General features: G+C 40.2%; 2 protein-coding genes across 23 annotated transcripts; one reads left to right on the top strand and one right to left on the bottom strand.

Annotated features, from left to right (window-relative positions):
• Positions 1-69,124: 69,124 nt before the first annotated feature.
• Positions 69,125-111,900, bottom strand: METTL4 (methyltransferase 4, N6-adenosine). 19 transcript variants are annotated; one of them, XM_065585328.1, is made up of 11 exons: positions 111,138-111,719; positions 110,068-110,562; positions 106,697-106,762; positions 102,546-102,912; positions 100,244-100,313; positions 98,777-98,951; positions 98,421-98,527; positions 97,243-97,334; positions 84,061-84,152; positions 80,246-80,358; positions 69,125-69,211 (listed from the first exon to the last, which is right to left on the bottom strand). In XM_065585328.1, exons 2-10 carry the CDS (start codon positions 110,482-110,484, stop codon positions 80,266-80,268), a joined length of 1,479 nt encoding a protein of 492 aa, XP_065441400.1. In that variant the 5' UTR covers positions 110,485-110,562; positions 111,138-111,719; the 3' UTR covers positions 69,125-69,211; positions 80,246-80,265. The 19 variants fall into 19 exon arrangements, with proteins under 19 accessions (XP_065441400.1, XP_065441401.1, XP_023967280.2 ...); XM_065585329.1 differs by lacking the exon at positions 69,125-69,211 and adding an exon at positions 71,301-72,450; XM_024111512.3 differs by lacking the exons at positions 69,125-69,211; positions 111,138-111,719 and adding an exon at positions 111,764-111,900 and having other exon boundaries at positions 80,103-80,358.
• Positions 111,821-137,231, top strand: NDC80 (NDC80 kinetochore complex component). Of its 4 annotated transcripts, none has more exons than XM_005310384.4 (17): positions 111,821-111,954; positions 114,992-115,102; positions 116,599-116,685; positions 117,381-117,504; positions 117,642-117,811; positions 119,638-119,740; positions 120,625-120,711; positions 125,835-125,928; positions 127,173-127,279; positions 128,285-128,429; positions 129,269-129,474; positions 130,687-130,839; positions 131,359-131,448; positions 134,113-134,205; positions 135,416-135,546; positions 136,175-136,277; positions 136,868-137,231. In XM_005310384.4, the coding sequence occupies exons 2-17, from the start codon at positions 115,002-115,004 to the stop codon at positions 136,988-136,990; spliced, it is 1,917 nt and encodes a 638-aa protein (XP_005310441.2). In that variant the 5' UTR covers positions 111,821-111,954; positions 114,992-115,001; the 3' UTR covers positions 136,991-137,231. The 4 variants fall into 4 exon arrangements, with proteins under 4 accessions (XP_005310441.2, XP_023967271.2, XP_023967272.2 ...); XM_024111503.3 differs by having other exon boundaries at positions 111,823-111,958; XM_024111504.3 differs by having other exon boundaries at positions 111,840-111,950.
• Positions 137,232-144,179: the final 6,948 nt, after the last annotated feature.

The following is a 144,179-nucleotide window of genomic DNA, read 5'->3' as shown; positions in this document are numbered from 1 at the left end:
CAGCAGTGCACCAGAAGAGGAATCAGGTGCTAGTGAGGGAGATGGAAGCTGAGCACTATGTACTCTGTAGGTCCAGCTCTGTGTCTAACATGTATGATGAAAGAGGGGATTTTAATCTGGTTCAAGACTGTATTGAATGATTAGAACAAATGATAAATTTGCTTTATAAAACAGGGAAATTGGTAATAATGCAAAAAGTATAGGAGAAAGCTCAGTTAAATGCTGGTACTATGAAAAATTAGGCCACAAAAAGGATTGTTATAAATTTAAGACAGGCAAGACAGATGGTCACAAGTGTCTAGTGAAAGCCTCCCTCCCAGTTCAGGAAACAGGGATCATCAAGCTGAAGGGATGAACCTTGGAGCTGCAAGGCTCAGCCCCAAGGTTTTTGTTTAGATCTGGGCAGTTAAACAACAATAACTGGAGTTTGGCTATTGAGTCTGCAATAGGATCTGTGATGTGTACAGCAATAGTTGACACAGACTCAAACATACAGTTATTAGACAGACTTGCTAAAAAGGCTAGAGGATCCAAAACTGAATCACCTAATTGGTCTCAAATAGAGACCGTGACTGGAGCAAGGGCATCTCTCCTAAAACTGGGCTTGAAGGCTGGATCTCTGGAATTCAAGCAAAAAGTCTGGGAGGCTGAAATAGTTTTTAGGCAATTGGTTTGCAGTGAAATAATTGGCCTGCCCCCAAAGGCAGAAATCATTATAACAGCTACATGCCATGGTATTTTTCCAGCAAGGGAAAGATGGGAGTGGTTGAAACTTGTTTTGAGACCCAAGGTCTCAGGGGATTCTAGCTTCTAAAACTCTGTGGATCTGCAGCAAGAACTTATCCCTGTTCATTAGCTGAATTTTTCTCACAAGCAGCAAATAGTTTTTTAAAAATGGAACTGCAACTGCAAAATGTGAGCCAGTGGATCTGGTAAATACAGGTATATTGAAAAACTACGATGGGGGAAAGTGTGCTCCTAGAGTTTCTGTTGGAACTGTTGCAGTACGGTGCTGTACACTTAAATGAGGAACAGCAGTATGGTCTAACAGCCTTCCTGATTAGGAATCAGGAGATGTTCTCCCAATGCAACAAAGATTGAGGGTGTACTGCACTGGCCCAGCACAAGATTGATACGGGGGAAACTGACCCATTAAACAGTGACCTCACCATTTATCAGAAGCAAAAAAGGGAAGAAGCATCATAGACCATTGAGGAAATGTATCAGGAAGACATAATTGAGCCTTCAACCGGTCCTTGGGCCTCACCCCACATGCTGGTTAAGGAAAAGGATGGTAGCACCAGATTCTGTGTAGACTTCAGAAAATTTAATTAAGGCTCTTGAAAGGATTCTTTTCCCTTATCACAAATACATGATACACTGGATGCTGTTGCAGGTTCAGTCTGGTTTTCCACACTGGATCTTAAAAGCAGGAATTGGCAAATGAAAGTGGATCCAAGAGACAAGGGGAGAAAATGCTTTCATTGCAGGGCAAGGCCTGTGGCAATTTAAAGGGATGTTTTTTGGCTTGTGCAATGCACCAGGCATATGATGGTTGAGCTAATGGAGAGAATATATGGCATGTCCCTCTCAACCTGTTATATCCTGGAGCATCCTAAAACATTTGAGCAAAAGCTAAACCATTTACAAATGGTCTGATAAACTGAATTGCCCCATTTGAAACCGAACCAAAAGAAATGTGAGTTGTTTCAAAAAAAGGATCATCTACCTAGGGCACACAGTTAGTCCCACTGACCGAAAGAAAGGCTGAGGCTATATGGAACTGGCTAATTCCACAGATGTGCAGAGTTTTCTATAGCTCTGCTCCTACTAAAGAAGGATTATTTCTGGTTTTGCCAATATTGCAAAACCAATGCATAGGTTGGATGAAAAAGGAACACTATTTCAGTGGTCAGCAAAGTGTGATTTAGCATTCTCAGAGCTGAAAAAGTCTCTTTTGGCTTCTCCTGTCTTGACTGACTCAATCAGTTGCACACATACAAAAGGGGAAATGACTACCTAGGAAGGAGTATTAAAGAAAGCTAAATATGAGGAAACAGAATGACACTGTTGCAAACTGGGATGTTTTAGCGGGAGTGTTGTAAGCAAGACACGAGAAGTAATTTTTTCGCTTTACATTAAAGCGCTGCAGCAGCACAGCAATGTTTTAAGTGTAGACAAGCTTTTAGAGGTAGGAAGAAAGCCAAGAAGCAGCCTGTAAGCACAGTGTGACCTTGGAGAGGATGGTTCTTGGGCTGGTGCTGGGTAAAGAGGTTTGGGGCCATTAGCAAAGAAACTATCCTCTGTTTTTTGGTTCCTCCTACATTTGCAGAAGCAGGACTTTGTACATTCCTTGTAAATTAACAAGACTGAATCAAAGAAAATACCAGACTCCATCAGGTTCTATTCCAGACTGGAACATCCCTAGAGCCTGATCTTTGACTAGCCTCTCGAGTCAAAAAGGGGTGACAATATCTAGCAAAAACACCTTGTTAAAAAGCAGGTGTGACAGTTTCAAGTCCCAGGATGTTAACTGAGCTGCCAGAGTACTTCATGGATCATCTCTTCACACTGTAAACACATTAGCATTTTTATTTCAATTGTACATAATGAGATCCCATTTGGATGTGATGTATTTTTTCCTCCAGCTTGCCATTTCTAGGCTCTCCTAGGGACTGATAAAGAAGCAGTCCTGCACTCACTTTAATTGCCTTTTAGTTTTCAGCAAAAGGGCTGGCCCTATGATTTGTGGGACATAAGCTGGCATGTGCTGGGGTAGGAGGGAGGTGTGCAGGGCTGACAGAGGAAAATCACATACTGAATTGCTTCCCTTAGGTGGAACCACTGGCAGGACAAGGAAATGATGAAAAATATGTGCCCCCCCCTAACCTTTTCCTGTCCTGTTGATACCCCCTTCAGAACAGCTGTAGGACTAATGCTTTTTCATTCCTAGCTCCTCCCCATGTCAACTTTTTGTCTGTGGTTCCAGCACTGCTGTTTTCCCCTTGTCTCCTGAAGCTGGAGTTGTCCCAGACAGTGGGGCACTTCTGGACAAGCCGTTAATGTACTGTACTTCTACTTTATCGGTCTGATTCAAAGCCCACTGAAGTCAATGGGAATCTTTTAATTAAAAGATTAATTTAAATTAATCTTGTAATGAAATTCAATGAGCTTTGAATCAGGCCCAAGGTGTGCTTCTCTGCTAAAAAGAGACTCTGTAAATAGCCTCCAAGAGGCACCATGTTTATTGCCTCTCAATGATTTCCATATTAAATGTGCTCAGGATATAAGTTTAAAAAAAAATGTTTTTTTCCCAACTGCCAGCCCTGCAAACTCAACCTGGAATCACTGATTTTTTGCTGATTTTTCAGAAAACGTGAATCAACGGGTGGAAAATGACAAGACCAGCAAGGAGGAAACAGATTCACAGATAAAAGGATGGAGGGAACACATGCTGAAGGAATGCTGGGGTGGCCCTCCCATTCCATGGGCATTCTGCCTCTCATTAGCCATCCAGAGGGACAGAGGGAGCTGATTGGCTCCTTGCTCCTCTGCCCCCTCACTAATTTTAATTCTTGCCAGGGTTTGGGGGGATCTTCTGGCTACAGTTTAGCTGCGTCCTCCTCCCTTCTTCTAATTGTAATTTAGGGGCAGTGATTTTTAGGATGCCGCAGGTTCAAGTAATTGCTTGTTTGGGGTAAGGGAGGTCAGGAAGGAATTTTTCCTGTTGAGGCCAAATTCACAGAGGCCTGGGGGGTGGGTTTTTTCCACCTCCCTCAAAGCATCATGGAGGCACAGGTCAGTTCAGTAGGACTTAAAATTAATAATAGTAATTTGTATGAATGTTTAGTTCATCACAACTTGCAACTGGTATCCAGAGTGAATAAAAGGCTAAAAGGGCCAGAAATAAGACATGGCATTTCTCTGATAGACCTTGGACCTGTGGGAAGATCACAGGTCTTTGCAGTCTTAGGTCCCTCTATTGGTATCCTCTGTCCCCACTTCACAGGGAGAGAGGGAGTTATGGGTTATATGTTACCCTGATTAGGCCTCAACTGGAGTATTGTGTCCAGTTCTGGGGCCACATTTCAGGAAAGATGTGGACAAACTGGAGAGAGTCCAAAGAAGAGCAACAAAAATGATTAAAGGTCTAGAAAATATGACCTATAAGGGACGACTGAAAAAATTGGGTTTGTTTAGTCTGGAGAAGAGAAGACTGAGAGGGGACATGATAGCAGTTTTCAAGTACATAAATGGTTGTTACAAGGAAGAGGGAGAAAAAATGTTCTTCTTAACCTCTGAAGGTAGAACAAGAAGCAATGGGCTGAAATTGCAGCAAGGGAGGTTTAGGTTGGACATTAGGAAAAACTTCCTAACTGTTATGATGGTTAAGCACTGCAATAAATTGCCTAGGGATGCTGTGGAATCTCCATCATTGGAGATTTTTTCAGAGCAGGTTAGACAAACACTGTCAGGGATAGTCTAGATAATACTTAGTCCTGCCATGAGTGCAGGGGACTGGACTAGATGACCTCTCGAGATCCCTTCCAGTCCTATGATTCTATGATATGGTAGGAGCCCTGTAGTCTCCCACACTGGGCCACATAAATGCCTGGTACATGAAAGCTGGGCAGAGAGCACCCTTCCCCAGTGTCAAGTTAATAAAGCTACAGCCTACTGCTCAAATCCATCCCTGTATCCGTCCTCATTTACCTGCATGTCCTGCTCAATCCATTTAGGTTTTTTCTATCCTGTGTATCATCACACATATAAAAGTTCTGTAGACCAAAGAGGGCTTTCAGGTACAAATGTGCAGTTCTATTGTCATTGCAGCATTTTAACAATATTAAGTACTTGGGTAATAGAAAAAGGATAAATATTATGGCTCTCTTGAATATCTCCCCTAATGATGAAATTACATGAATGATGAAGCAGAAATTTCAACATATTCTTTGTGTGTGTGTGTATGTATGTGTGTGTGTGTGTGTGCGCGCGCGCGCGCACATGTGTGTAATTTTTGTTGTTTTTTTATCTATCAGGCAGCAGTTTGAAATCGTGAAGGCCCTGACCTTAAATGAATGGAGCTAAGCATGCCATCAGTTAAGAACTTTGATCAAGATGTTTTCAAAGAAAGCTGCATCTTTAATTAGATGCAATGGTATAAAATAGATTATTCATTTCATTGTCTCATTCTATGTTGCCTAACTGAAAGCCCTGCTCGGTGTGACAGGAGGCTGTAAGATATTCCTTGTTTACTCATTTCAATAAAGATTATAAATCAAAGGCTTGGAGGAAAATTAGAACAACTGGAGGAAAAAGAAGAAAAAAATAAGAGGGAAGAAACAAGATAGGTTCAAAGAACAAAACTATGTAAGGGTAATAAGCAATGTTTTTGTTAGTAGTTTTGGCATCCTACACCTTGCATCTCTTCTCTCCTGTGAAAATCTCAAGCAGGTGAATCAAAAGTGATGTTATTTTTGATGGGCTGACAGCCTTGATTCAATGCTCCTCTAGGCAATAGAATGTATTAGCATAGAATTGCGCTCAGAGAGGCCTTCTTCTTACTATGTTTTAGTCAGATACAATAGACACTTTTTCCAATGTTGTAAATTTCCTCTTAGGAAACCAATGTGTCACTTTTGCCAATCCACTTTCAGATGTCACCACCTCCACTGTTATGTGGTTACATAGAAAATTTGGGTGCATTTTAAATATGAAGATAGCGTCAATCAGCCACTTTTCCCATGACCAGTTTTCATTTGCTTTTGATCAAATGTATAAGCAGTAGAGTCATTTATTTCTGTATTTCTGTGAGATAGGAGCAAAGTGTATTTGCCACTTTCTGCTGTATCGTGTGGGTGATTTTTATTTTAGAGATTTTATTTAAAGTATATTCAGATTACTAATATTCTCTGGGTCTGGGCCAGCTGGGCACTAGCACACTGACCACTACCAATGGTTCTCAACTTGATACCACTCCAAGGACACAGCAAAGCATTTTAATAACAAAGACAATGAAGCAACCAATTTTACTGAGATGAGAAAACGTAATCAGGAATAAAGCATGTGGATTGAAATGTACAGTACTCTCGCTATCTGATAAACCCTTCTGTTTGATACTCGCAGATGCCTTCTAATAACAGCACTCAGGATAGACCTAGAATGCCTGTGGGTTAAACCATCTATATGAAATAAATTCATGATATGTAATATATTTCCCTTCCCTCAGATGAAAGATGTCAGTCTTTTCCTTGTGTAGTGCTCAGGGTATTCTGGGGTCTTTGAAACCCCACCATCAATCTTCTCTGACAGGTCCCATGGCTGTTAGTGAATCCTAGATCAGACCAGAATCTCTGTATGAATCTTAATTGCTGTGTTTGGCACTTAGATGCTACTGTGATAGGCAATGTACCAATACCTAAAATAGACATACAGACTGATTAGCCTATAGACTACTCATTAGGTTAGGAGCCACCTTAATAAAATGCCATCAGTATTTTCACCTGAACTAAAAGGAATACAGGAATTTCCATTTAAATTACAATACTCTCTACACCCCCACCTTGCTATTACTTACTTAGTACTATATGATAGTTTTCCAGAAGTTGTTACAGTGGAGAAAGAAGTTCATTTATTTGAATAACTACAAAAGGCCACATCATATATCGTGGTAACTATCTGACAATTAATTCAACTTCACTGTAAACTATTCAGCTATTTCAGCTTCATGTATCAATTTATTATTGTTATTATTTTCTGTCTTTCTTCATGATAATGTGAAAAATAGAGAGAGGTTTTAATAGCTGTCCATATTGATGAATATATCAAACTACACAAAGTGTTCTAATCACTTCTGTTTTATTTTATCATATTTTTTGTTACATGTCCGAATATTGTATTTACAGTAGAACCTCAGAGTTACAAACACCTCAGGAATGGAGGTTGTCCATAATTCTGAAATGTTCGTAACTCTGAACAAAACGTTATGGTTGTTCTTTCAAAAGTTTACAACTGAAAGTTGACTTCCCAAAGATTTGAAACTTTACTCTGCAGAATAAAAATGCTGCTTTCCCTTTAGTTTTTTAGTAGTTGATGTTTAACACAGTAGTGTACTGTATTTGCTTGGGTTTTTTTCTGCTGCTGCCTGATTGTGTACTTCCGGTTCCAAATGAGGTGTGTGGTTGACTGGTCAGTTGGTAACTCTGCTGTTCATAACTCTGAGGTTCTACTGTATAACTGATCATTTACTTTGGTTTCTAGTCACGTACCAACATCTGTGTTACAATACACTACAATACAATAATATGCTACTGGCCAAAATTTTCAAAAGTGGGTACTTAATGGTGCTACTGCAACATGTACTACTTCGAAGCTGATCGGTTCAGCTGAACCATCAATATAATGCGCTTGTTTGTCATTGTGGTTGTGGTGATGGATATTGAGACGGGCAGCAGAGGGGTACCCAGTTGTGAAGGATTGCAGGCATAAGATTCCCCCAATTTTAAAGTCACTTTTGCTCCTGCTCAACAGAGGGGTGGGAAAGAAAGCAATGTATTTCCTCCCTGAAACTAAAGGCCACAACTGCCTCCTGAGCACTCAATGAGTTTGTTTATTTTGTATTCTGAATACTCTCATTTTGTATTAGAGATGTGCTGAACAGTTAAACATAATTTAAATGCTCTCTGATGATAGGAATCTCCCAGATAAAAAGGGATAACTCTCATTCTGGTCATACTAAGAATTAAGTAGAACAACTGGTCCTTCAAAATCAGGAGTTCTGAATTTCCCAAGTTGCAGCACATTATGTCTGGTTGCATTAGACATAAGGAATGAAGTTCCGTGATAGAACTTAACACAATGTGACTATGCAAGCAGCTCTGACACACGTATCTCCCAACTGGGCCTCATTCCTAGGCACATCACCCATTTTAGACCAAACTTTCCCTTCATTCCATACAAACATTATTTTGCTGTTCAATACTATATATTAGTAACATTTTGAAGCTGAGGTTATAAACACCTTCCAAGATACTAAAGAAATGAACTTGTTATCATCACCCACGTTAAAGTCTCATGTCAAACATTTGGGCTGGGGCAGGTGGAGTGTTATGCTGTGTTACAACTAATAGATCATATTAGCATTACAAATAAGCCTAAATTGCAAAGTTTAGCTATTTCTCCAAAATTGGCGATATTGGGATCTGGAGTTTTGGTCCAGCCCATCAGTGACAGGGGCCAGCTGTGAAGTTTGGATCTAAGCTTCCCAACAAAGATGGGTATGGTTTGGGGGATTTGGTTTGGGCCAATCTCCAAGTAGCACAAAAAAATTAAGAATATTGGACTAGATTAAATAGGGTGACCAGATGAGATGAAGAAAATATCGGGACACTGGGGAGGGGGGAACTGAGTGCTGCCAGCTGGCCGAGAAAAAAAAAAAAAGCCCAGTGCTGCTGGCCAAGCAAAAAAAAAAGAAAAGCCGAGTGACCCTGGCGGTGCAAAATATCAGGACAAAAATTGCGTCCCGACCAGAGATCGGTCGGGACGCGGGACAAACAGCTCAAAATCGGGATGGTCCCAATTTTATCGGGACGACTGGTCACCCTATAGATTAAATGGAGTCAGGGAGATCTTGTTTTCAGAAACCAGTTATTTTAACATTCCAGAACAAAAAGCCGGTTGTCACAGGAGCTAGGCCTCTGAGGGGTCAGAGACCCAACCTCTCTGTGACAGGCTCCACCATGGAGAATGAGCCAACCCTGATCCCAGGTAGCTAGCTAAGTAGTTAATTATTTAAGGAACACTTGGGCCCAACTTAATGAAGGCTCAGGGAGGGACCAGAACACAAAGAAAGGAAGCTGCACAGGAAAGAGACTACAAAGACAGAGAGGAATGGGCAAATCAGCAGGGAAGAGACTGCGGAGGTCCTGGCAGTGGAGAAGCCTGGGGACTTACAGCAGAAAGAGAAGGATTGTTTATGTACTATGGGTGGTGGTTGATTAAATATACTACACTCCTGAAGAAGCATTATTCAGTGTATACAAGCCTCATTGGACTTACTGAAAGCCCGCTAGGGGAAACTGAGGCAGGAATGTAACTGTGGTTCCACACGGGGCCACCAGGGGGTGCTCCAGGGGTGAGTGCTTGCTGTTATACCGACCGACAATGACAAGCTGAACAATGAGCAGACTGAGAAATCAGAAATTCTCATCTGAGGAGCATAGTTCCACATTCATTGTCTAAATTACTTCTGATTTTTGGCTCTGCAAAATTATGTCTCAGCTTTTCTGGAAATGTAAACTGGAACTTGCATTTCCTCAGCTCCAATTTTAATACGTCAACCAGTGCAGCTCTTTAAATGAACTGCAATCATCACAATTTTTACGGTAAAGCAGTGCACAACAGCTCATAAAATATCAGATTACATTTTTAAACACAGTTGAGCATTAACAGGCCCCAGAAGGATAGAATGAGTAATACAAGTAGGGAGAAAATAGTTCTTTCGGGTCACAAATAACATGTCAGAATACTCTAAAGAAAATTACGTAACATGCCTCAGTCATCAGTGCCATCATCTCTTCAGTCATCAGTGCCTTTTATAGGCACAGTGTTCACTGAATATTTCAAAATTATGCTAAGAACGTTTAATAAGTAATGCACTAAACATCTGATGATCTGTCAAGTCAAAGTACACAGGAAAATGTTAAAAAACAGAAGAGGGCTTTTATCACAGATTATGCTCTCCGTCAGTTTCTGTTGTTTGTACTGCATGAATAATTTGTGATACTAAAAGTAATAATAAATCCATTTCCCAAGAACATCTACATATATTCCAATGTACAGTTAGGTCACACAACATGAAATATTTAACTAATTTGAATATTTTGGTGAGGCAATACAAGAAGCACTAACAGCAGGGGGGAAAGAGAAGGATGTGTAAAATATTTCATATAACAAGCTCTCAGTCTGTACAAAGTACAACAAATAAAATCATGCAATATTAATAGAGAGAAAGAAGGAACTCACTGAAAGGCCATTTCCTTGTGGACGCAGAGGATATCCAAAAAAAAGTATTTTTAATTCTTCCTGACCACAGGCCAAATTCTACCCTTGAATAACATATGTATAACTCCAAGGCTGAAACCCCAGCCCTACTAAAGTCAGTGGGAGTTTTGCTATTGAGATCAGGATTTCACTCCAAGTGCCTTCAGAATTTGATCATTCATATCTGCTGATTGTTTCAAGCTCACTAATCAGGTCCCCAACCAGAGGAAGAGTTTTAAAAGTTGCAGCATGCTATTTGCGTATGTGGGTTTTTTTTAAGTTACAGAAATTGCCCGTAAGATTTTTAAATCAGGTTCAAATACAGACACTTGCCTGGGAGGCCTTTTGCAGCGGCGCAGCTGCAGCGGTACAGCTGTGCCACTGTAAGCTCGCTAGTGTAGACACAGCTAAGTTTAGAATCTACTGCACACGAGATGCTGTAAATCAGTGGCACCAGACTATATGCAGCTGGGGTCCAGCAGAAATAGCTCCCCGTGGTTATGTCATTAAACACTGTATTGGTTGTAATGCATACACCCAATGGGGAGCAGGCGGGTTTATTTTGGGCATTTCCTGACTTTTGAGTGCTTAACTTTGCATACTGAATGTTTTCTTAATACAGTTTTTGTATAAATTTCCCAGGAAATCCAAAAGTTACATTCAGTGTTTAGTGGTTGGATGGCTCCAAAGCCATGAAAAGTGAAGCTGGCCTAAAGCTGTCAGTGGTGCAGGCTCCCACTGCTTCACCTGGAAGACTTTAAATGGAGGAAGCAAGAACTTGTGCATAGAATCATGGAATTGTAGAACTAGAAGGGACCTCAGGACATCTAGTCCAGTCCCCTGCACTCAAGGCAGGATTACGTAATAATTAGACCATTCTTGGATTCATCAGTGCTATTGGTCACCCAAATACAGATGGCAGAAAAAACACTCACTGCCATCTGTGACTGGCCAGAAGACTGCTCTCCAGATCTGGCCACCGTGCTCCACACATCTGGGATTGCCACACTGCATTACCACAGTTCATATCTATATAGGAATGAAGCTATATCACACGAAAAAGGCTTCAATTACCTTCAAGCACAGAAGCTCATCTGCTTAGCAGCACTAGTTACTATGAACTCAGTGTGTGTAGTTAACTAGGCACACTGGGCTTGATCCAAATCTTGCTGAAGTTCATGGAAAGACTCACATTGACTTCAGTGGCCTTTGGATCAGGTCCATTAAAATTATCCTGGAAAGCTTCAAGGAACAGCAACCATTATGCAGCAAGCAACCTGGCTTCACTGACTGGTACTGCAGGTACTGTAGGATGCAGTACTAAGTCTGCACATCTCCAGGATTATTTTATAATATGCACAAAACACATGTGGCATTGCAGCTCTCTTACCATCAGACTTCTGAGAGATCATTATTAAAAAGCACTTTCAGTGTTTCTAAACATTATTGTACGTGCTCCAACTACAATTTTCATGCCCTCCTAATGTAGCCAAATCAAAACCGCAGCATCTCTCTTCCCTAAGGACTATCTCCTTGCCAAGTTTCCACCTTCAAACCCAAGGTATTTAAGTGCTAGACCTATTGGGGGGGGGGGAGGTTGCCACATTAAAAAAATGGGAAAAAAGGTATTGTTTGCACACTTAAGAGGAACTGGTTTTGCTCAAGCTTTAAACAAACAAACAAACTTTCAGACATAGGGTGGAAAATTGCATCAGGAAAGATGAAAGATTTAGAAAGTTACAGCCCACTGAAAGGGAAGATTTAAAATGAAAAAGTTTAGGAATCCGGAAGTATAGCTCTTGCTAAGGCACTGGAATGGGAGTCAGGCATTCTGTCTCTGCCACAGGCTTCCTGTGTGACCTTGGACAAGACACTTCATCCTGTGCCTCACTTCCCAATTTTCTGCTTGTATGTTGTCCACTTTCTCCCATCCATTATCTGTCTTATCAATGTAGATTGTAAATTCTTCAGAATAGTGGTTGTTTTTTTAATATGTATTGGGGAAGGGTTATATACACATTTACACGATGGCACCTTAATCTCCCAATAATATTGCTCAAAGAGTAAAGTCTGTTTATTTGTCAAAAATATTTTTAAAAATCCAACAGAAAAGAGACGTAGACACATGGGGCGTTATACATGCTGCCCAGCCAAACTAAACTACTGGTGATGGGTGAGGCTTTGGTTCAGTTTGTTTTTGGTTTCTCCTCCTCACGCCTAATGTTTCCCTACATATTCAGTTTTTTTTCACACTCCGCCGGCATTCTCCCTCACACAAACAGTCCTGCAATCTGAGTACATGTAGTTCTTTACTGCTGGGCTCCCATGCTCCCTGAGTTATCACATATTCTTGTGGTGGATTTGGTGGATTTTGTGTAAGGGATTGTCAGGTGTTTAGGAGTTAATAAGCCTGGAAGTGTTTTGTTAATATATATACACACCAAAGAGGTCTCTCTAGTAACTGATTTACTCTGACAACTGTATTGTCTAGTTATTGCAAAAATGAGAGAAAAGAAGATGTCAACCTGTACAGTATGACTGAAAGCCTGCTGTAAAACATCTGTAGCAGTTTTAAGAGAACAAAGCTATCAGAACATATCAAAAGGCCAAATGAGCTTAAAAAGAGAGAGAAAGTGAGATAGATTACAAATAGCAGTAGCACTCTGGGGGGATTAAGGCTTTGTTGAAAGTCAATTGTCACATAATTTAGAAAGGAAAATGTCAGAAATGCTATCCTTCCTATGAAGCTGTACATTAATGGCCAAGTTCTGCTACCCTTCCCCCTCTCCTGGTAAGTAGTCCCACTTAACTGCAATTGGCCCACCAAATTACCATTCTGCATGAATAAAGGTGTCAGAATCTGGCCCTCAACTAATGTTCTTCAACCTGTCTGAAGAGTCCGTGTCTGGGTGGGTGTACCAATGTATAGGTGGGAGATATACAAATCCAGAAGAGAGACGAGAATTAAAGAAAAGTGGGGGTAAACAGGGAATGATCTGTTTCTGTCACTAATAAATAAAAATTCTGTTCTTGAATACAAAACTGGAAAACTTTTATAAAGTTGAGGCCAGAAATAAGGTAACTTCATCTTCCAGAATTAATATAAACATGGTGGAAATAACTCAAGAGGCTCACTCATAAACCTCACTACATACCTTTATACTTCTTCAGTGGCACAAAGGGGTTTAAACAGCTGGGGATTGTCCTTGTGTCAGATGAATCTCTGGGTGCTGTGAAGTCCCCAGCTGGCAGACAACCCTTTGGGACCATTGCTGCTGAGATATAGTTTAGAGCAGCCCTGATTTTTCTAATGTAGATCATATTTGTTCTGTACTGAACTCAAATCTGATGCCAAGATTCTAACACTTGTGGCTAAGCCCCTCTGAAGTTCCAAATTATCATCATGGAAAATCCCAAAGGGACATAGTCTCTTTGCACTTCAAGCACCACCTAGATCTATTTCTAGCTAGGTTCTTAAGGTGGTCTGGCTGGATATTCACTTTATCACTGACAATTTTATTGCGCCACATGATCGCTGGCCATTTAGTGGCATTTCTTGGTAAACAAGCTTTGTAATTCATTGGTCTTCCATCCTAATAACGTTCATTCCAAGAAAGCTGCCAAACCAGTGCTGATGTAGACATTTGCTGGGTTCAGCTCTAAATATCTTCTCTGGCGATCTTAAGTCCTACCACTTAATAGGGAGCAGCTGATGAAAATGATAAGAGTTGAAAACATCAATCTGCTGCTCTTCAGCCTTCATCAAGGCTCAAGTCTCACTGTTGTATAATGAAGTTGATATAACCATGGTCCTATACATCTGCAGCTTCATAGCAAGCTTGATGTCACAACATCCCCACAGAAGCCACTGAAGGGCCTGAAACAGCAGCAGGTACTGCTGTACCAATGTCCACATTCACTTTCTCCAGCACTGTCTGTGATGCATCCCAGGTCTTTGACAGTTAACACCTGCTCAATGTCCCATCCAGACAGGTTAATACTGAGCTATTTGTAATCTGCTGCTTGATGGTAACGGTGGAGGACTTCATTTTATCTGGATTAATGCCAATGCACACTGCTTCTTGCCTCACCAGATTGGCCATTCAGCTGCAGTGAATCAATGGACGGAGCCAACAAGACAATGTTATTGGCATGTGCAAGATCTCCAAGCAGAATGGTGTTCAGCTCAACACCTCCAGCAGCTGCCTCCTCAAGCTTATCCATCAACCAATCAACGCTGATATTAAACAACAATGGTGACAGAACTAGCCTAGCTAAAGTCCCATGGAAACAGGAAACCAGGCATTGTTTGTCTGCCATTGACTTGAACACAGCTTTCCATTCCATTATAGAATGCTTCTATTAATGGCATTATCTTCCCAGGGATGGCAAGTCCCCTGAGAAGACAGGTTCCAAAGAAAATCCTCAAATTATTTTTGTCAGGCTTTCCCAAGGTAAGATGTAATCTGTTTAAACAAAATCAAAACATAAGACAACTGAACATCAAATTTTTGTTGGGTTTTTGTCTCTCATCTTTAGGAGTTTTCAGGATTTTCAGCTGGTATTTCTCTCTTGTTCGGTTTTCTTTTCGGGGGGCAATACTCCTTATAAAGAATTGGCAAGTGACAAATTTTTCTGGCCGTATCATTTCAAAACTGCATTGACTCAGACTACTGGCAGCTCCAGAAAGTATAAGAAGAATACTTAAAGGAACACTGTCAGATTGAATAGCATATTTTCTAACAAATTTCTTTGCCAGTGTTGTAAACAGATTATTAAAATTGAAATCATTTTAAAAAATCTAATTTACTTTTCCCTGTCTCTGATATTTACTTCTTGCATTGCTCCCCGCTTGCACAATGAAAATAGAGTAGTCACTTTCATTTTACTGATAATTTCTAGTCAGTTTCATTCTCAGGCTCTTCCACTTTATTATTCCTAATTGTAGTACAGCCTTGAGGCCTCAGAGAGGTCAGGACACTATTGCACTGGGCACTATACAAACATATAGTCAATGTCAGTTACAGAAGATACAGTCTAAAAGACAAGATGTAAATGGATTAAACAAACACAGCAAGAGAGGGAATAACAAAGTGAGTAGGATCTTTTGACACAGACTAGGTGTGTAAACTATTAGTAACCTATCAGTAGCAATGATCACAACTCTGATGGCAATTTTGGGTGTGCAGCTATACACAATCATCCATGGCAGTTTTTCAAAGAGACATTATTAAGGACACAAGAGGAAACTATCCCACTCCGTAAGAAAGATAGGAAGTATGGCAAGAGACAACGCTGGCATAACCAGGAGATCTTCAATCATCTAAAAATCAGAAAAGAGTCCTACAAAAAGGGGAATCTAGGTCAAATTACAAAGGATGACTATAAACAAATAACACAGTTATATAGGGACAAAATTAGAAAGGCCAAGGCTCAAAACAAGATCAAACTAGCCAGAGACATAAGAGTAACAAGAAAACATTCTACAAATATATTAGAAGCAAGAGGAAGACCAAGGACAGGGTAAGCCTGTTACTCAATGCAAGGGGCGGGGGGGGGGGTTTGAATAATAACAGAAAATGTGGAAATGGCAGAGGTGCTTAATGACTTCTTTCTTTCGGTTTTCACCAAGAAGATTGGTGACGATTGGACATCTAACATAGTGAATGCCAGTGAAAATGAGGTAGGATCAGAAGAGGCTAAAATAGGGAAAGAACAAGTTAAAAATTACTTGGACAAATTAGATGTCTTTAAGTCACCAGGGACTGATGAAATGCATCCTAGAATACTCAAGGACCTGACTGAGGAGAGATCTGATCCATTAGCTATTATCTTTGAAAAGTCATGGAAGACAGGAGAGATTCCAGAAGACTGGAAAAGGGCAAATATAATGCCCATCTATAAAAAGGGAAATAAGGACAACCCAGGGAATTACAGACCAGTCATCTTAACTTCTGTACCCAGAAAGATAATAGAGCAAATAATTAAGCAATAGTTTGCAAACATCTAGAAGATAAGGTGATAAGTAACAGTCAGCATGGATTTGTCAAGAACAAATCCTGTCAAACCAACCTGATAGCTTTCTTTGACAGGGTAACAAGCCTTGTGGATAGGGGGGAAGTGGTAGATGTGGTATATCTTGACTTTAGTAAAGCTTTTGATACTGTCTCGCATGACCTTCTCATAAAGAAACTAGGGAAATGCAACCAAGATGGAGCTACTATAGGAGGGTGTAAAACTAGTTGGAAAATCATTCCTAGAGAGTAGTTATCAGAGGTTCACAGTCATGCTGGAAGGGCATAATGAGTGGGGTCCCTCGGGGATCAGTTCTGGGTCTGGTTCTGTTCAATATCTTCATCAATGATTTAGATAATGGCATATAGAATACACTTATAAAGTTTGCAGACAATACCAAGCTGAGAGGGGTTGCAAGTGCTTTGGAGGATAGGATTAAAATTCAAAATGATCTGGACAAACTGCAGAAATGGTCTGAAGTAAATAGCATGAAATTCAATACGGACAAATGCAAAGTACTCCATTGAGGAAGGAACAATCATTTGCACACATACAAAATGGGAAATGACTGCCTAGGAAGGAGTACTGTGGAAAGGGATCTGGGGATCATAGTGGACCACAATCTAAATATGAGTCAATAGTGTAATGCTGTTGCAAAAAAAGCAAACATCATTCTGGGATATATTAGCAGGAGTGTTGTAAGCAAGACACGAGAAGTAATTTTTCCACTCTACTCTGCTCTGATTAGGCCTCAACTGGAGTTTTGTGTCCAGTGCTGGGTGCCACATTTCAGGAAGAATGTGGACAAATTGGAGAGAGTCCAGAGAAGAGCAACAAAAATGAGTAAAGGTCTAGAAAACATGACCTATGAGGGAAGATTGAAAAAATTGGGTTTGTTAAGTCTGGAAAAGAGAAGACTGAAAGGGGACATGATAACAGTTTTCAAGTATGTGAAAGGTTATTACAAGGAGGAGAAAGAAAAAAGGTTTTTCTTAACCTCTGAGGATAGGACAAGAAAGCAATGGGCTTAAATTGCAGCAAGGGAGGTTTAGGTTGGACATTAGGAAAAACTTCCTGTCAAGGTAGTTAAGCACTGGAATAAATTGCCTAGGGTGGTTGTGGAATCTCCATCGCTGGAGATTTTTAAGAGCAGGTTAGACAAACACCTGTCAAGAATGGTCTAGATAATACTTAGTCCTGCTATGAGTGCAGGGGACTTGATTAGATGATCTCTCAAGGTCCCCTACAATGCTATGATTCAGTGATCATTACCACATTTGTATTTATTCTTCAACTGTAAGATTTTCAGGGAAAGAACTGATTATTCCTGTATGAGTAGTCAGCACCTCGTACCATAATACTAATAATATACAATAATAATGCTGAAAAGCTTTAATTGAATGAACCCTTTGGGAATTTTTTGAAAAGAGTTCTAGGTATGAAACCTAGAAGCTGAGATTGTAAATTGCAGACATTCTAAAGTGTTGGGTACATTAATTGTGCTATATGCATGTTTTTATAATATCAAGAATATTCAGTGAATCAGTTCACTAGCAAAGATTAAAGAATAGATGTGAAGGTAGGTAAGTGAAGACAAGAGAATTTTATTTAAGGAAAAGAGAAAAAGTCCTTAAGGTGTCAAGAAAGTTGTCAAGCTTTTTGTGGTAATGTACTTAAAGCAGCTACAAGAATAATTTTAATAATTATGCAGGAGTGATCTCAGCTTGCATGAAGAATTTCATCAACCTGAACAAACGGGACTCTCAGACACTGACAAGGTTATCACCTCAATTATAATAGGTGGGTAATTTAGGGCAGCCCTGGGTTTTCACAGAGATAAACACAGGGGGGAAACCTTTAATTAACAGCTTTGAGAGAATTGGGAAGTGCAAGGTGGTTTTTTTTGTTTTTTTTTTTTTACTGTGCGTCAAAGGTCTCTCTCAGAACCCTGGAAATATTGATATAGTTCCAAAGCTTCCTCCCTCCCTCCCCCACTCCCACGCATACTTTTAAAAACAAGCACAGGAAAGTCCAATTTTATTGCACCTTTTTCTTTTACAAGAAAAGAGAGAGCCAAGAAGTCATACATCTCAAATTTAGAGCCTCACCAATACCTTGTAACGAGGACGAAAAGTAACTGTTCAGCATCACGAAGAGTCAGGATTAATCAAAAATAATGAGAACACTTTAGAGAGTTCAACCTCAAAGGTGGCCTGTTCTGCAGTGTTTTAAGCCCAGGCAAGACTGACTATTTTTTCTAATGGCTTAAATTAAACCACAGACATCAGTGACCTCAGGGTAAGAAGTAAAAAGTAGCTGCCAAACTTTCAGTCTTCAAACAGCAGCATTACCTGAGGGGATTCGTCACTGTTGGTTCTCTATTTCTCTGCCTTGCCATTTTTCTGGAGCCTTCGGGAAGAGATTAGATTGCTGGGGAGTGGAGAGGGCCGCGGTGGTACTCTACTCAAGCTCATCTAACAATGGAACTGGAGCTTTTAACAGCTGGTTAGGCTCAAGTCAGAGGTTTGGCACCTGGAGAAGCCTGAGGAGACAGTTAAGGATTGTGGAACAAGGGCTTTGACAAAGCAGGGCTTCTCCCCAGCTTGAAAAGGATCCACTGCCATAGCATCTCTCTTTTAGGCAGTTTTATTTCTCAGACATAGGCAAAACAAACAAAAACGGTTCTTCAACTCACCCTGGGTTACAATCCCATTAACTTCTTAGGCTTTCATTGCCTCCTTTCCTAGAGGACTCAGGTAGTCCTGCTGCTCCTGCTTCTTAGCTCTGACTCACAAGGTCTCCCTTTTCCCCTGGTCCAGGTTCCCGCTTTTAAAATTTAATCTGGGTCATCTGATGTGGCACAGAAGCACTGGCTCTGCTCCCTCTTACAGGGTCAGTGTCATCTTCAGACATTCTTTCCCCCATAAAGCCTTGCCCACCACTAAGACAAGCCTTACCATCCATATACACCTTACCCCATCCCCAAAGGTACTGTCTGTATAGCCTCAACTTCTCCAGGGCTTTAAGGTTTCTTCATGCAAAGGCTCTAATTTTCCCTTAAGCTCATTGACCATCAGGTTCAGGTGACCTCACTCTTCCTGAATGGCCTGATGTTCCTCAGCCAGCTGCTCTTTTACTTACCGGACCATCTGTAGCTCACACTCCGAGGCTTCCAGTCATTCTGGAAGCTCTCCAGGCTTTACAATAGGAAGCCATAAAACAGATGCCCCTTGCCTCCCCTACCACAAAGGACCACTGTTTTCACTCCTGGCCTCTTACTTGGGCCCCAGCCTGCTTTATGAAGTTTTGTCGGGGTCTCCACAGCATCCTGTTCAGTCTGAGGCCCTGCTTGGGTCCACACTATACACTGATCAGTCTCTGCCATGAGCTTCCACTCCCTGGCACTCTTCTCTATCTGCAGCATGGCCAATTCCTGCCCCAGCATTGAGCAGGCTGTTTCCCACTCACTGCCTTCACCCTAAACCATACTAATTATTGTTCCAGTCCTATAGACTGAGCAATAATATTCTGCCAGTAGGTGCTTATATCCTGTAGCTCTTGTCAATACTTTTTTATCTGATCCTGTAGGCTCTGAAGGTTGCTGAGAGCTTCTTCTCAGTCGCACTCTGCCACCTCTACTCGAGCTTCCTGCCCTCACCGCTCTTTTTCCAGTCAACAAATGGTCTTCTCCATTTTCAGTTGTTACTCTACTTTTCCCCACATTAGGACCAGTCTCTCCCCAGGATCAATGGCCATGGAAGATTCTTGATTACTCTGATATGTAGCTGACTTCTTTGACCCTGAGCACCCAGCTCAACCTCTGCTGTGGGATAGACATGTCTCACCATGTATATATGCGACATGTACACTAGTCCATCTTCTTTGCCAACACCTCATCTTCCCAGACATAGGTGCACCCACAACCTGAGTCCATGAGACCTCCTAATGACTCTCCTCCTAGCCTGACTGGTACTATGTACAGCTGAGTCACAGTGCCATTCAGAATGGTCCCCAGGCCACAAGCCTGGCTGTAATAACAGCCCAGGTAATCACATTTCATCTTCAGATATTCTCATCTAATATGCCCACGCTTGCCACATCTAAAGCACACCAGGGACTTCCCTGGCTGCCCTCAGAAGTGCTTCTGCTGGACTGTGGCACTGCCTGGGGCCCTTGTAGATCCTGTGCATACCCCTGTTTTGGGCTATTCAGGATCCTCTCCAATTGGGAACTTCCCTGCAACTCCACCTGCTCCGGTCTCTCCCAATGGGCCACTCTTAGTCTGCAATGTCATTCAGCCTGCTCGTCTCTTTTGTCCTCAAAGAAGGTTTCTGCCCATTTGACTGCCTCACCCACTTCCTTACCCAGCTCTGGGCTCCCTAGGGAAGGACCTTCAAGAATTATTCCAACTAGTCTCAGGACATAGCTATGAGGTCCTGTAATCTTTGAGCCACTAGTTGTGCCCCCCACAGGAATGGTTTGAACCGAAAGCAGTGCCTGTATACCGCTGGAGTCAGCTGAAGATTCTAATGGCCCAGCAACTTCTGAAATCACTCCTGTTGCTGGAAGTGGATCTCCTGCCACTGCTGTTGAATGGCAAATTATGCCTCTTGTTGCTTCTGAAGGCTCTCCATCAGTTGCAGAAGCATAGCCTCGGTTGGTTTCTGCTGCCTCTGTAAAACAGCTATCTGCTGCTGTTGTGCTGTGTCTGCTGCAGCAGCACCATCAACAACAGGCGCATCACCTCCTTCATCTTTCTTGAACACAGAACCACACGTGGTCAGTCAATGCTTGGAGGCTTCAATTTCCCTCAATTCCAGGGGCCAATCAACTGCCCGCATTCTCCAACACATGTAACAAGGCAGGGCTTCTCCCCAGTTTGCAAAGGATCTACTGCCACACCCACAGTTTCTTTTAAGCAATTTTATTTCTCAAACATTGGCAAAACAAACAAAAATGGTTCTTCAACTCACCCTGGGCTACAATATCCATTACTTCTCAGGCTCTCACTGCCTCCCCTCCCAAGAGACTCTGGCAGGCCTGCTTCCTGCAGCTTCCTAGCTCTCACTCACGGGGTCTCCCTTTTCCTCAGCCTCAGGTGCCCTCTTTTAAAGCCTAATCTGGGTCAGCTGATGTGGCACTGGCCCCACTTCCTCTTAAAAGGCTAGTGTCTTCCCTCTGACAGTGCATTAGCTGGATATCTCTACTAAAATAATCATCCATCATCATCAGTGGTGGTAATACTAATATTAGAGTACCACATAGAGCAGCAAACAAGGATCAGGGTCACATTGATCTAGACACTGTACAAAAAAGTGAAAAAGACAGGCCCTGCCCCAAAGAGCTCAGACTCTAAGATTATGACAAGATACAAGAGGTGGCAGAAACAGAAAAGATTGTGGGTTGGGAGGATTAGATAACCATAAAACAAGTACATTTTACATCATCAACAATGGTTCCAACTTGTCACCTGCCCAGCAGTGAAAGAGTTAACAAATGCTGATATCATATCTCATACATATTGTCCTATAATAACACAGAAAAGGTTTGAGGTGCCACTTAGCTAGATCTTATTGGCTGTGCTGGAAAAAAAAAAGCTTAACGCTCCATTGTCTGTTGGGTGGATAGTAGCAGAGAATGTTTGGGTATTAATAAAATGTTTGATTAAGAAGTAATATACTACTGGTGGGAGGTGGAAATGAGCAAGCACGCTTACCACATTAGTAATATGTATGTTGACAAACCTGGTCTATTCGTAGTCCACAAATAAAAAGTCTGGCATAAAATTAAAGCAATTACATTACAGCATAATATAAGTAGCCCCTTGCTAAAGTCTGTGTCAGGTAGGTAATTTCAGTCCACACAAAGGTGAAAGATTCAAATAGAGTGTAAAATATCTATTGTCATTTACCAAGTGTTTAATGATTTGGCTCCTAATAGAATTCACAACATCTACTCTAATTGTAACTGCTCCTTGTAAACCCATCCCCTCATAGTCTGAAAAGGATAGGTTGCAGAGTAAAAGAAATTCCCTAATACTGAAAGACCACTTTTTATAGTGAAGAGCTTTAGAATGCTTTTCCAGCTTCATCTCCACTCGTTATAGAAATCCTTCCATTCCCCTGGAGCTAACCTTGTCATGGCAATTGCTTCTGCTATCACAAGTGCAGTAGGATGTCAATTTGGAATTTCAAGTTTTTTTAAATCATTAAAATGAAAGCTGCAGCTAGTGGTTCTTTCTGGAATCTATTTGTTTTATTTTCTAGTTGGTCATCTTCCAAACCTGTTTTGTTTTTTTATGCAAATCTTCCTTTTTTATGAAAGACATATGGTTGGACAGATTATCTCAGATCCTCCAGTTGATCTCAACTCCTTTTCTTCCATAACCCCCAAATTCAGTCTTTTTTCTCATCTATGACTCCACATTCCAGGATTCTTTGCACCAGGACTTGCAATGCTTTAAGGCCACTCACTCTATCTTCTTTCTTCCAGACTATAGTAGGGAAAATTCACTTTCACTTCCAATCCCAAACTTGGAAAGAGAATCCGTACTCTTCCAGCCCTTCATTTCAGCAAAGGAGACAGTGCTATTTACTTGAACTACAGTGGAAGTAAAAATACATTTCCATCCAGTTCACAAAGCTCTTGAAGGTCCCATTTTAAAGTAATTGAAACAATAAGTATTGAGCAAAGAGTTAATCTAACACAGATCTCTGATGCCTTTTGCCAGCTCTTGTTTTTCTAGAGGTCACCTGTCCAAGTATTAACCATACAGTAGGCAGCTATCGTGCAGACCATAGTAGAGTTGTGCACTGACTCTGAGACCTGATTTACTCTCAGGTTTTGTACCAGTATTCCTATGTTGGTTTGTCTACTGAAATAGTTATACTGCAATACTAAAGGTATTGTACCACTTTAAGACCTGGTCTACACTTAAAAGTTTTGCCAGCATACCTACAACAGTTAGGGGGTTGAGTTTTTGCCAACACAGTATAGTAAAAGCTCCAATGTAGACATAGTTATACCAGAAAAAAAGTGCTTTTAGCAATATCACTTATTTCACTTGGGCAACTTGTATAAACTTACCAGCAAAAGGACCCCTTAGCTTGTATAAACTGTGCCTATGCCTGCAGAAATTTTATAAGTGGTATGACAAGGCCTAACTGTTCCATACAGCTAAATCAATACAACTTTTGTATGTAGACAAATCCTTAACACATGGATTCTTCCAACTTTGGCCCTGTCTGCATGGCAGACTTTTGCCAGCATGGTTATGCTGGTCAAGAATATGACAAGACATGATCTCTGACCAACATAGCTGGGCCAGCAAAAGCCCCTAAATGCAGCTATACCAGCAAAAATGCATTTTTGTCCATATAGCTCGTTGCATTTGCGGGGGGGTGGGGAGGGAAGGTGAGCTGAAATAAACTATGCCAGGGAAAGCACAGCTTGGCTGGTATAAACTGCATCCATAGTAGGAGCATTTTACCAGGATACTGTACTGGCAAAGTGCTCCTAGTGTAGACCTGGCCTTTGCCTGAGGAGATTTTCATCACCAGTAGGATGTGTCTCCATCTGACACCATTTTTTCCACACTATATACACACTGTAATCTGGTATTTTGAGCTTCTTTGCTGAGCCAGAAGGGAAAGCCCCAACTATCTTAAAAGGTGACATCAGTAGTTCTGTCAGCAGCAGAAATTCCCAGCAGCCAATGCTTCTCTCCAAAGTCTGAATGGCACACCTTTTGTGACACAATGATTTATTTCCATCTGCCCTAAGTTTGCTCCTGGCAAAGCATCTGTTATGTGACACTGCTGTATCCTGCCAAATTTCCAGGTCTGACTCTTTTGTATGACCTCCTATCTTTAAAATCAGCATATTTTTGTCCCTCATCCCTGATTCATGATACACAAGGCTGGTTCAGTGGTTTACACTTTTGAATAAAGAGGAACATGGTACTATGCCTTGTTTGGAAGATCCCTTGCCTGCCGAGTGAGTCCTTGGCTCCTTTACTGTGAGCAGTGGGGTGCACGTGACAGGTTCAGGGAGCTTGGGGCTATGAATTCCTGGTCTTGCTCTCTATCCTTGTGGCACTCCCTTCCCCTCCTCCATCTCTGAATAACTCCCTTCATGTCCTCAGCTGGAGATCAAAACCATGGGAGACTCAAAGGATACCTTTGACCTGAGCATCTATTTGAGCCCATCCTAGCGGAAGCAAGAATGCTTTCTTGCCCTGGATGTCTAGTTGTCCAGGCCATTATTGTAGTGTATCTTCCAACCCTTATGTCCCATCACTGCTTGGGACTATGTTCAATGTTAACCATGGCCAGCCTCTGGGAGCATTTGGTACGCAGTGAGTTTTTCCACCTCATAGAATTGGCCTCTGCCTGGCTCGCTTTATCTTCCCAGGAACTAATGAGAGTCTTCATGCCAGATGGCAGAGTGATCGAATAACTCCAAAGAATATATTGGAGGAGAGCAAAGTGGTGAAAGTGTGCATGGGATTTTGGCACAGAAGTGAATGCTAACAACCAAGCACACAACAATTGTCTGAGTAGTACAGTGATTATTTATAGGTGAGGGACTTCCTGTACACTTGCCCCTCAAGATACTCTGGGCAGGTAGAAAAATGTACACAGGCACCCCTTCCCATTATGGACACTGAAGGTTGGGCAAGAGCATTGTGGGATGTAAATGGGATGTTGCCGTGTGCTTGCAACACCTGAAATTTCCATCCACACTAACACTGTAATGGTGCAAAGTAAGTTTGCAAGCAGAGATACACTCAGGACTTCTTCAGAAGTTCCCCAACTACAACCATACTGGCAAAACTTGAGCAACGTCAGCAGCACATTTGTGTTTTTAAAATGCAGCAGGCGTCTGAGCTGGTTGTGATAAGGGTTCACCCACCATTACCACCACCACCAGTGTACACAGTCCTTTGAAGGGTATTCCTGTGAGAAACAGCTTGTGAGATTCTATAATAATACACTTCTATTCAGAGGCAGATCTATCTCCATGGGAAAAGATGATATCCCTGCTAAGGGTATAGTACATGCATGCTGACAGCATTGTTAGAATACAGTGCTGTACCAGAAAGACAATTGATCCGATAAAACATCTGTCAGTAAAGAGATACTGAATGGATTATGACAATGAAGAAAATATGAAAAAAACGGGAAGATTTGGGCAAGGAATGATCTCTATGGCCAGGCAAGTGTCTCTGGCCACAGCTGCTCCTTCCCATCTTGCTGGGTAGCTCACTGCTGGCTAAGTCTCTTTCTGCTTAGGTAACTCTAGGGGGGTGGAGGGTTGATGATGCTTGTTATACTTCATCCCTTAAGGGCCAGATCCAAAGTCACTGGAAGCACTACATAGACTTCAAGGGACTTTGGATCAGGCCCCGATACAAGATGTAGGCAGTGGGATTGTTTGATCCTGCCCTTCACCTTGCCTCCATTAGCTTCAAGGAGCAATGGTGCTGCTCTTCTTGCTTCACATCTTCAGGAGCTGGGTTACTTTGTGAAACCACCATTGCTCCCATGAGTGGAGAGGGTTCATGGGGGTGGGGAGGAGTTAATAACCACTGTCTCCCCACCACCACCACTGTCTTTTTAAAAACTATACAACTATGAGGTAATTGTTAACCCTGAAACTCACTATTTTAAAGACCTGGGTAAGGAATTTTCCAACAAAATATTTTTGTCTTAGAAAATGCTGATTCACTGAAACCAAAACTGTTTGTAGCTGGTTTTGACAAATCTCCTGATTTGAAAAATGTTTAAAAAACAAAAGTTGCAACATTTTCAAAACAAGAAGTTTTGGGTTTTTAAATTTGAAATAACTTTAGTTAATTTATGTAAAAAATTATTAAAAAGCCAAAATCAAAATGAAATGTTTTGAAATCATTGAAACAACACAATTTGATTGATCCTGATCCAGAAAAAATCAGATTATTGGTTTGTGAAAATATTCGAGATTTCAACTTTTCAGCCTGATTCAGGATGGACAAAATGCTTGAAATCTTTAAAATCCTCATGGGATGGAAACCTTTATTTTCCACCCAGCTCTACTATTCTCCCACAAGAGAGTCAGGACAAAATGGACAATGTGACTTCATTTTAAGGAATTGTACCATGTTTTCCCTCCTATATTTTCCTTTTATTGTATTAATTGGTAATCTTTTTAATCGGAATGTAAGTAATCAGATGTAAGTGCCCATTCACAAATTCCAATTTTGCTCTATCCACATTGTTCTCAGAGCTCACTTGCTGATTTCTAACCTAGTATTCTATTATTGTCAAGGAAGAGGGCCAGGGCAAAATTTATAACAGCATTCCAAAGAGAATGCTGGTCTCATAACGAACACAAATTGTTAGCATTTATCATCATGTGATGTAATCATATAAAAGCTTTTCCATCCTCATTCCCATAAGGTACTGTTTGTTATATTGCATTATAATGATAAATGACAAAATCTTTTGCATGACATTTTAAGCTATTACAAAATTCTAAAGGGAATGCTACTGTATAATGCTACTGGAGCCTTTTGATCTAAGAACCCACAGCTGAAAGACATGATCATAAGTCTTAAGCTGTCAACAACTTAACTTCACAACATTTACTTCTAGAAAAACAGTTTTCTTTAAACATGCTCTTAACACTAGGTAGTAAACTATATTCATATTACTGAAGTATCTGAATGGAAAATATGAATGGGGAAATGTTGGCTTTTAGAATGTTTTATTTAGGAAAAAAAGAGCCCAATTAGAGTTATCAATACAATAATGGTTACAGGCTAAAAGCATTGGACAGTTATTTATCTACAAGGCATTCATTTGCTTTTTGTTTGTTTTAATTGACAAATCCATTCCATTTCATTCCATCTTTAACTCCTGGTAAAGCCGACAGAAGTCAAGGATACTCAACCACTCATATATGTGCTCAGGACCAGCCCCTGCCACTGTTTTCAATAGAGAAAGCAGAAATTGTCCTTCAGTTTATAAGAATAGACTTTACCATAACAAATATTGTTTTCCCTATAGCATTCTAGTGACTTCAGAATTGCTGTGGTCTATTTGCAAAAATGAGCCTGTGTAATTAAGATGTGACATATGGTACAGAGCTTAGAAAAATCAAACAGATTAGCATAAGATTTGCCACATAATTGAAACTATCCTTTTTTGAGGAAACTGAGGAAACCCATATGCAAAGCCTGAAAGACCTCTGCATAACACTGTTAAACCTCAGAGACCCTAGTACATTCTAAGAACATGGGGCCTGATTCTCTTCTAACTTTACACCAGCCTTTCACTGGGGTAGCTCCATTGAGTTCAATTGAATCATTTCTGGTTTACATCACTGTAAATGGGAGGTGAATCAGGCTCTAAGACATTATTCCTTCCCATATTTGTGTCCTAATTACAGCAAATGATACAATGTTCAAGTGGTTGACATCCTTTGAACTTTGATAGTTTATTAAAATTAATAGAAATACATTAAATATATTCAAATTGAATTGGAACAGGTAGACTTTCTTTGGCTTCCATTGAAATATAGTCCATAAATTCTGCACATTTTTTACATTTTACTTAATTAAACATGTAGTAGGACTAATTAGCCCTGAATTTACACTTATTTCAGCTTTTCACAAGATTAAAATGAGAAGGTATCGTAACAAAGACCTCTCCATATGACATTGGGCCTGAATCTGCCATTAACTTTCATGGATGTGCATTAAACTCTGGGCATGATTTGACTTAAAGCATTGGGAATTCTGCCACTGGTGTTATAATTTAGGGAAATAAGCAGTTAATGTTGGGTGTGCTGGCCTCTTATTACTAGAGGAAAAGAAAAGAGCAGGTTACACATTCTTCCCCTGGGTAAATATTTCAAACAACTCTATTTTGAAACAGGTGAGCTATAAATTGCACAACTCTCTATTAAGCAGAATGAATGGCATTTCACTCCAGCATAAGAGGTTCTGGGCTCAATTTTGTGAGGTGTTGAGCATCCTTAACACCCAATGAAGCCAAGATAAAATGAAGGTGCTCAGAATCTTTATTAAGTGCTCATTATTTCCTCAGATTGGGCCCTAACCAAACATCTCCCGGCATCTGTCATAGATATTTTTAATATCCAGGAAAACTACCACATTGACAATACTAGCAACTGAAGTTCTCCAGCAATAGAAGCAGATGTCCTATAGTTGTTTGCCTCCCACTGACCTGCCAATGTGCCTCAGCCCCAGGGGTGTGAGGGGGATTCATTCTACATGTCCCTTCAGTCTCATAGACTTTAAGGCTAGAAGGGACCGTCATAATCATCAGATCTCCTGCACATTGCAGGCCATAGAACTTCACCCACTCTCTCCTGTATTAGGCCCATAACCACTAGCAGAGTTACTGAAGTCCTCAAATCTACTATTTACTCTAGTCATCCTGTGATCAACCAGGTCTTTCTCTGCCTCTGTTGCTTCCAACTGATGCATCCCCAGCTTATAGCAAAATTTCTTATTGTTAGTCCCTAAGTGCATGACCTTGCACTGTGCACTTTAAATTTCATCCCATTTCTATTATTCCAGTTTTCAAGATCATCCAAATCTTCTTGTATGGTATTCTGGTCCTCCTTTATGCTGACAATACCTCCTCCGAGACTGCTCATGGGGGTGCCCAGCTTGTTGGTGGTGAATGTGATGAGAAAAAATATTAATGGGAACAAGATGGAAACCACCAACTCATTTCACATCAGCCACCAAATACCTGTCAGAGAGTAAGATAGTGATTTTCACAGTTCAGGGCAACTGCACCTGTATTTCCCTTCAGTGGTCCAGCAAGGGCAAAAACTCTCAGGCTTCCAGGTGTTGCCTTTTTGGCTGGAGACCCATGTCTCTTTCCCTTCTGACTGGGGTGTTTCCTGGCTGCACAGTTCCCTGCCTTCTCTGTGTCATTCCCAGCACAGACAAGTTACCCCAGGACACCTGCTTGCTTTCTCTTCAGAGACAGTTATCAGGTGTAATTGATACCGTTATAAGGTATCACACAGCACTTCTTTGGCAAGCCTGTATATTCTTAAGGTAAAAAGCATTATAGAGAAAACTTATTTAAACAAAAAAAGACCCTACACACATGCTAATAAGCTTACCAGAATTCACCCTAACATGGATTCTGGTAGGAGCAATCCTTCACACAATTCCTTGTGGTTTCAAGTTCATCACAGCTTCAGCTCAGAACAAGCACCCAGTCTTATGGGGGCCTCAGTAGGCCCACTTCTTCCAACTCTACCCTAAGGTCTGGGGCCCTCAGTGGACCAGAGGGCCTTTCCATTTGCTGGATCAGGAAGAAGGCCCTGAGCCAGTTCAAAACCAGGTTATTTATCCAACCCTCCCACCCCTTTTTTTTGGGGGGGGGGTCTGTTGGTCCCTGAAGAATCCAGTTTGAACTAGTATATGTGTGCCTCTCCAGGGTATGGCTTCAAAGGGCTGATAATGGACAAAGTACATTAACATCCCCCATCCCTACTAGAGAAGGTACATACAATGCCACAACAACTCACACACAATTTCATTTTAATACAGTACATCCAAAAGGTATTAACCCTAATTCAACAAGTTTTAACTTAATTCTATAATGTTTATCTTAATTCCACGAGGTCCATTCAGGATATTACAGAATATTGTCAGTCTGTCACAGTGACAGCCATTGAAATGATATCTTGCACATAGGAACAGATCTAGCGGTCTACGGTAAAAAGAATACATGTATAATGACAATATGTAATGCATGTAGTTAACATTCTTTTAAAATATTCTTTGTTAATGGTCTTTAATCCGTGTCTATTTAATTAGCTAAAATTCTGCTACATGGGCATCTGACACTGCTTCAGAAGTGAGACAAGAAAAGCAAGTGATGCGAGGGCATTTCATCTTGACGCGTTCACATTCTGCCTATTCAAGGGCTTGTCACTTTGAGGTCCTGAGCTGAAGTCACTGAGAGTTGAAAGACCCAGGAGTCTCTCGGCACCTTGCAGGATCAGACCCCAAATGAGCAAAAATGAATTTAGAGGAGAATAAAATAAGCAAATGCAGGTGATCAGATGGTTTAAATTCATGTCGTTTTGAAGCCCCAGTTCAACAACACACTTTTAGTAATAACTTAATGTTAACCCTTTGGATTAGCTCATATGTGCAACCAAAAAAGGGTTAGAAATAAAAATGGATTTCAGCCATTATTCCAAATGCTAACACCAAATATGTCAGAGGTTCAAAATTCCGATATAAATTCAGCCCTCGATTTTGCTGCTTGAATTACAAATTGATACTTATCTTTAGTTATAAATTGTCACTTGTCACTAGTTTATAAGTATCCACTCATTTTTCTCTAGTTGACAGCTCTTCTCTAAAAAGTCCAAGTTAAAAGAAACATTTTTTCTTCAGATTGCTTCTACTCTTTACAACATCAGACTTTATGGCCATCTCATTCTTTTTTCTTTTAAGCTCTTTTCTGAACTTTTTTGAAAATCTTCTAACAGGATAGAGTGCTTTTTAAAATATTTGTTTGCTTCAAAGAATTCTGCTGGAAGGAATCATTGCCATTTGTATGCTGTAAATCCTTATACTTACAAGTACTTATTGGATTATTATATTAGTTTTATGTTTTGCAGGAAAAACTTGTGACAAAAAGAATGCCTGTATCTTTTGGACAACATGAGAAACAGAGTAAGAAGCTAAAGATTGGAAATCAAAATCAAAATCAAGCTGCTTTAAAAAAATCATAAGTAGTTGTCCACTTCTATGATAGTAATTTTTTTTTCACTGTGACAGTTAAGCAAATTGTTGTTAGTTTGCAGCACAAGGCTATAATATTGAATCTGAAGGAGTATGTCATGTGTGACGCAACATAACATTTTCAATTTCCTGGGGGACAGCATTTCCTGTGGTGACTGACAGATCCTTTCATTCTTCATTAATGCCTGATTTTGGGGGCACTAATCTGCTTAGTACTTTTGAATGTCAGACCATAAACTTTTTACTAAAACACTACTGGATATCTGAACAGCTATGTCTGTGATATGTCTGTGATAGATATAATATGTCTACCTAGGGCAGTAGTTCTCAACCCATAGTCCGTGGGTCACTTGCAGCCCGATCAGCACACAGATGCAGCCCATGTGACATCCTTAGGGCCATAAACGTAGTATATATATTGTTTGGACGCAGCCCACATAACACATAGAGAGCTGCATACGTGGCCCACAACGGTAAATAGGTTGAGAACCACTGACCTAGAGAGACTGTAGTGTAGGCATGGGGCAATGGATGAGGGGCCTTGTGTATACCAATTGTTAGCTATACCCCAACCCACCATACCAACAGATCTAAGACTCCAAAAAGTTAATCCTGCTAGATAGCAACGAGACCTGATATTGCATATATTTTAAAGAGATAGAAAGAATACATGAGGGTGAGGTATGGTATAAAGGCTTTATTGCTGTGAGTTTGGAATGGCCACTTTAGTCGTGAATGGCTCCACCATTCCTTCCTTATGCAGTCATCTCAAACAAGTGCATAACATAACACGTATCATGGATCTGTATACATCACATTTTAGTATTGTTTATATCTAATAACTCTGAAAATGTACATGGAATGTTCCACTGGTAATGTCTTAGACATAATTCCCAAATCAACATAACTTTATTAATTAACATATTTATTTAAACACTGGTGCCTTGCTAAGAACCGATCATCTTATCTGGCTAGGAAAAAAGGGCATTTAGAGGCTAAATTTTCAAACACAAGCACCCAAAAACGCACATGAACACAGCCATGCACAATTAAATGCACAATACATGTTTGTGTGTTCAAACGCAGAGGAGGTTTGTTTGTCTCTTTGTTTGCAGAAGCAACTTAAGTCAAAACCATCTTATCAAATGTATCAAAGCATAAATCGTGTGAGAGAGCATAGCTCTCCAGCTGAAACCAAATGTGATAGGCCAGAATGAAAAATTATCTTAAAGTTCAAAAGTAAGTGATTCCTGCAGTTTGTAGTCAAGTGCTATCATGAGCTGGCAAGGAGCATTATCCACTGGTTAAAGAACATGACTGAGAGTCAGGATTTATGGGTTCTATCCCTTGCTCTGCTACTCATTCTGTGGCCTTATCCAAATCACTTATCTCCCTGTACCTCAGTAAATTGGGGGCTTACCATGCTACTGGTAAAACAGGCATGATAATATTTGCCTCACTGGAGTGTTTAGGCTTACTACTCTAATAATATTTGTAAAACATTTTATGATCCTCAGAGAACAGGTGCTGCATAAAGGTCAGATTCTGATATTTTTATGTTGAATAGTATCTTACTGTACAAGTAGGCCCTTTAAAGTCAGTGGAACTACTAATAGAGTAAGGGTATCAAAATCTGATGATAATTGCAAAATATTCTATAAGCAAGTTCCATTTTGATTCATTTATGTGCTTGTGATGGGGCGTGTACCTCTGACAAGTGATGAAGAGGTTAACGGCAGTTAGAGAGCTTAAGTAGCCCACATGGCTGCACCTTGAGGGTTTTTAAGTGGTACCTCACACAAGGCATATTTTGCAAAAGGAGTATTACAATAGTGTGTAGGGTGTGAATACAGGGGTGCTTTCAGTACAGAGTGAGAAACCTGTGGGGAACAGGAAGGCTCCCACAGGACAAGGAGGAGCCCAGGGATAGACAATACCTGGAAGACACTGGACTGGAGTAAGCTCCTGTAGCTGACGCTGATACAAAGTTAGGAACCGGACCTCTGAGGAGAAGCCCTGGTTGGTACTACTCATTACAAAGAGCCCAAGGAGGGGATGGGGAAAAGGCCTGAGGAAAGACTATGGTAGGAAGGAGTCCAAGGAGGTAGCAGTGGCAAGGTGTCTGGCAGAGCACACCTTGGCTGCTCATCCCAGAGTCCCTGGACTGGAACCCAGTGTCGAGGATGGGCTTAGGTTCCCCTATCAGAGAAGGTGGCAAGAAGCTAGAGTTGCCAGGTGTCCAGTTTTTGACCCGAACGCCCAGTAGAAAAGGGATCCTGGTGGCTCTGGTCAGCACTACATTAAAAGTCCAGTCGGCGGTACAGCAGGGCTAAGGCAGGCTTCCTGACTGCCGTGGCGCCGCACAGCTCCCAGAGGCAGTGGCTTGTCCCCCCTCTGGCTCCTACGCATAAGGGCATCCAGGGGGATCTTCATGCTGCCCCCACCCCAACCACCGGCTCCGCAGCTCCCATTGGCCAGGAACCACAGACAAAGGGAGCTGTGGGGCCGGCACCTGTGGACAGGGCAGTGTGCAGAGCTACCTGACCACACTTCTGCATAGGAGTCGGAGGGGTACATGCCACTGCTTCTGGCAGCTGCTTGAGGTAAGTGCTGCCCGGAGCCTGCACCCCTCACCCCCTTCCATGCCCCAACCCCCTGCCTCAGCCCTGATCCCCCTCCCGCCCTCTTAACCCCTCAGTCCCAGCCTGGAGCCCCCTCCTGCACCCCAAATTCCTCATCCCCCGCCCCATCCCAGAATCTGCACCCCCAGCCGGAGCCCTCACACCCTCCACACACACCCCAACCCCTTGCCTCAGCCCATACTTCAAACCCCTCAACTCCATCCCCCCAGCCCAGAGCCCCCTCCCCTGAACTACTCATTTCTGCCCCCACTCTGGAGCCTTCACCCCCTCCTGCATCCCACCCCCATGAGCCAGCCTGGTGAAAATGAGCGAGTGAGTGAGTTAGGGTGGGGAGAGCGAGCCACAGAGGGAGGATGGGATGGAGTGAGCCAGGGGGCGAGACCTTGGAGAAGGGGCCAGACAGGGGCGGGGCCTCAGAGGAGGGGCAGGGCAGGAGGTGGGGCAAGGGTGTTTGTTTTTTTGTGAGTAGAAAGTTGGCAACCCTACAAGAAGCCCCCTGACAAAAGGGTAGAAGGACAATTCAGAGTCTGAAGAGGGGGCGTAAGAATCACTGGCCCAGAGTCAGGCCAAAAGTCATTTTGTGATGACATTAGACTGTTATTTGTTAGACTTTTTCTTACCCCAGAAGAGATGGACTTAAATATGACTTGGCTGGAGAGCCAAATGATGTGAAGAGAGATCACCAAAAGGCTAGCGCAGCGGTTAGTAGGGGGCACCAGGTGACAAGAGCTGCTACACCATGCCCAGCTATGAGGGGGCATACCTGCTGTGAGTGCACTCTTTCATGATGCTGTGTTTGGGTTCTGCTCTCTGCTAGATAAGACCGGAGTTGTGCAAATCAACTGTTCATATGGAAAGATGATAGAACCCTTGACATATGAATCTGAAGATGAAACCTGGCTGTGTGATGAAAAAATCCACAAATTGTTTCTCAAGTGAGTTAATGTAGTGATGATGCAAAATTCTTATATGGCAAAAATAACTACAGTCAATGAGTTAAATGCCAACAGTCAAAAAGACTGTTCATAAGTTAATACTATATTCCTACCTTTTTTCCATCACTTCAAAAAGATACAGCATTGCCTGATGAAATCAATGACATGGCATTTCATGTTGCCACATAATGTGAAGCTTCATTTGACATTGCACATAATGTCACTTCCTGTCAGGTGATGAGCCAATGCAAACTAACATTGAAAATTAAGAAAGAAATGTCTTTTGTTCAAATCAATCACTGTCACTTGGAGACTAATGGATTGTAACATGACCTATTTTATAAACTGCTGTCATACCAATGGATAGTGGAAAATGGTCACTGATACCTCAGAAGAAAATGGTCTCAAATGCTTATGGATCAGTGTCCTAACCGATAAAGCACAAGATGGGGTATTATTTATTGGTCTCTTCTACAGAACACCAAATTACACTAGGGAGGAGGATATGACTGCCTTCTTACACACCTACGTATAATGTGTAGGAAAAATACACTGTGTGATCATGGGGGACCTTCAGTTTGAGTGACATATACTGGAGGTCTCATGCTGCCAGTACTAAAACATCCTTGGAATTTCTAAATGTTGTAGATGACAATTTCTTACTTTCCTATTTTCATAGCTGCCTTTACTTTCCCTTCCATTCCACTAGTATCTCAGGAGAATGTTAAACAGCAGCTACTAAAGTTACATTTTTAAGTCAGCAAGTCCAGGTAACTTGCATCCAAGAGTTTAAAAGAGCGGGCTGAGGAGCAAACTGAATCATTACGTTGATTTTCAATAAGTCTTTGAACATTGTTCCAGAAGTCTGGAAGAAAGCTAATGTTGTGCCAGTATTTAAAAAGGGTAAACAGCATGACTCAGGAAATTATAGGCCTGTCAATCTGATATTAATCCTGGGCAAGATAATAGAGTGGCTGATATAGGACTAGATTAATAAAGAATTAAAGGACAGTAATATAATTAATGCCAATCAACATGGGTTTATTGAAAATAGATTGTAAAATAACAATCTTTTTTTGATAAGATTACAAATTTGGTTAAGATCATAAAAATAGCCAATGCCCGGTGCATCGGAGGGAACGAACAGAACAGGCAATCAAGTGATCCATCCCCTGTTGATGGTATTTTACAACTTAATCTCATTTGTTAAGTGCAAACAGAATAAGTCTGTGATGGGTTGGATCACAGAAACCCCCTTGGGAGCTGCCACCCGATGTGCAAAGACTACCCCTGCTTCTGTTTTCCCTGCCAGCTCAGGACTCCAGCACCCTGTCTTGCTGAGCCAGACACTCCTGTCTGCTCCAACACCGACCCAGGGTCTGAATCACTTGCCCCAAAGCTGCAAGTTTACCTGAAAACAGCTCATAGAAGTGTGCTTGTCTTTAGCACTCAGATGCCCAACTCCCAATGGGGTCTAAACCCAGATAAATCCGTTTTACCCTGCCTAAAGCTTATGCAGGGCAAACTCATAAATTGTTCGCCCTCTATAACACTGATAGAGAGATATTCACAGCTGTTTGCTCCCCCAGGTATTAATACATACTCTGAGTAAATTACTAAATAAAAAGTGATTTTATTAAATACAGACAGTAGGATTTAAGTGGTTCCAAGTAGTAACAGACAGAACAAAGTAAGTCACCAAGCAAAATAAAATAAAATGTGCAAATCTATGTCTAATCAAACTAAATACAGATAATCTCACCCTCAGAGATGCTTCAGTAAGTTTTTTCTCAGACTGGACACCTTCCAGGCCTGGGCACAATTCTTTCCCCTGGTACAGCTCTTGTTCCAGCTCAGGTGATAGCTAGGGGATTCTTCATGATGGCTCCTCTCTCTCCTTTGTTCTCTTCCACCCCTTTATATATCTTTTGCATAAGGCAGGAACCCTTTGTCCCTCTGGGTTTCCACCCCCCCTCACTGGAAAAGCACCAGGTTAAAGATGGATTCCAGTTCAGGTGACATGATCACATGTCACTGCAAGACTTCATTACTCACTTGCCAGCACACACATATACAGGAAGACTCACAGGTAAACCCAGCCATCTGCAGACAATGGGAGTCATCAAGATTCCAAACCATCATTAATGGCCCACATTTTACATAATTACAATAGGCCCTCAGAGTTATATTTTTATATTTCTAGTTTTAGATACAAGAGTGGTACATTTATACAAATCGGATGATCACACTCAGTAGATTATAAGCTTTGTAATGATATGCATATTTTTCTAAAACTATCCCAGTTACATTATATTCACTTATTATCATGTTTTTATAAAACCATATAAACTGCACAACGTCACAAAGTCTCACCCAATAATATATATATACTTGGTGGGTATAGGGCTATTTTCACAAAACTGAAAATAATTATGAGCCGGTTGATAAAGTTAATAGTGTTGATGTAAAATACTTAGATTTCTGTAAAGCATTTGACTTGGAAGGGCATGGGATCCTGATCTGACCCAGAATCAGAAGAAAACCATGGAAAAACTGAGGGAGTACTGGGTGAAGCTAGAAATGTACTGAAATAAAATAGCTGCCAATGCAGGAAAGGTGAGGGTCTAAAGGAAGGAATTGCACTACCTTTAGACCCTGCATAGACTTCTGGGAATGGCAGTGACCAAAAATCTATATGAACAATCCACTTTCACACTAAGGCAATAAGGGACAGGAGATTAGGAAGAAAAAAAGTTCCCGGAGCACATTAGCTGAGCAGGTACAGCCGGTGTCAGAGGAAATACAGACCTACAAAGGAAGTGTAGTACAAATGGGAAGTTGCAGAAGGGCATAGGCTGTAGTAATCAGTTGGAATATTTCATCAAAGATTATTTGAGGCACCATTTGCCTGTAGGCTACAAAAAAAAAGGCTAAAATAGTATGAGATTTGGAAAACTATTGGTTACTTTTTAAGGAAGGGCATTTTGCTGTAGAGATTTGAAGTGCAGTTAACTATGTGTGAGTTGATTCAGTACTTCGGGGTTCTCTTGGATAGTAGCACTGTGTAAAATAAAAGCATTTCAGAAGCATGATTAGCATCAGGGCTTTTAGGAACAGTCTAAACCGTCTGAAAAAAATTAGATTATAGAAAATATTAGATTGGAGACCTTTGAAAAATGTTTCTCTAAAATGGCATCTTTATTTTATTAGAGAAAGAAGATGTTGAGAGATCATCATTCTAACTTCTTCTACACATGCTTTTAAAACAAAGACAGATGTTACTGAATATCAGACACTTCAGAATGACTAATGCACTACTTGGACTCCTGTCCACACATACCTTTAGATAGGAATAAATCTATGTATTCAGCCTGTCTGTCAGGCTACACTGTAGGCTAGATATTCTGTTCAGCTAGAGAAGAACAGATCTGTACACTTGACTTTAAATAGTCAGTTAATATAAGATACTAGAATTCCAGTAGCATCCTTCTTTCAGATACAAGCCATGCTACATCCTCATTAAGACAGAGACAGATAATGCTATATATAAAAACTGGGTATTTTTCATTTATTGAAGCCTGAAAAAAATGAATAATATTTTTAAAGTCTACTTAGGACCACAGGCATAGCCATACCAGAACAGACCAATGATCCATAGCACCCTGGATAATAGTGGGAAAGACTGGGACAGACAACAGTAAAAAGGAGACAGGGGGAGAAAACATGACAAGTAAAAATAGACATAAGAAGAAAGGCCAGAAAAAGAAAAGTGACTTTGAATGGAAAGGTTTGTCAGGAAAGGGGTGAAATGAATGAGAAAAATTAGACAGGGAAAATAGAGACACTGAAGAAAACTGAGGGAAAATACCTCAAGACATTGTAGAGAGAGGGAAGAGGGAATAAGACAAGGGAGATAAGGAAAAATCAGCACCTGGGGCCAGAGTTTACCACACTCACTCATGTTGAGATGCACCTTGCTTCACAAGTAATTCCGTTGATTTCAGTGGGACTGCTTGTGGAATAGGGTGCTAGTCCCGCTGAGTCAGGGTATCAGAATCTGGCCCTTAGATACTGTAGGACCAGATTGTGAGCCCTATACTCCCTTTGGTGAAGAGTTACTCACCCAGATAGTACAACAGGAGTGAATGGGGCTAAAGCGAATAAGGGGTTTGCAATCTGGTCCTATCCAACAGGCACTAGAGATAAATCCAAGATAGAGAGATTGAAAAATGGGACTTGCACCCACACTATACTGTTCTGAAGTGTAAAGGGTCCTTAAGGGTCATTAGTGTCGTTGAGATTCAGGCCCATGGAGGATAACTCCCCAGGTGGATTGGTGTAACCCCATTATCCCAAAGTCATTTAGCTGAGAATAGAATTCTACCCATTGTCATTTATGTTAACATTGTTTTGTACACAGGCTCATTTGCACAATATTTTGAATCTAGCTTCATGGTGTCTTGGTTGTTTCTAGGGGGAGGCAAATAAAACAATTCTGAAACATTTCCCAGCTTTGTACTGACATCCCTCGGCCCACGCGGCTTTCCGCAGCCCCCATTGGCCTGGAACAGCGAATCGCAGCCAGTGGGAGCTGTGATCGGCAGAACCTGTGGACGCTGCAGGTAAACAAACTGTCCCGGCCCACCAGCGGATTTCCCTGACGGGTCATGTGCCAAAGGTTGCCAATCCCTGTCCTTGGAGATAAGTCTCTCCTTTTGTGGCTTCCTGAAACTCTTTTCACTTCTGAAGATAAGGAGCATCTTTCACACCCTTCCCCATTCCCATCATGCCTTGCCAGACTCTAAATTATAGCTCCTAGCTGCTCTGGGAACTACATATTAATCCTTTCACACCCACAGTGCTTTGACAAGAAGGGAGCTCCAACCCACCCTGAACTTTGGAACTCCAGCCTTGGGCCCTGAATAGAGACAGCAGTCTGCATTTCTTCCCAATCTGCCAAGCGCCCTCTCAAAACTACCTCTCCCCTCTCTCAGAAACCATATTCTCTGACCACTACTGCTTCTTCTAGAAACTCAAGTGAAAAACAGATGAACTGAAGTGCTGAATATATATATATATATTTATATAAACTGACAGTTATGAGTCTTCCAAAAGTTCAGACATGCCATAAAACTACTTACTGGCTCAATCTGCGTTCTAAGAATAAATCTGAAAAACATAACTGTTTAGTAATAACTAAATTTTGTTCAGCCCATCGAACTGCACAGCAAGAAAGCAGTCTTCTCTGTTGATTTATTTCAGTCATACAAGTCTCTGAATAGTGGTGAGAAAGCAGAGAGTTCAGACCAATATACCTGGTGGTTCAGCAGTTTTTTGAAAGCACACAGGAGAAATCTTAAATAATAGAAATATATTATAGACCTTTTGTTTATTCAAATAATCTTGTTTCTCAAGAGATAAGAATCATCTCAGATATAGCTCTATTTTGGCATTTCCCAGGCATTTGGGGAAAACACTTTCCTTTAATCTCTAAGATGTGCATCAGGGCTGACTCACTTCTGAAATTTAAACAATGCAGACTGATCAGTGTTGAACCAAAAAATGCCTACTGGTTTTGGCTGCTTATCCAAAGCAAATTTTTCTAATTCCATAAGGAACTGCCTTTGTTTGAGTGAAAGATATTCTGGGGGTAGAAGGGGAAGTTATATCAGCATCTAAAATGCTCTTTAAGATGTTTAGTAATAGTGCTATTTGGTGGCCTCAGGCAGTTCTCAGAAAGTAAATAATAAAACTGACATAGTCTGAGAGTTATACAACAGTGGCTCTCAAACTTTTTTACTGGTAACCCCTTTCACATAGCAAACCTCTGAGTGCAACCCCCTTTATAAATTAAAAACACTTTTAAATATATTTAACACCATTATAAATGCTGGAGGCAAAGCGGGGTTTGGGGTGGAGGTTGACAGCTCGCGACCCCCTATGTAATAACCTCATGACCCCCTAAGGGGTCCCAACCCCCAGTTTGAGAACCCCTGTTATAGAAGATGGAGCAATACCTTATGCACTTCCAGGAATAAAAAAAGTTACTATTGCACACAGCAAATTTTTAGAAAGCAGAACTTACACTGTACTTCGATTTGATTTAATTGTGCAGCCTTTCTTACAATGCGGGTTGAGCCGATTCTTGCTGGGGCCCCATTCTTGTCTTTTCTCCATTATGTAACAGGCAAATCATGTTTGTTTGACAATTCATTTTTCTTTCTTATTAACAACATTAAAGGAAAGAAGAAACACATAGCTGAAATATTTGTTCTATGCTGTCCAAGAAGAGGGCCTCTGCCCTCTCCTTTGAATGGAAAATGGCCTCACAAGCACACATACAATCTAGGTTTGAACTGAGTAATTTGCAGAAAGGATTGTAAAGCCCTTATAGTAGACTCCAGGCATATTCCCCATGGGAAATTATTGTGAAACTACCTGCCATTTCATGCAATCAGATTCATTCCAAAGGCAAAAAAAAAAAAAAAAAAAGAGAGAGCTTTTTAAGGAGTAGTATCTCTATGAGCTAAGTATAAAAGTCATCCATAGTAGGGATGGTTTGACAATAGGTTAAGGGCCTTGGGATAGTTCTATGCATATTGGGGAATTGGACCCATTGAGAGTACCTGGAAGTAAATACAAATCCTAGGAACTACAATACCTGTACATTTCTAATAGATGTATGACATTCTGGGGTGCAATTCAGATCAGTGAGGGGCTGTTACCCCTGCCCTGCAAGCTGGGGTGCCTCACAATGCTTTGCTTTAGCTCTTGACCTGGGCTCCTCACAAACAGCCAAACAGCCTGCAGGTTACACCTGAGTGTCTGTTTAAAGTCACAGCCCAGGTCCAGCAACTCAGACCCCAGTAGGCTGCTAGCAACCACCACCCACACTCTGGCTTCCAGCAACCATGGTTACTACTTGCTGGGTGACCCCAACACTCTCCCAGTCCCAGATTTTCACCAAAAAGTGTGTTCTGCATTGTCCAGCCCTCTCCTGGACTTTCCAGATATTTTAGGTCCATTGCCCCTCTAAAGGGAACAAGTCTGCTACCCTAAATGGAGTTACCCACACTGTTCACAACACTTGATTAAAGAATAAAATAAGTGTATTTAACTACAAGAAGATAGATCTTAAGTGAGTCCAAGGATGAGGTATTAAAGTCAGAAATTGCTCCTAGAGAAATAAAGATAAAACACTTTCTAAACTTACTAAAGATAAAACACTTTCTAAACTTACTAAACTAGATTTGATTCTTCCCACATGGTCCCAACAATGGGGCTAACCAAATTTCAGGTCAGGATCTTCTCCCAACGTCTATAAGCTGTTTCTTTTGTCATCATAGGTGTAAAAGGGAGAGATAACTTGGGGTGTTTTTGCTCCTCACTTTTATAACTCAGTTACCCTTTTAAATTTCTTTCCCTGACGGTTACCCCCAGATAGAGTTCTTTCCAGCTGTGAGGATGTAGACATGGGGTCTGGTAGTGAAAAAGGTTTCACACTGTTTCTTCTCACCTCTGTTTGCTGAAATGCAGATTTTCCTTGTCTCCTGTCTTCCCCCTCTCACTGTCCGAGAACCCTGTTTACAACTTATATGTAAATTGAGGTAAACACACATTCCTTTGTTTAAGACCTGTTTGACCAGTCCTGCCTAATCAGGGCTATGTGGGTTTGAACATGTGCCCAACATCATTCCAGTGGGAATTCATAACTTTATATTTAATTCTGTTACATACATTTCACCGTGATATTGTTGACCAGCAAGTTATTAGTTTTAAAATGATACCAAACAGGGCATGTTCTGTACACAGATTACTACAATAGTGTGTAGAGTGTGAATACAGGGCTGCGTGCCATCACAAGATGTCTGGGTGCTTACTTGTCATCAGGATCATTTTATTATTATTTGTTATTATTTTGCAGAGGATTCCTAAAAGATAGATAATGTAACAAAAAATCAGAAATTAATGTGAATGGTCAGGCCATGTTGTGTTGTGGAGCTACACAGTTACCAAAGGACAGGGACAGCTCAAGGAACAATTTCCCCTAAGAGTCTCCACACAGTAGCAGTTTACAATTTTAGTCCTTGTAGCCCCTTGAGCACAAGGAATACTCTTAGAGAGGGCCTCTAGTGGTATTAATTATCCCAAGCAGGGCAGGAAGCACATGATTCTGCACCCTCTTAATACTGCCTGGCTGCAGAGATGAATTTACCTTGCACCTCCTTAAAGTAACACTTCTCCAGCAGGCATGCTTCCCCTGGGTGCCTGGCAGTTTAAGGAGGCATTGTTGTACATTGCCTCCGGGACAATTCCACACCATCCCAAATGCAGATCAGTCCCTTATGGTACGATTAAGCTCTCATGTAGCAGAATATTCCTTTTGCCAACATGTAACAATGCTACCAGCATTTTGATCACATTGATCTTTGTCAACATGGAACAGACACAATGAAAGTCACACACTTCACTTTAAACAATACTGAAAACATTATTACCATGGAGATGAAAAATGGATCATTAGTAATGAAGTGTCATTGAGGGTACTATTGGTTTAATTTCTGCCTTTTAAAGTCTGCTCTTTTTATTTATTTAAGAAAAGCATGCAAAAAGAACTGAATACACATTCACAGAAACCGTTCAGAAACATTTTTAAATGTGTGAAAGGAAGATAAAACAGAGCAGAAGTAACTTTAATCCCTGCTAATATATATGGTGTTACTCCACCATTTAACACAGCTCATAAAAAGTGTATGTTGCCATAACAACTGCCACATCACATGCAAAACTGTCTGAGATACTGTACCCTTAACAAATCAGATCCATGCACACACACACACACCTTAAAGTACCTCCCCTACTCTGTTTTCTGGTAAATTTTATCCCCATGTGAACTTAAATTTCCCCGATCCCTCTTTTATAATCATTACTTTTAAAAAAGTGAATCTACAGTCTACATATTTTAATGATCTTTCTTTTCCCTACTGGCCAATTTAAGCAAAAATAACCTCAGGGGATAGTGAACTCCTTGAAGCTAAGATGGAGATCTGAGTGTATGCAATGTACATTCACTTCATCATCATTTTACTGAGGTTTAGCAAAAAGTAACATATGGCGAGTTCCACTCATCATTTGAGTAACACTCAACACAAATCCCAGATAGTGACCATGGCTAAAAACTGCATCCAGATCGGCAGGTCTCCGCACCCATACAGGGACTCACTGAAGTTGAGGGGACTACTTCTCTGAGAACTGCATACAAGTGGGAGCTTAATATGACAAAAGCCTTACTATAATGCTGCCACACATCCCAGTCCTGAAACACCGCTACAATGTAGGTCCCAACAGAGCTACCATTTTTTCCTCTCTGTCTTTGCATAGCCATGGTGTCCAATGTCCATTGGCTTTATTTGTAACCCACTTCTCCTTGCAATATAGATATTGCTTTAGCGTCTAGCTTCTTTTCAGTCTTTGAGATGACCACCTTGGTTTGTAACTCTGGGCAAATCATTTAATATTTTTGTGATCCACTTTCCCCATCTTATGAAAAGTGCTCTGAGATTTAGAAGTGGAAATGGTTTGTATAAACATAAAGTATGGTTCCATGTTTCATTCTCCAAAATGTAGCTTCTGATTTTGGGTGGCTTGTTGTGTTTTGCTTTAGTGAGTGGCCATATTTCTGCTTATATAATCATTCTTGGGTAGGTGTCCAAACTCATTTTTTAAGTATAAGGAATGTTGTGTACAATCCATTACATTGTTCAGCCTTCAGCAGAGGTCCCAGTTATTTATTTTATTGATTGATTGAGATGGAATGGGTCCAGAAATCTGTTCCTACTTCACCTGAAATGCCTCAGGTATTCTGCCACTCCATACATATATCCTTACTCCAGGCCATACCTGGAGTCTATTACAAGGTGAAGAATTTAGCAAGATTCCGGGTTGGACTGGACATTTATACGGATAACAAGAATATCCAGTGTGCAAATATTCTGGAAGGAACATTTGACCTCATGCTTCAGTGTTTAAGACCATAACTAGCTATTAAGGATTAGGATGAGACGGGGAGCAGATTTCCTGCATCTGCCTACTGTGGGGTTTCCTGCACCTTCTTCTGAAGTGTCTGAGGTTGGCTACTGTTGGAGATAGAATACTGGACTAGAAGAACCATCAGTCTGATCCATTTTGATAATTCCTGTGTTGTCTATGTTACTCTACATGAAGCACATGGGCTTGTGGTAGGACACCAACCAGAAGAGTGTTCCCTGTCCTGCTTAAGGCATTGGAGTAATCCTGTGAACCACACTCCATTCACTGATCTGACTGCATGTTTCCAGGCAGAGCAAGAAATAGAACAGAGCTGGTTATGTGGTAACTTCCTGTGCAGTGCTCCCAACTAGAGAGAGGGGATGAGAAAGGAAGGGAGAAACAAAGAATGGAATGCGGAGACGTGGTCAGAGAGGGAGTGATTCCATCACGGGTGTTTACAGGCTATTTTGGTGCGCTACGCAGTCCCCCCATGGGGCCCTGCCCCAGGCCTCCACAGGAGTGGGGGGCTGGCCCCAGGCCTCCATGGGGGACAGGGAGGAGGGGGGCTGGCCACTTCTTGCGAGAAGTGGAGTGACCTGGCCCCAGCCTGCTCTGCTCCTCTGGCTCCCAGGCTTGGGGGACAGGAGGGAACCGCCCCCCTGCACTCTCTGGCAGTGCGGCTGGGAGCCAGGGGAGCGGAGCAGGCTGGGGCAGGGTCGCTCCACTTACTATGCGGTGAGTGCATGCCCGACCGCTTCTGGAGTCCTCAGGGGAGTGTGGGCAGGGAAGGGGCATATTCCTGGTGCCCTACTCAGCTGCGTACTTTGCATATGGGTAAGGATGGCCCTGGGTGTTTATGGAATACAAGGACAGGGAGAAAAAGCGGCAAGAAAGATTCCAATTTAGCTACTAATAAACAGACTGTTTCTCTCATGAATATATGTCCTGTGTCACTGGTTCTATAACCAGTAATTATAGAGTACTGACCTGTTGTGTTTATAACCCTGGGACAGGTTTATAAAGCCACTTGTTTGTTGCTGGAAATATTTGCAGTCATAAAGGGGGAAAATACACACACACAATCCAGACCTCAAAGGACTCTCAAAATATAAACTGCTTCCTTTCCTTGTACTGTAAAGGTTATTTGTTAAAGTCAGTGCTAATTAAAGAAAAAAATAGTGGTGTTCACCCAAAAAGAACTCCCTCGAGAACTCTTTGATGTAAGTGTCCAGATCTTTATGCAAATGCATTTCAGATTTACACACAGGCATATTGTATTCACATATTTAAATTTGTTTTCCAATATAAAACCTGCTTTCTGTCTTACAGACTAAATCACTAGTTCGAATGTCCCTCCTGGCCATTTTAAAACCTTTATTATAATTCTTGATGAAACAGAGAAGTGAACATTCATTTTATTTAATCATAATAGATTAAATTAATGAGTTTCCCTGACAGATCTATTCATTTTCCTATGGACATAACTCTGTTAGTTGATCATATATAAACAGAGTAAGAAAATATAAAGAAGTTTAACATTTCTAATTGATAAATGTTCCAGTTACTACACAACATATATTTTCCTGAGGAAGGTTGAGTGAGTTTGTGTACTGTTTCTTTACATTTGTAGCTGGAGGTCAGAAAAGAGTGGGACAGGGAGAGGTTCTGGGCCAAAATTCCATAAAGAATCAGAAAGATCTAGATTAGCTTTAGAGATAACGTTGTTGTTCTCATAATGTTCCTTGTTCAGCGTTAGAAGGAAGCAATTTTCTGAAGGACAAATTTATGAGTGCAGTTGTCTGACAGGGCTGCTTGTGATGGTAGAGGACAGGGCTCAACTGCCCTGGGACTCACTTTCAGTTTATGTCTGATGTTCCTAAAGTTCATGCTTCAGGGTTCAGCCGACCAACAGCAGAGTTCAGGAAGGGATTTTTCCCCCAGTGTATTCTGGGAGAGGTTTTTAAAAATCTCTTTCCTCTGAAGCCTCAGAGATGGCCACAGCTGGAGATGAGACATTGGGAGGGGTGGGCCAGCACCCAGTGAGGTGGCACTGAGCATGCTCTCTCTCAGGTGCTTGGCTGGCTGGTTCTTGCTCACATGTTCAGGGTCTAGCTGACCTCCATATGTGGTGCCATGAAGGAATTTTTCCATAGGTCAGATTAGCAGTGACCTTGAGGATTGTTTGCCTTCTGCAGCATGTGGGTGCAGGTCACTTGCCACAATTATCTGGGTATATCTCACTTAATCATTTCTCTGCCATTGCAGGACCTTCAAGCACTGGTGCATGTCGGTCCCTCCTTTTCTCTACCTGTGACACATCATAGTCTACTCTCCTGTGGACTGTAATGCTTTGGTCCCATTTCGGTGGCTGGGTTAGTGTGCAGGTGTTCATGGCCTCTGATATATGGGAGGTCAGATTAGATGATCCGAGTGGGGAGGGGTCCCTTTGTGGCCTTAAACTCTGATGCTTGTTGTGATTATTGATCATTGTCACATGACAGGATGTTCTTGTGGCTAAGGCGCAGGACTGGGAGCTGGCAGATATAGGTTCTATTCTTCACTCTTACATGGATTTTCTGTGTCACCTTCAGTGAGATATTCAACATCTCTATGGCTGTAAATGCACACCTAATGAAAGATTCACTGTGCACACAGGCATGGCGGCATAGTGACAAATGTGGAGCCAGGGGACTGAGGCAGGGGTTCCGATACCACTGCACTCTATACCAAGTGCAGAAAAGCCCTCCCCCAGTATCTACACACTTTGCTTCTGCCCCTGCCCACCTAACACAGAGCTGAGGTTTCCTGGACAATTCATAAAGCACACAGAAAGGAGCCTCACTCTGACGCACTTTGTGAGCTCCACTGCTGGGGAAAGTGCAAAGAAGTCGTGGAACAAGATCATGACTTAACACTGTAGGAAGAGTAGGTTGATGGTGGAAAAGACAGAAGGTATTTGCCAGTGTGAAGTGACTGTCCCAATGGCAGAGATGTGACCATTCAAGGACTGCCTCAGGCTTCAGACAGCAGTAGGCCAAGGGAGAGACTGAAGAGGGTGAAAGAGTGAAATACAAACAAGAGTTGGAGCTGCTGAGGATACGTGGAAATCCCTACATTTGGGATTCAAAACCTCCAGCAGATTTAGCTTTTCTTCCTTGCCAACTTTTCTCTCCATCCCACTATTTCCCCCCAGGCAGCTGAGTGTTCTGACTGCCCATAGTTCTTTGCTGGGAGTTTGTCCCTCTTCCCTTTGCAGACCTAAGCAGCCTAACAACATCCCTATCCTCACTATACGTCCCTGGGTTTCCTGCAGATTCATGGGCTAACCCAGAGCACTTGCGCTTCCATAATTCACCATTGCTGCTCTCCCTCTTCCCTCCCTACTTTATCCACCCTCAAAAACAAAAACTTTTGGAAATAACCAGAGCAAAAGAGTGCCCAGACAGTCTCTCGGGCACAGCGAGACTTACTGTGACCAGCTCATTTATGTCCAAATTCCCTACCAAGTGACATAGACAAGAATCACATCCCATCGTGACTCAGCCTCAGGGCCGTGGTGGGAAGGGGAGTGGGAAGCGTGTCCCCTCCAGTAACAGGAGAAGAGATTCACTGTACGCCCACGGTCTCTTTGCAAGGAAAATAAAACTGTCTGCAGCTGGGTAAGAATCACAACATCAAATCAAACGCACACACGCTGCTGCAGATCCTGTACACACCACATGCTATCTTCTTCACGCTGCTTGTTTAGGACAGTAGTTCAAAACAAGAAACCGTACAACTTTGGTTCTACCAAGATACCCTGACCACTGGTGTGTTTTTAACCATTTCATTCTCAGATTCCTGCTTTGTATTAACGCTTTCATCCCCTGGCCATATTATTAAATTCTAATCATTCATACATAGTCCAGCTCCGGCCAGTCACTTTAAGCTGAATAATGCAGGTTTCAAAAATGCAATCTACATTTCTTTTAGTAGGTATTTTGTGGAGCAGGCACCTCATTAGAGGAAGCAGGTAACTTTGTTTTCTACCTGCAGCCAGCAGAAGTCATTCCAGTTCCTCATCTGTGAACCCACATCAAAGAGGGCTTCCTATGGCATGGCACCCTTGCAGGGTTGATCAATAAATCAAGTGGATGCTAATTTGGCAGTGGAGTCTCTTTATTTTTTCTTATTTTTTCTCACCTGTTGAGTTATAGGTAAAAGGAAAGTCTTTCATCTAGTAGTAAATCAAGGAACTCAGGGACCACAGTGAGTAAGAACCTAGACAGATAGGTTAGACTAGTAATATAAAAACATGTGATTTTGTAGTAGTGGGGCTCAAACTATGACTATTTAAATTATTAGGTTTCACACCCTGGTTTTCTAGATTGCTAAGCCTCTGTTCAGACTCCTATTTAAATTCTGCTTGAGAGCTAGAAATGATATGCTGTCAGTCTTTTTACTGACACCAAACACAGTATCAGAAACAAAGTGTAAGCAGGGGCAATCATGTGGAAGTCAATGGTATACGCTGTCTGAATGTGGCTCATTCGGTGTTTAGTACTAGGGCCAGTACAGATATTAACTATAATTTTTAAAAAAAGAAAAACAGACAGCATTTAAAATGAACCAGTACAAGAAAAATCCCCACTAACATAACATGCATCCTGAATCCCTTTTCTTAGGAGCTACTCTTTGATTACTGAATGAAGTAAAGTTATACAGGAAAATAAATCATAATGGTCTCAACTTCTGCTTAATTCTTGCTGGTAAATATTGTGCCCTTAAGATGGTTAATAATTCAACTTTAGTACTTTGAAATAATTTTATTAGTGTATAAAAGGTTACCTTCGGGACATATTCTAACTACAGAATACATCCTGCATAAAAATATGCAAAATTATTTCCAAATGTTTACTATCCAAAGTCCCAAAGCTGTTGCTCATTTTGCAAGGATGGTTTAATTGCAACGTATTCATCTACCCTTGTTTAGTTTTCAGATGTTAACATTAGGCTATTTCATCTGTGGATTTTCTAGAAAGGAGGTCCCTAACAGGTGGCTGTTACTAGACTAAGTTCTGCTTGAGAGGATAGTATTAATCAGTATATTGCAAAACACTTAAGAACTGAGTCCCACATTAAATCCATGCTTAGTCTCATAAGACACTAATTATGAAAATGCATTCATATATTTCAATGATATTAGTTACACATCCAAATCTGCCTCAGACAAATGAAACATTAAAAGAAGTCTTAACTGAAAGACAATTAAAGATGCATGTTAAATCTATAGCTTCTGCTGGTTTATGAAATAGATGCAACATTGAAGACTTGCAATAAATATATTATGTAATAAAACCATAATTTTCCTGCAGCTGATCCACAACAATGCAAACAGATACTAGCCAGGTTTCAGCAGTAGTTCTCTAGGAAAATAATCTCACTAACCGTATTTTTTCAGATGATTTTTACACTATTTAGAGTTTTACGGTAGACTCTCCATTGTCCTAGCTGTTGTTTGTTTTTATGATTAACAGTCTAGCAAGCACAGTTCATTGGCAAAATAAAGATACTTAAAATTCAATGATAACATTTCTTTATATTATATAAGTAGGTCCTATTATATATCATTAGCATACCTAAAATATATAATTCCCTTTGTATAGATTTGAAGTCACTTGCCGATTTAGTGAAGAATCAGGTAAGTTAATAAATTATGGCATAGTTAGTTTGATGATGGTCAGCAGAATCTTCTGGAGCCCTGCCTCATCTATACACACCTTTCCTTATAGTCACATGTTAAAGAGTCAATTTGATACCCAATACAGTCAGTGGAAAGACCCATATTGATTTTAACTGGCATTTGATCAGGCCCAGAAAATGAAATTCTACTCAATTAATATGCTCAGAACCCAGGGAATGCTGGCTGATCATTAGTTTAAAAGAAGAAAAATCTGCTATATTACAGATTATTATATTGTTGCTATTATTATAGAGGGTTGATATGAACACTCATTTAGCACAAAATTGAGATATTCAGGGAAAAAAATTAAAGAAGCAAAGAAGGTGAAGAGAAGAAATTTTGTAATTGCCTGTATACACTAATGCTGGGGAGCATGGGTAACAAACAAGAGGAATTGGAATTGCTCATTTATGAGCATACATTCAATCTAGTTGGTATTACTGAAACCTGGTGGGATGAACAGCATGACTGTAATGTTAAAATCGATAGTTTTAACCTACTGTATTTAGGAAGGAAAAAGTGGGCAAAAGAGGATCGGGAGTGCCACTCTATGTCAAAAATGGTATTACTATTTCTGAGTCACTGATAACTCATAAAAATATGGTCTTAAATGCTTATAAATCAATGTGCAAACAGGTAAAGCACAAGATGGGGTATTATTCATTGCTGTGTGCTACAGACCACCAGATCACACTAAGGAACAGGATGACTGACTCCTTAAGCATCTCTCTGTAATGTGTAGGGGGGAAAAGCTATGTGATCATGGGAGACTTCAATCGGAGTAACATATGCTGAAGGTCTCCTGCTGCCATACCAAAACATCTTTGGAATTTCTAAACATTGTAGATGACAATTTCCTAACTTGGAAAGTGTTGCATCCAGCATGGGGGAATTCTATAGACTCTGTCTTGACAGATAAAGAGGAACTGATCACAGAACTAAAATTTAATGGTAGCTCAGGTACAAGTGATCATGACCTGATCACATTTGTTATGTGTAAACAGAATAAACTCCAACCCAGTAGTATATTTACTTGGTGCTTTAACAAGGCCCATTTCACAATGCTAAAAACAATTATGAACTAGAAGGAAGAATTTAATCAGAAAAATGTGAATGATAATTAGAAACTGTTTAACACTTTACTGGGTGTCCAAAAAGCAACAATTGAAGAAGGACATATCGGTTAAAAGACTGACCTGGTTTAGAAAGGTAGTGACGGCAGCTGTAAAAAATAATATATATAACAAATGAAAGAAAGGGGAATTTGATAGTAATTAATATAAATTGGAAGCTAGGAATTGTAGAAAATTAATGAGGGACGCAAAGGGACAAAAGGAGAAATCTATGGCCAACAGCATTAAGGATGATAAGGGATTTTTGTTATGTAATTAGAAACAAAAAGGATCCTGACAATGGTACTGGTCTATTACTACATGGAAATGATAGAATGATAATTCTGGACCATTAATGTTGATTTTCAGCAAGTCTTTGGAAAACTGGAAGAAAGCTAATGTTGTGCCAATATTTTAAAAGGATAAATGGGATGATTTGGGTAACTATAGGCCTGTCAATGTGATAATGATCCCAGGCAAAATAAGGGAGTGGTTGATAAGGGACTCGGTGAATAAAGAATGAAAGGAAGGTACTATATAATGCCAATTGACATGTGTTTATGGAAAATAAATCCTGTCAAACTAACTTACTTTTTTAAATGAGATTACAAGTTTGTTTGATAACAGTAGTAGTGTTGATGTGCTATACTTAGACTTCTGTAAGGCATTTGTATTGCCCTGAATTTTGATTAAAAAACTAGAATGATATTAAATTAATATGGCACACAAGCTGAGTAACTGATAGGTCTCGAAATGTAAATGCAAGCTTCAAATCATCATAATCAAGCAAATGTGTTATACAGGAAATTATTAGACTAGATGATCAGTCCCTTCTGGCCCGGGAATATATGAAAAATTGCTGAGGCGCTACAACTATTTTAAATTAAAGATGCAATTAATTATTTTGAATGACAAAAGTGTTTTTTTCTGTTTGTTTTTTTCTTCAGATTTCAAAATGTCTGATCCACTTTTGCTCAAAGCTAAAACAAATAGTCATCTTGACTGAAATCAAGTATGTTCAATTTCAACCTGAAAGGTAAATGCTTGATAAAGTTATAAGCAAATGAGAAAGACCCTTTCAAATGATATCGCTATGCCTGTAATTACTGTACATCCACCCCGTTTTTTAGCTTCATTAGCAAGAGTGAACTTGAGAGCTGTGGCGCATGGGCAAGGGTCCAATCTGCAGCTAATTTCAGAATTTTCAGGCCAAAAAGATATTTGTAACCAAGACAGAAGGAGTTCAAATCTATGAACTAGAATGGAATCAGCCTTTGCAACCTTACCATTGTCATGACTTTCTAACAAGACACATACTATGTCCGGGGCTGTGGAGCTTTTCCTGATCCAAACTGTGCCAGCCTGGTGAGAGCTCTTCCACCTTCCTCAATCTATTGTTAGGCTGTATGTCACTTCTTTTTGCCTGGTAATTGGCCCTAAAGTTGTGGCGCACACTCTGCAGCCCACTACTGTCTCCTGTGGTCTACTCATGACTCCATTATTGACGCAAAATTAAGTTTTCATTTTAAAAAGAAACCGTTTAGCCTAAGCTAACCTTCCTAACATGACTGGCTGCCACAGGCGTGCCTGAATAAAGAACACCCTTTGTTGGGGATATAGTTAGGATCCAATTCTGAGCTCTTCAGAACTGAGCTCAGAGAAGTTTGGGGTGGGGAAGGACAGCTCTAAATTAAGGTTTCAGAGTAGCAGCCGTGTTAGTCTGTATCCGTAAAAAGAACAGGAGTACTTGTGGCACCTTAGAGACTAACAAATTTATTAGAGCATAAGCTTTCGTGGACTACAGCATCCGAAGAAGTGGGCTGTAGTCCACGAAAACTTATGCTCTAATAAATGTGTTAGTCTCTAAGGTGCCACAAGTACTCCTGTTCTTTTTTCTAAATTAAGGGTTGTTCTGATTTATAGTCACCTGTAATGGCCTGGAATAGCTTGCTTGCCATGTGTTCTGATCACGTCTGCTCCCTCCCCTGATACATCCTCTCCCTTCCTCCTTGTGATATCATTGAGGCCTAAGTGTTCTCATCATTGCAGTAAACTGCATTGTGGCCTACATCATCACCAGCTTAAGCCTTGCCTGAGGAAATCAAACTGAATACAGACATTCACTTTACTATCCTGCAGTTTAATGGCTCTGCAGATGGAGCATTTTGGAAGAGATCAAAAGATAAAGAAGAGACAATTTGTCCATTTGCCTGAACACTGCAAGCAGCTCTGGGCTCCTTTATTTCACACTGATATGATGTTACACCTAAATGACTTGAATCTCCAACTTCAGGGCAAAAATCAGCTCGTTTCTGATCTTTTTTGTCTTCCAAACAGAGCTTTAGATTGCTCCTGGGCAGATTCAGTGTAATGAGTATTGGCAGAATAAAGGGTGCTAAATAAAGCACAAAGATAGAGATGGACATCAAGAAGAAGTCAATATACTCTTTCCCCCTCCAGCCTTTGAAACATATTTTATGTGTGTCATCTATAAAGCACATACTCCTCCGGATCGAGAGGAGCCAGTGGAGGTGGTTCGGGCACCTGATAAGGATGGGAGGCTTCCTTTGGAACTCTACGAGGCACGTCCCACTGGAAGAAGGCCCTGAGGCTGACCCAGGATCAGGGCCGGCTCCAGCATTTCTGCTGCCCCAAGCAAAAAAAAAAAAAAAAAAAGTGGCAGGTCCTTCGCTCCTAGAGGGAGTGAGGGACCTGCCACCCCCAAATTGCCACAGGTGCCGCCCCTCTCCCTTAGCCGCCCCAAGCACCTGCTTGTTAAGCTGGTGCCTGGAGCTGGCTCTGTCCAGGATGTGCTGGAGGGATTATATCTCCAGCTGGCTTGGGGACGCTGGGGAATCCCCCAGGAGGAGCTGGAACCTGTTGTGGAGGAAAGGGAGGTCTGGTCCTCCCTACACTGCATGCTGCCGCCACAACCCTCACCAGGAAGAAGAATGCATAATAAATAAAGAACCATGTGCATTTATTGCTGATGAAACACTATGTAAATTCCTATGCAAATTAGAAGTAACCCTCAGCTCAGGTACATGCCCGGGACAGTCTTTGGTGTCTATAAAGATTGTGTTTGAGTGTTCTAAAGAAAATTTGCCCTCATTTGCTACATCATTACGATATTCCTAGTGACCCCCTTGAACTAAAGGCAGGAATGAAATTAAATGAAACAAACAAAGTCAATTACAGATTTGCAATATCTTTAATGCCAAAAGTACAACAAGAACATAAACGTCCTTTACTAGTATGTACAAGTACCAGATCCCCCTCCCTGGACTGTGGGATTTTAGCAATTCCCAGCACATTGCTGCTGTCACTATGACTCTCTCTCTTTAAAATGTCAACAGTGCAGGGATTGCTCTTAAAACTGAAGTGTAATTAATACATGGGGCATTTTAAAAAATAGATTCAGTATGCATAATATACACGTGACAAAGTGAGAATATTCTGTAATATTTTATGAGTCCTATTTGTGCCTCAGTTTCCCCATATATGCTGCATTGTTCCCGGGTGGGAAGGAAAGGACTGTTTTCCCCTAGGCAGGCTAAGAGAGAGAGAGAGGTGTGGGTGTTGCCTAGTTTTCTGGGCCTTAATCCCCATGTCAGTGGAGCATCTGAGAAGATAATGGCAAATCCAATCGCCACCTAGCAACCAATGACCCAGAGGAATAGGGACTTGCCTGCCTCTCCTTAGGGAAGCTGAACAACAATTCCCCAGCTCGAGGTCAAAGGACTGGGAAGGTGGGAGGTGGGTGATAAGAGTTAGCTGCTGGAAGGAATCAGGGATCTCACATGGAGTCTGACAAAGGAGGTCAGAAGACAGAGAAAGAGACAGAGCTTTGAACCAGAGGGTTCACTGAAGCTTGGCTAGGCTATGGACTATGCTTTAACCTTCATTTCTCTAGACTGCCCTAAGGACTTCCTATGCTGTGTTCCAGTTAACAAATAAACCCGTGTGAGTGTCACTGCGAATGCTTGGTGAGGTGCATTAATCTCTGAAGAGTCTCCATCAGGGTTCTGTCTCAGTTGGACTCGCTGAATGCAGCTTATGCTGTGAAGCAGGAGTGATGCAGGCCCAGAGGTCAAGTCTAAGGAGGCAGTGAAGCTGCATGACTTACCCTGGAGGAAAAGCAAGACCACGGGGGTCTGGCACACACCATTCCGAAGCTTGTTCTAGAGCACCAATCCTGTAGCTCTGTGACAACACACTATTTCAGATACATGAATTTCCATTGTTCTGCTGGGGTTAAATCCTGATAAAAAAATATAGGGGGATGGATTCATTTTGGGGACTGACTTTCCTGGGCTTTAGATCAGGCCCTAGATTAAGGGTTGCCAACCCTCCAGGATGGTATTGGAGTCTCCAGGAATTAAAGATTAATCTTTAATTAAAGATTATGTCATGTGATGAAACCTCCAGGAATACATCCAACCAAAATTGGCAACCCTACCTAAATGCCTTCCAGCCAACATTTTCCATCATGTTTTTGTACTTTCATGCTAACTGGAGATGTGTGCTTACCAGAGGAATACAAGTCTGTGTCAGTGTAGAGTAGGAAAAAAAATACATTTTCAAAGAATAGCTTCTACTTTAAAAAAAAAGTGTTCTATTAATATTTTAACACTAAACTGCGACACTGTAAAAAACATCTATGGAAACCTTGAACAGTGACATAAGAAATCCATTAAAATCCTAATTAAAGTGCATTTTGCATTACAGCAAGCCTTGGCAATGGAAGTAATCTACCAAATACTATTAAATGCATTTGAGAATTGGGAGGTAAATTTGTAGTCCTTAAAAAAAAATCAGGATATAATTTAATTCATGAGGTAAAGAAAATTAACAGCATTTGACTCACCCAGTATTTTAAGTTTGCCTGAAATTATGCATTAGTTATGGAAGCAGATGCTTACCACAATTATTATTTCTACTGTAATAGTGCACAAAGTCTCCAATCAGGCTTGGAGCCACCGTGTGCTCAGCACTGTACAAACATATGGAAAGACATGATCCCTTCCTTGAAGAGCTTACAGTGTAAGGCCCTGATTGTGCAAGCCTAAATAATATATTGGATTCAATGGGACTTCTCATATACAGAGACAAAGGGTGGGCAAAAGGGGTAAAACAGAAGTGATGCAGTCATCAGCGTGATTGTAAGAATTAATGAGACATGTGCCTTTTTAAAAAATATATAAACTAGACCCAGTTACCCATCTATTAAGGTATTGTTAGTTCATTTTTTTAAATGTATCTGCTTTCCTTCACCTGTTTTTAGAAAACAGATTCCAAACATTACACATCTGCCTTTTTGTTTATTTTTGGAGGTTTGACAGATTTTTTTTAATGGAAAAAATAGTAAATTTCCTTCCAATGCCAAAGTCTCCTCTCTCAAGACTCTGCTCAATGTCCATTGAGGCAGCAACTCTTCTCCTCTCTAAAGGTCCTTCATAAGCCTCCGTGTCAGCAGCAATGCCATTCCCTCCACATAATAGCCTGGGCATTCCTGATGTCCTAGGGAAACTCCCAGGATTATGACAGTGTGTTCTCGCTCCTCATCCTGCTTCTCTAGCAACCACCTGAGGCAATCACTGGCTTGCCAGGGGGTCTGGGCTTCAGCTCAGAGAGCTGGTGGGAATTCCTAGTGCACGTGGCTATCCTGGAGGAGGTTGGACATCTAAGGTCTATTTCTAAGATTCAGGAATGACTTAGAAAATGGCTCATACCTGAACTAGCACATCACAGTCACACATAGGCAAAAGAGAACAGTTTACATCGTTTAAGAAAGGGTTACTGTATCCTTGTGAAGAAATGTTACGAACAAGGAGATATTTAAGTACTCTGCCAGAGTCAACACTTGTTCCTAAATCTTAGGCCTTTGAAGATAGCAAGTTTGATCATAATTTTCCTCTGGCTATAAAAATCAATGCCCTTAGGGGGTGGCAAGATAGCATGCCACATATCATGGCTAGAGAAGGATTTCTTTATTTCAAAACGTTCATCCTCTGAAGAGGGTAAAACAGATAACCTAGACAGTCAAACCTTTGACACAGCTGAGAAGGAATAGCTTCTAGAATGGTTTTGAATTCAGCAAATTACCCAGAGCCCAAGAAGAGAGCTGAAAAAGACATCAGCATGGTTTCATGACTGTGCTAACTTTAAGGCCTGCATTTTCAAAAGTTTCAGCGTACATCCATAGACACTGGCACACAGGATAAAATCTGCCTGTGCACTTATTAACCCATCAGGGTTTTTTTTCCCCAAAAAGTTGGAGTGTAAAAACATTTAATAATCAGAGAAAATGCAGCCAAAGGAAAAATGGGCAGGCCTCCTTTCACTTGCTTAGGTACCTGCCCAACTGACATAGCTGGCCATGACACAGTCATATTTGAAAACATGCAAATATGTCCCTGTGGAACTGCAAATTGTGCCTTTAAGTGGGTTTTCTTAACCAGCGGCAGCTCCAGGCACCAGCGCTCCCGTGGATTCAGCAGCAATTCGGCAGCGGGTATGCTGAAGCCGCGGGACCAGCGGACCTTCCGCAGGCATGCCACCAAATCCACAGGACCGGGGACCTCCCACAGGCAAAGGCCACCTGACTGCCATGCTTGGGGCGGCAAAAAAGCTAGAGCCGCCCCTGTTCTTAACAGACAGAAATCTAGAGGAGGGGTGCTGCAGAAGCCCCAGTCTGTTATGCAGAGGCTGTTGGTATTGTGTCACTGAATAAAGAGGAGCTCTTTCAAGCACATTGGGCTCAAAGTGATTACTGACCACCACACCCCAGATAACTTGAAATGGTGGAACAAGGGAAGAGGCCATAGACGTTTCAATTCAGAGCAGCTACGTTAGGTTATTAAATCCTATACTGTGGTGCTCTCGGGGGGTGTCACTCTGATGCTTTGGGATTCAACCCAGACCATTAAGAGGTTGTGTCACTTCCTGTCCTGAAGCTCTGAACACTTTAAATGCTCTGCTGCTGTGGCTCATAGCCTTGACACCAACAGCAAACAAGTGTGCAGGTCACATCCTGCCTTCAGCTGCCCAGTTACTTTATACAGGGAAACCCCAACACTCTCCGTCCCAAGTTTCCCCCAAACTGCCTGCCCTGTGGTGTCCAGCCCTCTTGCTGAACACTTACACAAGTTATAAAGTTTGCTGCTCCCCTTAAGAGACAGTGCCCAGCAGCTTATTACCTTAACTGGGGTTAGCACGCAATTTTTTTCAAAGCACTGAATTAACTTACAGTAAAAGAAGAACAAGCTTATTAAATAAAGAGTCACATTCTATCAAACTCTGATTTAACAAAGCAGAGTCTTTTGTTCAAGAAGAGTTTCTCACCAAGTTTCTTTTCCAGCATGGCTGGCCAGACGCTCTGGCCAGGATCCTTCACAGAACTCAAAGTGCTCAGGTCCTTTGTGTCCTCAGGTGAAGGATAATTGTGGGGTTCTCTCCCCTTCTTTTTATAGCCCTGTAAAAATGTATTATTTGAAAAATAAGCCCAAAGCTTCTTTCTTTGTTTATTTGATATGTAAAGTGACCTTCGTTGTCTCCACCTGAAGACCAGGCTGCTCAGACAAGCAAATACATATTCCTTTAGCTAGGGGAGACTGGCTTTATACATTGTTTGCCAAACACATCAAGAAAATAATTTCAGCACGTTTATAATTCTTTGTACATATCCCATATATACATCATGCAAGAATATTAATGATCAATTAGTTATTAGTTTTCTAATAATATATTACATGCCACCTTTTGGGTATATATCATGACAACAGTGTGTCAGATGTACTGAGTTTGTCAGGCTTGACAGAGGTTGCTGACACAGAATAGTGAACTGTCAATGGGCCTCTGTGTTACAGTCACCCAAGGTCTGACCAAGTAATAATTTCCAACCAATGTCTTATTTTCTGCTGCTTTCTACCGAGTGTTGTCCTTGGCACCTGTGCAAAGTTAGTGTAAAATGCCACCAACTCAGAATTGCTATGGTGATGAGGTCTATATAAGTACCTAGATTGATTCCAGGCACCTGAACAAATGGCTGAAAGGTCAAAACTATCTACTGTAGACCAGCCCCTATATTAGTTTCTGGGTTAACAGGGAACTGAGTAATGTTGCAAAAAAAACAAGAAGGTAGGATTAAATGAGGTAGGTAGATAAATTAATTAAGTGTGGATATCTTGGATTTGATATACTGTTGTCTTATTAAATAATGTATATTTGGGATTTGAACTGCTTTCTACTTTACTTTTCAGACTCTTTCTACAAATCCCAGCCTCAACTCTACTTCATGATGTAGCAACTTTTATACTGCCACCACAGAATATGGCACTCTAAAGGGGGCCCTCTAGCCAGTGAGGAGAGAGCATAATAGCTCAACATCCACCACCCTCCCAATTTCAGGAGCCTGTCAGGACAAGCTGGAAAGAAGGGGGTTCACTGGAACCAGAACTGGGGGGGGGGGAACCAAGGGACCATGCCCCCCATCCCGGCTTTTTAACATGGGTGTAGTTTGGAGGTGGTAGAGCAACACTGGGGAGAAGGGGCACAGGAGGAGGGTGCAGGGATTAGGGTAGAAGGGACACAGGAATCCACTTTGGCCTTGGCCCTCCCCACCCCACCTCTACAAAGGTTCCGGCACTCTTGAGGAAGTGTGGTCAAATAGCAGCATGCTCCAGCTATTCTGCACCAGCATAATGTGCTATGGTGGGGCTCTAAAAAGCCAGCACAATTTAGAATAGCCCCAGACATGGTACAGAATTAGGTTTGCTCATTTTGTGGGCCTCAGTATCTTTCAAAAGATATTGGGGTGGGTTTCCTGTTATGCTTTTTTTAACCATTACACAGTAATCTAGCTGAAAGAGTACATACATTTCAATACATCCTTTGGTTTTCTCCAGATGTTCTTCACACAGATGGCAATGTTTTATCTATTTTTATACGTGTATTTTACTTTGAGGGGGTAAGAAATTGTGACTAATACAGTAAAAAATATTTCTTTTGGTATGCAAAGTTGTTTTTAATCCTCTGATTGGTCTGGATGGTTACATGTCTTCTTAGAGCATTGTTTTTGCAGGCCTAATGGAGAAAATGTATGCATTTGGGCAAACTAATTGGATTCTAGCTGAGAAACAACATTTCTGAATACAATCAATAAAGATTTTTGTCATCTAATATTTTAAGTTTTGTATATTGTGCATACCGTAGGTCAGTGTACAATTATTAAAAGTTGATGGAATGCCTCTTGAATGCATTGGGATATCCTGGGATGTCATGAAAGACGTTGCCTAGGAAACCAGAGATGAACCTCTGAGCATCTTTTAGGTGTTTTGAGATTATCAGACATTATAACACAAGAAGTTGTCATGGAAATGAAGTTCAATACATAGTTAGTGAATAGCCAAGTTAGACAATTACTGGAGATGGCAATGTCAAAATCAGTACAGAATTAAATAACCCTGAAAATTTTCAACCCAAAACTGTGTGGTGTTTTTCCCCCTATGCAAGAAGGATCACTGCATGGTAATAGATGTTTTAGGAAACCAGTCAATAGGTAAATTTCTTTTTAATCTGGATGATAATTTTCCTGCACCAAAATTCCTTGATTTACATCTGGAAACTTCTCAATAACCAGTACCCTGCTTCGATTATTTCAGGTTCTAAATATACTTCTGTTCTCTTATGTTGAGCACAATGTTTGGTGTGCGATATTTTTAAAACTCGATTTCTTGTCTTGATTGGTCTCTTCTATCTGCCAAGGTTTGTTTTGTTGTTATTGGGGTTTTGTTAATTCCCTGTCTCCCCCCGCCCCTTAATAATGTTTTTGTGTTGCAGTTATTTTAATCCCTGTAGCTCCTGTGGCACAGCATATTGATTGTTTCCCATCACCACCCTGCATAGGGATTTAGCATTTTATCTCCCTTTGAACGCCTCCATTTCTCTTTGCATCTTTTCCTCCCTCTTTATTAGGAATTATCTGTTTCTTAGGTTTACTCACACTGCTATGGGGCTCTGTAATAACTTGATACTTTTATAATTGTAGCTATCAACTTCAAAAAATCTGCAATCTCTCTTCTTCATAATTTAAATGAAGCCCTGGCATTGACACACTCAGGGAAGCTGGCTGACATAAATACCACAGCTGTAGGGGTACAGAGCACACATTAATTCTGTCAGAGACAAATAGGGTAACATTTCCACTTGGAAATTCTTTTCCCAAAGCTGCCCACGATTTACAATAATTGTGGTTTCCCAACAAACAAAATAAATTGATCTCTTCTTTAGCCCTCTAATATTTGTCTGCTAGCAAGTTTTCCTCTCAGATCAACTCTTTCAGAAAGACACAGTATACCAGTTTCCATAAAAATTGCTGATTGCTACCTTTTAGAACCAGCACTGTTATGTTAGTTGACAAATACAACAATTTACCAAAAAAAATTAGTTATTTTCATCTGCCTACTAATACCAATAATTTTAATTCACTTATATTTAAAACTATACACTTTTCCTTTGACGCTCCAGGGCAAGACTCATCCCTGCACAGTGATGAAGGAGGTGCAGCTTACTATATAGAGGGCTGCAAGAGACCCTATAGGGCATTAATGGAATAAAGATTTTCCCTGACCATGCCTCCACCCCCACCACAGAACACTGCCGTGCTGCTGTAGAGGCAACTCAGAGCTGGTGGTGGAGCTCCACCTGCATCTCTTGGGGAGCCCAACTAGGCCATCTGGCCCCTTTGCCGTTACTGCGCCAGCTAAATTAATACAAGCTAGGCTGGTGCAAAGTGACCACAAAGCAGAGGTGAATTCCTTCCTCCCTGTATCCCACCTATCTGCTGCAGTCACAGCCTCCTGTCTATTCCCTCATCCTACCTTTCACTGATCTGAAGATGTGCTAATGTAAAACTGGTGTATTAAAGTAGAGAATCAGGTCCAAAGATTGCAAAGTGTTTTAACAAGACAGGGTGTGGTTCTCCAGCCTTGTGTATTCTTTTACACCTGTGTAAAATGCTAGGAAATTAGTTGCAGCTTTCTACACCCTCCTCACAGTCACTTAGCACAGGTGTAAAAAAGGCTACTCAAGATGTAAGGCATCCCCAGTGTTGGCAACTCTGGTTATATTTAGTCTTTCCTCAGCTCCTGGAATCATGTTACTTCATAAGAATCTCAGCTTTCATTCCAAAAGTGGCTAGCCCCCATAGTTGCGGAGCAAAGTTTAAGAACATGACCCAACTGCATCCAGAAAGGAAAAAAAAATACAAAATTTATTATTTTTTTAATATTCCATGATGTTGTAGGGGCCTGACTTAAGATTTTTTGAATGGTTGGGTTTGACAATTTTGAAAATCAGGCCTATAAATGTTGCACAATTTTGGCATGAATGTATGCACTTGAACAAAACATTTGACTTCTTTTTGCCTCGTTCATCCCAGCAGAAAAAATGAATAAAATGAGGACAATACTGAGTATCTGATGCCATACCTGAGCTGTGTAGGCTAAAATAAGCTAGGGGGAAAAAATCATTCATTGTCATTCCAATGCCATGGTTAAGACAACCTTGTCATCTTGAATGTATTTTGCAACTTGCATAATTCTGTAATTGCACAGCTTTGTGTTGAGCATAATAGAACAACCTTGAATCATGATGTCTGACAACACAGTCAATTAACTATTTACATGTGGACAAATGCTTGACTATATTCTATTGCCTCTTGATGTACCTTAAGCTCCTTTCGCACATTGCATTCAATGAATTCAAGGCTGTTGATTGTTCCAATGCATACATGAAGTTAAAGTCCTTTTGAAGAAGGGCACTTGCCTCTTATGCATCAACATTTTCAAACTCTCTGCCCCTGGATACTGTGGAGCTTTACTTTTAACTTTTACTTTTAACATCACATTTAAAGCTAAGAAGTTGGGGGGTTTTAAATGTTAAATTTGAGTTTGAAACACTGAAGAAGGGCAGCAAACGGGTGTTCAGGATTCAAGGGAGGTTCAGTCATAGTCAGACAGAGACACATAAGCCTATGGATGAAAAAGGTTCAAATGGTTCTGTTTGCTTTTACATCAGAACTGTTGGATCTTCTTTGGTTTTGCTTGCATCCTTACTAATGTCCATTGTGAGCTTTCCATCCCCTTTAATTAAGGTCTCAAGATGTGCGGAATCTTAAACAAAATGAGTCCTTCTCTGCAGGGTTTCTCAGATGTTAAAAAAAAAATGGGGGTTAACAAAAAGCAAAAGGTCCAGTTGGGAAAACTTTATTCACACTGGTGGTAAGCACTTACACAAGCAAAGAGTCCTAATGACATCAATGAAACTACTTACATGAGTAGGTGTTCATCAATGTGAGTGGGGGGTGAGGGATAGCTTAGTGGTTTGAGCATTAGCCTGCTAAACCCAGGGTTGTGAGTTCAATCCTTGAAGGGGCCACTTAGGGATCTGGGGCAAAATCAGTACTTGGTCCTGCTAGTGAAGGCAGGGGGCTGGACTCAATGACCTTTTGAGGTCCCTTCCAGTTCTAGGAGATGGGATATCTCCATTAATTATTTTATTTATTATTTAAAAGTTGCACAGCTTGGCCAAAGAGTTCTTAACACTCTGTATAAAAACCACTTGCCCTCTTAGTTATTAAGGCTTCAATTCCTTGGTACTCATAATGTAATTGTGCTACCAGTTTCCAGTCATCACTATAGAGACTTTTAGGATAGATAAGACCTGATTTTCTTTATAAAAAGAATGGGGGGACCCTTTAATAATAGGAAAATGGTTAGTCCTTCCTCATGCATCACACAGAGACCAAAAAGGATACACCCCGTTTCTTTCATATCTGTGGGTTACCTTGAGCCCAGGGTTTGAGGGGCACAGGGTCCGTACACTGGGGTGAATTTCACCTTTAGGTTGTCTCTATTTCAGCTTGCAAAGCCTAAATAAGGAGTGGTGTTGAGGAAATTGAATCCACCTATTCATAGAATAGCTAAAGAGCTGCCAGTTGGGTCTCAGATTAATCAGCACAGTCTTTAGCTGAGAACCAGGTTTGGGGTTTGTTTGTTTTTTAAATAAAATTCAAAGCATAATCCAAAGACACACACAGCTGCTTCTGCAACTTGAAAAATAAGCAAAGAAAACAATGCATGATCAGTTCCCCCATTCTCCACCCACCCTAAGGATACGATACATTCCATACCATACCAGTGAGCAGTGCAGAATGCACATTCATGTACTTTGTAATAATCAAAACAGACATTAAAATCATTTTGCTGTTAGTGTTCAAATGGTTGCTTGCAGTAATGTGGAGGAGTTGTCTGTGTGCAATCTGAATTTCAGAGTGAAATGAAAAGTCTCTAAGATGATTGATGTCTTGGTGACCTTTTCATAAGGATTCATTCTTGAGAACAGATTAATAGGACCAAAGCCTGTCTTCACTGCCCTTTGCAGGGACGTGGAATGCCTAAAAGGCAGCAGAATCACCAAGGTTCCAAAGAATGAGGAAGCCCAATAGGAAGATTCTATATGTCCCTGAACACCTGGGTCCACCACACAGGGCAGAGGCTGTCTGCACCTGCATGCAGGAAAGTTAGAAACAGGGTGAGATGATGGAGTGGACACAGTAACACTACTCCAATGGTCCTAGCTGCCAGAACTTCTACTTGGGTGCGGGGGGAGTTCCCCTGCACAAGCATCCCATGGTTAGACTGTCATGAAAAACCACTGAGAGACTACTCATAATCAAATGAAATAGTTTTAATTGTTATTGCACAGGATTTTTCAAGTGTCACAGAGATCTACTAATTTCTACTAGATTAACATCACAGCTAGAGCAAATACTACAAACAAAAATTGCAGCTATTCATTTGAATTTTTAATCCAATTTGCTTTATCTTTGTTTGTATTTGTCATAGGGTAAGATGTCCCTTTAAGGTTTAGGGCTCAGCTTTACTTGTAACAGGTTTGGTGCCAGCCTCCCCAGGTGAAGGGAATGGCACCAAGGGTCATGTGTTGATAGCAGGTGATTAGAATCCAGGCTTGCAGGAGACTATAAGTGTGGCTTGTATTCCACTAGTGAGTTTGTGGGTAGGGGCTTAGTAATAGCTCCTTAGAGTTGCCAAGCTGGGAAGGAGACTTGCAAGGAAACCTCTTGAGTGACAAGCTGTAGGTGAATAGCCTGCAGGGTGAGAAACTACAGGGGAGGGCTCTAAAGGACCATACACCTGGAGGGAGGACTATAACAAAGGGGAAGCCTTTGTAAAAAACTGACAAGTGTTTGGAACCTAGGGGAAAGGCTATATGAATGCTGAAGACAGTCCTTTCAATTTATAACAGACTGAGTGAGGGGCAGAGATTTGGAAGGATCTGAGTGTTCTATTATGGTAACAAACCACGCCTAGAAGGGGAGTATTAGTGGGTGACCACTAAGTGTGGTGGTTTGTGTAATGTAAAATGGAAGGCAAACTGAGGCAGCATCATGGCCCAAAGCCAGGCTAAGCCCTGTGACCGTGCCCCTCTTGTGTTCACTTTCCATAAATAGTCTAAGGAACAGACTTCACTTGTGTGAATACTCAGAAAAGGTGAATTTTAAATCTAAATGGTTGAATAGTCACTGAAAGCAAATATCTGATTGTATAACTAAATTATACCATTGTTGGTCTTTACATAAATCATCCTGTCATGGAACTAGAAGTAATACCCCAGGCTTTGTGTAACTAACTAATACAGCATGAATTTCAGATTTTGAATATTCACAGTGAACTGTTTGCAAACTTCTGTGGGCCAAGAATTATTCACTGAAGCAATACATGAATAAATCTAAGGATTGCAACTTGTTTGAGCACAAAAAGGCAAAATTCCTCAAATTATTCATTATGAATTATCCATCCAGCTCTAATCAGGACAACTGATCATTTAAAAAATCAACAATGCAAATTTCAGTTAGCATAATTCTCCAAGTGCAATCATTCATGTGTTTTTATTCTTGATAAATAGGCTGAGTGTTCAGAACAGTGCTGCCTTCCCAGGAGGTATGTGTTAAATGATAAACATAAAACCAATCACTTCCAGGCTCTTCAAACCAGGAGCAAAATAGAGGAAACTTGCAGTTGTTAATCAGTACATTGGAATCGGTGCTTCAGCCTATTAATATTCACTAGTGCAATTTCAAGTGCTTTGTTTTCTGTGTTATGTGGCATTCGATGACTCCATAGAGGAGGAGATGTCTAAAATAGTTCAGATGTAACACCCCATTAGAAAGAATGTTTAGACAGACAATCTTGATAAATAAATAAATAAAAAGGAATATTAAGGTTGTGCACGAACCCATGAAAGAAAGGGAATTCTTCACAACGAAACAGGCATTTATCACATATTTCCACAACATAGGGGCAAATCTTACCATTATTTCCATGCCCCTAGAAAAACCCTGGCAGAAAAGCAGTGTGATTCTGCAGGAAAAGGTTTAGGTTTAGTGAGTAGGTGGGCAAATTATTGTACTCCTTGCATGGTGTGGAGCCCTGCTCTGCAGGAGATCTTTCTCCAAGGGCTAGGAGAACCAAGCCCAGGAAAAGATCTGGGTGATGCCACAGGATCATCTGATAAGAAGATTCCTCTAGTTCTCCCCTGTTTCTCCCTACAGGACAGTCCCATAAGAGGTGTCATAGGCTACCCTAGCCACTAGGTTACAGTAGCCTCTGTGGAAAGGCTCCATTGTCACTCCACCCTCTGAACCACAAATTCCTCCCTGTTTCCTCTCATCAGCAAAGAAGGACATCCCCTGTGCCAGCTCAGCTACATTGGCACAGTGGTTTGGGAGCAGGGCCACAGCTCTGTACTTTCCCTCACCCACTTGCTCCAGAGTGAAGTAAATAGGCATGTAGTGCCTGCTATCCGGAGTGCCTAGATCCAAGGTCTGAGTAGCTCCTCTAGTATGTTCTTATGGTCCTGCAAGAGCGTGTGGTCCATGATATAGGCCTAGCCATAAGCCATTTAGCCAATGCCATCTGGTATCTAGGATTTGAAGAAGATATAGCTTGATTTTTCACTGTGTGTGCTTACTTTTAAGGGCTTGCATCAATACCGTTTCTTCCAATGTAGTGTGTATATGTGAATATTTTCAAGAGAGAGGTCTGTATTGACTTATATGACTCATTTGACTCATTGGGGCTACTTGAAAAATGTAGGTGGGTAACAAGGTAACTTCATCTAGCTTGTCTCTGGAAAACTGCAGGTTTAATGTGCAGCATACAAATTTGGTGTAGTACTGTATTTTTATTCTAATTTACAGTCACTAGCATCAAAGGGGGGAAAGAGTAAAACAGAGAGAGGGGATGAAAAAAGCGAAATTTGCATTTTCTTTCTTCCTCTTGATAATCCTTGTGTCAAAAAACACATGATATTTTTGGAGGATGGATCAGCAGTTCACACATGAAATACGGGTCCCTATTTCTTGTACATGCCATACATGTTCAAGGTTGTAGTTTTCAGCTAACCAGTTGACAGTGTGGGGTGGAGGGAACAGGAAAGGGGTGTCAAAATCACCCAGTTTGCTTTTGAAGGAGAAAGTACTGGCCCTGTCCAAAGTCACTAATTATAATAACTTAAAGCAGGTGGAGGAGTGAGCTTGAACCATTTTTCTCAATTCCCTCTCCACTCTCTTCTCACTCCTCAGTGTCAGATTCTTTAACTTTTTCCACAACTTGCTGGTAAATAGTCTGGGCTGAAATTAGGTGTACAGCAAAGGGTGTTACCATCTGCTGCATGTCACTAGTTCTTGATGGCCCAACAGCAGTTATTTTTGAGGCTGTTTATTAATTTCCAGGGGATGAGGATGAAGGGCCTCCAGTGCCACCATCAGTAGTTTTCAATATTTGCTACTTTTCTTAGGTTGACAGTCAGCATTGCCATAATGCTGTTTTTCACAAGCACGGTAACTCAGCGATGCTCATCTCAAGCACCAATAGCCGAAGAAGAGGCAGTAACATACGAATCGAGTTTAGGTTTGTTTTATGGCCAGTGTGTCTCCCTTCAATATAACTATGGATAATTTTCTCCTTTGTGATTCTTCTTTCTCTCTCTTTCATTATGTTTGGCACTTGAATCGGAGCGTGGCTGGTGAGATGAAATATCACTCAGACATGAAGCAAAATATATGCCAGTTTCAACTACAAACTTAGGCTAACAGCAAGTTGTTGATGTATAGTAGCCTAGGTAGCTTGTTGCATGCTAGAAAAGATAGCACAATCAAGCAAAATAATAGTTATAGTAATTGTGAGGGTCCCTAGATCTTTTTTGTCCTGGTATTTTTATTGTTTAAATATAAAGAAATAAAATAAGTAAAGTATTCTGATTAACACAGGCTGGATTTTCAAAGGAGTTTGAAGGAATTAGATGCCCAAATTGAACGGGATTTAGACACTTAAATCCTTTATGCTCCTTTGAAAATCCCAGTGATTTGATCTCTAGCATGAAGTGGTAATGAGATCAGCTGCTATGCCCAGTGCAGTGTGTTGCATGTTTACGGAATGTTTCATTAACATCTAATGTAATGTAATCTCTTTCAGTTAGTTTTTAGGGTATCCATTATTGTAGCATCTAGGCACAATCATCCATGCTTTTTGTCATCCTCATGCTCACCCAGCATTAAACTTAGAGTCACAAGATATCTTAATTGTCGTCTGACTTGGACACTCTATTTTCATTCTCCCATTAAAAGCATCTCCAGAAAGGATGGAGCAGGTAAATCGTATGAGTTGCTCAGCATATCTGATTATGATCCAGCTAATTGGCTCTGATAATGTAGGAGGAATTCCTTTAAAAATATCAGCTGGAGCTCTGAGTTACCTTTCTGACGTCTTCCATCACACATGGTTGAGGATGTTCTACCACACATGATTGAGCATGCTGCCCACTTAAGCTGGTGAGACACTCATCTACAAATTAATTAAAATTGTATGTTAGACTAAAATTTTCATCAGAAGTGAACCTTGTATGAAAGGTTCACTAAGGTCAGCAATTAAACGAGTTGGGGAAAGTCTGTATCTATTGTGTTACAGTCAAACTTCCAGTTATTCAACTACCATTACATTCAGGATTCTTGTCTTCACTTTGAAGACCTACTCAAGTCTGACCCTCTTTATATGTCAGCTCTTGTCGCACAGCATCCCCCACGCCTTTGCTCTGTGACTGATGCCTTCTTTGATTCCTCATTGGTCTGTTCCTCCTAAACCTACCTGTCTCCATGCTACGCCTTATGGTTGGAATGCACTTCCTGGACTGATCTGTAGGGCAAATACCCTCTCCTACAAAGTTCTCCAAAAGACGTCTTCCATTGCATCTACATGAAATATGTAGCTCATGAGGGATTGGTTGGGGGACAGTCAAGTAGAGTTGTCTACAACCTCTCCATTAATGACCCAGTGAAAAAGCTGTGCTCCTCTTGAATACTTGGATGCCTTCACAAAGAGATAAGGCATTCTAATACTATAGAGGACAACCTCCAGACCAGATAAGACATAGCCCAAGCCTGACTGATTTCAGATCATGCTGCTAAACTCAAATTCCTGAAACAGCAGAAGTCAAAGAATGGCAACAACAGTAAATGTGAAAAACAAACAACACTAAAATAATTAAGATGCCAAACCAGGGAGAGGCAAAAAGGAAAGAGTCAACTATTGAGTCCTCTGTGAACACCTCTGTGCAAAGGTTAATTAATATGATACTTAGAGTATTATACTAATGGCTTTCCTAGAAACACCTAAGCTAGATATCAAATATCTGTAATCACAATAAACGTAAAAAGAACAGGAGTACTAGTGGCACCTTAGAGACTAACAAATTTGTTAGAGCATAAGCTTTCGTGGACTACAGCCCACTTATGCTCTAATAAATTTGTTAGTCTCTAAGGTGCCACTAGTACTCCTGTTCTTTTTGCGGATACAGACTAACACGGCTTCTACTCTGAAACCACAATAAACGTGTGTTTCAGATAGATAGGTAAGACACTTTTATTTATCTGGATTTTTAAAAACTGTCCTCATCCTTGCAAACTAGGCATACAGACATTAAACATGAATAAATTACATTAAGACAGATGAGATAAAATTAAGTGGAAAACATTCATAGGCCATATCGCTGCAGTGAGAGACAGGTGGACATGTCCAGTCTATTCAGTAATTCACAGGCCTGCAACACTGGATGCTTTAGCCTTACACAAAAGGCCATTCTATTCTCAAGAACAGACTGGCCTGCTAAGGAGCTTTCCATAGCCTTCTGCAGCCTGAATAACTCAGAAGGCCATAGAAGAGAATGGAAAAGGGAAACATTAGCATGTACCAAATTGGGGGCCACATCCTCAACTGGTGCAAACCAACATAGCATCATTAACTTAAATGGAGATCCCTTGATTTAAACACAAGCTCAGGCAGGGCCGGCTCCAGCGTTTTTGTCGCCCTGAATTGCCGCCACTTTATCCTTCAGCGGCAATTTGGCGGTGGGGACTGAGGGACCCGCCACCAAAGAGCCGGACGTGCCGCCCCTTTCCTTTGGCCGCCCCAAGCACCTGCTTGGAGCGCTGGTGCCTGGAGCCGGCCCTGAGCTCAGGATCTGGCCCCAAGAACTGTCACTAAATTAAACCCAGAAAGACTAAGGGTGTCACAAAAGTGTAGTCTCTACATACAGTAGCTACTGAGAGAGAGAAAAATAACTACTAATACCCATCAGTCTCACACACACAAAGTATGCAAAATGATAAGCTCTGTTTGCTAATCCCTGACTATTGCAAATGAAGATAAGTAATCTTCTCTAATCAGATCTGTATGAGGTTTCTATTTTTTCATAATAAAGCATTTATGTTACAGATGCCCTGACAGATTTTACCATCTTGCCATTTTATTGATTCTTAAATAGGAAAGCTATCATAATTCTGACTACTTCTCATGAGGAGACTAATTAGATTATTTGATTGTCTGGTTCATCAAAGCAGGAAATACTTAAGTGTCACAGCTGGTCTCAGACTAAATAGCTTGTACCAAGATTTTAAATGAAAACAATTCCATTTTCACTGGGTAAGCATTTCATAAATGGCTAGACAGTAAAAATTATCAAGACAACAACAGATATCATCGGATGACTGCAAAGGAAGTCTAAACAGCACCAGTGCTCATGGATTTATTTTCACTTGCTCTTCTTATTACTGTCATGCAAGAAGATTTTGTATAATAAACAGTCTTTAAAAATTTCAGACAGCTTTTTATATTTCCAGTAAAGACTTAAGATTAACTTTTAAAGACTCAGAAAGAGGTGATTTCTACATTTTAACTGATTCACCAACTCCTGTTACTGATGCAAATTGTGCAAATTGTGTCTGTTACTACACGTGGCCCTGCTTTAATGAAAATGAAACATCCTCCACAGACTGAACCCAACTCCATCATCTCTGCTTCTCACCTCCCATCTTTCTCTCTCCAAATTTGTGGGTCTGGAGGGATCTCGTTCACTCTTTAGCATGCACACATCTCTATTGGTTCATAGTATAAAAATCAAACCATGGTGAAAAGAAGAAAAATTTAAATACGTACATTGCGCACCCTAACTCAGTATAAAACACACATTGTCTTACACCTACACATGTGATGTCAATGGGAAATTTGTTCATTTAAAGGAAAAGTTGCATCCTGTTTGCTCATCTCAGCAATCTGGCAGTTAATATGGAATGAAATCCCCTCCCTCTTCTTCCCCCAGGGCCAACACAAGGTCTGTGCGCTTAAGATCCACTTAAGGCCTCAAAATAGCTGTGTGACCTTGGACACATCATTTCTATCCCTCATTTCCTCCCATATGTAAAGTGGGGATAATGGTTCATATCTTCCTTTGTAAAGTACTTTGAGATCCATAGACAAAAAGTGTTATGTAAGAGCTATGTACTATTATTATATAATAACTAAGCTATGGAATGATGGTACAACACTAGTCTTTACAGGCTGTAACATAGTTCTGTAATATGTTGACAGACAACATTCAAATTATGTGGTAACACTGTTCCCTCATGGTAAATGTTACTGTTCAGATGAGCCGTGCAGCACTGTAAGAATTGAAAGGTTGCTCCATTGACCTTTTTTCTTTAACTTGTTGATGCTATCCTCTCTTGTGTGTTTTGGTTTTTGTTGTTTGCCTAGAGAAGAAAATATAATAAAGGTTCACCATGCAATGCAATTTATAGCTGTATTTAGATTGGTGTTATGTTCTTCCTCTCTTTGTCCTTATCAAAATCCAGAAGTCCTTGTAACTTTGCCCATCAGTTTGCACAAATTGCCCTTTCTAACCTAATCCAATTTATTTGTCTTTAATGAGTTTGGCCATAGGCCTCACAGCTTTTTGGATAGAAAGCTAGAGCTGGAGACTTTGATGTGGGAAAGTATTATTTTTTATTGCAGAATTGTCTCTTTGAAGTGAAACGAATCAGTAGATGAGTCATGAACTATAAAAAACAACAGCTACTTTCTTCTGAACTTGACCTAACTTCAGGAGTATTGTAGTGTACAGCAGGGGTTCTCAAACTGGGGGTCATGATCCCATAGGGGGTCATGAGGTTATTACATGGGGTGTCGCGAGCTGTCAGCCTCCACCCCCAAATTCCGCTATACCTCCAGCATTTATAATTGTGTTAAATATTTTAAAATGTGTTTTTAATTTATAAGGGAGGGGTCATACTGAGAGGCTTGCTGTGTGAAAGGGGTCACTGATACAAAAGTTTGAGAAAGTGTGTACAGAATAACAGAGGATACAAAAGTGATACATGTAGTACTTTGAGGGGCTTAGCATTGTCATAATGTTATTTTCAATGAACTACCTCTTTCAAAATTGTAATTATTTATCCTAGTATAAATATTTACTATGTATCTATTCAGCAACTCTGAAAATAAGCCAATTGTTTAATGCATAAATAAAGACTTAGGTGGCTAGCTATAGACACCAAACTTTGAAAATTATGATCCATATGTCTGGCTGATTTTTTTTTTTACCTATGGTTGTTACTTGTAACACTTAACATGGCTATCCCTGAAAAAGATTTGAGACAAAACACTTCATGATTTTGTTTTCATTTATTTCCTCTACATTTGAGAGTAGTTTGTCAATTTCCTGTTTTGGCTACAGTCACCTATGCAGTTCACATGAATAACATTACTCACACACATTAGTGTTTGCAGATCATGACCTTTCTTTTATGTGGGCCTTTCACTCAACCAAATATATGGTGGTGTTTTTTAAAGGAGGTGGGTGGAATATGGTTGTAAAACCACACAAATTGGCAGGGTACTCAGAAGTCATTTTGTACTTAAATCTTTTTTGACTAGATTTTCAAATTTAGGGTGTCCCTTGAATTGGCAGAATATCACAAATCTTGTTGTCAGCAGTGATTGAACTTGGGACCCAGGGATCTCAAAGCATAAGCTTTTGTTAAAAGACAAACCTCTGAAGTTTGTAGTGACTCAACCCTGCATGTGATTCCGCCATTAGTGGGGGCTGCAGAGCCACACTGGGTAAGTAGGCTGCAGTAGCACTTCCTGTATGCTGAAATTGTAACCTTTGTTATTCCTCAGCATGCTGGACCTCTGCTTCCAGCTTCACCTTTTGTTTCCTGCTGTATAGTCTCCTTTTCTTCTATATTCACTTTAATGGAAGAACTCCCTATGAGGAGAGAGAAGATGGAAGAAAGAGCAGGAACAAGAGTGTGATGGGGTATACAAACCCTACACTGGAAAGGGAAGAGTTAGAGCTACATTGGTCCCTGGCAGCTCTCATCCTGCCACACCTGCAAAGCATGCAGGAGGAGCTTAAAAGGGAGCTGAGTAGCACAGTAATAGGCAGACAGTAGAGATGAGTTGACATATGCTCTGAGCTTCTGGGAAGGAGCACAGCACAGCACGAGTGCCTACTGCCTGGCTGCGACAGCTTGGTCAAACCAACAGAGAAGGGACTTGAGACTCTCAGAAGGTCTAAGACTTTACATTTGATTTCAGTTATTTATAGTCTTTACTTTACCCACTGGGAAAAGAGGGGACTGGCAGGAAGTGATCCAGGAGGCAGCAATATTCACTTCGGGGTGAGGGATTTAGCTGTTTACCACTGGGCCCTGGATTGGAAGGTGGAGAAAAGGGTGGGCCCAGGTTCATTTACCAACCCCTAGCCAGTGCTGGAAATAGTAGCCTATCCCCGATATGGGGAATCCAGTTGAGACAAGATGCTGCAGGCAGAAGTATCAAGATCATGAGCTCTTGATCCATTGGCAACCCAGAACTCCTTGCTTAACCCAGAAGCCTAAGTGCATTGTTGGACTACTTATGTATCCCCAAAATGGGTGGACATAAATATGTGGCCTGGCAAGAAGGCTGAGTCACAGAAGGGGCAGACCACTGAAGAGTTCAAATAGCTATGAACACGAGTGCCAGGAAAAGCTCTGACCTTGCCTGACCAATAGGCAGTACCTGCGGTGAGTGATCCCATCCAAAGGAGATATCAAGATTCTTTTTGAATGTATGACACTGTCTCATAAATGGTCAGAATATCCCATCAGTCCAGTGTGATTACAGAATTTGCCATTTCCACCAGCTTCATTGTGGTGCAAAAGGCAAAGGTGCATTATATTTTTACCAGTGTGTAGAGGGATTAGTAGTAGTATTATATTGGTTGGTTGGTTTTTTTGCACAACTGCAAGATGAGTCGCAAGAAGAAAAATGTCACTAAAAATATCTACCTCTCACCATGGGTCTGAGTAACAATAGCAAGTTAAACATGAAGATCATGTTCTTAGATGATTTGAAATAAATGATCTGTTTGCAGTGTCTTGCTCATCATATTCCTTGTACTCCCTGGATGATACCTTGCTTTGTTCTTCTGTTATCACAGAGCATTGCTCCTGATATTTCATAAATTAATTCCACCTCATTGCATGCATTCATGTCCTATTTCTATTGAAGTATTTCTACTCATGTCTTAATTACTGGTGGTACTTTTCAATTTCTATTATTTTACTCACAAGGAGATGGTAATACATCGCAAAAATTCAAAGGCAGAAGAAACATATGGCTGAAGTATTATTATGCATTGTGGTAGTAGTTAGAGGCCCCAAATTGAGACTGAAGTCCCACTGTGTTTTGGCACTGTATAGCACAGAAAGAGACAGCCCTTTGCTACTGTGTGTAGTTCAATTGAAATGATAATAAAATTAATATCGCTATTTTCAGGATCCATGCCTTAATAACAGTTTGTCCTCTACAGGAAAGATTTTTACTTTCAAAGAAAGTTGGGTATCTATCTGTCCTTGGAGCCTTTGAAAATCTCCCCCAGATAAACTCTTACAGTCCATACACTCCCTCAGTAACCCCCTGGGGCCAGGATTGTACTCCAAGTGTGAAGTTAACAATGTGTATAACTCAATGGTTCTGAATATCTTTAAAATTATTTTATATTATACAGATAAAAGCTGGGTGAGGAAAACGGCAGGGGGAGATGTTCATCTGGTTAAGGAGGAGGAAGGAATAGAGGACAATGCTTATAGAAAGCTATAATTTATGGCCAGATCAAGTCATTTTTGCACTGCTCCAGTGGTGCAAAGGGGACTTAAATCTGCCCTCATGGGGTCATTGGGTATTCCCTTGATGGGGTTGGAAGGAAACCACCTGGTTGCCTAGTTACTTACATACCACCTGCTCCCCCATGGAACAAGAGCATGCTGGGGACAGGGCCACATGAAGAAACCACAATGCAATGATGGTGTCTGTGTTTCTCTTTACATTACAAAATCTCAATACCAGAGAGATTAATAAGACTGGGACTTTTCAGTTTGGAAAAGAGATGCCTATGGGGATATGATAGAGGTCTATACAATCATGACTGGTGTGGATAAAGTAAATAAGGAAGTGTTGTTTACTCCTTCTCATAACACAAGCACTAAGGGTCACCAAATGAAATGAATAGGCAGCAGGTTTAAAACAAACAAAAGGAAGTATTTCTTCACACAACGCACAACCCGTGGAACTCTTTGCCAGAGGATGTGGTGAAGGCCAAGACTATAACAGGGTTCTAAAAAGAACTAGATAAATTCCTGGAGGATAGGTCCATCAATGGCTATTAGCCAGGATTGACCAGGATGGTGTCCTTAGCCTTTGTTTGCCAGAAGCTGGGAATGAGCGACAGGGAATGGATCACTTGATGATAACTGTTCTGTTCATTCCCTCTGGGTAAGGCTACATGCCTGTCATGGAGGTCATGGTTTCCATTACTTTCTGTGACCTCCGTGACTTCTGCAGCGGCCAGTGCAGCTGGCTCCAGGTCTGCTCTAGCAGACCAGGTAGCCCCTGGGCCAGCCGTTCCAGCCGCTGCTGGGGCAGTTTGGGTGTGGGAAGAGGCTCAGAGCTGGGACAGAGGGTTGGGGTGCGGGGTGGCACTTACCTGGGTGAGTCTCCCCGGAAGTGGCAGACATGACCCTGCAGCTCTTAGGAGGAGGAGCCAGGGGGCTTTGTGCGCTGTCCCTGCCCACAGGCACCACCCCCGCAGCTCACATTGGCTGCAGTTCCCAGCCAATGGGAGCTGTGGAGCCAGAGCCTGTGGCGGGGGCAGCATGTGGAGTTCCCTGGCCATCTCTCCCACTAGGAGCTGAAGGGACAGACGGAGCCGGGTAGGGAACCTGCCAGCCCCGCCACCCCTCCCCCGCTCCCCCAGCACCAGTTGGGGTCCTGGGCCGCACACAGCCACCTGGCCCCTCCTCTCAGCATCAGCAGAGGTCTCGGGCCGCCCCAAAGCACCTGCAGCACCCCAGACCAAGTTTTAGTTAGGAGTATATAGTACAAGTCATGGACAGGTCATGGGCCATGAATTTTTGTTTACTGCCTGTGACCTGTCCATGACTTTTACTAAAAATACCAATGATTAAAACGTAGCCTTACCTCTGGGGCACCTGGCATTGGCCACTGTCGGAAGACAGGATCCTGAGCTAGATGGACCTTTGGTCTGACCTAGTATGGCCGTTCTTATGTTACCATTGGTTTAAAAAAGTACTACGTGACACATATACCCATATCTCATTAGTTCAGTCAAGAGTATAGACTATGTTTGCTTTCAGGGTAGGGCTAATCAAATAAATGCTTGTTTCCTTTCAAACGTTAACATTAAAAACACCTTCAAAAGGATCCAATTTTCAGTAGTGCACAAGAATTTTTGGCTGTACCTAATTTCAACAAACAATAATGTTCCCCTCTAAACCCAGATTTTCACACACAAATAATTCTCTGTATGCGCAAAGCAGGGGTTGTACACTGTCATAGATACAGGGCTAGCTAGGATCCTTCTCTGGATCCTCCAAGTGCACCCTTCCAGATGACAGGGCCACTGCCTTTGCCCCCTTCAGCATGGAATCTCACAATTTGCTCACTCTTATACAGGGTTCCCAGGCTGCAGCCTCCTATTTATTTCCTGTGATTACTCAGCAGGCCTGACTCCTGGTCTCTCCTTTGGGACTTTGACCAGCTGTTAACATGCAGTGCCCAGGCAGCCTTCTCCAAAACAGGTATTGCTTACTGATCAATAGTAGGAATACAGTTCTGCACAAAAGAGTGAGGAGTTTTATGTACTGTGCAGTACACACACACAAACATCTAGCTTATTCTTGCTCTCCTTCTCTCCCTCTCCCCGCAATCCTCCATAGCAGCCATGAAGGTCCAAGTTAGCCAGACTCAACCACAAGAACTGTCTCTCTAGGATCTCTCTCTAGCAGGCCACTTTTTAACTGTTTAGTGTCCATTTGATCTTTAGGTTCCAGCCTTGGCAGGACAGAGGGGTAGCTGTAAATGGGCCCTTTACAGTTAATGGCTTAGCCTTGTTTGTTGGAGAAGTCATTTAGCTGCACCCATTGTCTGGCATTCCTGGTTGTTTTTTCTAACCCTCTGCTCTTAAAGTGAACTAACCTATGCATCCAGTTTCCAATCACCCAGTATAGCTATTTCCCCTACCCACAACTGGACCATCATAGAAAATATATAGTACTTAGGGCTGTTGATTAATTGGTTAACTCACACGATTAACTCAAAAATTAATTGTGATTAATTGCACTGTTAATAGAATACCAATTGAAATTTATTAAATATTTTGGATGTTTTTCTACATTTTCATATACATTGTATTGTAATTGAAATCAAATATTTGCAATGTAAGAATAAAAGAAATAGTATTTTTCAATTCACCTCATACATGTACTGTAGTGCAATCTCTTTGTCGTGACAGTGCAACTTACAAATGTAGATTTTTTTTTGTTACATAACAGCACTCAAAAACAAAACAATGTAAAATTTCAGAACCTAAAAGTTCACTCAGTCCTACTTCTTGTTCAGCCAATTGCTAGACAAACAAGTTTGTTTACATTTACAGGAGATAATGCTGCCCTCTTATTTACAATGTCAGCAGAAAGTGAGAACAAGCAAGCATTTGCATGGCACTTTTGTAGTTGGCATTTCAAGGTATTTACGTGCCAGATATGCTAAACAACCGTATGGCCCTTCATGCTTCGGCCACCATTTCAGAGGAAAATGCTTCTATGCTGATAACACTCGTTTAAAAAAATGTGTTATTAAATTTGTGACTGAACTCCTTGGGGGAGAATTATATGTCCCCTGCTCTGTTTTACCTGCATTCTGCCACATATATCATGTTATAACACTCTCAGATAATGACTCAGCACGTGCTCATTTTAAGAACACTTTCACTGTAGAGTTCACAAAACGCAAAGAAGGTACCAATGTGAGATTTCTAACTAACCCAAGGTTTAAGAATCTGAAGTGGCTTCCAAAACCTGAGAGGGACGAGGTGTGGTGCATGCTTTCAGAAGTCTTAAAAGAGCAACACTCCGCTGCAACTTCAGAACCTAAACAACCGAAAAAGAAAATCAACCTTCTGCTGGTGGCATCTGATTCAGATTATGATAGAGAACATGCACTGGTCTGCACTGCTTTGGATTGTTATTGAGCAGAACCCATTATCAGCATGGACACATGTCCATTGGAATGGTGGTTGAAGCATGAAGGGACATATGAATCTTTAGGGCATCTAGCATGTAAATATTTTGCGATGCTGGCTACAACAGTGCCATGTGAATGCCTGTTCTCACTTTCAGGTGACATTGTAAACAAAAAGCGGGCAGCATTAGCTCCTGCAAATGTAAACAAACTTGTTTGTCTTAGTGATTGGATGAATAAGTAGTAGTACTGAGTGGACTTACAGGTTCTAAAATTTTACATTGTTTTATTTGAGTGCAGTTTTTTTGTACATAATTCTACATTTGTAAGTTCAACTTTAATGATAAAGAGATTACACTACAGTTCTTGTATTAGGTGAATTGAAAAATACTATTTCTTTTGCTTTTTTACAAAGCAAATACTTGTAATCAAAAATAAGTATAAAGTGAGCACTATGTACTTTTTTATTGTTATTGAAATAAATATATTTGAAAATGTAGAAAACATCCAAAAATATTTAAATAAATGGTATTCTATTATTGTTTAGCAGTGCGATTAATCACAATTTATTTTTTTAATTGCTTGACAGTCCTAATAATACTCACAGATTAATGCAGAGCAGCTCCACATCCCACCCCCCCACACACACGTGCAATGGAGTTGATGTGGAAAGATATAAAAAGATAGCTTACTTTGAGAACTTTTGGTAATCAGGGCCCAGATGTAACCTCATGACACAAGGTTTTACAGAGAGTCAAGCAAGGGTCTTCCACTCAATAACGATCTGCCAATTGAGTCATCATGACTCTTATAACAGTTTGGATAATTTATATTTAATATATATTTCCCAGAGGGAATGAACAGAACAGATTATCACCTCTATCAATAATTTATATTTAAATACAGGTGTAAAATGGTAAGTAGTCTCAAATGATGTGTTAAGGTTGATGAACACAATACCCAGAGCATATTTGCAGCTGTCATCCTTGTATCTCCTGAATTATCACCATGTCTTGGAAGCAATTTTTCACAGCTTTTTCTTTACGGTCCTTGCCATCTACATAGACTGAAAACTTATGGAAAGAGAAAAAGCACATTAGACTGCTACTTCACTTCTAAATAAAGTTTTATCTTCTCATAACAGAAGCTTTGTAGTGTTAGTGGATAGTTTCAACAGGAGCTCATATCACAATCAACACCTAGAAATATAACTATTCCAGAAAGTATCTTAACAGTATAAAATATTTTATTTATTAGTTTTTAAAAATATAAGTAAAGGTCATATGATAATTTGACATTTCAAAATCATTCAATCCTTCAGCTTCATAAAAATGTTTAACTCATTAATTCTAAATATGAAGATAGCTTTAAATGACTTAATATTCCCTTTATGAGCTAAGATTTTTATGTAATTGTATAATTCTCAAAGGATCCTAAGCACTGAGCTTCTGCAATTCTTCCTCCAATAAACCTTCATATTTTGATGATAAAGGGATATGCCAATTTAAAAATCTCACTTGTCTGAAAATGGCCTACTGTACTTCTAAAGGCCTAATATTGCCACAAGTGAAAATTAGAAAGAAAAATACTCTTCAGTGTATGTTTTGTTCATTAGATAGCACTCTGCATAAAGTCAGCATTCCTTGTTGCTGTGTTGAGACCCATGCAAACAACAAGAAAGAGGAAAACCTTTTAAAGATAGGAAAATGATGACAAAACATTTGTCAGGAAAACTAAGGGGCACACAATACATAGGCAGCTGCTGTGTATCACACCGAATTGAATTAAATTCATATCTTGTGCTCCTTTATGTATTTCCAACTGTTCTGTCATTTTATGCCTAGGTTGCAAGGTCTTTGGGCCAGGGATTGTTTTTTTATTCCACGTTTGTATAGGACCTGGCACATAGGCCGGGGTTCCTTTCGCTATCATCACAATACATAATAGTACCTGTAATTGCTTTTTTAAAAAAAAGAGTAACTAGATTTCAAGTTGACAGAGGTCCACTTAAATTCATTTGATTTTACTCTGCTCTGAATTTTCAATGTGCATCAGATAGTTGTATGGACAACACAACTGGCATTATAGAAAGATTTGGCAGCTGGTAAGAGACAGATGGAAACTTTTTGCAGCCAGGAAAGTGTGGGAAGCAGTTTGGGACAAACATAATAGCTGGCTATTTCTGCTGAAATAATCACTGACAATATCAGTGTCGTTAGGTTTCAGAGTTAACTGTTCACTGAGAAAATGAGGGCAACTCATACCTTGTTAATGCCATTGTTTTAGATTGGCTGCAGACTCAGAAGACAATACATCTGTTTACACTGGTTCATGTTTGGAAGTATTTCTCCACACCCATAAGGACTAGGAATGTAGTGGTTTTTTAAATACATTTTTGACTCCGCCACATGAGACCTGATCATGGATAAATCACTTAAGCCTAATCTTTCAACTTTTGGCAGATCTGATTTTTGAAGATGAGCTCATGGTGCATCTGCTGAGTTCAACTGGAACTCTGGGTCCTCATCTTCTAAAGATCAGGTCCCAACTCTCTTTAGATGGAACCCTGAAATTGAGAGACATCTAAAACTAGTTGACATTTTAAAAATGAAGGTGCCAGCTCTGTGCAGGTGGACTGTGGCACCCATCTGGACTCCACAGATTTCAGTGCAGGATCCAGCTGGTCCAGAGCTTTGCCTGCCTGGAGCCAATAGGAGGATTAGGCCCTCATACTAATCTCTACGGGTTAAAATATGTTCTGTGCCTACAAGAGATGCAGCACAAAACAACCTCTGTGGGGCCTATGGTGGCTTTATGATACTTTTGACTTCTCCGTATTCTGGACTGCTATGGCACCCAGAATAAGTCACACAGCCCTGGAAGGCAGCCCAAGTTATAGCAGCCTGTTGCCAGCTGCCTATGGGTAGTAGCGGCATCTCAAATCCCCAAAATGCTAGATGCTGTAGCCCTTCCCCCAACACACCCTTCTCACCATTAACTCCATGGCACCACACCCCCTTGCTGGTGCTTGTAGAGGAGGCTTTTTAGAACTGCACAAGATGTGTTAAACAAAGCCCAGAAGAAGTCTCACAGCCCTGGTACCATGGAGCTTATTTAATTACATGTTTATAAAAAAAGTCTCATGAGATTCTCAGTTTGGGAGCTGCTCTAGACATTGAGTTTTATATAGCATTTATTTCCTCTTGTAACCCTTGACATTCAACTATCTTAAAACCATATTCTACACTTACTCTGTAAGCAAAGCTCCCATGATATCAATAAAAGTTTTGCATAAACATTTTGCCCTTAATGATTAACACAGAACAATGTTTTTTTAACTAAGAGTTTAGCTTCCTAAGGGAAGCCTAAACAAACCCAGGGAAAATGTAATATATACACAGACATATTAAATGCCAATTATATATATTGTACATACTTAGCTTTTTCCCCCTTACACTTTGGACAATTAGAAACCCATAACTATTATTTAGTACTATAGCCAATAGAAGGTTTTTGCCTACTGGTAGGATTATAACAGCTTGCACTTCATTGTTGAAATATTTGCGTACATTTTTTGTTTTAACTGTATCTAGTGTAAAAACAACCATTATTTCAGCTTTGCTAAGTCTACTGCCCAAATAAAGAAATAAAAATGTGAAATTGAACCACAATATAAACTATAACAGAGAAATTAAAAACCTGTGAATAATACACTGACAAAACAAATTGAATTTAAAAATCATTGTGTTCACGTTACAAAAGAGACAACTTGTGAACATCAGGCTTTGGTTAAAAACAATCAAAAGTTTATTTAATTTGAGGTGTATGATTTATTTTGCTCCTTGTTATCAATAATGGCAATTTATCTTCCGAGGATCACTTTGCCTCCAATGTTGCATACAAACAGCAATGTTTCATTACAAACAGTTATCTTTTTCATAGTAAAACCTAAGGGAAGCAAAGGACATATGCAGTATATCATTCTAAAAATAATTTAATTATTGCTGAAACAGTTAGCAGTTCAAAAGAACAGATATGAAACTTATAATAAATATTTTTCAAGAACATTACAAGAAAGAGGAGCTAAAAAAGTAAGTTAGGTATAAATTGAAACATGAAGCATAGCTTAGTTTTTAAAATGTTTTCAAGAATGAGGAAACAAGGTTTATAAAATATTTATATTCTGCTAAACTTTTACCATACACATATGCCTTAATATGCAGAATTTGTAAGATGTTGAGACTATACTCAAAGTATTAACAGCATTAAAAAAAGATGGAATTGTTGACTATTTTAAAAGTGTAATTTTTAGAAATATAGAATATGTACCAGTCAACAGTCCACATACCTATTAATGTGGGCATTGCTCCCTTTATCTCAGGGGATAGAAAGACACATGACTATGTGGTAAGATATGTTGTATTTATACTTATTTACTTCAGTTTCCCTTGTTTTCTGATTTGTCACCAACCCAAAGTAGTATTTTCTTTCAGAAAAATCAATCCGTCAGAAGCATGTACTTCAAGTGATCTGCCCTACTTCTCAAGGGGAATCAAAATACAGGAACACCTTGTGAAACTGAAGACACCACCATAATCTAATCAGAAGGCTAATCACTACAAGGATTTCAATTTAAGTGTCTGTTTCATTTACATTGCCTTCTGAGTGTTCTAGAATTATGGGGAGTGGGCAAGTTTTCAAATTAAGCTAAAAGATCCTACTTCATTTTCGTTGTACAGAGCAATGAAATAATCAATGTGTTGGAATTTAAGAACCTCATTTCCCCAACTGGTCCAACCAGGCTGCAGGCAGCGAGCAAACAACTCCAAACATTCTGCATCAGGTTTGATATATTTTGTCAGAATCTCTGTGCAAAAGGAAAAAAAAGAAACAAAGATGATGATGAAAAAGGAGTGTTTAAAAAAAAAAATCAATTTCCTCTGAGCTGTTGGGAGATGAAAAAAGGAATGTTTCATTAAAAAAAAAAGACAGCAAATTAATTTCAAGGATTTCATCAACCAGCTTGACTATTTATAGTCAGAAAGTCATTTGAAATAAGTGCCCTTGAGATTTTGAACAATACTGTCAAAGCCTTCAATAGCCCTGATTTATCGGTTTTCATTTGGAGTCAGGGAATCAGGATTTCAGTGCCTACGTAGGTGACTTTTCAATTTTTCAATATTGTCATCATAACATCTCCTGAGTACTGACTTGACTCTCTTTTTTAATACATGGACATTCAAAAAAGTAGTTTTCCTTCTTAAAGAGCAATTGCTTCTGATTATTTATTAGGACTGCAGTGCTCCCCACCCTTCACAACAGAAAAAGGATAGAGCAATTAGAATCATAGAATATCAGGGTTGGAAGGGACCTGAGGAGGCCATCTAGTCCAACCCCCTGCTCAAAGCAGGACCAATTCCCAACTAAATCATCCCATGAATTAGTGATGACATCCTGTAAAAAGGTGAAAGAAACACCAGTTCAAGCATCTAATAGTTAGTAGGTAGTTAATACAGAGACGACGACTTCTTCATAACACTAGAGCCATTGTATCCTGGAAGCATTAGGAGAAAAGTCTATAAAAGTGTTCTTTCCTTTAGTGTTACAAATATAATCACATTTCTTCTACAAGTTAGTATTCTTTTTAATGAATAAATCTAAATAAATTGGTATTTTCTGTTAAAATACCAATTATTTCACTTATTATGAGGAATATTTGGTATGGGAGGGGCAGGGAAGGTATCTTGATTCATTGATTTTATCTGAAAGGCATTATTGCAAATATTTTTCTTACATTTTTGAATGGGGTACTTGTCAGACAGATCAATATAGTTTGCTGGGTCAAAGGGATTCTTAATTGTTAAGTTTCAGGGAGAAGGTTTAAAGTACAAAAAAAAAGCTTACTAAGTAAAATGGTTTAAAAAGTGACACAGTATGTAGGAGTGGGAAAGCCTGAAAAATACCTCTAGAACAAAAATATGCCCCAGCAATGTAATTTTAACTTCTGACTGTTACTGACTAGAAAATTGAAAAAACTCCCCCTTTCTAAACTTTCCTCCAGAACTCAATCAGAATTTTCACTATTCCTCATGAAACATGAGGCATAGAAAACAATTCATTATTATAACAGGCATTTTGTTACCTGAACTGATCTCTCCTCTCACTATCATTTCAGAAAGCAGAAATACATCTGATCGGCATACATCAAAGCAAGGGTGAAAACATTTATGGCCAGAATCCATTGTTTGATTTTCGGGTCAGAGTTGCCCATCAAAGAATTACACTTTCAGGTAGGTGGCCACTTGCAGATTTCCCATCTGTTCAAATGCACATCATGAAATGCTCCTGCTGCTGGAAGATGAATATGCTCCCAAAGATCTACTGTGCGGCAATCTTACCACATGCTTTTTCTACCCAAACGTTTTCCCTTCTCTGAAAGCTGCAGCCCACTTTAAACTCATTTTAATATTTTTAAAATATCTAAGTTTTTTTCCCTTTAAAGTTTCCATACCTCTCATATTTTGGTACAAACACAGGTCATGTAGACCAGCCCCAACTCTTAAAAAAAAAAAAACCAAAAAAAAAACAACCACCCACAGAAATTCTACAGGTGACTTATTCACACTGGGGGTTTTTTTTGGCCACATAATACTGCTATTACTAATAATCTCATATTGGAAAATCTATTCCTTCTAATAAGCAGGCTAGAAAACCTAATCCAATCTAACATTTGCATAAGAGTCTAGCAGCTTTAGAACGAAATGTGCATTCTGACAGCAAGCCTGCTACACTGCTCACAAGCATTTCCCTCCCTCTAATTAGACAGCTAGATAGTACTCCTCAAAAAAATGTGCCAATATCATTTTGCAAAGCCACCACCTTAAGAAAAAATAAAACAACTGTCATTCTTTTCCATGCTCTCTTTAGTTAAGGATTGTTTGTGTACTGATCTGCTGCCAGTATTTTAACAAACGTCCCCCAAAAATCTATCCCCCTGGTCATCTAAGAAAGCCCATATAAGAGTGAATCTCTAAAGCCCCAAGCTTTCAATAAATTTTCCCTGGGCAGAATTCTGCTCTTTTGACTTCAACAGGGACCAGCACATGCAGAGCTTATTGAAACATCAGAGCTTTAGTTTCTTTTCCCCATTTAAAAATAAAACCCACTTTTTATAACCAAAAAATCCAAATAAGAAACCATTTGGCCAACAAGGTTTTATTAAATTTATATTTTCGAGTACTTGTATTTTGTTCCTAAAAGAAATTCTCTCTCTCTCTCGTGTGTGTGTGTGTGTGTGTGTGTGTTGATGCTGCAACAGGAAGTCCAGCGGCACTAGTATTACTAATTATCGAGCACCAAAACTTTCATCTTCTGAAAAGAATTTTAAAATACCTACTATCTGACACAGCACAAGAGAGAAATTACTTCTGATAGGGATTACTTAGCTGTAACCAGAGGTGCGATGCCAACATTTCCATCAATTTTGGGGACAGAATTTAACCAGGGGTTCCTAGGAGTCTCCCACTTTCCCTTCCCCTACAGCCCCTAAAGATCCCACTCCAGAACATGATGACTGTGTGCACAGATGCAGCCAGATTATATTTACAATAATTCAAGCTATCACAATATAATTTTTCATAGCTTGGATTGGGTATTTACATAATCACATCAGGCAATAACCCTCAGTGCAATGAAAATTAGCATATATAGAGGGCAATAATATGGCCGTATTTTGTTGGTATAAAATCAAATGCCACCAGTTTACCAGAACATTAACTTTCTATTTTAAGCTATAAGTCCTACCTTCACAAATATATGTTAATATACTCTTGGGAGTGATCTTTAGACGTTAAGCAAAACTCTTTAAGAGAGTTAAATTTGTGCTTAGCACAGGACCAGGAAAGGGTGGGGAGGGAGTGTTGGAGGTTGGGCAAAGGTGGCATTATGCCACCTAGCCTTTGTCTAAGCCTCCAGTTGGCTGAGTTCCAATTTATGCCTGGCTGCCAACAACCCCACAGACTATTGGACGGCAGGGTATCACATGGGACATAAGGACTCCTTTAATTCCCTCTCAGGCATGTCTCTACAACATGGCTCAAGGGGGCAAAGAACTGCTACAGGAAGCAGGTTTTCTCTGGGCTTCCAATGCTTTGCTCTGCTAAAGCAGGGCAAAGTGGCTGGGGAAGACCCAAGAATAAAGCCCAGGATTTTTAAGTTGGCTGTCTCTTCATAGCCAATAACTTCTTTACAAACTGTGGAAGAAATCTGAAATCTCAAGAGCCAGTCTAGGAACCTGTACAAAAACCCCCAAAAAACCCAAAACATTATTTGAAATTCAACATTGCTCAGTGTCCTCCATGTAAGAGAGCCACCCTTTATGTATCCTAGCAGCAACAATGAATTGAACTAGAAGGAAAACCTGCTGTTATTTGAAACAAAATCATAAGTGATAAAATTTCATTTTAAAGTATTTGCATAAACCAGTTTAAGTACATCTATAATGACATATTAAAGCTGTGAGCACTAAACGCAGAACATGTATCACCAGAAACCCCTACAGTCATGATTTCATAGTTAAATGCACTGCAGGAACCCGAATGTCTCCTTTTGATGGCTTGCTTTAATTTGCATCTTCCTCTTCCCCCAGAGAAATAAATTGTTATAATCAGTCATTAAATGGCTACGTATGTACCAACATAAAACTTTACAATAGTAACAAGAAATCAAGTGCCAGACAGTAGCAATAAATACTAATATTTTTGGCTTTGTTGCTACTTAAACAAAACACAAAGAATGTGTGTGAGAGTCAAGTTTCCTTCTCCCCCATCCCCAAACTTCAGCTTCTGTTCATATTGTTCTTAATAATCTAGGAATGTGGATCAGCTGCTCTCTACTGGCAAATCTAGAATACTGCCTTAAAAAAAAAAAAACCAAATAACCCTGTGTAATACTACTACAGTACTAAGAACATCTGCAATATCTTTAGACAGAAGCAACAGCTTTATTCTTTAATTTTTGCTGTTCTAAGAGTAACCTTTACTTATTGCAAATATACATGTACGTTAGAAAAAAAGTGTGTAAATCACTGGCCAGATGATCTGTTCTCAGTGGTAAATTTATTCTTCCAGCAATAAAAATGAATAAAGCACAATAGGCGTGCAGCCATTCTCCAAAAGAATTTTTGGCATGTAATATACTCACCTTACACACATCTACATCAGATATTATGTGAAAGCTTATTTTATGTACCTTTAAAGGAATATGATGTGGAACTGTCAAGTGGTGCGGTAAGGCTGAAGAGCACAGTGAAACAATGGTACCCAAAATGAGTATCTTTTTTGCAGTTCTGGAACCACTACAACATGACTGACTATAGTTTTTACTGTTCATGTTAATGTCAACATCTTAATGTGGTGTTTATTGGTCAAAACTACCAAACATCAATGTATTAAAGTATTTTTATTGTTTTTTCATGGGCAAATATTTTTTCCAGCAATAATTAAGCTATTTCGCACATGGCAAAAATGGCAAATATCAACATTTTGCAATATACTAACGTGAAATGTTTTCAGATCACATTCTTAATTGTCAAAGTATCTCATGAGTGATAACAGTTTTATATTTTCAGTTGAAATTTGCTGAACAGATCAGTCTCACACTGAAGATTGTGCACCAGTAGCAGTAGGTTGTCTGCCTATAGTTTGTACTACATAGTGAGCAGATATAAATGTACATGAATTTTTAACACAATACTTCCCCATTTGTAAGATTTTGTACATACAATGTAGCCTCTAGTCCAGTGGTCCCCAACCTTTTTGTGGCCAGTAGCACATTCATGTTTTCAGATGAGTGTGGTGAGCGCCAACAATTTTTCAAGGTTTATTTTTATTTGTACATTAAATAATATGAAAAACATCACATTTAATATTACATAATATATAAATCCAGAGAGAGGAGAGAAGCCGGAGAGAAGCCACGAGGACAAAGAACACCGGCGCCCGCAGCCCCGGAGTACTCTGTCCCCAGCAGGCGCGGGGCCCCGGCTTCTCTCCCCTGCTGGGCACTAGGCGGGCCCCGCGCCTGCCGGGGACCGAGAACACCAGCACCCGCAGCCTGTAGCCACGGAGTTCTCGGTCCTCGGCAGGCGCGGAGCCACGACTTCTCTCTGGCTTTAGCTGTGGCCCTGCGCCTGGCAGAGACCGAGAACACCGTGCCCGCAGCCTGAGTTCTCTGTCCCCATCAGGCGCAGGGCCGCGGCTTCTCTCCCCTGTTGGGCACTAGGCGGGTGCACATAAATGCCCCAGTGGGTGCCATAGTGCCCATGGGCACCGCGTTGGGGACTACTGCTCTAGTCTGTCTGGTAGAAGGTTTTAATTTGTAATTGCCTATGCATGCGGTACTAACCTTTTAAATATTCTAGAAACTAGCTTTTTAATTCAGTGACACATGCACAAGTCAGTGTTAGAGATAATAATATACAGCTTCATATTATGAAAATGCAAAAGCTATGAGAGAAAGCAGTGGCCTAATGAAGTAGTGAAGACAAAGTCCACAAACAAGTCCTTGCCTCTGCACTGGAGATGAAGAGCGCATACAAGGTTCTCGACTGAAAATAGCAGATGCTAGTGAAAAACAAATTGAAAGATCTGTGAGAGGTGCACTTGATTTTCATGGGACATGTAGCTTCTTCAGCCCAGTCAAGAAATCTACCATTAAAACATTTGCTGACATGACGAAAAAGATCAAATTTAAGTCTGGCAAGGGAGGGACAATCACAGCAGCTATCAGTCTTGAAATTGTTTTCCGCAGAGCCCAATCCTTAGCAAGATACAGAGATGATGTTTCAATACCAACTATTCTTAGTCTCCCCTGGGTACCTGAGCCTATGTCCCTCTTACATGCTGATGTAACAGTAAGAAGCACAGACAAAGCTGAATTAGGGCATCAACTGGAAGCTGAAGCTGAAAGAATCCATGAGCTAAGAGCATGCAACAAAGAAACCACAGTGTATAGCAGAGATGCCATGGCTGTCATACAAATGATGGCTGGACACAAATTCCACACATTTGATGAACTGGGTGCTGAGTACTTCAGGTACAGAATTTAGCTTTTAGGACCTGACTGAAGTCTTTGACAGAAAACTGCAGAAAGACAGCATCAGACAGGATCTAAGGTTAGATGTAAGAAATACCAGGTGATTGGTGGACACACTGTGCTTCCATGTTAAGAGTTTTTAAACATGTCATCCAAGAAGCAATTGCTTGTAAAATTTCTTTGTGAATATACGGTTCAAAATGCACCTGAGAGTGTAGGAGTATGCCAGCACAAATACTCCTTCTTGCTGGATGTTTTTTCAATAGTGAAGTAACGAAGTCCATCACCACTAAATGTGTTGAAGAAGCCCAATGGATCTAAGCTACGCAATTTGAGTTACGTTCGTAGCATAACTCAAGTAGACGTAGCTTAGATCTACTTACCGCGGGGTCCACACTACGCTATGTCGACGGGAGAGACTCTCCCTTATTCTTCTTGTTCCAGTGGAGTACCAGAGTTGACGGGAGAGCGATCTGCAGTCAATTTAGCGGGTCTTCACTAAACCCGCTAAATTGACCCCCGGTGGATCGATAGCCGCAGCATCAATCCACCGGTAAGTGAAGACAAGCCCCAAAACTTGAACAGTACTCAAGAGGAAGTGGACACAAAGATGCTTCTGCACACTGTATGTGCCAGAGTGGCTTTCGGGTTTCTTGGGTTCAAAGGAACTATAACAATTAGATCATCTGACACACCTGATTTGGACTGTGCTGTTCACTACTTTCCAAAAATGGAATATGCACATAACATGTGGCCTAAAACAGGCACCACTACAAGCACAACTAACAAGCGTTGCTTCATACTTGTGCACACAATTTGTGGCACACTCACTCCTGACTTCCGCAACATACCTCCTGCTGTACATGCATTAAAAGATATAACTGTCTCATCCCTATTTGGTATTGGGGGGGGAGGGGGAAATCTGTGTTTAATGTTGTCAAAACAAAGGGAGCTTACCATTTCAGAGATCTTGCCAAATTGGGAGAGTCTGACAGACAAGCTGCAATTTCTGCAGCAAGGCAGTGCTCTATGACCAGAGCAAGAAAAGGAAACCCACAGAGACCTGAATTGTTTGCACCTCAAGCTATTTATCAAAAAGGAAAAGTCACTGGTCAAATTTCCCCCATGTGAGGACCGTTTTGAATAGCATGTCAAAAGAGAATCTTGCCAAACAAAGATTTGGATGTCTTCGCATATAGGTAAACCACATATTGGATCACCATGGTAGCATATATGGAAAAATGTGTATGATCTACTTCCTGTATTCTTCACGGGACTAATGGCATCTCAGCTTCTGCGAGACCTTATTTGTGCCTGTACCAGTAGGCATTGCTCTACAGTTAAGTGTGTCTATAGTCAGAACAATCTTTCCTTCACAGAACTGCATACATGCCTAGGCAAGGAAGACTGTGGTAACCCACACACTCTCAATAGAGGTCAGGAAGATGATGATAATGATGTTGACTAGAAATGTCACTAGTCGCATTTCAATGATACCAGTACAAATTTATTATTAGATTTTGTTTTACCCTTTAGATTGTTGTTGTGATGCTTTAAAGTCACAAAGAAATCCAATTTTGTGTCTTGAAATAATACATAGAGTAATTACACTAACAAAAAAAGGCAAATATTTCAAAATGGTCATTTTAATAGGATGATAGTGTCACTATTTATTCCTGTGTCTATGGTAATGGCATCACTTGACAGCTCTGCATCATCTCTCATCTTAAAGTAGACATAATAAGCTTTCAAAATGATGTATGATGTGTGCACACATAGTGAGGGGTACATTAAGTCTACCAACTCAAGGTGCCTGCCACTCGCCTACAATGGCATTAGTACCAGATATGAGAGTGACAAGCAAGAAGCACACAAATGAAAGATGAATTCTAATCATACTTACTTGACTAATTAATTTTGCCAAATCCATGGCTTTAAATACTTTTGCTAATCCCCAAAGTATAATATTTTGTTTTTAAGCCAGTTTCAGACTTGAATTCATATACAGGAATTCACCAGTGTCATTTCTATAATTTGTATCAGACACATACAGTATGAAGAAATCACTCTAGTACAGGAATCCTGAACAATCTATACATAGCAGTGCCACCATCCTGCATAGTGTTGATATAAGGCACTAATGCAGTGGTTCTCAACTTTTGTACTGGTGAGCCCTTTCACACAGCAAGCCTCTGAGTGCGGCCCCCTCCCCTTATAAATTAAAAACCACAAATTTTTATATTAAACACTATTATTAATGCTGGAGATGAAGCGGGGTTTGTAGGTGGAGGCTGAGAGCTCACAACCCCCATGTAATAACTTCACGACCCCCCTGAGGGGTCACAACCCCCAGTTTGAGAACCCCAGCAATAAGGGAAATCAGACATTTTGAGATGCAATATCACCAGTGACCTAAGTCATTTTTGATGGAATTGGATGCCTAACCAATGTCCGACACAGAAACAAGACAGTTGGCTGAAGTTCAATCCAAATAAGAAACTGGTGGGTAGGGAGAAGCCTCTGGAGGGTTTGGTAGTGGAGGGGGTTGCATCTGTTCCCTCAGGGGTTCTGTCTGCTCCCCCGATTCCCGCATCTACCCATTTCAAGATTGCCCACTCTCCCCCTGCAATACTACGGACTTTGTGCACTCCCCTTTCCCCCTTTCTCCATGCCAGGGTCTCTGCCCCCCATTTCTCCTTCAGCACTGTCTCTATCTTCCCTCCATCTCCCACCCCTCCAAGCAGGATCTCCCTTTCTCAGCACCATGCCAGGGGTTCTGTTCCCCTATTCCTCTCTTCCCCCCCCCACCATGGGTCCTGTTCCCACCCATTCCTCTTATGCCATAGGCTCTGACACTCCCCTCCCCTCCCTCAAAGCATACTCATAGAATCATAACAATGTCAGGCTGGAAGTGACCTCGAGAGGCCAAGTCCAGCCCCCTGCACTGAGGCAGCAGCAAGTAAATCTAGACCATCCCTGACAGGTGTTTTTCCATCCTGTGCTTAACCTCCAATGACGGGGAACCCACAACCTCCCTTGGAAACCTATTCCAGAGTTTAACTACTCTTAGGCTTGGTCTACACTAACCCCCCAAATCGAACTAAGGTATGCAACTTCAGCTACGTGAATAACGTAGCTGAAGTTCGAAGTACCTTAGTTCGATCTTACCTCGGTCCACACGCGGCAGGCAGGCTCCCCCGTCGACTCCGCGGTACTCCTCTCGTCTAGCTGGAGTACCGCAGTCGACGGCGAGCACTTCCGGGTTTGACTTATCGCGTCCAGACAAGACGCGATAAGTCGAACCCAGAAGTTCGATTGCCCGCCGCCGAACTAGCGGCTGGGTATAGACGTACCCTTAGATTTAGAAAATAGTTCCTAAAATCTAACCTAAATCTCCTCTATTTCCGATTAAGTCCATTACTTCTTGTCCAACCTTCAGTGGACATGGAGAACAATTGATCAACATCTTCTTTATACCAGCGCCTAACATATTTGAAGACTTTTTTTAACCTTGTGTCTTTGGCCAGCTTTTCTATACATCTTGCTATTTTTGTCACTCTCCCCTGGAGTCTGTTCAAAGTACCTTTATTCCCCCTGGACTGGAAGGGAGGGGAACACTTCTGCCTCCCTCCCCACCACAGAGCAGAAGTTGTGGAGACAGGACACTAGAAGGGAAGAATGAAGCCTTCTTCTCTCTCCTCTCCCTCTGGCTGCCCCTACTGGCTGAGCATCTACACCACAGCTCCCATCAGGAAGAGAAATGATTTATTTTCTGTCTGTCTGGAAGACAAATCAGTCAAGGTGTCAAACACATTAAATTCTATTGGGAGGATGAGCAGGGGTTATGCTGGAAGGCATTAAGGGGTACCATCAACAAGTTGTTTGATCTACAGACAAGTGCAGAGGTACCTGAAACTGTGGCTTCGCTGAACAGATGACAACAACTCCATATGTACCCCATTTTCCCTCAAATCAATAGGGTTCTGCCCACTGATAACTAGATCATTCCCTGAAATTTTGGAATTGATCTGATGCACCGTTCAAAAGTTATCACATTACATACACTCAACTTGACTGCATTTCTGTTTGTCTGTAAAGTCTTTCCAAGTTTTCCTGGCTGCTTCAGTGACCATGAGCCTTGCAATCATATAGATCAGCCCAGGCACCCCTGTTAATCAACCAGAAAGACTTAGAATATAAGGCTCATTGCAGGACATTGCTGATGGATGGTCATGGATTCAAGCTTGCTTATATTTCAGATTACTAAACTGTGCCCAATTACTTGTCTCCAGACACATGTATATTAACACACACTATTAACAACAACAAAAAAACCTCCAAAATAAACACTGCAAAAGGAGTTGAGACTAGTACCCTAGCCATGGACAACTCTGCTCCTCAGACACAATGCAACTTTCTACCATAAGAGTAAATCTTGTCAGTGCAGGAGACAGAGCTGCTTGGGGGCTGGTCCAAGAACGTGGAACAAATTCCCACCGGAATCAAGAATCACCTCCAACCTCACCACCTTCCACTCCAAGTGCAAGGCACACTTCTTCAACCTGCCTTCTACACCAGAAATACATAGCATTGTATGCATATGATTTTTAACCCTACCATAACTAACACTACACTGCACACACAATTTTCTCCCTCGGGAGAGGATGACCTGAAGAATGAACCACACATGACAAATGTTATTCACATCATTTAATGGACCACTGGAAGCTGCTCAGATACTACAGTAATGAGGTCAGTATAATTGCCTATATAGAAGAGTAATCAAATTAGGATTTTGTCAGAAGTGTGTATGGAGAGAAGGGTGGGCTAAATTAAAGTTGAAAGACTTCTACTTTGCACACCTTGTCACCAAGTTCTCACCACATTTAAATCCAGTGATTTAACTCAAACTGATCTCATTTATGGTGGTTTAAGGTGAGAGACACAGTCTTTCCAACAGCCAAGACCCAAACCAGTTAGAGCTTTATAAAATCCATCAGTACCTGGATTTACACCCAAAACCTAATATGGATTTAGACTCCTTCTCTGGCCACTGAACTAACAGGTTCCCTGTGGTTACTGGCACCTCCTGCAGCAGATGGAACATGACGAGTCTTCAAGTATAGCATATTTCAATGATATAATCTATAAGTTCATAGATTCCAAGGCCAGAAGGGCCACTGTGATCACCTAGTACAGTAATATAGGTCCACATTAGATTTGTGTGAACTACAGTTTTGAATTAAATTGAGATATTAGCATGAGCAATGGGCCCAAAGCATGTGACCAAAAAGAATGAGTTCATGCGAAAGAAGAGTTGTTGTGTTAAACTTGTAATGACCCTTCAAAATATCAGTGTTATCTTAAAGTATGGGCTGAAGTAACAGAAATAAAATACAGTTAATTGGATACCAGGTGCAGTAAGTAATTTGCTATGTAAGAAACCGCTTCATCTGGCCTTAACTGAGGTCTGATAATTGGCAATGACATTGCTTGTTTGTTAAAAATAGTATAAAGTCAACTCTTAAAGGGTTCACTGCTAATACCTGCCTGACCAAATTGAAGACAACCAATATCGGTCTAAGCACTCCTGGAGGTTAGCCCATTTATAAGTATCTTGATCAAATGCTTAGAAGTGTTTTGTTACTGTTTGGATGTACTAAATTGCTTATTATTTAGGCATGTTTAGAGCAATTATAAATAGCATTTGACCTTTCGTTTTAATAAATGAATTTATGGTTACATTGGTGTCATGGAAATACCCTGCATAAATAATACTTCCAACACTTTGTCTGTCTGACCGCCTATATAACACAGGCCATAGAACTTCCAAAAAATAAATTCCTAGAGCATATCTTTTTGAAAAACATCCACTCTTGATTTGAAAATTCATCATTGATCCGCCAGAGCCCCAGTTTGCAGACCCTCATGGCATTGTGCAAAGGTGATGAGATTCTTCAGACCTAGCATGAGCAAGGGCTTGGATGGGAGGCACCTTTTGTCTAACTGATTGGTTGGAGTTCAACTCCTGTAATGTATAATGGATATTGGTAATTAACATGGGTATGGTCTACTTGCTGTCAATTACAACTCTACCTCGATATAACATGACCCGAGATAACAGGAATTCGGATATAATGCGGTAAAGCAGTGCTCCGGCGGGGGGCGGGGCTGTGCACTCCGGTGGATCAAAGCAAGTTCGATATAATGCGGTTTCACCTACAACGCGGTAAAATTTTTTGGCTCCCGAGGACAGCGTTATATTGAGGTAGAGGTATATTGTCAGTTTGTTAAAAGTTATTTTATTAAATTTGTGGTTTTAAAAAGATAAAACGTACCCAAGGTTTTGTGCTATATGTGCATATTCTATACATTAAATCTCTTCTACAATTAGGTGTCCCAGAAAGAAGAGACTGGTGGTTTTAATTAAGTAAACAACAGACAGTCTATTTTATGTATTCCCAGCCAGGGAAATGCTGCTCACCACACAAAGGAAAGAACTCAGGTCAACTGGCACTCTTTTACACAGAATACAGGAACAGAGCAATTTTGAAGTAGTTATAAACTATAAAGCAAATGCAACTTTTTTTTTTTATTTAAGACCTCTGTCCAAAAATTTCTAACGGAGATGCCCAAACTTTGGTGCCTAACACCCATATTTAAGGAACTAAAAGTGGCAGGATTTTCAGAGATGTTGAACACTTGTCATTCCTATTGACTGCAATTGCTTGGCATCTCTGAAAAATCAGGCTACTTATTTGGCACCTACATATGGATTTAGGTGCCTAGCTTCAGACACTCAAGTTTGAAAAAGCTTGGTCAATACAAACACTATATTGTAGAGAGATGTTCAAAGAACATACCAGTAAGAGGAGGTTTGTGTGAATGAAGAGTGCAGGGTACGCTGACAATTAATTTGTGGTCTGGAATTGGAAGTACTTCCACATCTGATTTCCTGTTGTATAAAATCAGAAGAAAATAAATGAGATTTCTCAATCAATACTGTGATACAGGTATGCGTTTTCATAGGGTTTTGTTTCAAATGGGATATAAAAAATACAGAGTACTCGTTCACTATCAGACTTCACCGTAAGCCTTGGGGGAAGCTAAATATCTAAATGTTGAGTATATTTATTTTCCTGAAAGATAAAGGGCAATTTATGAAATTTCGGAGGCTTTGGAGAAAATATAGGTAATAAAGGGATGAAACAAGAGGGGAAAAATATCCAAACTAATTGATAATTCTGTCACTTTTCAACAGTAGAATATCACCTACTTTAACCAAAAGAACCCAAACCACACCCCTACATTATGTGCCTACATAAATACATACACACAGACCCCTGCTATGGTGAAGAATGCACAGCACAATCCCACCCACGTTTTTTCCCCTCCTGATTCTGGGACACCTGTTCATTGGACTGGTCCCCCAGTAAGAGAGAGAACAGACAAAGGACTGCTCTAACTTCTAATGGCAGCCAACAGCCCCAAGCAGGTAGGACTGCAGCTGGGAAGTGCCAGCAAAGGGAAGCCCTAGCCATGTCCCCTTTCCCAGAGCCATGCTCCATACACAGGCAGCTGGGAGAGACACGAGTTGCTTTGGTCACTCTGTGCCACTGGAGAATTCCCCTTTCATTGGGATGATATTCCCAAGGGCGGCTTTGCCAGTTTTAGGTGCAGTATGCACCAGGTGAGGGGCAAAAAGTGACTGGCATGGCATAGATACATGCCTTAGCGTACAGGTACAGTACCACAAGTGTAATTTGTAAAGTCAAAATGACTAAGAACTTAAAAACTGGATTGTAACACATCACAAATCCTACTGATAATTAAACCTGGTGATATTCTGAACAAAAAGAGCTCTCAGACATGCTTATAGCTGTATGTTTCCATCGCTTCACACTGACTAAACAGAGATTCTAGGCTCCAGAGTGACACACAATGACAACCCTGGAAGCTTATTATATAGCTTATATAAGAATGACACATGCAAAAAGAACAACCACTTAGAAAAATACTTACTAAAAATAGTCTCTCCTACCTTAATGGCAAATTTATACTTCCTTGAACTCTCCCCAACACAAGAACTTCATAGGGTTTTTTGTGGGAAGAATCTAATGGAAATACAAATTCTCCAGATCTGGTAATCTGACAAAAAGAAATGAGAAATAAATTTTGCATGTGACTTGGTATACAACAGCTACATTTTTGTATTAGTTATTATTAATCTCCCCCCCGCCCAATACATAATGAAGATATAAAATTACTGCATCCCAGTGAAGTAGTAATGACCTTTAAATACAAAAAACACTAAGGGACAGAGAAATTACTGAAATATGCAGAAAAGCACCATGTTGCATGGCCCACCCACCAAAAGCAAAGAGATTCATAACTTACTTTCACCCAGTGCCACTCAGCAAGAGTCTTCACAGACCAATAAGGATAAAGTTCATCCTTAACAAAACGTAGGTGCTTCTGTCTATTGGTCACCCATGTGACCACAAGACAATTTGGAGCAGCTAGCGATGGTATGGGAATTTGCTTGATTTGCCATGAAGACAAGTGGCTGTATCTGTACCTCGGTATATTCAGAAAGCGTATTAGCAAATACAAAACTAGTATAAAAAACCATAACAGTGAAAGGGGCTATATAAAGCCCCAACTCTGACATTCTTCTTTAAGAACCATTTCCTGAATACAAATAAAACCACACAGTTAAATAAACTTAAATATGAGTCAAGAGTGACATCCAGTGGCCAAATATGTTGGATGCTTACAGAAAACCACACACATATGGATATATATATATAAAAAATAATACACACACACACACACACACACACACACACACACACACACACACACACACACACACATCTATATAATCCATATGTGTGGGTTTTTTTTGTAAGCATTCAACATATTTGGCCACTGGATGTCACTCTTGACTCATATTTAAGTTTATATATATATATATATATATATATATATATATATATATATATATATATATATATATATATATATATATATATATATATATATACACACACACATATATATATACACACATATATATATACACATATATATATATATATATATATATATATATATATATATATATACACACACACATATATATATACACACATATATATATATATACACACACACACACACTCACACAAACAAAAGAACAAAAGAAACAGGCCCATAAATTCTAATGTAATGACTTTGCAAACTAGAGTTCTCAGCAGCTGACTCCATTGTGCCTGAGAATTTCAATACTGTATTATTAAATTTTCTACTTCTACTGATCAAGCAGAGAATCAAACCTCCAACAAAAAAATTCGGAAGTTTCCAAATTGGGCCCCAGTCCTGCAAACACTTGTGTACGCACTTTCCTTTGAAATAAACGGTATTACTCATGGTATTAAAATTGAGCACATGCGTAAGTATTTGCAGGATTGGGGCTTTGCAATAAAATTGGCTTCAAGCTCTCCTGGAAAGTAATTTAAGTGCCAATCCTATAAGCCCTTTGGCACATGCTTAATTTGAAGCATTTGACTAGTCTCAATGAAATCCATGAGATTACTCACATACGAATATGCTTCAGGTTAGGTAAGTGTCAAAGTGTTTGCAAGATTGGGGCCAAAGCTAGCAGTTATCAATGTGTTGGATTGCATTATCAACTGCATCTGTGTGGAGGTAAAAAAAACAAAAACAAACACATAATCAGAACTTTGCAGGAATGCTGCACTAGCACGTGAACAAAATCAAATGTGGGGTTTGGCGGATTTAAAAAAAAAAAAAAACAAAAAAAAACAAAACAGGAAATATATAAATTTACAAAAAAGTTACCGGTTACTTCTTTTAACAGACTTGTTCTGCCATGGTGGATCTATCACAATTACATCATATTTATTCTTATCTAGAAAGAAAGTAAAATTGAAAGACTAGTTTTAAAACAAAAGCTAAAATTGTTCCACAAAGTGTAAGCAACCTAATTACAGAGACCAGAAGACTAGACTGTGCGGCAGAGGGGCGATATTCTATTTTGCTTTTAAAAATAATTAACTAAAATGCTTCAACTTACCACAATATGATAACTATCATTTTGAGGAAATTAACAAAAACTGATAAATGTGTCAGACTAAGATATGTTTCTGTTATGATGGTTCACTGGGTCAGACATTAATGATGTTTAAATGGCTGATCAGTTAGAGATGGTTTTAGGCCACACTCGGACTCTGCTATGTTATGTCATGTTGGTTACAGGTGTATTGTAAACTACTACTACTTATCAGAGGGGTAGCCGTGTTAGTCTGGATCTATAAAAGCAGCAAAGAGTCCTGTAGCACCTTATAGACTAACAGACGTATATGAGCATGAGCTTTTGTGGGTGAATACCCACTTCGTTGGATGCATGTAGTGGAAATTTCCAGAGGCAGGTATAAATATGCAAGCAAGAGTGAGTCAGGCTAGAGATGACGAGGTTAGTTCAATCAGGGAGGATGAGGCCCTCTTCTAGCAGTTGAGGTGTGAACACCAAGGGAGGAGAAACTGCTTTTGTATTGGCTAGCTATTCACAGTCTTTGTTTAATCCTGAGCTGATGGTGTCAAATTTGCAGATGAACTGAAGCTCAGCAGTTTCTCTTTGAAGTCTGGTCCTGAAGTTTTTTTGCTGCAGGATATCTACCTTTAAATCTGCTATTGTGTGTCTGGGAGATTGAAGTGTTCTCCTACAGGTTTTTGTATATTGCCATTCCTAATATCTGATTTGTGCCCATTTATCCTTTTACGTAGGGACTGTCCAGTTTGGCCGATGTACATAGCAGAGGGGCATTGCTAGCATATGATGGCGTATATTACATTGGTGGACGTGCAGGTGAATGAACCGGTGATGGTGTGGCTGATCTGGTTAGGTCTTGTGAGGGTGTCGCCGCACCCTGATCCCCAATTTCGTGAGCATTCATGGCCTGCCACACAATTTCCATACCCATATGTGGCCCTCAGGCCAAAAAGTTTGCCCACCCCTGGGTTAGACAAACACCTGTCAGGAATGGTCTATACTTGGTCCTGCTTCCGTGCAAGGGGATGGACTAGATGATCTCTCTAGGTCCCTTCTAGCCCTACACTTCTATGATTTCCAGATCATGGTTTCTATTCAGATATCAACTACTGAACTGAGGGAGGTATCCTGAATCTGGACAGAATTTGCCAATTCTTTGGAAATAGTAGAAATAGCTACTTTTGGGAGTAAGGGTTACAGGAAAATACCTGAGGCCATGCCATCATGTTAGATCAGGAAATTCAAGAGAAGGTTAAATCCTATCTGATCTCTGATTGAGAGGATCCAAATGGTGTTAAATGTGCAGCAGTAATTTGAGGTCTGATTTAGAAAATACAAAATGTTTTCTTATTCTTTCATGTACCTCAATGTAGTAAGCCATTTTGCTCAACAGACATACAGCTTGAACTCCTAATTTGTCAGGGGAGAACTGTAATTGTTAGGTTAAATTCCACAGCTTGCATGTCTTTCTTATCAAAACATGGGTGATTTCTTTTTAATTTTAAAATGGAATATTGGAGAGTGGGAAATAAAAGTAACTATCAAGTCACAGATTATTGGTTACAGCCTAAGTAATTTGTTCTTTTGGTACTACACATGAAGGAGTTAATGCTGGGAAAAAAATTATTTCTCTCTTCTTAAATACCTTATCATATTGTAGTTATAAATTATTCAAATGAGTAAACAACACAAATTCATTAAATGGATTATTGGGGAAAGCTCAGAAATAAAGTGCTTAGCTAATTAAAAAAGCATTAGTCTATTGAGTTTCACACAATACACGGCAGATGAGATTTTCAAAGGAGCTTAAGAGATTTAGATACCTCTCACAAAATTGGGCAACTAACTCCCATATGCTTCTTTGAAAATCCTGGCCGATCTGCATGAAGAATAGCTCATTCTCAAACTTCTTATGGCAGCAGCTTGCTAGTGTGTTCCCTACTACCAATACTTCAATCTACATTGAAGTCCAATGTCAAGATGATTACTTGAGAAGTGGCTCTGTGGCTTAACAGACAACATGTTCCATCAGCGAGCAGATCGATGGGCTACTGACAAAAAGAGGAAATTTTAATGAGTAAAGATACTTACAATTCAGAAGTGGTTGCATACAGGAAATATCAGATAAAAGGAAACTGCTTTTTGGCGGCACCAGGTACTTCTGTCCCATTAAATTTATTATCTTTGCATAGTCTGTATTGTTCTCTGTAACGCATGAAAGCAGATCCTGCTCTGGAATGGATGTTTCCTCATCTATAATTTGTGCAGATCGATGGTCATTTTCATTCACAGAAGGAAAATGTTTTGCCATTTCACATAATTCAGCCATCCCACAGCCAACATGTCCTGTAATAACATTCTTGACGCTACTTTGTTTTGCAGAAATGGGGTGAAGAAAACCACTTTTGAGTCCTTCTTTGATTAAACACCTGGTGCCTTCCAATATCAGACCCCTGATCTGTACAGTAATAAGACATACAAAGGAGAGGGAAAGGATCTTTGAAATGTCTGGTTGAGATCTCTGGAGAATTAAACAGAAATTTCATATATATTTGCTACATTGCGAATCTGCAGGTTATCATCAGGACTCGTATAGAGACAAACAAATTTACAATCAGGAAAACTGAGGATGTCAGTATCCAGGAATTTTAATATGGTATCTTTCCAGAACCTTAAACTCACTTTAAAAACAACATATTTTATGCATTAAACTCAGAATGATAAAAAAATTAGTGAGTCAAATTATTATAACTTGTTTTTAGTGACCATCTAAATGACACCCTCTTAGGCCCTGATCCTGGAAGTCTTTCATGCAGGCAGTTCCTTGAACATGCACAGAATCCCAGGGACTTTAATTGAGAATCTGGTTATGCACATCTCATCAACGATTCCGAGCCTAAATTACTCCCTGCATCCATCATCATCATGACCTCACTATTTTCAATTATAAACCAAAGAATACTGTCCATTTATCAGTGTTGCCAACTATCATGAATCTTACAATATTTATTATTGTTTTTAAAGCTCCAGCTCCTGGAATCATGAGATTATGTGGGAATCTTAAATTTTTTTTAAAGTAAATTTCTAGTCTTTATGGTTACAATGAACTTTTAAAGGATCAAACATGAGAAGGCAAATAAGAACACCACATTTATTATTTTTAAAATCTCATGAGTAAGTCAATCTCAATATTTTTGAATGCCTGGGGTTGGCAATATTGGAATATAATTATAGCCTTCATGGTCTTAACATACACACATTCAGGAATACCAATGAATGTACCAGGGGTTCCTATAAAAAAAAAAAAAATTTTTAAATGTAGGAACAGAGAAACTGCAACAGCTATGAATAAATGCTAAAACAATTTGTACTGACTTCTCATCCCATGGAGAGGAACAACCTGGGGAAGTTAGCTTTTACTGTTCTAAATGCAAAGCTTAATTTTCTAATGGTTTAAAAGGAGGTTAGCAGAGATTACAAGTGTTTCATTAATAGCTACTGTTTGTTTACACCTTCATTAAAAAAACCCAAAGTTGTACACATAACTAATACAGGCAACCAAGAGATTTTATCACTTGTCCATCTTTCTCACTCCCTCGTGCATTGTTTTTATTTAACCCCAATCTTGCAAAGTGCTAAACATACATTTAACTTCACAAACAGTGATCTCATTGAATTCAGTTCATGAAGTAGGTGCACAAGTCTTTTCAGAATCAGGGTCTTAAACTGTAAGCAATTTGGAGCAATGCATTTGTATAGCACCCAGCATACTGAACCCCTAATCTGACTGAGACCCCTAGATCCTATTATATTATAAATAATAAAGATAACCAAAGTTTAAAGCATTCTGAGATCTGTAGATAGGAGATGTCACCTGTATAAACAGATCACAATGTTTGGTTGGAGTATACAATGGGAATCCTATAAAAATATTGTGATGTAATATAGAGATTATATATCTTAATATTTTAAAATACAATTTCAAGGGAAAAATAAAAATTAATACAGTGATTACCACCACTATCAGGAGAAACGAATGCAAACACACCTCTCAATTGAGGAAAGCATTACTATTCAGGAAACACATAAGCATGTGCATAAGTGCATTCCTGCATTGATGCCTTAAAAATCTATTGCTTTTTGCATCCGGTTTATTTTTTAATTATGTCATATGAAAGGGCCAATGTTTAACCATAGGATCAGTGTATACTTGCTACAAATGTAATCTAAAAAACATATATTTCTAGCAATGTGATCATGTATAAAAAATATGAATCCATTTGGCACCAAATGTCTTCTCTCCCATCCTGTTGCCAATATAAAGTTATTCTCCCCATCAAAACTGTGTTTGATAATTCTTTCAATATATTTTATCTACTTTTAAAACTACACAAACTAATCTTTTACAACTCTGATTTTTGTTTGTTAGTAATAAATTATTTTGCAGTCTATAAGTGATATAGATCTTGTTTGAATCAAAAAACTGAGGAAACTTACATTTATATAACATTTTTCTTGCTTTTTACAGTCAACAAATTATTACATGAATTAGATTCAGTGTTGGCTAGAACATAAACCATCACTTTACTGTGCATTTCTACTCTTATAAATGAAATGTCAAGACTAAGTTCCTACTCAAAAAAGGAAATTAAACTCTCTCACACATCCTCCCAAGCCAACTCACCTTGGAAGAAGAGCAGCACAATTTTTTTTTTTAAAAAAAAGCTACATTTAAGTAACTTCACATTTCAACAATAATAATTTTCCATGTACATGACTGACATGTTTAAATGCTCAAATCATTTTACAAATGTTAAAAAAATTACATATAAACTATAAAGTTTCAAAAAGTAGAGCAAGAAAAATTTTGGAAATATCATGGGCAAATCCTCAGGTGGCAGAAATCAAAAGTCAGGAAGGTAGAAATCTGAGAGTACCAGATTAAAGACAACTGTAAGCAGAACAGAGATCAGAGACAAAAGTCAATGGAGCAATGATGATTTAAACCAGCGGCATGTTACTTGACATGATGGGAAAAAACTGCTATCAAGTAAAGCAGTGGAGGAATCAATTATCCCAACTTTGTAGTTTTGTGATATGAACAAATATGTACTAGAATAAGAACATTAAATTCTATTAATTAAAACATGCGCAGAATTCACCAGAAGGGAAAGGCTAGCATTGTAAGCCACTCTACCAGTGAGCAACCAAAAAGGTGCCAGAGGAAGAGTTTCGAAATGAATGGGGATTTGGTCACTGAGCGATTATGAAGTTCTGAAACGGTTTGTCCTTTCTCCAAGCTACGCTAATTCTCCATTTCTACCACTGTTACTCCAGAAAGGACTAAAAGGAAGAAAATAAAATTTAAAATTTTATCATCACCAAACTAGTCACCATAAAAATAAAAATTCCTATTATTCGCATCCCATCATGCTTCCATGCCAACCCTAATTAGTCATTTTTACATAACTCGTCTGTTACAAATAAACTGTACAGCAGACTAATTTGATCTTGTCTAAGACTTTCTTGCTACATTATATGACACATTTTCCAAACAAATTGATAAATAAAAGTGTTCAGAAAGGCTCATTTGTCCAGAGATTCAATTTTTAGATTCCATCAGTACGTCTCAGCTGGTAGTGATCATACCTCCAAAGGTCATGGCTTCAAACCCACATCAAGACATGGGCTCTAACTCATTCCTAACACTTTACTGTAGCAAACAGGATACTATATAAGAGGTTAAAGAACGGGTAATTCTGCCCCCCCTCCAGTGGATGTGACACAGCAGAGCATCTTTATAAAAGAACTGGGGAATAATCTCAGTTCGGCATCCAATATACACATCATTAGAACTGTTTATACTGCCAAGGCTCAAAACCAGCATCTGTACCATTTTCTTGCAGACATTGCCTAGCTAGCTAACTCGATGCTTACTCAAGGATGTTCAGCTACCTAGAATATTAAAGGTATTATGTGAAACCAGTTTCTAGCTCTTTGAAATTTCTCAGCTGCAGTTTAATTTTTATACAAAAAACACACACACACTTAAAATAGTCCCAGTATTGAGTCCTCCACTTGGGGACTGGTGAAACCAAATATTGCTCTAGCTGTAATGAACTGAAATTACAAGACTCATGCTCCATATATTTTGGAATAGTTTCAGAGAGTTTATATTCATAAATTACCTACAGATACATACTGTACACTTGTCATTGTTACATACTATTGCTCAGGCTTACCTTTGTATGGTATTCTAAAGCATCCAGTTCACCTTGGTTGAACACACTACACTTTCTTTTACGTTTCTGCAGTGAACAAAATATGGGGAAAAAAAATATCAGCTGTGTTACTACATGGCAAAAATATGCTAGAGAAACATATACGTGCCTTCAGAGCTTGTAACAATTTGCCATACCCTTTTTATGAACTTAAGTCTTTTGTCATAGTCAGCTTCTGATGGTGCCACAGTCATTTTAAAATACCATATATACTCGATCATAAGCCGGTTCGTTTATAAGCCGATCCCCCCAAGATGGATAAGTAAAAATTGAAAATTTTTATAACCCGTTCATCAGCTGACCCTATAATTCAGGGGTCAGCAAACTTTGGCTCCCGGGCCATCAGGATAAGCTGCTGGTGGGCCAAGATGGTTTGTTTACCTCGAGTGTCTGCAAGCACGGAGGTAAACCTAAGTAAACAAAGTGTCCCGGTGCACCAGCTGCTTACCCAGACGGGCCGGGACAGCAACTGGTAGAGAATTTGGGGGGGGGGGGGGGGTGGAGAAGCTGGAAGTCAGGGGAGTAACCCCTGTGACCATCCCCCACATGACCCCACCCCTAGCTCAGGACCCCCACACTCTCCTCATCCCATCACTTCCCAGCTTATCTGGGGAGGAGGTCTCTGGCCTGGCTGAAGCTGCTCCCTGCGGCCGCAGCCTGCTCTGGAGGGCCAGACTGGGCGGTGCAGCTGCAGTATGTTCCAGCGGGCTGGGCGGCACGACCACAGCAAGCTCTGGCGGGCCGGGCAGTGCAGCCACAGCCTGCTCTGGGGGGCGGGGCAGCTGCTTCAGAGGCTGGGGGGAGAGCAGCGTGGCAAGAAGCAGAGACACTGGCCCCGCCTCTTCCCTTCTGGCTGTGCTGCCTCTCCTTGCTTCCTCTGTTGGGGGGACGGGCTGTGTCCCACCTCTCCCTCTCTATACCCGTTCATAAGCCGACCCCCTTCTCTGGTGCTTCCCTTTTGTACTAAAAAAATTCGACTTATGAACAAGTATATACGGAAATCTGTGCTGTAAGAGCCTGTATCAGCCAGTTTGCCAGTGCTATTCAATAATATGCCACTTCACAGCTCATATTAACGCTAATCTTCTCTGCTTAGTTTTTCTGTCTCCAGATGAAAATGCTATGAAATCTTTGGTTGCCAAGCCCAGGCTATTGCCAACAAGAAAGTGTCACCTAACTCCAGAAAGATACAGCCCATACATTGATTTAGCCCATACATCATATACACAAAATTTAAAGGGAACAGACGCACCTCATATTTCTGTATTTCAACGAACGCTACATGCAACACATCAGCAAAATTGTCATGAAAATTTTCAAGCCCAGGCACAAAATATATTTACCCACCCTTACCATGTTAATTTAAAAAAATAACCCTCAGAACTACTTAATCATCCTTGGCAAATAAATGTTCTTTAAATACAGTCTTGTGAAAAGTGTAAGTATAGTCCTGCAGTAGTAAAACACTATTTGCAACTAAAGTGAAAAAATATATACAAGTTTTTATTTTTTGGGGTCAATAAATAAAGTGCAATAACAATTGACAAAGTCCAGAGATCCATCATTTTCCCCATCTTCATTAAATTTTCAATAATACAACATGAAGAGACTTTAATATATACAGTAGAACCTCAGAGTTACGAACACCTTGGGAATGGAGGTTGGTCGTAACTCTGAAATGTTTGTAACTCTGAACAAAACATTATGGTTGTTCTTTCAAAAGTTTCAAAACTGAGCATTGACTTAATACAGCTTTGAAACTTTACTATGCAGAAAAAAATTCTGCTTTTAACCATCTTAATGTAAATGAAACAGGCACAGAAACAAAACTTTTCCTTTGTTTTTTAGTAGTTTACGTTAAACACAGTAAGGTACTGATTTGCCATTTTATTTTTTTGGTCTCTGCTGCCGCCTGACTGCATACTTCTAGTTCCAAATAAGGTGTGTAGCTGACTGGTCAGTTTGTAACTCTGGTGTTCATAACTCTGAGATTCTACTGTATACATCCTAAACCTATTCAGTTACTCCAATGGACATACTGCATATCCAGGCCCACTCAGAGTGTAACAGATTCAATATAGAATAGCAAACATGCCAACAAATGCTGTAAAAGGTGTAGTAGAGTCAGAAAACTGAGTGTGTAATGAAAGGTGCTTCCTAAACAACATAATTGCATCAAGAGCATTTTCATAGGTATAGCTGTTTCTTTGACTAACAAAGAGTTTTATTAATTTAAAATCAGTAGTGAGTTGCATTCTTTTCAGGCTTACATATAATCAACAAAATTATGAAGTTTCACTTGCAGCTTTGTTATTGATGGTTAGGCGTTAGCCAAAACACAAACAAAACCTCAACAACTTGACTCGCAGATCCGAGACTAAGTTTGTAAAAAATAGTTGTTAAAAAAATAGACACACCAGTTATTTGTAAATTGAGCAAGTTTAACCAAGGAGTCATTCAGAGTCTAACACGGAGTCCAAAGTTATTTTTTACAGAACATCACTACTGTAAGGTTACCTAAGCATCTAAAGTTCCATTACAAATCTTTCTTTTCAGTCTCTCTTTCCTAACACTGCTCTTTTGGGCTGAAATGATTCATGATGGATTTCAGCCAAAGGTACTCTTTTTAAAAAGTTTGAGTAGAAACCACCCAGCCATTTTAGAAATGTTATTTAGAAGAAAAAAATAGAGGATATCAGATATCAACATGGCTCCACTTAAATCAGTGAATTTACACCATCTAAACATCTGGCCACAGATTTATTTTAGAGTGGAGTAATTATTTGGGGGGAGGGGTAAAAATAATTTTAAAATAGCAGAACACAAAAATTCCAACTCTGTATGTGGCTAATTCTCCCTCAAGAAGTTAGAAAACATTAGAAATCAAAAACAAGCAATTAAAAAGTCATTTCTAAGCTTGCTGGGCAGGCATCTACTAATTTTCAGAGGGACTGAGCAACTCACACTGAAGTCAGCTCAGCACTTCTGAAAATTCAGACCATAAGTGTTTAGCAGATGCATGCTAAACGATATAGGACAGATGGCTTGAAAATGGGGTCATGAGCTACAAGGTCCCAACATCATCTTGTTAAGGAGCCGGGTAAATCCTTGTGAGTATCTAGCAAAGGCTTCGGTTTCCACACAATTTTTAAGTGTAGACCTCGTTCACATTTTGAAATTTGCTGTGGATATGCTTCCTCCTTGCCCCTCCCCCCCCCAACAATTTGTGCTTTAAATTATTTCAGGAAGTAGCAAGACAATTTTCAAGAAGTTGTTATGGTAGATGCATAGTTATTTTATTAATGGTCTTTTTTTTTTTCTGTAGACCATACCTTCCTAGCACTGCCAATGGAATCCCCATCACTGTTCTTGGCTCCTTCGTGCTGCTCTGTTCCATTGCCACTGTCCTTCCCCTCCCTTGGGCCAGCATCAGAGCTTTCTTGCTCGGGCTTCTGTTGGGGAGCTGAAACTATATGGGGCTTAAAAACATGAAAGAACTCTTCCCGAAACACATATTTTTTCTTTAGTGTTGCCCCTGTTCTCTCTACTGCAGCTCCAGTAGAGTAAGTAGTATCAACGGTGGAAGGAGCAACAATATCCTCTGTACAAGGGGTGGAAGAAACAGGAGCAACATGAGAAGCCGAGGGAGCAGGGCACTGGCAGGAAGGGCAAAGCTGGTAACCGGCCTTGTTGATGAAGGAAAGATGATCCAGTAGCCACCCAACTGACAGCTGATGCACCACAGACATCACATTCTCTCCTTTTCAAGGACAGTCTCTGAGAAATTGGAACTGAAATTCATACTTGCTTTCCAGTTTAGATTTTTCCTGTAATTAATACAAAAGCAGACTTTATAGAATTATTAAAGTATATTAAAACAATGCCTAGTGTGCTAAGCATTTCAAATATACAGTCTGTTGCTGAACCCCACCATGCACTGTTAATAACTGCAGAAGCTCCAGTCTTTAAACTCTCTCGCCATAGCACTCTTACTGTATGAAGAAGAACAGGAGTACTTGTGGCACCTTAGAGACTAACAAATTTATTAGAGCATAAGCTTTCGTGGACTGCAGCCCACTTCTCAGTGGCTGTAGTCCACGAAAGCTTATGCTCTAATAAATTTGTTAGTCTCTAAGGTGCCACAAGTACTCCTGTTCTTCTTTTTGCAGATACAGACTAACACGGCTGCTACTCTGAAATCTTACTGTATGCTTATTTCACAAGCGTCTCTATAATATACAGAATAAATGCCTGTTATAACATGCCACAATTATCTACTCCATGATTATCCCATTAGCAGCTCTGACAGTGTTTAGGTAAACTGAGAGTTTGTGCTAGATAACCCCCGACACAGGAAAGCGCGAATCTCCCTTTGAAAATAACGAGCCACGAATTTACATACAGCCTGGCCAGACTTCTGCAGCTTTCTGGGTGGGCAGGGAAGGGGGCTGATCCTGCAGCCCCCAGAGAGGGTGTCGGGTCACCGCACACCTCGAAGGGCCAGGCTAGGCTTGTTCTGGGCTGCAGCGCTAATCACAGCCAGCTCTGCGGAAACCCAGATTGTGTCCCGGTTGTTGATATGACCTCGGCCCTCCAGCCACCTGCCCCTGTTTCGCCCAGCAGCGCCTGTTCCGGGGCTCTGCCTTGCCCCGCTAGCCCGCGACCTAGGTAGCACCGTGATAGGGCGTGTGCAGCTCGGGGCCGGGCAGCGCCTCTGGGGTGAGAGCAACGCCGCACGCGGGACCCCTGCTCGGCTCCCAGAGAAGCCCCACATGACCTGCCTATGGGAGCCCCACTTACTGGCCCCTCGTTCTCGGACACTGGCAACGTCCGGTTGTTCGAGGAGAAGCTTTTCCCACCTTAGCGATTAGAGCCCACACTGAGCGCAGCCATCTTGTTGTACGGACAAAACAGCTGTGTCAGGCGGTTGTTCCCTAACTTCCGCTAAAGCACGACAGCTACGACTGCTAGTAAACCTGATGCTAACGAGGGATTTTTTTAAAATGCCGTAGCTATTAGAACAAATACCGTCCGGAGGAGAACGGACGTGAGGTCACCACTGTTAGACGATGTTCCTAGCCAATGGCAGAGTCGCCTGACGTAAGACGCTCGGCTGCGCGCATTGGGTAGGACGCAGAGAGCGTGACGCAGGTGGCGGGTGGATTTGAAATTGGGACGGGGAGAAGGAAAAGTTGCGGCGGCTGTAACGACGACAGTGAGTGAGTGAGTGGGGGATGGCTCCGGCGCGTGCGGCCCCGCCGTCCCGGCTGCGGCAGGAGAGGGCGGGAGGGAGCCTCCGGGGGTTGCTGGGGCCCCCTGGCTGGGGCCGGAGCCGGAGCCGGAGCCGGAGCAGGAGCCTCTCGCTTAAGCCCCCTCCCGCTCTGCAGGCGTAGTTGCTAATAGCTTCCGCTCCCCGGCGGGCCGGGGCAGAGTCCCCAGGGGCTGCCCGGTTCCTCAGGACTAGGGTTGCCAACCCCCCGGATTGGCCTCGAGCTCCCAGTGACTACTGACCGCAACCCAGGAGATGTAATAGGATATTTTAAGGAAATGACATTGCAGCATGTGGGGAGGGACACCTCCCAGAATAGCTTCAGTCAGAGTTGGCAACCCTACTCAGGACCCATCTGCCTGCGAGAGAAGGAGGTGGGGGTGTGTCTCACGCAGAGCCCTCGCCCTGCTCTGCCTGCCAGTGGGGTTGGGGCATGGACAGGTCTTACTGCCAACTAGCTAGTCCCAAGGCACGGCTGTACTCCTCCCACCTCCCTCCCCATACACACATCCCATGTACACGTGCCTGGATTTTGCAGCTCTCTCTGCAAAGTGTATCTGCTGCAGCAAAGAGATCGCACAGGGGGAAAGGGTTAATCTCCGTGCAATATATTAAAGTGGGGTGCATGTCCTCCCCTGAGCCAACAGGCTGATGGGTACACTGTCTCTTTGGTGATAGCGGGCTTAGTAATTTCTGGAAGTATCCAATGACAGGGTCTGGATATTGCAAGGGAATGCTCTTTGAGGGGGACTTGAAGGTTGGGGTGCACCTAATGTTAACCTCTAAGGTAAGGATAGGATTACCAGAGTTGTCAGGAGAGTGCCTGAGTTGTGGAAAGGCTGGTGTTGTACTGGAGCTGATGCCCATCTATAATTTCATCCCCTCACAAACCTGCCCCAGGGAACTCCTACATGCTTCCCAATATACACAAGCAGGAAACCCAGGCAGATGCATCATATATGGGTGTGGTATTCCTACTGAAGGAATATCAGGACTCCTAGAACCTGTCTTCAAACCATACAAAAGGCAAGTTTCCTTCAAGATTCAATGGACTTTCTCCAGAAACTTTAACAGCTTCCCTCAAAACGCTATATTTACCACCATGGATGTCCCTATACACCAACAGCCCTCATCATGATGGCATCACTGCCTGCCTGAAATACCCTAAAAAATAGGGGGTGAAATACATCCATCCCATCACAAAACTCATCCATTCCATTCTCTATAACAACATTACATTCAATAACACACACTTTGTGCAAACCATGGGAACAGACAATGGCTCCCTAATATGTCACCCTCTTCATGGGCCACCTCAAGGAAGAATTTCTGGAAAAATGCACCATGAAATCAATAGTATACCTGAGATGCATCAATGATGTTTTCATCATCTAGACAAACAAGCTAAATTCCTTCATAGATTTCCACCACAACTTCAACAGCCACCTCCCATACATCAAACTCTCTCTACAACACTTGCCCATCGGATCCACAGATCCAGTAGCTACCCAGACATGCCAAAAAATCTTTTATCGACACCCAAGCAAGAATATGCTTAGAGAGAAAAAAACTGGGATACACACCTTAACACACTTAAAACCTCCTTCACAACAAAGACACTGCACCAGAGAAGTAGCTCACGTCATGGAATGGGCCACCCAAATACCCTGAGAGAACCTGCTTCAATACAGAAATAATAACCCCACTGACTGCATATGCCTAGTTGTCACCTAGCACCCCACGCTGGAACCTGTACAAAATATCATCAAACAACTATAACCCAAACTTGATGGGGACCACATCCTGAATGATTTCTTTCTGGAACTCCCTTTTCTGGTCTTCAAACAACTCCCCACAACCTTGTCATGCTCACGAGAAGCAACCTCCCTACAGACTAGGACACACCAAGTCAAAGCAACCCCAGACCCTGCCAGAATAACAGATGAAAAACTTGCAGACATACCTCCACTACTACAATGATCAATCACCATTCTCACCCGTCACTCATCTTTCAAGATCCATATGTCCTACAGATGCCTATCACAATATGCTGTGTACTTCATCCAATGCATCAAATGCCTCAACAACAACTATGTGGGTGAACCAGGCAATCACTACACTCTCAAATGAACTCTTACAGAAAAAATAACACAAAAATACCCTGTCACCCATAGGTGAGCACTTTTCACAAAGCAGTCAATCCATATCTGACCTCTCAGTCCTCATCCTTAGAGGAAACCTGTATAACACCTTGAAAAGATGAACTTGGGAGCTTAAATTCATAACTTTGCTAGATACCAAAAAAATCATAGATTCATTAGACACTGGTTTTATGTTTCATTACAACATTCTGTAACCCAATAACCCTCTTTTGACTTATGGCTGCAGAAGTGTTAACAGTCCACTTCATTTTAAATGGTCTCTTGCAACATGTATTAACTTCTTATGCTAAAGAATCTATTCCTCTTTATAGTCCGCTGTGACACTCAGATTATTTTTCCCTTACCTGAAGAAGAGCTCTGGGTAGCTCAAAAACTTCTTTTTCACCAGCAGAAGTTGGTCTAATAAAAGATATTACCTCACCCACCTTGTCTCTCTAATATCCTGGAACTAACACTACATTCAGCAGTGGTGAAATAGTTCCTTTAAATGTTTAATGCTGTTATCATTGGCCTTCAGAGTTAGCACATCACCTGAATGAGACAGGTCATCCCTTTGATAAAGCTCTTGTTTTGGTGTCTATCTGCAGGCTCAGGCAGTATACATTTGGGAGGTTTACTTTGCAACTATAATGACTAACTATTTTTTTCTTAAACAAAACTTCAATTTCTTCAGGAATGTTAGGGCCATCACATAATTGCTGGTCCAACATACCAACCCACCCTAGTTCAGTCCAGCCCCTGCACATAATGCTGTGATGTTGCAAGAAGAATGATGTTCCTTGACACTGTGACTTTCCTCTAATACCAACATAATTTGCCTTGTAGTTTAATCACAATGCGGCGCAGCTCGAGTACCACTGGTAGCAGTGGTCGGCAATCCATGATGCCTCTGAGAGTGCAGGATACCAACAAGATGGGTCTTCATACACCTCAGGCGTAAGTGTCACTGATCAAGCCATTTATAGTGGATTTTCACAAAGTTAACTATTAATCCCACTGGATAAAGCATGTCTAAGTCTCTGCAGGGTCAGATCCATAAACAACAATTCATAATTTGTTTGCATACAAATATGGTCAATGTATGATTCTTTGGGAGCTAAAACTTTATTTTCCTGGCTTTCATGTGACTAAAATTTCATATTTTAACTTTTTTTTGTTGCATTATCAAGTACAGAACATCTGGCAACATTGTTTTTATACAATTGACAGTCTCCAAAGAATATATTTAATTGGTCAGCAGCACCAAGAAGCTGTTAATTCTAGAATGCTTAGTCTAGCTTAGGGTGGATAAAAATTGGTGCTTTAAAAAAAAAATCAGATTTTTTAAATTTAAATACAGGTTTATTTTTTTAAAAATAAACCAATTTAAAATAGTCAACCTGTGCTAAGGCCTTAACTTAGTATAATCTATTACAATCATTTAAATTAAAAGCAAAAAATAATTCTAAGCAATAAGTGTTTGTTTGCCAATTTTTAAAGAAAGTTCCACCAGTTCAGTGGTTTGTCACTGAGTAAGTACCCGGAACCAGTGCTTATTGAAGTAGCGGTTGCCTTTTCTGCAGGTGCACTGCAGAGAGAATATTTTCTTCATTTCAGTTTATTCAACTAGTTCAGCATTAAGAAACCAGATGTACACTGAACCCAGAAAGCTTGTCTTCCTTTCCCAATCTAAAAATAAAAACTTTGTGTGAGAGGATATCTGTTTGTTTCTAGTCACTATGTCCTGCAAGATTTTAGAACTATCAGTTCAATTCATTAACTACAGATAACACTTCCTTTTTTTAATAAGTCGGTTTTAAATGCAAATCATGTTAACATTTTTTGATGTTTTTTTCTTGTGTACCCTGCATATTTAAAGTGGTTTTATTTAATAAAAAAGTGAGTATCGGTTTTGTGCATTTTAAACCGAATTTGAATTTCCACCCAAGTAGACCTTGACACATATTGCAAGTATAAAGTTAATCTAATAAATATGTCAAATTTAAGAATCTGAGTAAATGTATCTTAAGCTATATAATTGCTTGCTCAAATATATATAGGCATTTTGTATCCTCCTGGTAACAAAAAGAAGCAGCATATTTATTGTAAAGATTATATTTAGTTGTAAATCAGTATGTTTTAATGAAAACAACAAGGAGTCTGGTGGCACCTTAAAGACTAACAGATTTATTTGGGCATAAGCTTTCGTGGGTAAAAACCTCACTTCTTCGGATGTTTTAATGGTTACCAATCAATGAAAATCAGCCTTTCTTTAGGACAGTAATTAAAAAGTACTAATGCAAAACACAATTAAAATCAGTGACTTAATTCCATCCACCCTAGTCTAACTTGCCTTCTGTTATGAATATGTGCTGTAGTTTTCTTAAGTTAGCATAAAGGTGAAATTACTGTAATAGCAGTAACTTACACAAACTTTTTTTTTTTTTTTTAAGGCAAGACAGAACAACCCTTGGGAAGCTGAGTATGAGTAAACCTGCATCTGGTACCTCAGAAAGAAAAGTCAGCTTCTTTGGTAAAAGGTATTGATGATAGGGCTCTGTGAGGTAAATTTAAAAAGTAATTCAACAGCTTTTAAAAGATTTCTGCAATTTGTTTTCCCTAGAAAGATTTCTATTGGAGAAGAAGGGATTTGGGGCACTTTGGAGGAGGAGCAGCTTCATAGCTCTATCTCTCTCCTCACAAGGGTTGAGCAGTACAGAGCTCATGTTCCTGTGCAGATCACGGACTTCCCCTCAGAAGCCACAGCAAAGGGAGAGGCAATGGGAAAAGTCTTTAGTGGGCTGTACTGCTCTGCTCCCACATGAATTTTTTTCTCAGTTAGGCCAGAGTTGGGGATAATAAGCTAGAAGATGGGGACCACCAAAAACTTCAGTGATAGGATGAAGATAAGGAAGATGATAATTTATTTTTGAAACCTAAGGATAAGGTTTATATCTGTTTATTTTGGCTATTAGTCCAATTAACTATTGTTATTCAACTAGTATTAAAACTAAGGCTTTGTCTACATGGAGACATTGACTAGCATAGATAATGCAAAATAACTCATTCTGCAATAACTATTTCAGAATAACTCCCTGTGTGGATACCCTGTTCCGGAATACAAATGATAAAGCAGAGTAATTATTCTTTAATAAAAGTGATTAAGTGAAGAAAAGTAAATAAGCTTAAGAACACTACAGTTATGGTCTACAGGTATCTATACTTCTTTTTCTAGAACTAGTGGTCCCGGAGGTTCACGTAACAGTCAGTATGGTGTGTTTGGTACAGAAAAGATCAAGGATCCCAGGCCACTTCATGACAAGGCATTCATCCAACAGTGTATCCGACAGCTCTGTGAGGTATTTTGCTATTTTCTTTAAATGTTTGGTTTAAATCATAAATAAGGTTAATCAAAATCTACCTTTTTCCTTTGCCTCAAACCTAGCTTTTGTCTAGAACCTATACACACTAGTAATATGCATGTATCTTTTCTCAGTTTCTTGTAGAGAATGGCTATGCCCATAATGTCTCCATGAAATCACTCCAATCTCCATCTGTTAAGGACTTCTTAAAGATCTTCACTTTTATCTATGGCTTCCTGTGCCCTTACGAGCTTCCTGATTCTAAGTTTGAAGAGGAAATCCCCAGAATCTTTAAAGAGCTTGGGTATGCATCAGGAATTCGTTCTTGTCAATTTCTTATTGTAAAAGGGCATGGTAAAACTTAAAATTGTATAGTATAAACTCCTTCCCCGGTATTGTTATTGGCCTGTTTGTTTTGTTTAGGAGGTGGCTTGTTGGATGTAAAGGGTTTTTGGGGGTGCGTTTCACTCAAGCGGGACAATTACCGGTAGCTATAGTAATAGTAATCTTAGGTGTTGCTTGGAAATAGTAGTAGGTCCAACATTTTCAAAAAATCTTAAATGTTGGTAGTCTCCAAATTTCCAAGTTTATGGGGCAGTGTGAATTGCATTTTACTCATCCTGTGAGGTGCCTTGTGCTGATAGCGAGGTGATGATTACCATCATCTCATATTGATAGCTTTAAGTCAAGCATACTCACTATATCAAATATGCAAGGTTTTTGGTTTGTGTTATCTAGTAGAAATTTTGAAAAGGAGGGTGCTCTCCAGTGGCCTTACTTTGTGATACTGAAAAACTGACCGTTTTACTAGAGCCCAGGTAACCAGAATACAATCCTGGGTAACTGTCAAAACATGGTAATGATTCTTGGAATTAAGACTGTTTGAGAAACTAGTCTCCAGAACTGGAGGATGGATTTAAATAATTCATTTTTTTAAAAAACTGAATCTGGGTGTTTAAAGAACACTTACATTTAAAACACTTTTGCACGCTTTACTAGCAAAATGTTTTTAGCTCATTGCCCTATAAATCTAAACCAATTTTGTGTAGCTACCATCCAAAATCAGAACAAAATGTGCACTTTTCCACACATTGAATTTCAGAAGATTTCCAAACTATGTAGTTAGTAGTTAGCAATACAACATCCAGGTGTTATATATTTATGAACTTCCTCAGTAACTTGCATGTCAAATTTTGTCAGATTACAGATGTTTTATTTAGCTCCCAGCACTGTAAGTTCAACCTAGGATCTGAAAACTATGCTATTCCTGCCTAATATTACATGATCTTTAGTTCACAACCACTTTTGCAAGCCAGTCTTGCGTTTAGAGAGCCCCAGAAGTGAGAATTTCATTTAGTGGGGACTTGGGTGCTCTTCCTCTGTTTCTCTTGGCCAGTTGGTTAGGCGTGGATGGGCTTCAGACCTGCCTCCACCATCACCACATCCCCCAGTGAGGGAGAAGATTGGTCAGTACTTCACATGTTGGAATTCTTTTTTCCTTCCTCACCTCATCACCCTCACTTTCCCTTCCAGCCTCTCTGCCTCCTTTCGTAGCACCTATTTAAATAGTTCCCTCTCCTTCCATCTAGCATTATTGTGCACATCTCTCTCATCAAAATAGCTTAAGAAGGAGAAAGGGGAGAATCATTCCAAGTGGGGAGATGTCAGGTGGGGAGACAGAGCAGCGGAGGAGAGTCAAGACCAAGAGTTGCCCCCAGCACCAGACTAGAAAGAGGAAAATGGGAGGGATGTGTCTTGCAATCTGGTGAGCAAATGGGAATTGTGGGAATAGTTTGAGGACATTCCTTCTGGCTCCAGCACTACCCTTGTCTATGCAACAAACCTCCACCTCCTCACTCCAAGAAGACATTAAACTCCTGTCATCACCAGCTGAAATATTCTGCTATTGGAACTTAGCTGGTTTTTATGTATTTATTTATTTATTTATTATGCATGATGTAAAGTAGAATCTACTTTGCTCTTCTGTAGCTGCTTCATAGAAGCACATCCTTTTTTTATTGGTAAGGTGAGCCTCAAGGTGTATGTAACAATGTCATTTTGTGTAGTCAGCGTATTTTTACCAGAATAAAACTTTTATTTGAGAAATGCTCTGATTCTTTTTCCTTATAGGTATCCATTTGCATTGTCAAAAAGCTCTATGTACACAGTGGGGGCTCCACACACCTGGCCTCAGATTGTAGCAGCTTTGGTTTGGCTAATCGATTGTGTCAAGGTACTATCTGACTTCACTGAGCAGAATAACTTTGTTTTCATGTATGGGGTGTTGTTCTAGGCTAGAATGTTAGTAGAATGTTAGATATCTTAATGAATGACTTTTGAAATAGTCTATACAGTATAATAAGAAAGCAAAAAAATTGCCAGATGACATTTTTAGTTATGATGTAACTTAAGAGCTAGACTTTAGCCTTATTTTTATAATGGTATATCAGATGACTTTATTTTAATTTTATATTTACACCTCTTGTTAAGGTAACTTGTGATTAATACCTACACTAAAACAAGATAGCTACATGGAAGTAAAAATTAAATATATGAACACTTTAAAAAATGTGGACTGAATTGAAAGGGGGGTATGTAAGTTAGGGCTTGAAAAATCCACTTGTTTCTATGGAACTTCCCTTTTGCTCCTGGTGACGTTGGCCATCTACTTCAGTTTATTAAATTTAAACTGTAAGGGTGGGATTTTCAGTAGAAATGTAGGACACCTGTCCCACAATGGGATGTGCGTGTCTGTGTCTTGAGCACTCTTGAAAAGCCAACTTCCAGTATTTATGGCTGCAAAGATACATTTGGCTTACATTCGGAAGGTTAAATTTTGTTATATGGAGTCTCCAGACAGTTCTTCTGCCTCTCTTGCGAGACTTAGCTTGGCAACATAACAGCAGAATTAAACTAACAAACCTTGTTATTTTCACTGTTGCTATTCAGAAATTACCACCAAAAAAGGAGATACTGGTCCAGTGATGCTAATTCTGCATCCATGAACTTTTTCATAAAATTAATGTGATACTCTAATGTGATAAACTGGTAGAGGTCTTCACAGACTGCGTTCTTTGGAGTACTATTAATGTCATATGCCATTAATTCCCCTTCTAGTTGTATTCTGCCACAAGGGAAAACACACCCTTTGATGAAGGTCAGACCTGGGAAGGAGAAACAGAAGATGGAATTGTACATCATAAGGTACCATAACAATTTACCAGTGACTATAGTAACTGCTCATCTAGAACAGTGGTCCCCACAATTTTCAGGGTCATTGTCCGCCAGGGCTGGCATGGCTGTGGTTCCGGGGGAACAACAGGAGTAAAGAGGGCTGAAGCTGGAGGCAGGTCTGGGGCCAGGAACAGGACCGAGGCTGGGGGCAGGGGTGAGAGCCGGCTGCAGAGGCGCAGCTGGACTGCGGTCGAGGGCTGAGGCTAGAAGCTGGGGTCCCAGCTGGGGGCAGGGCCAGAGCAGAGCTGGACGGGGTGGTGCTCCCTCTCTGCCCCCTGTGGGGGCTGGCCCCGGTCCCACTGCGCCCCCTTGAATGTTTTTCCACACCCTGCCCTTAAGGGGGCGCGCCTCAGTGTATAACTCATTAAAATTTTAAGCTACTTTAATTTGGCTTTGACCAAACTTTGACCAGTTTTCTTGGTCAGTCTTACATCTTTAATGCTATTTTCACAAAATCATGACTACAATGTAAATTAGCTTAATAAAGTAACAGTTTGTACTAGTGCCTCCTTTTTTTTTTTTTTTTTTTATTGTAAGATTGTACTATGTAATGTTTGCAGATTGTACTATGTAATAAAGCATAAGCTTTATTGTATTGTCGGGATTATTGGCTGGACTGTTTACCTCAACCCAAATTATTTTTTAAAATAAGATAAATTTCTTAGCAAAGGCACTCATCCTCCTTTTGTCTGGGCGCTGGTAAATTACGGCTAAAACTACTTCCCTGAATGTGGGTCAACACTGGATTAATAGTCTCAAGTGTTCTACTTCAGGATGGAAACTGTTTATTAAATTAAAATAGACTCATAAAAACCAAAGGATTCCTATCACACATTGCTTCTGCTCCTCAGGAGGAGTGGGGAGGAGAGAAGAGGGGGGTGTCATCCTGCTTTTCATTTTCCTCTCTTGGCATGGTCTAAAAGATTTCCTCTGTTTGGAAATTGATTCTTTTCTTATTAAATTGCAATACTGTCCTGAACAGTAACTCCATTTTAAAAAGGTAGGATTTCTTTCTTATGGGGGTGATGCTTCACAGGGTTGTGCGACACCTCACCACCATCTGCCCTTAGCATGAAGTAGTCTTGTCTGTGCCTTATGTAGATCAATTGCCTGACTCCATCATTCTCTGGCAACACAAGCACTGCCTTTCAGGCCTCCCTTCGCCTCAGTGTCTTTGCCTAGGTTAGCAATAGGCACATGCCAACCCCCAAGTCTTCCAAGCATCCCTCTGAAGTGTCCAGCCCCTCTTCCACTGAACACTCACAGAACTCTGAGATTCACTGCTCCCAAGGGAATAGTACACACCATTTTACTAGTTTTAATTCAGAATTACCTGCCTTCCCACTTAACCCACAGCACTCAGATATATGTATAGTAAAAACAAGAATAAATTTGTTCTCTGATAATAAAAATTCAAATGGTAGTAAGAATATTGGAAATATGGTTACACACAAAACAAAATCATAACAGGCTTTCTAGACCTAAACCTAACTCACAAGACAGTCTCTTTCTGCTATGGGAGAGCTTACCACAAGTCCTTTTAAGAATTTTCAGCCAGGGTGGCTGAGATCTCCCTCTTATAAAATCAAGCCCACTGGCAGCTTGATTTCACAGATTAAAAGATGCCAAAGTATGTCTCTACACCCCCAAATATACCAGACCAAACCTTTGATTTTTTTACCTGAAAACAGGGTTCTCCATCCACCCAGCTTCTCCATTCCCCTCTTCCCCCCACACCTCTCCATCCCCATTAGGGTTACCAACCCTTCAGGATTGTCTTGGAGTCTTCAGGAATTAAAGATTAATCTTTAATTAAAGATTCTCATGTTATGAAACCTCCCAGAATACATCCAACCAGAATTGGCAACCCTAATCCCCGTTTATCCCTTCCTGTTAATTCTCTTCTAAAGTCTCCACAAGTTCTTCATTAGCATTTGAATCAGTATGCTAATAGACTCCTATTGTGAAATATTAAATTAATGGAGCTATCCCATCTCCTAGAACTGGAAGGGACCTTGAAAGGTCATCGAGTCCAGCCCCCTGCCTTCACTAGCAGGACCAAGTACTGATTTTGCCCCAGATCCCTAAGTGGCCCCCTCAAGGATTGAACTCACAACCCTGGGTTTAGCAGGCCAATGCTCAATGCCCAGGGGGAGGGATAGCTCAGTAGTTTGAGCATTGGCCTGCTAAACCCAGGGTTGTGAGTTCAATCCTTGAGGGGCAATTTAGGCATCTGGGGCAAAATCAGTACTTGGTCCTGCTAGTGAAGGCAGGGGCCTGGACTCGACCTTTCAAGGTCCCTTCCAGGTCTAGGAGATGGGATATCTTCATTAATTTTCATTAATGATCTGGAGGATGGCGTGGACTGCACTCTCAGCAAGTTTGCAGATGACACTAAACTGGGAAGAGTGGTAGATACACTGGAGGGTAGGGATAGGATATAGAGGGACAAATTAGAGGATTGGGCCAAAAGAAACCTGATGAGGTTCAACAAGGACAAGTGCAGAGTCCTGCACTTAGGACAGAAGAATCCCATGCACTGTTACAGACTAGGGACCGAATGGCTAGGAAGCAGTTCTGCAGAAAAGGACTTAGGGGTTACAGTGGACGAGAAGCTGGATATGAGTCAACAGTGTGCCCTTGTTGCCAAGAAGGCTAACGGCATTTTGGGCTGTATAAGTAGGGGCATTGCCAGCAGATCGAGGGACGTGATCATTCCCCTCTATTCGACATTGGTGAGGCCTCATCTGGAGTACTGTGTCCAGTTTTGGGCCCTACACTACAAGAAGGATGTGGAAAAATTGGAAAGAGTCCAGCGGAGGGCAACAAAAATGATTAGGGGGCTGGAGCACATGACTTATGAGGAGAGGCTGAGGGAACTGGGATTGTTTAGTCTGCAGAAGAGAAGAATGAGGGGGGATTTGATAGCTGCTTTCAAGTACCTGAAAGGGGGTTCCAAAGAGGATGGATCTAGACTGTTCTCAGTGGTACCTGATGACAGAACAAGGAGTAATGGTCTCAAGTTGCAGTGGGGGAGGTTTAGGTTGGATATTAGGAAAAACTTTTTCACTAGGAGGGTGGTGAAGCACTGGAATGGGTTACCTAGGGAGGTGGTGGAATCTCCTTCCTTAGAGGTTTTTAAGGTCAGGCTTGACAAAGCCCTGGCTGGGATGATTTAGTTGGGAATTGGTCCTGCTTTGAGCAGGGGGTTGGACTAGATGACCTCCTGAGGTCCCTTCCAACCCTGATATTCTATGATATTGGATACTGAATGGTCCACCAGGGAGATAAATGTCTCCCATCTTCTGTCTGGAGAAGTTTGTCTCCAGATACTCTATCCTTGAGTGTTCTGCCTTTAACTACTAGGCCTAGAGAACATACTTTTCAGCATATATTCATAATTCCTCACATATTTCCTGTACATACATCTGTCAATGATTATGATGACCAGTGTGACTGGCTTTCATTAGAGATCTTACATGACATTCTTTTGGTGAACCCAGAGGATCCCTTTACCCCGGGCCCTCTGCCAGTTGGCATCAAGAGGTCCTTTAGTCACAAATGCTTCCAGTTCAGATCTTCATTTTTACTTTTAAACTGGGTAAAACTTTTTTCTAACTGCTAGCCCTGCAACCTAACCCTAGATCTAAAAGCCAAGCTTCATTCTTTCCTCCTCTTATCATCAGTAATAAAAGTTCTGCCCCGAGTTAAAGCTATGCAGTATTTTTCAGTGGAGTTGCATAGTTGGACCTATAGAATTGTTATTAGCAGTGATGTACAAACAAGAAAGAACCTTGGATGAATTTTCGATCCTGGGGTGAGGTTGCAGGGCTGGCAGTTGCAATGGAAAAAACTGTTTAAAAAAAAAAAAAAAAAAAAAAAAAAAACCTCTATAAACTGAGCAAATATGAGCTGGAGTTAACATACAAACAAAAGACACACAATACCACTTTCAGTTGCTCTTGAGAGAACTGCAGTGTAAAACTGCTAACAAATTACAATCTTTGGGGATTCCTGGATTATATGGACACCTTCCCCAACAATATAGGCTACATCCTCTGTCAGGGAACTATATCAGATCATCCCTCATACATCTTATTTTTAAAACAAACAAAATCACCAAAAAATAGACTTTTTTTTACAGCACTTACTTCTGCAAATACCATTTCATCTTCCTCCCTTCTCCTTTGCATCTAAATTTAATTGAATACACAATGTAGTCTTTCTGTCTTTAATTCACTCTTATATGGGTTTTCTCTTCATGCTTTGTTCTCCATGCTCACTTCTTGTTTTTTCCAATATTTCTTGAGCATCTTGGTTGATGACTATTACTCCTGCTCCTCTCGCTCTTCAGCTCAAACTGAACTCATCCTTTTGCCTCTAATTTTTCCTCTTCCCCATTATGTACCATTGGATCCTCATCCATTCTGCCTTGATTACTGTACACCTTGCTGTACATCTTTGCTCTCCTCCAAGCCACGCAGAATGCTGCTTCAAAAAAATTTCCCCTCATGTCTCTTATGTACCATATAAGTCCCCTATTTAAATCCTTTCATTTGCTATATGAAAGTGTTTGGACCTTGCCTTCAGATGTTTAAACTCTGCTAACAGCTTACATCACGTACTTTTCATCCTGTTCTTGTTTTCACTTCATTGCCTCTCACCATTCCCTTTGTATTCTTCTGCATTCTCATCTTTGTACCTTCTTTTTTATACTTAGAATAGTCTCTTTCCTATGCACCATATAGTTATGCTATCTTCATTCAAACTATTTATTTTAATCCTGTTAGGTTATTTTTAAACAGTTCTAAGGGTTAATAAACCTAAGGGTTAATGGTCATCTGATCAGTTGGTGTATAGTAAGTCCGAACTGTATTCTGTTTTTTAATTTAGAATGTAAATCCCTTGCCTAGGACCCTGTCTGTCTGTATTGTAAAGAGTGGAGCACATGGACATTGCTTAATAAATAAACTGATAACAGATCTTTTTGGTTAAGATGTTCAGTTTAATTCCATTTGCTGAGTGGAACTGGATATCCAGCTGCTTAGAAGCTTTTGGCTTTCCTTCATGCAAGATTTTTAAATTCTTTTCAGCTTTTTATGGACTACACTGTAAAGTGCTATGAGCACTTCATGAAGGGTGGAGACACTTATGAGGAGTTTGATGCAGAAGTGCAGTCAAAGCTAAGTAAGTTTTTTTGGGAGGGGGGCGGTTAGTCTATATTTGGCCATAAATTGTTTCAGTTAAAAGTGAAATTCTTCTCTGAAAAGTGCCTAGTTGTAACTAAAAGGTTGATTCCATGTTTCTCTCTTGCTTGCAAATTTGATATGAAAATAAAAAGATGGATTCTTCCCCCCCACCCCCACCCCAAACTGCCAACCATGCAAATTCAGCCTGGGCTCTGAGAGTCAAATGAGGTTGTCTTCATCTTATGTATCATCCGCAATAATGCAGGCTGGTCACCCTCTGCCCTCAGCGATACCTATGCAATCCTATGTTATCAGTGGTATTGTATGGGTGTAACTTATTGGAATGCATTATGCAATGCTGTTGATGCACAGATGAAATAGCATTTGCTGCTCATTCTTACGTCTGGCTCAGCAGGGCTGACAAATAAAAGGCAATACAAATTTCCTTTTCTCGCTAAAAGGTGCAGATGTGACTGAATACATACAGGCAGCAGATCAGATGAGTAAGAAGGTTCCACTTCTGCAGTCTCCATTCGGGGCCTATATGGTTCCACACTGTATTGCAGAGCTTCTCAAACTGACCTGTGGAGTACTTGCTGATGGTCTGCAGAGTGTTGGCAAGTTATACGGTGTAGCTCCTTGTTTTCACCTGCTTCTACAGGCATCCAACACAGAGCCTGTCGAAACAGCTGAAAACAAGGAGCGAGCTTCACTCAGTCCCTCAGTGGCTGTTGCTTACGTAGGAGCCACTCTCAGACTAGAGGCACCAATAGGACTGGAGTTGCCTGCTAATGGAGCCATTAGTAGGAGAGGAGACATGAGTTATCAGTGAGAGAGGAAAGTTCAAAAGGAAAGAGAACCAGGCAGCTGTCCAGCATGTGCAGGGTGCAAGGGAAGAGACAAATCAAATTGTTGGGAGGCACATGGGAGGAAAGAAGAGCATCATTGTTAGAGGAGCAGAGTGAGAAAGTGACCATTTCCCTTTCCCCCCCCCATTTATTACAGTTTTTACATAAGTAACATATTGCACCGTCACAAATGGGGCTACACTTGAGAAGTTGTGAGGGACTTGGTTCATGAGGTGAACATTGAGAATTAAATGAAAATTATAACCTTTTGAAAAGTGTGTCGATTCAAAAAATGGGTGTCTGGTGTGCTGTAATAAAAGCAACTGCAATGGCATTATGCAGTATGGATGTTGATGTTTTAGGACAGCAGTCTAACTTCTTTGTTTCCTTTCAGAGGATTTGTTTAATGTAGATGAATTCCAGGTGGAGGCTCTAGCAGCAGAAAACAAAAGGTTGCATGAAGAGATTGCAAGACTAGAGAAAGAAAGGGAAACTGAGCCGGTTAGTAAATATGCCCATATAAGTGAAGGGGAACTGTTTTTTAACATGCTTTATATTGATGTTCCGGGTCCTCTCGCACATTCCTTGGAAATAATATTTCCATAGCAAGGCATTGATACCACAACAGTAAGACAGGCAAACTGATGTGGCTATTTCATGCTAGAATAAAATGTAAATATTCCTTCAGATGTTCCAAGCAACTCACACTGACCCTAGATATCATTTGCTCTATATCAATGCAATATAAAATGTTTTATTGGGAAGGCTTGAGTCACAGTTGGGTATTGTGTAGATACTTTCAAATAATGGAAGACTTTGCAATGTTCACAGTTTAGCCAATGTAATTCTAAGCACTGTTTATCCAACAGGATTTCTCTCCAAGGACTTACTATCTAGGAGGGGTGGGGTGGGGGGGGGGCAAGGGAGGGAAGAGTATGGGACAAGTGGCAGCAACTTATCAAAATATTTGTTTTGTAAGAAAGCATTACGTATTTGAAAAGTCAGTTCAAGTATTTTAAATATATATTTACTGAAATATAAATTGGCTCAGTAGCTAGGTAACTGGCAAACTGTGACTACTTTTCCTGTGCAAAATGTGCTTGTTTTACTGTTGTCCCCTCTCCCCTGTTTCCACCATCTGTTGTGTCTTGTCATAACCCTAAACTGCAAGTTCTCTGAGGTGGAACTAGTTATTGCTTGTTGTTCAGTGCCTAGCACAACTGGACCTTTATCCTTGATACAGGCTTCTAAGTGGTATTATGATACAAACAAAAGTGTCAGAGGCTTTTGGATTGAAATGTTTGAGATTAATAAAGCTGTTGGGAATGCCTAAGGCTTTAGCCGCTAAAAAGAGGGAGGGAGTATAAAGGAAAACTTCATCAGCCTAACAAAGCTGCCTGTAATCACAGCACAGTCCTGCATAGAAAGTAAAAATGATTTTATTTCTACAAATTCTCTAAGTGAGAGGTTGGTGTTTTTTTCCCCCCCTTCTCCTCCCCACAAAAGGATCGTTTAGTGTCATTGAAAAAACTGAAATCTTCTTTGCAAGCAGATGTTCAGAAATATCAGGCTTACATGGCTAATCTGGAGTCTCATGCAGCCATCCTTGACCAGAAAGTGAAAGGAATTAATGGGCAACTTGAAACAGCAGGTGAGGAAGAAGCACTGTTCACAAATGGTTGACCATGCTAAAAACAACTTGGTTCAGCTGTAAGTGTGTGAAATATTTATTGTGCATATCATGATCCTACAGAGAAACTTTCCTAACAAAACAGATTTTTATTAGATTTGTAGCCACTCTATAGGCTCTGAGAAGAGTGGGGTGAGGAAATGGCAAGTGAGTGATTACTTCCTAGACCAGCGTATACATAACTTTAAAAAATGCATAGGCTGATAATTAAGAACCTATTATTTGATCCTGATTTTTTATTTATATATTTTAACATCTAGAACACAGGTTCTCAAACTGGGGGTCATGAAGTTATTACGTGTTTTTAATTTATAAGGGGGGCTGCACTCAAAGGCTTGTTGTGTGAAAGGGGACGCCAAAACAAAAAGCTTGAGAACACTGGTCTAGAACTAGGTTTACTCCAAAACTGAGTGACAGTATCCCTATCTTGTTTGTAAAGCATTTTGGGATTCTTTTTATACAAAAATAATCTATTATTAATTTTAGTGTATACTTACTGATTTCCTTTCCATATTAATATTTAATTGGCAAAACATCTGATTCTAACTTGTTTTAACTAAAAATTGCCAAAACTTCTGAAACAATCACCTTTGCTTTTGCTAAAAGTTAAAGTATAGCTGATTTGAGTCACATTAGAAATGTTAGCTCCAGGGCTCAGAAATATATGTCAGGTATTAAATTAGGAAACTTTTAAGAAAGCAAAGTATGAACTAATATGGAGTAGTTATAATGCTTACATGAGGCTGCCATTAACTAGTCTGAGTTTCTAATAGATCTAAAAAAACATTTTGTAAATTCAGAAATGGAAGTTGAAGCGATGAAGCAGGAGAATGCACGCCTCCAGCACATCTTTGATAACCAGAAGTACTCAGTTGCAGACATTGAGAGAATAAATCATGAAAGGGATGAACTGCAGCAAACAATCAACAAGCTGACCAAGGAACTGGAGGCAGAAGAGCACCAATTATGGAATGAAGAGATGAAATATGCTAGAGGGAAAGAGGCGGTATGTGAAAGTACTACTATCTATAAGAGGCAATTTTCAGTTTGCATCCTTAAAACTTAATTCAAGATTAGTCAAAAACTGAAATTTAAGACATTACTGCCAATTAGTTTCCTAAATTAATTCAACAATAGCAGTAATGTCTTATCATTTTTAATCTGTTAAAAGAGTCTGTATTTATTCTTATCTTGAACAAACACTTTTTTCTTGCCCATCTCTCCTTTCAAGTGGAGTGGAAATGTCTTTGTGATGCACAATGATTTGATCAGGTATTAAATTAGGAAACAGGATAGCAGGTTGTTGGCTGTCTAAATCACTTTCTTGGAATGAAATATCCCTAATGTAATTTATGCCATTTTAGCACTTTAATTTGCATTAATATTTCTCTGAGCTCTTAGGACCAAACTCGTCCCTCAATTCCACTGAATTCAGCCCTGCTGAAAGGATGAGTTTGGCCCTTAGTATTCTAATTTAAAATGGCAGTTTTTTAAAGTTGCTACTTGTTGGACAAAGCACACCAAAAAAATAATTCTGCTCAAACACTGTATAACTTTACATATCACTTGTAAAATTCAAAGCTAATGCGAAATAAAAACAAAATAGATGTTGCACTACTGCTAAGTAACACCTTGGGATCAGGAAACAGGCCAATTTTGAAACTCTCTAGGTATGAAATCATTAAAATAACTTGCTAGGCTGTTCAATTGTGTATGTGTAGTGTCCATAACTCTTGCTCCCTACACCAGTGTCCATAACTCTTGCTCCCTACGCTAGAAGCATTGCAGTTATGACCGATGTTTGCCTTTTTTTGGAGCCTTACAAACTACTCATAAGTATCCGTCTCCTACCTTTGAGAGTCAGTACCCAAATGAAAACTTGAGAGTAGTTATACTTCATGAGGAGAAAATACAAGAAGTCAAAAAAGGAAATTGTTCAATCTCACCTGTATACGTTATGAAATTTCTGAGTGCCAATCTACAAGACTCACGGTGGTTAAACCAAAAACGCTAACTGGTAAGTTGACAATACCTAGAACTCTTGCATTTCCAAGAAGTGTGTGCGCTTATGGAGCAATTGGACAGTCTTTTACTCATAGCAAGAACAATGAGCTTGCTGCAAGGCTTTGGAGTTGGATGCATGCTTGGAATATCTGTTAATTTTTGGCTTTCCACCCTCCTATTTCCCCCCTCCGCCCCCCCCCCCCCCCCCGAACAGATTGAAACACAACTGGCAGAGTATCACAAGCTGGCTCGAAAGCTGAAACTAATCCCGATAAGTGCAGAGAATTCCAAAGGCCATGACTTTGAGATTAAGTTTAATCCTGAAGCAGGACCAAACTGTCTAGTCAAATACAGAACTCATATTAATGTAAGTGGACACCATTGTGTTTAAAAGACTGGTAATTGTATTGCTGCTTCACTCCTAGGAACAGAGTTAGTACTTCATTTATAAGCAACTTTGTTAGGAAGTTTTAAATTACCCTTTATGTTAACATCAGTACAGTGCTTTGAGATGTACTGACAGGAATGGCAAAAGGAAATAGTCTAAGTGGAAAAAATATATATATATATACAAGGGGCAGTGGGAATGGTATGTCATTTTGGGAGTGGGGAAACAGAAATCACTTTCAGGGGGCTTTTTGTCACACACACCACCCCCAAGTCATCTTTTTTGCTTATAAAGTGGCTTGGTTGAAAGCTTGAGTCTTGTTGAAGAGATTCCAGATTCCCATCCTTTGAGGTTTTAAGTTGTGGTGGGGCTTTTCTCTGAGCAATAATGGCTTTGTTCAATTCTAAATTATTGTAATTCTGGAGGTTTCTGGGAAATTTCCTTATTTCAACACGCACCCCTTCTTAAATGGCTATTTCTTTTGTATGTGCATTACAGGCTCCCCTTATGGAGCTCATAAATAGGACCGAAGAAGAAATTAGAAAAGCTACCCACAAGAAAATGGGTTTAGAGGATACGTTTGATCAGGTGAGCTACATATACTTATGGTGTCTCGATATTAAGCTTTGCTAGACCATCTATTACCAACACTTGACCACTTATATATTATAAAAACATTTTATTATTTAGTTTTTTTTTATTCTGGTTGTGCCCAAAGGCCTTTGTCAGGGTCAGCCCACACCCCCCATTGTACTAGGCACAGTACGAAACAAAGGTACATATGGTCCCTGCCTCAAAGACACAAAAGTGATTAACAGAAGAGGAAGTTGGGTGGTCACGGGTAACAAAAATAAGATGCAGTTACATAAGTTTGAGGGCTCCAAATATTGGAAAGCTTTTGCTTTTTAGACGAACAAATAAGTAAAATGAGCTTTCTCAGACTGCTGCCCAACCTAGCCATCACTAATTGGCTGATATCTTGTAGGTTTCAGAGTAAAATTGGGCCTAGCAGGTATCTGAAGATGGATTAGTTTGGGGTAGGTGTTCCGTGTAGGGGTTGTTGATTAATATTATAGCCAATTGATTTTGACTATATTTGCAGTTGGATATTAAAAATGCTCAAGAGACCAAATAACCAAGCTCAGCCAATTTGTCTAGACAAAACTGTGTGCTACAATACAAAAGGAAGACATGCATACACCTCCTCTGAGAACAACTTTTTTTTTTCCTCTCAGCATGATTATCACACAATAGATGTGCTTCAAAGATACACCCCCAAGACCACTTACATTTATATCATGGCTGTTTACTAGTTAAAAAGTACTTTATACATCACCTAAGATCCAACCCACCAGTTCCTTAACTTGTTATCCTATATCTTTTCTTATCTTTGTTTTGGATACTATATTCCAAGCCAGTTGCATGTGAAGGTACTTCTACTGGGACCTAGAACAAATGTATCTTGCCTTTGACGGGCTTCCTATTTTCTAACGCCAAAGCTGAACTCAGCTTTGCAAAGTGTTATGGGATACTTGACATGGGTGAACAGAATTGTGGGAATAGTATCATACATTCAGTTAATATAACTTCCCAACACATATATATAATGTATATGAATACTGAAGGCATAATATCCATTAATGTGGTGTATACTACATATAATATATATGTATTAGCTAACAGGAGCAGCATTGGAAAAAAAAGTGCAGACATGTCTGGAGGAGGAGCCAACAAATGAGCATTCAAAGCTGTACCACATCAGATAGAAGAATTGTTCTTGAAATTTCTGATGAAATAACATACTGCTAAGTTTGCTGCCACTTTAAGAAACACTTTTAATAGGACACCTATTACAAAATCCTCTTGTTCAGGAACTGTTTTGTACACAGAAAATATGGCTTGTCAAAGTTTATATTAGTTTTCTAATAATTATTCATAGTAAGAATATTAAGACCTGTTTTTGTAGTTGTCTTAAATTGTGCCCATTGAAAAACTCAATTTAAAGATCATCCATTTAAACAGTGACCTGTATAATTAAAGGTCCTTAATGTTCTTGGACTTCACTTGGATAATCCATGTGGGTATTCAGCAAATTATTCTCATCTCTGCTTTGCTGCAGAAGAGTTCCAACTCCTTCCAGTCAGTGAAGATGGCTCTAGTGGCTGTGAAAACATGAAGAGAACTAACCTTTCTTATATTTTCTCTTTTTAAACGCATGAAAGTTGCTCATCTTCTACACTGAGAGGGGAAAGTATATAAGTATCAAGTTTGTACCTGTTCTCAGAGTCCCAAATACTATAATCTCCACACAATGCTTATAAAAACGAATTGGGAAATTTAGTATTCACTAAATCTGAAACATATATAAACACTCCTATCTAGAATGTTTATATGCACACGTAACATGATTCTCCAACAGAAATGAGACCTTGATAACTGTAAATACTCTTCAGTCCCATCAGCCTTCCTTACTGGATATGAGGATGAGGCAGTAGCTGGATAAAAGAGTCAATTAGGCAGTTGTTTCAGCAAACAGGAAGCTACTCTACAACATTTAAGTTGTCTGCCTCCTGCAATTGACTGTGGTTCTGATTTGATGCCATCATCAGAGCAACCCACAAATCTGTCTTCAGTCAGGGAATGAAGTGCATTCTAGAAAAAGTAAACGATAAATTCACTTGTTTGACTCAAAAGGGAACGTCACTGATTTGGAAATTGTAGTTGGAGAATACTGAAGAGGAAGAATTGGTATCACAACACTTTGTTTCTACAACTTGGAAAATTTAGAGATTGAAATACAAACACAGTGTACTTACATATTTTAAATCTTAAAGATGTGAATTAGAAGACTAAGTTCCAGCGTCTCCTAAGTGTGATAGGAGAACATATTAGTAAGAAGTCTACCATTTCCAACACAAGCCCCTTGAAACTGTAACAAGTAAGCTTTTATTTAGCATTGTGGTGTATTGAAAGTTAGTGGCTTATTTTCACCTCTTCCCCCAACCTCCATCCTCACTTAATCAGAGGTAATACTGATGGCAAGGGTATAATTCTCTCTGTATACATAGTTTGTTTCACTAACAATTATTCCTTACACTGGTACATAATAGGAGTTGATCTAAGTATTCATCTTTGGGAGTTGAAATAAGAGTCATGGGAGGATGTGGCTTCTATGTATATATTTTCTGTGAAGGTGGAAAGTACTCAAAATTGCAGGTTGGATGACTTTTTTAACCAACTGTGTACTTTCAGGTGAACACAATGGTATTAGAAAAGAAAAGCAGTGTTAAAATGCTTAAGGAAGAGGCCCAAAAGCTGGATGACCTTTATCACCAGAAGCTTAAGGTAGGCACTATTTATAAAGTGAGACAAATTAAATGAAGGATTTGGATAGTAAGAATCTAAAGTTGTGTTCTGACTGGCCATTTGAGTCTTATTGGTGCTGTCACAGCCATAAACAAACTCATACATAATTTAGAATTCAGTGCTGGAGAAAGTCTTGATCTAACATCCAGTAGAACATGTTTGATTAAAAAAAAAGAACCCTCCTGTTGACTGAGTGGTGCCCTTAACATTCCCATTGCAGCTTTGGCACCTGTCGCCTTGCATAGCAACCTCTTCTCTTATGTTTGTTCTTTCCCTGTGAACTATATTTTTGAAAAACGATGCAGAGGAAAAAATGCTACTTCAAAATAAGCTAGTGTTAATGTTAGAGGTGTAGGTTTGAAAGAGGTAGTAGAGCTGTAAACCACAAAAAGGGTCTGCATTACTTGGCTGCTGATGCATTAATTAGGAGTTGAAGGCAGTTGATCATCACACTCTTGCCTCACAACACATCTAAACTCAGCTATTGATACTGTGCTATTAAAGTAAGTCAACAAAATATCTAACAGCTCTGATATTGGTAATAATACTTATTCATATAACTTTCAAAACACTATACAAACATTAGAAAGACTATCAACAATTTTTTAGCAGAAGTATGACTTATCTGCTATTATGAGTAACATTTAAGTTTACTAGAACTGAAAGCTTAGGAGTGGGGGAATTCTTTTTGTTGGTTTTGTGCATTTGATAGCACTATGTGTATTGCCAACTTCACTCTTTCCCTGCATATAGTCAGTCTTTCGTCTGCTTTGTTTGAGCCTTTCACAGAGGAACAGGGAAAGAGAAACTTTTTTTTTTTTTTTTAAAGGGAATATTCTTGTAAAATCACAAAAATTTGCAGGAGTAATCAGGATCCAGGAGTACTCCCACTGTGAGAAAGGTGAATAGTACTGCCTATCTTAGTCCTTCAAATAACTTGGGGGAGGGCGGGTTTTAGACTTGAAGGTCGAAGCAACCCAAGCCTTGAAGGGCGAAGTGTGGGTTGTACTCCAGAGCAGTACAAAGGGACCCCCTTGAACTCTTTCTCATTTGGTTTCCAAATAAGCTGTAGCATGGCATTATAAGTGTATTGATTTACTAATTCTAATATGAGTATTGGTAGTAAATTGAGAGAGAACAATTTATCTCTTAAAAATAGAAATACTAATTTATGTTGTTACCATTACAGGAAGCAGAAGAGGAAGAGAGAAAATGTGCAACTGAATTGGAATTATTGGAGAAGCATAAACACTTACTTGAGAGTGGAATCAATGAAGGCCTCAGTGAAGCTATGAACGAGTTGCATGATGTTCAGCGGCAGTAAGTCCAACAACAGCCAGGGATTGGTTTTTGAGATATATTACACAGGTCATTCTATGTTAAGTGTTAACATGTCTAGCGTTATATGATGATATTTTTATATTTCCTCGAGTGAATAGGTACCCATTTCAGTTATTTTTCATCAGGCTCAATATCATTACCTTCCTTCTGCAAGCTTAGAGCTATAAAATATTTTTCCTCCACAGTAAATGTGCTTTGCCAGGATATTTAACCAGTCTACCCAATAGTTGTGTTCAGTTGTCTTCCAGTATATCTTCATATCATGTATTTGGTTATAGTGAAAGTGGAAATCCATCAGAGTTCAGTAAAGACATACCTGAGTGCAGTAATTCATCCAGAAGAATCCAGGAAACCTGTCTTTTGATCCTGATAGATAGGCTTTTCTCAGTTGCTCTTATTTTCCTTGTGATCCTTTACTTTTTACTGACCAGTATAAAAATGATCCTTGTTTTTCAAAGTTAAGTTTAAGAAAACAAGTCTGATCTGATTCAAATAAATTATCCCATGAAAAATTGTATTAATCTGATGATCCATCAGCCAGAGTAAAGTGATTCTGTTTCCACTGTGTCAACTTGTATAATTAAGGAAAGTTTTTTTTATTCTTTAGATACCAGGTTGTTATGCAGATGACAACGGAAGAAAGTAGGAAAGTAGGTGATAATTTGAATCGTCTCTTGGAAGTGATTGCTACTCATGTAGTATCAGTAGAGGTAAGTCAAACTTGTTGCTGTCTACAATGAAATCCTTCTGGACGTGGGACTTTCAGAAGGATAACTGTGCATCTGTATTAAAGAGTTTGCTCCTTTGAATAAAATACCAATCATAGCATCTATAGTCCTGCTAAAAAGAGCTTGGAGCTTCTGATAATAAAGTTGATGGGTTTAATCCTTTGTTCAGTAAAAGTCAGGAATGGCAGCTGATACTTAGTAATCCTTCCTTGTCAGTTTTAATCTTCCTCCCTCCCTCTTCTGTGTCTCCTAAGAATAGGATGTCTTAAAATATTTCACATCTATAAATTGAGATTACTCAAAACACATGCAGCTGCAAATCCTAAATATTGAGGGATAGCTCAGTGGTTTGAGCATTGCCCTGCTAAATCCAAGGTTGTGAGTTCAATGCTTGAGGGGGCCATTTAGGGATCGGGGGCAAAAATCTGTCTGGGGATTGGTCCTGCTTTGAGCAGGGGGTTGGACTAGATGACTTCCTGAGGTCCCGTCCAACCCTGATATTCTAAGAAGCCATTGTTCAACATTATTATAGAAAGCAATAGTTTAACTAGTTTGCTGTAACTCTCTTTTAGAAATACCTGGGTGAGCAGAATGTAAAGGTTGATAGAGACTTTGAAGAATTCATGTCAGAAGATTTATTGGTAAACTTAAGAGAGATCCTAGACAACTATAAAAAGAAGGCTGATGCAGTGTAATTCTCAAAAAGGTTGAAGAAGATAAAAATTTTGGATTTGCAGAGCTCTAGAGGTATCCGTCCTTCAATATAGGCATCACCTGTCATAGATTTCCTTGTTAGCTGAATTGCTGTTATGATTCATAGACTCTTTTACAAATGTACATAGCTTCCTTTTAGTTTTTAGTATGTGCATCATTATATTAAAAAAAATTAAGAGGTTAATCAAATTATTTGCAAATAAAGTAATGAATTTGTTTTTACTTTTTGTTATCCATTTACGCAACTATGGCAAGACACAATCCAGAAAACAAATTTAATTTTAATCTCTCTGTAACTAGTAGGAGGTGTTCACATCAAGTCCCAATGCTTAAAGGGACACTGCCAACTTGAAAATCTGCCATCTGAAAACTTTGTATTGACTGTTACAATAAACCTATAAGATTACTAATAACTGAGATGAAAGGGTTTTTTTCGCCGTTTTCTGTGCATTTGACAGTATACAGCAAATGTAACTGTTTCTATTGATAGTGCACATCCTTTTCTAAGCCCTGCAAGAGACAGTGTTTTGGTTTTTTAACCAGTGGCGGTAGCAGCACCAAAAGAGAACAGGCAGTAGACGGGAGGAGGACTGTACTTGAGCATGTTTGGTACTGCTCATAGACCTGCTGACACACAGAGGAAGCCACCTGGCAAAGGCTTCACTGTACTTTACAAGCAACTCCTGTCTTAGACCTGACAAACTGATTACACCAATACCCCTCTTTCATGGTATTTATCCATAAAGGATAGTATGTGAGGTCTCTACTAAAAGCCTGTAATTTATCAATACTCAATCATTGTGAGATCTGTGTACAGGTAATAATTAAGGAATAATGTAATTATATTGAAAATTATGCCTGATGATCTTGAATTGGAAATTAGTCACTAGGGAATCATCTGTCTCAGTGATGGCCCGTTCAATCAAGAGAGAGTTGTCAACTCACCCTGGTTAGCTGGTGATATAATGCCAGGCTCAATACCGTGGCCCCATCTCTTAACAGTCAAAACCATCAAAGACCATTGCAAACATTTGAAACCATGTGGAGATAAAAAGGGAACATTATTCACAGAAATGGCGATCCCCTGTCTGTTATAAAGACAAAAGACTGATTCAATATGTCACAGGGTGGAGAAAGACACTCTGCATCCATTCACTGAGGAGACATCTTGTTAAGTGGAAATATTTCATAAAAGATTGGTTCCTGGAAAACCAGCCAGCTCCCTATCAGACTGACCTTTTTAGGGGGACTACTTTATTAAATAGGAAGGGTATCTATTTATAAGTGTAGGTCCTAGTTTGTGTTTTATTATTTTGTTTTATATTGTAACCATTTGTTTCCATGACCCTTGTTTCTTATTAACTATCCATTCTTGCTTTAAAAAAAACTTTTGTTTTATTATAAATGCTGTGTGTTACATATCAGGCCCTACCAAATTCAAGTTCCATTCCGGTCAATTTCATGACCCTAGGGAAAAATTAGTCAATTTCACATTTACAGCTGAAATTTCACAGTGGGGGTCCCAACCCAAAAGTGGGTTCCAGAGCTGTTGAGGGCTGTTGTCACCCTCACTTCCGTACTGCCTTCAGAGCTAGGCTCTGAAGGCAGCAGCCACAGAGCTTCCTGCAGCTGGAGGAGGCTTCCGTAGGTGGAGGTGAGTCTGATCTCCCCCGTGCTGCTGGGAGCATCCCAGCCAGGGACTTCTAACTGCTAGTCCCAGCCAGTGGCAAATTAATGCACGGGGCCCACAGGGCTCATGCCCAGGACCCCCAGCCAATTTGGGGACACCCTGGAGAAATTGGTGCCCGGAGCCCTGGAAGATGCCGTGGGGGTGGAAGCCCCGAGCCTGACACCTGGCCGGGCTGGGGAGTGACAGAACTTGCTCTTCCCCTGCACTGCTACTCTTGTGAGGATATCAGACCCATGTCCAGGTACCTTCCCTGGCTGCAGGAAGTTCCTGGGCTGCTGCAGTGCAGAAGTGAGGGTGTACTGCCCTCACTTCTGCACTGCCTCTGAAAGTTGGTCTGATCTCCCCACTGAAAGCAACTGCTAGGGAAGAACAAGTCCTGTACTTGCCCAATCTGGCTGGGACTAGCAGCTAGGAGCCCTCGACTGGAGCGCTCCTGAAAGCACGGGGGGGAGATTGGATTTCACGGGGAAGGACTTACTTCACAGTCTGTGAAATGTTTTTCACAGTTGTGAAATTGGTATGGTCCTAGTTAGATAGGTGCGATGATTCAAGGTAAAACTCATAAACTTGGATACACTTAGGAGCAGAGAATCTGGGATTTCTGTGAGTAGCCAGTATAAGGGGCTGGATATCACAGGGGAACGATTCAAGGGACCTGGGCACTTGTTAACCTGCAAGGTAAAGACAGGGCTGACATAGCCTGGAGTAGAGTGCTAGAGTGGCTGGCAGGCTGGTGGTGGTAGGGAGCTAACACCCAGCTACTTCAGGGGATAACAAAGTAACTCCAATCCTGTCACACCTGCCCAAAGACCCTTCTCAACATAAACCAGAGTAGAAAAACCCTTAATTTTTAAAGAAAGTTTTTTGGGGAGAAAATGAGGACAATATAGAACCTTTCTTAATAGTATAGAAAAATTATAGAGCTTAGTCTATTAAAAAGTCAAGTTGTGTCCCTTTAAGTGCTCCATGTTCCCAGAAAACAACCTTATCTTGCTACCCAGATATGTCTGCACCAGAGACAGATGTAGGCAAGGCACATTATCATCTCTGGCAACATGGAAGCTACTGTTGGATATACTATTATTTTTAAATAAAGCTATTGGACTGTTAAGCAAAGGCTCTCATTATAGCTTACTTTAGCACCTCTTCATCCTGTCTTCCTTAGAGGGGTTAAAATTAGTGTCTATAAGAGAGACTCAAGCCTAATAAACAGGAGAACATGGGTAGCTATCTTTTGAATCCAGTCTTGTTTCTCTTTTTTGTTTCCTACTTTGTATAGTGGACATTGACTTTTTTTAAAATCAACATTTATTGCCCTTAGTAGTTAAATGTACCACAGTATCTCCTAGCTAGCTAACAGAAATACTTCAGTCAATATTTGGATTTTTTGATCTATCAACTGTATATAGTGATAAATAACAAAATATTCACACTAATAAGTATCTATAATAAAAACTAATTACTCCACTGTGTTTTAGAGTTGCTGCTTATGCTTTCATCAAGTCTCGAGAAGGCAGATGACAAAACACAGTCCAATGTGTAGATCTAGCTGCAGCTACGTAAAGTGTTTGAAGCACAAACCCACACAATAAAATAAAACCTGAGTTCAAATCATCTCTCAGCAAAGATTATGCACAGCTCTGTGCTGGATGTCTCTTTAATATATTATATATGGCTTATATTGTGCTTTCAGATTATAGAAAATAGCCTGGAATTAATGTGGTATGTATGAGATCTTCTGGCTCTCAAATGGGTATTCTGCTTCAAACATAGTCCTAGGGATGGTAGTTTTAAATATTAAATTCCTAATTATCCATTCTCCCACTTTACACTCCAGTAATTTATCCTGACCATACAGACTGTTATAAAAGTTTACAAGTAGATCATACTCCCATTCTCCTCTTACTCAAGGCTCTCTGTTCCCTGCTCTCTCACCTGCCCGTTTTAAGCTGTCCTCTTCTCCTTGAACAGCCTCCCTCTTCCTGTGGGCCAGATAAATTTTCTTCTTTTCAGAATGCATTTATTTTGGTTCATTTTCTACCACTTACATGCTCTCCAGAGCCATATACTCCTACTCTAATTATAAGGAAGTAACAAACAAATATACACAACAAAGCTCCTCATATGACCGACTATTATTAAATTTTTAAAAAGCTCTCCTAAGGGCCATGTTCTCTTTCACTGCTTACATGTCTGTCCTCCCCTGTATCCCTAACCAACTTGTCACTATGTGTTTGTCTAATTTATGGCACAACTTGCAGTCTTACTCTTAGGAATTATCTACTGATTATAAGTGAATAAAATCTGAATAAGATTACATGAGTAAATCTCATTTCAGTGGGACTATTCACATGGGTAAGGGTGAGGAGTTGGAGAATCGAGGCCAGAATGTCTTGCTCTCAAGTATTCTGTACATTTCCTGCTCAAATATTAAAGCTGCTTGAATAATCGAAAAATGTCCACATTTGAAATTAATATTATTTGCAACAAATTATTTTGATCAGCTATGATTTTGGGGCTAGATCACCAGCATGTTTTTATATATATATGTGTGTGTGTGTGTGTGGTATGTGTGTATAAATAACATGCTGGTGATCTAGCCCCAAAATCATAGCTGATCAAATAATTTGTTATATTATATAATATATATATTAAGTTAATGGAGCGGCACTCACTTCTACACCAGTAGATTTTGCCCTTTGTAATGTGCTATGTACACCCATGCCACAAAGTAATAAATGATTACAGCTGAAGTTAGTAAAACGGGTTGCAATTTAGCTAATCCTTCTAGTTTCTTCAAACTCCCAGACTGTTTTTGGAGTGTGGGTGCTCCTCATCTTTTTCTGAAAACTAGGCTTCTTTAAGGTGTCAGCAATTGGGCACTCAAAAATTGAAGCACTCATAGTCATTTCTGAAAATCTTGCTCATGGAATGAGGCCTCTTTCCCCAACATGAGTTTGTAATCTAATAGGTAATTTTTCTGTTATTACAGAGGAGAAACAGTCCTCCTTGAAGGCAACAGAACATTACTACTTTGAATCTATTTTGCTACTAAAGTACATTATCTTAGTTGGAAACAAATGTATCTGCTACTGGTTATCTGTATGTAATAATTTGTAATTGGTTCTTTGACTTCTGTTTGGATACAGTGTACTGGTCTACTAGTTTATCATAGATAAATCTATTGTATAGAATGTGATTGCTTAGTTCTTTATAGATTTTTTGGGTATTTTATATTGAATAAAATGTTAAATACCTATTAGTTTTCCTAAATTACTTTATTATGAGAAGGGTGGGATAAACCACATAAAGAAGGTACATAACACCGGAGTGTGGCTGGAGAAACTTTCTGGTAGATAAGGGGTGCCTCTTCCAACAAAAAATTAAATGAATTCCCTGATTTATGGTTTGGAGCTGTATTTGTCTCTAGGAAATGCACATTTTGAATGTGAAAATATTTTTTAAAAATGGATAGATTTCTTAAGCTGTTTACGACAGAAAAAATAATACTAATAATCCAGAAAAGTATAAACTAACCTTCCTTAAACTTTAAGAGGGATTTTTAAAAGCACGTAAGGGGTTTAGGTGCACACATCCAATTCACCTTAAATAGGACTTGTGTGCCTAAATCTCTTTGGTGCTTTCGAAAATCTCTCTCACTAGGTTTCATGACCTCTTGTTATAGTTGAAGTATTAGAGATCCATCTAACTTAAATCACACTTCATTCTGAAAGTGTTTAACCTAATAAAGTTACAAGTAACGCCTCAGATTACTGAACTGAAAAATTATAATTTTTTTCCCCAATTTACTTTGGGCAATTGAGAGTACTTTACAATTTCATTCTTTCCCCTATGTTGTCAGTCCTTTCCCCCTGTTTGGGTGGCTGAAAACCCAGCAGGGCGTCTTAGGTACTAGACTGAAATCTGGTCCACTTTTTGAGTGGAGTAAGTTTCATGTTGACTTTCCCCCTTTATGGGCCAAAATCTAAAATTATACCAAGTATGTATGTATAGCCATTATTTTGTATGTGCATGCTTTCTGCAGGTGAACTATCACCTCTTTTTTAAGAACTGACATTAAACATAGATTTTTACTTTCTATCTACATAATGTATCTCACAAATTAAAAATATTTTTTAAAATATGGTTGTAAAACCACAAAAATTAATAGGGGTGATATAAGGGCAGGTGAATAAGCAGAAACTTTTTTTAAAAAGCATCATTGGGATATCTAACATCCAGACAGCAATTTTTTAAGGCCCTATCTGAAGGATTCATATCTAGTAAATGTCATGGTTCTCCCTTGGAGGGAAGGGCCAAATCCAAACTGCTGGAATATAGTGGTTCTAGGTAGATGAGTGTTTCCCAAACATTTAAAAATGAAAGAGTTTTGTGTTTCAACTTCTCTTCCATTCACAATCATGTAACATCTCTTGGCCATTTACAACAATTACTTGGAAAAGTAAAATTGGAAAGTGTACATTTATCTGTATTGTAAAGCAGTTTAGCAGCTGGAAACAAGAAGAGCCAACACTGGATGAAATCCTGAACCATTGATTAATGATAACACTCCCGTTGATTTCATTTGAATCAAGATGTCACCTATGTGATCAACTTACTCTCCAAGGATCACACATTGCCCATATGCTGTAGTTTGGGAAACTGGTCTAGATAGTCTAAATTGCCAGTTAGACCACTAACTCATTCCATTTACTCAATTCAAAACAGAACACAGTGTTAATAGCTATTTAGGATCATCCATTTAACAACTCATGATTATCTAAAGCATTGAACAGCTATATTCAGCAGCCATCCTGAATTTGTATTAAAAAAATTAAAATAAACACCTTGTCTTCCTCCAGCTGAATACACAGAACAATACTATGATTGAACACTTTACATATTAGATATATATTACCAGGCTAAAGCAGCAAAAAATGTAATGCAAAGAAAAGAAACATAAAAGACCTCTCATCTTTTAATAAGGTTCTGCTCTTCAGCTGGGTGCAGTGTCACTGGGTACCAGGCCCGCTGAAAAGAACAGCACCATAATATCTCTGCTTATGTACCAGCCAGAGAGACTCAGCAATGCTACAGATCAGGATGGCATGATATTCTCTTCCTGGGTATTGGTTGTTGATGAGTATATTGCTTTGTAACTGTTGGTGAAAATCTTAATGATCTTAACAAATATTTTGAAAAAAACAGATGAATAGTAGTTACATTGGGCACAATCTTGTGAATGTTTTTCTGATAGGCAGTAAACTGATTTCATTTAATGAAGTTATTTTATTAATGTATGCCTTTAACACCTTTTTATTCAGAGAAGATTTTATGCCAATTAATTGTTCTCAACTATGGGCTATATTATACAATGATGCCCAGGTTCTTTTGGTTGATATGAATGTGATTTATGTCTCTTTATAATATGCTTTATTTCTGCTACATGGTCAACCAGTTCTTGCTGGTTGATCTGAAGT

The sequence above is a fragment of the Chrysemys picta genome, chromosome 2 (assembly GCF_011386835.1).
Source record: "Chrysemys picta bellii isolate R12L10 chromosome 2, ASM1138683v2, whole genome shotgun sequence".
Classification (NCBI taxonomy): domain Eukaryota; kingdom Metazoa; phylum Chordata; order Testudines; family Emydidae; genus Chrysemys; species Chrysemys picta.
This window is presented reverse-complemented; position numbering and strand designations above follow the sequence as displayed.

What these genes read in the sequence shown, in the direction of transcription:
- NDC80 (XM_005310384.4), top strand. Translation starts at nt 115,002, where the DNA reads ATGCGGCGCAGCTCGAGTACCACTGGTAGCAGTGGTCGGCAATCCATG. An exon ending in AGAAGTGCAGTCAAAGCTAA is followed by an intron (nt 125,929 to 127,172) that starts GTAAGTTTTTTT and finishes GTTTCCTTTCAG; the next exon opens with AGGATTTGTTTAATGTAGAT. An exon ending in TTGCATGATGTTCAGCGGCA is followed by an intron (nt 135,547 to 136,174) that starts GTAAGTCCAACA and finishes TTTATTCTTTAG; the next exon opens with ATACCAGGTTGTTATGCAGA.
- METTL4 (XM_024111512.3), bottom strand. Translation starts at nt 110,484, where the DNA reads ATGTCTGTGGTGCATCAGCTGTCAGTTGGGTGGCTACTGGATCATCTT. An exon ending in ACACAAACCTCCTCTTACTG is followed by an intron (nt 84,153 to 97,242) that starts GTATGTTCTTTG and finishes CCTTTTGCACAG; the next exon opens with AGATTCTGACAAAATATATC. An exon ending in GGACCAGTTGGGGAAATGAG is followed by an intron (nt 80,359 to 84,060) that starts GTTCTTAAATTC and finishes TCTTTCCATAAG; the next exon opens with TTTTCAGTCTATGTAGATGG.